At 41.4% G+C, this 122647-nt stretch overlaps 2 protein-coding genes across 2 annotated transcripts; one reads left to right on the top strand and one right to left on the bottom strand.

Moving 5' to 3' along the window:
* The first annotated feature begins 1212 nt into the window (after positions 1–1212).
* nipsnap3a (nipsnap homolog 3A (C. elegans)) lies at positions 1213–10555 on the top strand. The gene is made up of 6 exons (XM_007892022.2): positions 1213–1350; positions 4232–4439; positions 5743–5901; positions 6159–6308; positions 8958–9044; positions 10230–10555. Exons 1-6 carry the CDS (start codon positions 1270–1272, stop codon positions 10304–10306), a joined length of 762 nt encoding a protein of 253 aa, XP_007890213.1. The 5' UTR covers positions 1213–1269; the 3' UTR covers positions 10307–10555.
* Positions 10556–12889: 2334 nt separating this feature from the next.
* On the bottom strand, positions 12890–112828 carry LOC103177714 (phospholipid-transporting ATPase ABCA1). Its single transcript, XM_042332467.1, has 50 exons — positions 112662–112828; positions 97079–97199; positions 93200–93293; positions 91340–91481; positions 90005–90123; positions 78203–78324; positions 76197–76388; positions 73811–73900; positions 67871–68111; positions 66666–66805; positions 66434–66550; positions 62578–62775; positions 62062–62267; positions 61729–61905; positions 60943–61165; positions 60265–60486; positions 59460–59664; positions 57803–57916; positions 56785–56956; positions 54422–54553; positions 53508–53647; positions 50209–50346; positions 45925–46145; positions 45306–45378; positions 44682–44884; positions 43422–43470; positions 42684–42800; positions 39862–40010; positions 38916–39040; positions 37846–37947; positions 36986–37175; positions 36042–36136; positions 35023–35055; positions 34272–34377; positions 32884–32958; positions 31004–31173; positions 29245–29422; positions 25780–25895; positions 24945–25089; positions 23651–23774; positions 22219–22348; positions 21758–21878; positions 21599–21661; positions 21228–21334; positions 19881–20022; positions 18694–18828; positions 17486–17589; positions 16751–16843; positions 15938–16181; positions 12890–13991 (listed from the first exon to the last, which is right to left on the bottom strand). The coding sequence occupies exons 2-50, from the start codon at positions 97145–97147 to the stop codon at positions 13851–13853; spliced, it is 6804 nt and encodes a 2267-aa protein (XP_042188401.1). The 5' UTR covers positions 97148–97199; positions 112662–112828; the 3' UTR covers positions 12890–13850.
* Between the last annotated feature and the right edge of the window lie 9819 nt (positions 112829–122647).

The raw sequence follows: 122647 nt of genomic DNA, 5'->3' as shown, positions 1-122647 counted from the left end.
TCAGTGTGGGGGAGAGCTGCCCGGGGGGGGGTGTGGGGGGTCAGTGTGGGGGAGGAGCTGCTGGGGGGGGGGGGGTGGGGGGTGGGGTCAGTGTGGGGGAGGAGCTGCTCGGGGGGGTGTGGGGGTCAGTGTGGGGGAGGAGCTGCTCAGGGGGGGGTGTGGGGGGTCAGTGTGGGGGAGGAGCTGCTCGGGGGGGGGGTGTGGGGGTGGGGGTCAGTGTGGGGGAGGAGCTGCTCAGGGGGGTGTGTGGGGTCAGTGTGGGGGAGGAGCTGCTCGGGGGGGGTGTGGGGGTCAGTGTGGGGGGAGGAGCTGCTCGGGGGGGGGTGTGTGGGGGTGTGGGGGTCAGTGTGGGGAGGTGTGGGGGAGGAGCTGCCGGGGGGGTGTGTGGGGGGGTAGGGGTCAGTGTGGGGAGGAGCTGTCGGGGGAGGGTGTGGGGGTCAGTGTGGGGAGGAGCTGTCGGGGGAGGGTGTGGGGGTCAGTGTGGGGGGGTGTGTGGGGGGTGTGGGGGAGGAGCTGCTCGGGGTGTGGGGGGGGGGGGTGTGGGGGTCAGTGTGTGGGGGGGGTGGGGGAGGAGCTGCTCGGGGTGTGGGTGGTGTGGGGGGTGTGGGGGTCAGTGTGTGGGGGCTGTGGGGGAGGAGCTGTCGGGGGGGTGTGTGGGGTCAGTGTGGGGAGGAGCTGCTCGGGGGGTGTGGGGTCAGTGTGTGGGGTGTGGGGGAGGAGCTGTCGGGTGTGGGGTCAGTGTGTGGGGGCTGTGGGGGAGGAGCTGCTCGGGGTGTGGGGGTCAGTGTGGGGGTTGGGGGGGAGGAGCTCCCGCGGGTGTGGGGGGTGGGGTCAGTGTGTGTGTGTGTGTGGGGGGTGTGGGGGTCAGTGTGGGGGAGGAGCTGCTCGGGGGGGGGTGTGGGGTGGGTCAGTGTGGGGGGGGTGTGGGAGGAGCTGCCCTGCCTGCCTGCCCTCCCCCTCCCCCGCCCTGCCTCCCCCCCGCCCCCCCCCCCCTGCCTGCCTGCACTGCCTGCCCTCCCTGCACTGCCTGCCTTCCCTGCCTGCCTTCCTGCCCTGCCCTCCCTGCCCTGCCTTCCCTGCCCTGCCTGCCTTCCCTGCCCTGCCTGCCTTCCCTGCCCTGCCCTGCCTTCCCTGCCCTGCCCTGCCTTCCCTGCCCTGCCCTGCCTTCCCTGCCCTGCCTGCCCTCCCTCCCTGCACCACTGCCTTCCTGCCCTCCCTCCCTGCCCTCCTTGCCTGCCCTCCTGCCCTCCCTGCCCTGCACCAGGCGCCATGTCCAAGCTGAAGAGCACCTGGAGCAGAGTGCGGGCACTCGCTGCGCCTCTCCTCGCGCCCCGCGACATCAGCAAACAGGTAACAGCACCATCTCCTCTTTCTCTTCCCCCCCTTTAATAATAATAATAATCCTTGCATTTGATATAGCGCTTTTCACGTCGGGAGGACATCCCAAAGCGCTTCACAGAGTGAATTGACTGTATATTTGTGGGCGAACGCGGCATCCAATTGCGCACAGCAATGTCCCACAAACAGTCGTAGATTGAAAATGACCAATTTATTATTGTTTTGGTTTTGGAGGGATTATTATTAGGCTCTGTGTGGAGTAAGGAAACTTGCCCAAGGTTTCGCCCTCTGCCTGGAATTGAACTCAGGTCTCTCGCTTGCGAAGCGAGTGCTCTAACCGCTGAGCTACAGGACTCCACACTTTCCCCCCTAACCCCACCCCCCCATATCTCAGGTGCAAACACGGCACCAACACCCCCACCCCACCCAGTGCTTCCACTCTCAGAGCCTAACCCTCTTCTGAGCACCACAGACCATTGCAAGAACACTGACTGGACTTTCTCTCTGGCACTGTGCGTCTGGGCTTTAAGTGTTCACCCAAGTAATGAATTCAGTCGTTAATGTTCAAAAGCAATCGACTGGTGTTTCGAACTTAAGTTGTGTTGATCGCCCGCGGTCGTGTCGTGGGGCGTTTGAAACGTACACAGCATTGCTCTTTTAAAATAACAATGTACGACAATCCTTGCATTTAATGTAGACTTCACACCGTGAAGACGTCTGAAGGCTCTTCGTGCGATATATACAGTAAAGTAGTGTGACTGCGTATTTTGTGGGTGAATGTGGTCGGCAATCTATCCACAGCAATATCCCACAAACGCCTATGAAATGAGTGGCCAATTTTTTGGGGGGTGAGTGTTGGTCAGGACAGCAAGAGAAACATCCTTTTCTTTTCAAAGTGCTATCCGAACTTTAATGTCCACCTGACAGGACAGACTGGATCTTGAGTTAATGTCTCCTCTGAAGGATGGCGCCTCAAACATTGCAAAGTAAGGAAACTTGCCCAACATTTCATCTTGCCGGGAATCAAACCCAGGTCCTCTCGCTTGCAAGATGAGTGGTCTAACCACTGAACTATAGGACTCCCAAGTATTACAATACATGTGTTTAGATGATCACAGTCCAAAGTCACAAAGATAATTTGCGATACAAACACTAGTAAAGAAGTGAGCATAGCAATCATCAACCTTCAGAGTGGTGAATTATTTTAGTGATGAATAAGATGTCAGAATTAGCAGTCTGTTAGTTAGTCTGTTACCTCCCCAGCACTGCATTGGAGTGTCAGCCTAGACTATATGGGATCCAAGTCCTGATATGGGCCTTGAACTCACAACCTTCTGCAGGGGTCTCCAACCTGTGAGTCACTGCTGGGTGGCATCTCGCGCATGCTCAATAAAAACAAGCAGAAGGAGCGATATTCACCGAAGGATGAAACTTTCAGCAGAGATCCCATCTGCCCGTTCGTGTGGTTATTAAAGATTCCATCCCAGTATTAGAAAAGGGAAGTTTCTTGGCCAACAATCACCATGTAAAACTGGTCATTCATCTCATGCTGTGGCACAAGTACAATAATGTTGTCAAGCCAGGGCCAATGAGGTTATTGGGGTGTGGGGCAACCCATTGGTGCCAGCATGTTGCGGGGCAGAAACATACCTCCATACCCCCAAGAAATATTTGAGCCATTTTAGAAATACTTCCCTGTCTCCAAAGCTTGAAATGTGCTGGTACATGCCAGTACACTAAGCAAATGTTAGATTTCGGAATTGGGAAGGGGGCCCCTAACCTATTCTTGCATTGGGGCCCCCTGGGACTTTGTTATGCCCCTGACCTCATGTCTGTTTATGCGACATTGCTGTGTGCAAACTAACCATAATAATCCTTTGACTTATGATTACAGTTAGAAATACTGTGCAGTTCCAGCTTCAGTATTCACCTATTCCAAAAACCGGCTCTGGGTATATGGTCCCCACAACAAAGAGAAAGTTTGTTCAGCACCTATGACCCAGTTGCAAAACCACCAGAAAGTGCTCTGACTGACTCACTAATGTGTGGTGCTCAAATAACAGCAAATGTTTCACCTCACATCTGAAAATAGTAAATTCATACTTTGAAATATCGATATGGAGAAAATGATGTGAATGTTTATGTTTGTTGTACTGTAAACTCCTGATAACTCGTCGCTCCAAGGGAACAGTGCGTGATGACGAGTTATAAGGAGTGGCAAGTTAGGTAACTGGAAATACATAAATGTAGTTGGGATATTGACACTTTGATGACTTAAGACTCTGGGAATCCTGTAGCTCAGTAGTAGAGTGCTCGCCTCGCCAGCGAGAGACCTGGGTTCAATTCCTTACTCCACACGCCCGATAATAATCCCTCAAGAAAAAAAACTATAATAAAATAGGTTGCTTCAATCCACAACTGTTTGTGGGACACTGCTGTGTGCAATTAGCTGCCGCCCACAAGTATACAGTCAATTCACTTTACAGTATAATCTGACGCGCATTGATATGCCTAGAAAAGTAGTATATCAAATTATTATTTACCTTTGTTCCCGCTCGCTATATCAAGCGTCCGCTCCCTCGGATCAGCAGGCTCCGGCCTGCTCCACGTCCCCCGCCCAGTCCTCCCCACCATCAGCAGCCTCTTTGCCCTCACCCTTTGGACCTCCATCCCACAGTCCCTTCACTCCCTTTCCTCTTCAATGCACGTCTCAAGAACCTCTTCTTCGACTGCGCCTTTGGCCTCCCTCCTACCCCTATCCTCCCTGCCCTCCTCCTCACCTGATCTCAATCCACTGCTCAGATCCAAATCCCTGACTGTCCAGAGTGTTGGGACATCCTCCCAATGTGAAAGGCGTTATACAAATTTAATTTGTTATTATTTTTGCCTTCAGGTGCGTGCTGAGCGTTCCTTAGGATCCCAACAACAAGAAGGGACTTTTTATGAATTTCGTACTTATTCCATAAAGCCAGCAAAGATGATTGACTTTTTGAAGCTTACAAAGGATAATATTCACCTCCGCACTGCCCATTCAGAGCTAATCGGTTACTGGTCTGCAGATCTTGGGGGTCTCAATGAAGTCTTTCATATTTGGAAATATGGTAAATTGTATTTTATTCTCCAAAAACAATCACTGCTGCATATTGAACTAGTAAAGTGTTTGTTGGTTATACACATATTTCAACTGTTGAAGCCCCATGTCAGTATTTGGAATCACATTGTCTGAGCTGACACTCCCAATGCAGTACTGGGTAGTGGTGGCATTGTCAAAGGTGCTATCTTTTGAATGAGACATTAAACTAAGGTCCTTTCTGCCTATTTAGCTGGACATTAAAGATCCTATGGCTGGCTATTCAACAAGAGAAGTGAGTTTTTCCCGGTGTTTCTGGCCAACAATCCCTCAAATCTACAATTGGTCACTTACTCCATAGCTGTTTGGTACATTGCTGTACGCAAAACTGGCTGTTGTGTTTCACACACAAAATACGGAGTAAAACCACAAGATATCCTGTAAACTACTTGGAGACGTCTTGACAACATGATAAGGTGCTATATCAAATGCAAGAATTATCAATATTATTATTAAGCATCACTTGGTTGCTTCATCAGTGTGACCAAATCAATCTTCTGAGATTCAGTTGGCCTTCAATCTTTAGCCATCCATTGAACCAAATTTCAAAAGGGTGCCTTACAGCTGGAGCATGTTTCCGGTGGCAAAAGAAAACAGGTACCATTTAAAATAAAATCAGCCAAACTAGTGATATAATACATAATGCAATAAGAAACACTCAAAGTAATATATAACCTAGGATAAAAGAAAGTAGAAATACTAGGAAAATAAAAGTAAAAAGAGACAACAGAGCAGAAGTGAGGTTGTTAATCCTGAGATCTCCAAATTGAAACCAGCCTGCTTCAGATCCCCCACTCGACCCGCTCCACCATTGCCAAGCAGACTCTCACCCTATCTGCCCCCACTGTCTTCTTCAACCGTGCTTACGGCCACCTCCCACCCCCCACCCGGCTCGGAGTCAGACTCCACCACTGTTAAGCGCACTGAGATGCTACTCTACGTGGAGGGGCGCTATATAAGTGCAAGTTGTTGTTGTTATCTGGGATACCATTGCAGATTCCCTCTGACTCACTCCCTCACTCACCTCGTTCAAGACCCATCTCAAATCCTACCTTTGACTCGCTTTTGCTCATCTTCCCCGTCAGTTCACACCCCCAGCTTAGGTGCCAAGCCATTGTTGTTAAGTTCTGTGAGACATCGTCCTGTTGTGAAGGTGCTACATAAATTTAAATATGTATATATTGTATTGCATGATCCTATATTCATGTGTAATCTGGTGTTAAGAGTATACAAGGTTATTCTGAATAAACTGTTGCTTCCTGTTTTTTTATCAGACAATTATAGCCAACGTTCAGGGGTCCGGGCAGCGCTGGCTAAAGAAAAGGAATGGCAAGAGAATTACATCTCGAAGATGTTGCCAATGCTTGTCAATCAGTCCAACGAAGTAAATTACATGGTGCCATGGTCGAAGCTAATCAAACCACCAAAAGAAGGCAAGCAAGCGTGTTCCTTTTTCCTCATCTGTTATTTTGTGCTCATGAAGGAAGTCTAATCTTGGGAATGGAAAATGTTCCCATTACAGGCATCTGTCATGAGCACCATTGTAATCTCAAAGCAAGCCATATCATGCATTGGACCACTTGGGTTTAGTCTGGCACAATTAATTCAATAATTGTTTATCTAAAACCCCTCCAAAAAATCCAGCAATGCAGATTTCCTGTAAAATTGTTGATTTTTTTGTTTGAAATAGGTGTGTACGAATTAGTAAGTTACCAGATGAAGCCAGGAGGACCTGCTGTTTGGGGCCAAGCTTTCCAAAGGGCACTGAACAGTCACGCTAATGTTGGGTATTGCTCTCTGATTGGAGTGTTCCACACTGAATTTGGCTTGCTCAACAAAGGTAAATCTGATTCCAAACCTAATATTCGTTTTGATGCAAACCGTGATGTGAAATGTGTAGCTAATGTAACAAAATGTTGTCCTGGAGTTTGCTCGCACGTTTTTGGCTTTGTGACAAAAAAAAGTCTTTGTATTTTATCTATTTATTCATGCCACTTTTTTGCCACTAGTAGTTATAAATGCAAGTTATTGTTGTCTTCACCACAGGCATGGCCAGGGGCACTAGCAAAGCTGCTGTAGAAGTTGCGTCAAGAATGAGGTTCAGGTTGTGAAGAGCAATTGTAGGACAGTCGTCAATAGTTCTATCTATAATTATACAGAGGGGAGTTAACAGCTTGAAAAGGTTACCTCACAGATAGTAAAGGCAATGACACTGGACTCATTTAGGATCCAGCTTTGTCATGGGAAAAAGTTAAGGTGAATGTTCTGGATGGATAAAGTAAAGAATACTTTTATGGGACTAGTTCTGAGTCCACTGAATGCTCCTTTACTCCCATGGGAAGGAGCTCTCTACTGTTGCACAGTGCTCTATCCAAGAACTAACTAAGCTCATTCATGGAAACATGAATAATAATAATAGTTACATTTGTGAAGTGCTATTGACATTGGAAGGACATCCCAAAGCACATCACAGGACATACTGTAAAGTGGAGACACCGCATGTTTTGTGATTGAACATGGCAGCCAATTTGTGCACACCGATGGCCCCAATCAGCCATGAAGTGAGTGACCAATTTTATCTGGGGATTGTTGGCAAGGATACCAAGGTTTTTCATTCACCTCATGGCTGTTTGCAGGACATTTGCTCTGTGCAAATTGGCTGTTCTGTTCACCCACAAACAGAGTCATGAAGCGCTTTGAGATGTCTCGAAGACATGATAAGACGTTATATCAAATGCAAGGATTATTATTATTACCTTTCTTGATACCTTGAAAAGCACATTGATATGTCCTCCCAACATAAAAGATGCTATAGCAGACGTAAGGATTGTTGTTGTTATTATTTGCTGCTGCACCCAAGAGTGAAATTCTACCATTAAGAGGTTATGACCTGGCTCCGACGTGAAAGTTTGTTCTGCTGCTTTACTTGTAAGAATCCACTGTCAGCATTGCTCACCAGGAAAAGGGTGAGAAAATATTGGTCCATGTCTCCAAATTATTTGCATTACTAAATGGGATAAGTATCTTTTTTAAAAAAAACTAAGACTTAATTCTTAATATGGTTTATTGCAGTTTTCAGGATTTTTCACAATTTTAAAACAAAACTCTTTAATGCTCATCATCCAAGTCACTGCTCCCCCCACCCACACTTGTGGAGGCAGAGGGCATGGCTGACGTACTGAATGAGTACTTTGCATCTGTCTTCACAAAAGAAGAGGATGCAGCCAATGTCGCAGTATCAGAGGAGAGAGTAGAGAAGTTGGATAGCATAAGAATAAACCGAGAGGAGGTACGAAACAGGTTGTCGGTGCTCAAGATAGATGAGTCACGTGGTCCGGATGTGGACTTTCACTATAGGTGGGACCTTTCCCAAGGCTGTGATTAATTTAACCATTGATTTTCCATAACTTGCTTCTGGGCGTTGCTTTCCTTGAGTTTAATCTCCTATCTGTCATAGGAGCAACTTTAGCAACCATTCTTCGCTTGTTCTCTTCACAAAGGGTTGAGATTGTGGCCATGTATTGAATTGTAAGTGGGAGTTATATTGTGTTGCACTACAGTGTAAACATGTACGAAGAATCTTCCATCAATCCTATTTTTCTGAGTATGTTCATAATATCAAAAAGGACAATATAACAAAATATTCTAAGTCAACCTTATTTGCAATGAAACTTGGGTATACTGCATAAAAAAAATTGATGATCAACAACTAAGAACGTCTATTACACTAGAACTTCTCTGACCTGCTTACTCCCAACCCACTAGCCATTGCCTTCCCTGGACTGGCTCCGACTTTCTGCTTGTCCCTCGTTCCCTCCGTTCCACCATCTTTATTATGGGTCGTTATGCCACTTTTGGGGTATTGGAGCTTTAAGCCACTATACCCCGAAACTCTGGAACAATCTCCCTCAATCTCTCCACCTTGTCCCTTCTTCCCTATCTTCAGGTTATGCCCGAAGACCTTCCTTTTTGACCGTGCTTACGATCACCCATCACTGGCTCAGCATTGAGCTCTGCCACTGTCAAACACTCTGGTGCACTGCCCTGTGTGAGGAGTGCTATATAAATGCGAGTTGTTGTTGTAGTAAAAATGTAGAGCTTTATGTGTGAATGAGACACTTTTTTGGGATGTATGTGAATTGAAATCTAAATGCCAAGATCTTCCATTTCTAGATGAATGAATGTAACCTGATGAACAGCATGAAGAAGTCAATCTGGGAACTCTCTACCGATCTACACAGAAGTGATTGAGGCACATAGGGGATTGCCTGACTTGGGAAAGGGAGAGGACAGGAAAGACTGGCAGCACAATGTAGGGAGTAACATGTTACAGTTTTACCATGGAAAGAAAAAAAATTAGGTTGACCTATTGAATAGATAGTTGTATCAACGACCAATTAAAAATGTTTTCTTTGTTATTCTTCCGCACGAGTGCCCGCCCCACAACCCAAAACCCTTTTATCTAATTTAAGATTGTGTTGTTTCGCAGTCCATGCTCTCTGGTGGTATGAGAATGCTGATAGCCGTGCTTCTGGAAGGCACATCGCACACAATGATTCCAGGGTAGTAGCAGCAGGTAAGCTTGCTTTTTAATATAATTTTTCTAATAATGTAGAAAAGGGCATCAAAGGAATAAAGCTTTGTTCATCTGTTCATAACTATGAAGACTCTCAACTCAGTCCAGTTTGCATGTGCAGAGATGTAGCCATTTGTAACCCCTTATAACATTTCATAAATTAGAACATGCAAGTAATATGAGAAAAAATGGATAAATATGGTAGAACAAAATAACTTGCAGAATAACCTTTTCCTCCATTTATGAGGTACTCAAAGAAGTTGCAAGTGTGTAATTTTAAATATTTAATACTAATTGTTGCATTTAATGCAGCATTTTACCACACTATTAAAATGTCACAAAGCATTTCACTAAATTTGTATAGCGTAGCGTGTTTATTTGTAAGGGAGTACAGCAGCCACTTTGCACAGCAATGTCCCACAAACAGCCATAAACTGAATGACCAAATTTATTTTGGGGGATTGTTGGCTATGACATAGGGAGAAACTCGTTTCTCTTTTCAAATAGCACCATGGGATCTTAAATATCCAACTGAACAGGTAGAAGGGATATCAGCTGAACTCAAGAGGACGGAGTTTGCCCTGATGCCTGAGCTAACACTTAGCCCAGATAAAATTGGCTATTTGTGGCGTAATGCTGTGTTCAAATTGGCATTCACCTACGAAGTTGCTAGACAACAGTAAATCATGTGAAGAATTTTGAGATGTTTCAATGACATGATAAGCCATTGTATTAAAAGCACAATTATCGTGGAGTCCTACAGCTCAGTGGTTCGAGTACTTGCCTCGCAAATGAGAGACCTGGGTTTGATTCTTGGCAGGGCAAAATGTTGGGCAAGTTTCCTTACTCCACATGCCTCTGTTTACCCAGCAGTAAGTAGGAACCCGGTTGTTAGTGAATTGGCGGATCACTTCTACGGAGATAATAATCCTTAAAAAAAAATAATAATTTGGTCACTCAATCCACGACTGTTTGTGGGACACTGCTGTGTAATTGGCTGCCACATTTCGCCCACAAATATCCAGTCAATTCACTTTACAGTCTATTCTGTGAAGGGCTTTGAGACGTCTAGAAGACGTGAAAAGCTCCATATCAGATGCAAGGATTATTATTCTTATTGCCATATTGTTTTGATGTTATGTTCCGGATATTGAAAGTTAAAATATACTTGTTTTATGTTTACAGTGAGGGACAGTGCTGTCTACCTGGTGAACCACAGTAACAAACTACTAATTCCTACACCTTATTCACCTTTGAAATGATACACATCTCTGAAGGTTAATGACTGCCAAGCTGACTTCCTTAGTGTTTATAACGCAGTGTTTTCTGGGACTTTGGACTATGATCATCTATTCTAAATACACGTGTTACAATATTGCCAGTGACTACTTGTGCTATACTTGATATGACTCTAATAACAGGAACTCATTGTAATAAAGGGGCCACATTTTACGTTTTGTCTACTGCGATTTGACCTGTCAAAGTTTCCATAATAAAATATTTGCAAATGATTTTATTTTCTGTTAATTTATGTGACAGACTGGCTCAGTTGGTAGTTCTGTCACTTTGGCAGAAGGTTGAAGCATCATGAGTTTGAACTTATATAGTCTAGTCTGACACTCCAATGGAGTTCTGGGTCGGGGGTGTGCTGCATTGTTGAAGGTGCTATCCATCAGATGAGCACCTTGGGATGTCCTCCCGACGTGAAAAGCAGTAACTATACAAATGTAATTTGTTGTTGTTGTTGTTGGGCAGTCTTCAAGTGTAAACCTGGATGGTACAATATTCAACCATTGGAAGTTACCACTGGTATCCTCACTGACATCAAAATATCACAGATTTGAGTAAAGTGTGTGAAGACATTTTGGAAAGGTCTGACTAGGTGGTATTCAAGCTCAATGGTGGTTTTCTTTCCAGCCTTTTTCTGCACTTCACAAGCTTTCAGAATTTGAGATTAGCGACTTTACGAATGTGTTACACAGCTTTCAGTATTGAAAAATGGAAGTCAGAATTAGCTGATCAAATGTGGCAGTCTGATTACTAGAAATTAGAGCAACTGTGTGTGTGCCTGTGTCTATCCCAAAACAACCCCTTGCCTTTGGTATAGAGCCTTTCACACCAAGGCGGCATCCCAAAGCCCTTCACAGTAAATACTGCAAAGTGTAGAGACTGAGTGTTTTATAGTCAAATTAAATCTGAACTGTGCGTTTAGTTTCCCACTTCTGGGAAAAAAAATCAGTATTGGGAGTCCGAGAAAATGTTGGATTTACATTTGGAAGGAGGGGCATCCGGCTTCTGCAAAAGAAATGCTGGTTAAGGCAACTGACCTCCAGAATTGGTAAAATATTAGCGAATGATCAGAATGAAGTTGATGTTTATCTTCATTTTGCATTGACCTCAAAAGCATCAAACAACCTTACAGTAGAAGTTTGCAACACACAAGCACATGACCTCCTTTGCTGTGCGGGCTGTTCAGTCAACATCCGATGTACAAACCTTGTGTTTATTTCTGCTTTGACTGCACTTAAATTGAATATGGGATGAGAAAATAGATTTGGGGCCTAGAGTCATACATTACCCCTGATTTGTCCCCTGAAAATGTTTTCCACCACTTTTATTGTTTTTTTTCCAAAAAAGATGAATGGGGACTGTTTACCTATTGCTGGGCTTTGTTGGTCAGAATGATTTTTATTCCCTTTCCTGTGGAAAGCACCTGACTTGTATTCTGTAACTCTCCACACTGGAAATCACTGTGGGAAACAGTGGCTAGAACCCCACGTTAAGAGATTTCGCTGCTGCAATGCCACTTGACTTCGGATTAAAGTGGAAGTACATTAGTGAGGAGTCTGTATTCAGAAGAATTAGTTCACCCTAATTCTTTGACGATTATTTTGAGATACACCACCAACTATCCGAATGCCTTCTCCCAACAAGGTTACCCATTCGTCCGTTAGATCGTGTCTACGACCAGGATTCATAAGCTATTTAAATCACATGGTTCTCACCTCCTCCACCTACCCAACCTCCCTCTAAAACTCTCCGAACCCGTACGTAACCTAGACCCCCAATTATCCTTCCTCCCCCACATCCGGTCCCTCACCAGCACCGTTTTCTTCCACCTCCGACACATTGCCTGTCTCCGCCAATACCTCACTCCAAAAGCCACTGAAACCCTGGTCCATGTCTTTGTCACCTCTCAGTTGGACTAATCAAATGCCCTCATCGCCGGTCTCCCCTCCACTACCATTCATAAAATTCAGGTCATACAAAACTCTGCCGCCCGCATTCTTACCCGCACCAAACTCCGCTCCCCGATTACCCCAGTCCTTGCCAGACTGCACTGGCTTTCTGTCCCAGAGAGGATCGACTTTAAGATCCTCACTCTTGTCTTCAAATCCCTCCACTCCTCTGCACCCCCCTATCTCTCTGACCTCTCTCCTCACAACAGTGCCCGTTGCCTTCTCCACCGGGTCTGGCCTCCTTCTTGTCCCCTGAGTCCTCTGCTCCAGCCACTATGTCCCGAGACTCTGGTACTCCCTTCTTCACTCCCTTCACCTCCTCCCCTTTTCCTATTTTCAGGTCTCGGCTGAAGACTTTTCTTTTCAACCGCGCCTTTGGTCACCTTCCTCCCCATCCCCCTGGCTCGGCCCCAGGATCCATTACTGTGAAGCGCTCTGAGATGCCGTCGGGCGGGAAGGGCGCTATTTAAATCCAAGATGTTGTTTCAATTTACAGCACGTTGTGGTGATATTGTACCCAGGATATTTCACAACTTTCACAGTGAAAACACAGAACGATACATTGAAAGCATTTCCAAATCCACTAGTACCTGATGACTGACATTCTCAATGTTATCACAATTTTATTTTGTAACTTAAATCATGACAAACTTAAAAGAACATACAAATAAAGCCACACAATACGTTCTCAGATAAAAAATGTTTTGGTATTGCAATACTTTTTTATGAAAAATGGCTTTAAAGTTACAACGTCAAACCTCTGTCATAACCAAGCTTTGTATGTTTTTGTTTGCTTTTATATAAGGCTTGCTGATATTACAGTGCAAACAAAATCTAAACAATAAAATGCCAGAGCAATCTGCATAAAGTGCTTGGAATGAAACCATGGGAGAGATTTTACAAAAAAAATTGAAAAATAAAATGCAGATGATTGACCAATAAGAAAACTCTAGTCATTATAGAAATATACAAATTCACTAATAAGGCAAGGGAGGGATAATTTTGTAAACACTTATGTTTTACCTAGGTATACTTGTCATGTGTAAATAAATACTTGTTAAGAATCACAACAAAATATTTTGTTAGAAAATCTGGTTTGTGGAGGTTGGGGAAATTATTGGAAGGATTAAGCCAGGACTTTGGTAAATATTTCAGTTTTTATACTGAAACAAATATTTGTGTGTATACTGTAGGTGTTATTGATCCATTAATACTCAATTACTGTCCATAACTAATCAATAACCAACGGATTGTCAGAGCCATGAAAAGGAAAAAGATGCTTTTTTTTAAAATCAGTAACCGAAAAGTACATAGAAATACAACACTAGTTTCACAAAGTCATACTGTAACACTATCTATATTCAAGTTTTATGCTTAGTATCAGTACTAATGAGCAACAACTAACTGAGGCATTGCCTTGTTACAATAGTGGAATTGTGCATTGAATTGCATTGAATGGCATCAGCAGAGTGACCAGTTCTTTCTTGTTTCTTTAATGTCCTCCTTCTCCTTGAAAGGTTCACACTGTGTGAGAAGATGAGCTTGTTTCCAGTCCCGACTGCTCAATTCACACACAGCTCTCTTTCACATTGTCATCTTGCAAAAAGGTATTGAGGAGTGCAACATTTAACACAGTTTCATTCCTGTGCATAGAAACGTCCTTTGAGAGATCATCATCACTTTGGTCCTTGGCAAAGTTTACAAATACCTGCAAACGAATGAGTAAATAATTAACCTTAGAGAAAAGAGCACTATTATTTAGTATTTTTAAACGCCCAACTTTATTGCCAGGTTATTGTAGGTTGTGCAGCTTCTCATAATTGAGTACTGGACAGACCAATATACCACCATTGCCTGGATTCACCAACTATGTGACAACTTGCATTTATACCGAGCCCTTCACACAAGATAACATCTCAGAATGGTTCAAAGGGATAGTTTTAGATGTTGAGCAAGGAATGAAGATGAAGAGTAGCTGAACTTTTGCCAAATTGAAGAGGTAGTTTTTTTTAGGTGAGATTGAACGTGATTCCCTGGTCCTAATTACCTGAAGGTGCTAATTTATAACAGATCTGTCATTGACTAGTGTTAGCATCTTAATATCAATGCAAGAGAAAGGCAGATATAATAAAGAGAATTCTTCCTAAACTGTGACTCTTCAACCTTACAGTGAAATGCATCTTATGCAATGCAATTACATAGGTCCATTACTTGGTGACAAATGTTTTGCCAACTCAAGAATTGGGAGATAGGGAAAGAGGGACAACCCAGAACACATTTATTGTTGCACAGGTACAGCAACAACAACTTGCATTTATATAGCGATCTCCATGTGGGGTAGCGTTTCGGAGAGTTTAACAGTGGCAGCATTCTGTCGCCGAGCCAGGGAGAGAAGGAAAGTGACCTTAGGTATGGTCAAAAAGGAAGGGCTTCATGTGTGATCTAAGCCAGCTGAGCAAAGGAGATGGGTAGAGGAATGGGGTGTAAGCAGGTCAGAGAGATATGGAGGTGCCAGGGCATAAAGTGATTTGTACATCAATGTGAGGATCTTGAAATTGATCCATTGCGCAACAGGAATAATAATAATCCTTGCATTTGATATAGCGCTTTTCACATCTTCTAGACGTCTTAAAGCGCTTCACACAATATAATGTAAAGTGAATTAATTGTGTATATTTGCAGGCGAAATGCAGCAGCCAATTGCGCATAGCAGTGTCCCACAAACTGTCGTGGATTGAAAATGGCCAATTTATTGTTTTTTTTCTTGAGGGATTATTGTCAGGCATGTGGAGTAAGGAAACTTGCCCAAGGTTTCATCCTGCCGGGAATCGAAACCAGGTTTCTCGCTTGCAAAGCGAGTGCTCTAACCACTGAGCTACAGGACTTCAGTCCTGGACTCCACAGGACTCTACAGGAAACCAGTGGAGCCTGACAAGGACTGGGGTGATGGGGTGCAGAGTTTAACATGTGTGAGGTTACGGGTGCCGGAGTTTTGCATTAATTAAATTTTATGAATAGAGGAGCTAGGGAAACTAGCAAAGAGGGCATTGGAAAAATTGAGGCGGGAAGTCGACTGCGTGGATAGCCCATCATACATTGGTCTGGACAGGCTTGCCAGAAGCTCACCCATTTTGATGAACTGGGAATTGGGAAGCTGGATCCATTTACATCTTCAAGACTGAGGTGGATAGTTATTTGTTAGGTCAGGGTATTAAAGGCCACGTCAAGGGCAGGAAGTTGGACTTGAGGTACAGATAAGCCATCATCTTATACAATGGCGGAAAAGACTTGAGGGGCTGAATGACTTACTCTTATTTCTATGAATGTGCAAGGGATAAGGGAAATCAAAGAAACAAACAATTGCATTGGACATAAAACAACAAATTACATCTGTATTGCATCCTGGGATGTCAGGAGGATGTCCCAAGGTGCTGGACAGTTAAGAGATTTGGACACAAGCTGGGGTAGGGATTAGCAGGGGTGGACGGTAGGGGTAAGAGGGTGACCAAAGGCACTGTCGAAGAGGAGAATCTTGAGGGAGGCAAGGGAGGGAGTGAGGCAAAGGGACTGTGGGGATGGAGTTCGATAACCAGTTTTCAACAACAGTCAAGGCTTAGCATAGATTCAATAAACCACCAAAAAGTGAAGCCGTACTTGGTCGAGTGTGGTTTGTGAAACAGAGTAGTCCTCGATTTGAAACTTCTCCCTGTGACTGGAGAGAATGTTGAAGATCCTCGACAATGAGGATTGATAGGAAGGCAGCTGGTACTGGAGCATACTACGATGTCTCTCCTTCAGTACGCTGCCAGGAAACTTGCGTTTGAAGAATTCCAGCATGGGATTCAGGTCTGGACTTGGACCACCCACCCGCACAATTATCGTATATCCATCTCCAAACCTGCCGAGGGAAGAAGCATTGTAAAAGTCAGAAATTGTCTGGGTTAATTATAATAATGAATAATAATACAATATTCCTTACATTTGATGCAAAGCCTTTCATATTGGGGGATCATCTCAAAGTGCTTCACTGTAAAATGTAGTGGCTGTGTGTTTTGCAGGTGAATGCATCATCAGCTTTGATTGTGTGTGAAATATGCAGATCTACAAACACAATGATGAATCCCACCTTCATTTTGGAATTGAGAGGAGGGGGCAGGAAAATGAAACATGTGACATTATCCCATTGACCGGAAATGCTGTTGAAAAAAGTCAACAGTGGTCATTCTCCTCGAAGATGAAACATTGAGCGCCATTAACTTTTCATTTTCCTGTCATGTTAGAAATCATTGCATATTCAATCCCAATTCTCTTAATATTCATCATCGCACTGAACCATGATTTATTTTTCCAGATTTGAAATATTCTGTTAACATTTCTGTTGACAAATGTATTGACAAATGGTTCGGGAAAGTTGTCATTGTCACTGATTAATAGATTCTGGATTGCTGTCGTGCTCGCATGACCAACCTGTTCTTCAGATGCTGAGCGCTGCCCAGGCATCGGAACCTGCCATTCACCATTATTGCCATCCGAGTGCACAGAGCCTCACATTCCTCCATGCTATATGGAAACAAACATCGAAAAGTCATAAGCCTTACTTACTCAGTATTTTGTAGTAAGCAATCATGCAGGATTCTGTGTGTCACTAGACCAATTTGCACCATGTTTATCTTGTTTAAGTCTTTGAGACTTAAATTCCACTATCAATGGATTCAAATGCCACCTTTGCAGCCCTTTTAAAAATAAACTATACACCGACGAGGGAACATGAATATGAAAATCAAAATAACTTTTGTAACCATATGCTACTGTAATCGGTAGAAATAGAGTTGAAATTTCCTTTTTATGTGATTCAACATGGAGCATTAATCCTCCCCAAGCTCTTGTGAGATGACAGCTATCCGTCAGGTGTGTAAACTTCTGTATCTTAAAACCAACAGTCATACAGAAGCTTTAGGTAAAACAATCTCCGCAGAACATCCACCAGTTTTGCTCATGTATGTCTAGCAACCGTGGACAGCAAAGCAGCCAAATTCCATGTTTTTCTCATTCATGTAAGAATTCCTTTTATACACAACAATAAAAATTACTCATTACATAATGTACCCATGTACTCTGTGCGTTAACAGTTATTTACAACAGAGGCATGTTGGACACCAAGTGAACATTTCAAACATTAAAATCAAGTCTTTCATCCCATACCTGTGTGATGTCAGTACCACCGATCGGCCTTCTTTAATGATACTAAGGATAGAGTTCCATAGAAATCTCCGAGCCTTTGGGTCCATTCCTGTTGTCGGTTCATCCTGTTTATACATTGAACAGTTACAGCCTTGTTAGTCTGGCTCAGTAAGTAGTACTCTTGCCTCTGAGTCAGAAAATTTTGGTTCAAGCCACATGTCAGGATTTTAAACTCGCAGTCTATGCTGACACGAGTGCAGTGTTGCGGGTGTGCTGCTTTTTGGAGATGCTGTATTTCGAATGAGATGTTAAACTGAGACCCCGTTTCTCTGATCAAGTGGTCATTAAAGATGCCTTGGCACCATTCGAAAAGTGAAAGGTGTTTCTCCCAGTGTTCTGGCCAACAATCCCCCAAATAAAGCTGGTCACTCGCTTTATGTCTGTTTGTCGGAAATTTGGCTGAGACGTTTGTCTCCAAACACAAAGGCACTACACTTTACAATAAAATCTTCTAAAGCCCATTGTGATGACCTCCGGACATGAAAAGTGCTATTTACCAAATGTATGTATTATTGTTATAACAGTGAGGTAATTATACATGTGCATCAGTCAATGAAGGCAATTGTTTGAGGCAGAAGGAGCACTACCCTTGTGCGTTGAGTGAGAGCCATTCATATGTGAACCGAAAGGTCAGTAGACTGTGCTGCAGACGGTCAACTGTGGGGAGCAATGAACAAATTCCAGGCATGCTCTCACCCAAAGGCCACTTGGGAGTAATATTCTAAAAGTTTGGGATAGTGAATGAGGAGGAAGGATGTAATTGAGGCAGCTGAAGGGTTTTTCTCATGCAAACCTTCTTTGTAATCTTACGGGCCCACCCCCACATGAGAGGTTTCATGAACAGATAAGATTACATAGATTTACATACACTTTACATCACAGGAACAGGCCATTCAGCCCTATATCTGCTACAAACCAAAATCTGTTTAACTTGGCAACTGTTTTTCAGAATGTGTTGACAGCTCTTTGACAACAACATAATGAATAATCCCATCTTTGCAATGGCACGGAATAAGGCATTTAAACAGCGACTTTAATCAATAGCAGGTCTGTAGTAATTAATGGGTACAATTTTTGACATTCCTTGGTGTTTCTATGCTATTTCACACAAATAATGTTTTAAATGTCACCCTTATATGTGTTCAGCAGTCACTGTATATGATACTGACCAGAAATATCACAGGAGGCCCTCCTATTAGTGCCAAAGCAGTGGAGAGTTTACGTCTGTTCCCTCCGCTGTAATTGCCAGCCTTCTTATCTGCATATCGGACAATTCCCAGCTTTCGGATTCCCCATTCAGCAATCTGATAGAATAAAAAAATATTGTTAGACAAATTCACAGAAAACCATTCAAACCATTTCATCATTTACTGACTTGATTGTTCGGTTTGACCACAACTAAGAAAATCAAATCTACCCCCAACTGGACCTCAACTGAGAAGATGGCTTCCTCCTCCAGTTCAATGTCTGTACATGTACTGTGGGTCCATCAGCAAAGACCAGCCTGGGTTCCCCCTCTCCTGATTTCTAACCAGTTGGTCTCTGGACTTTCTCCGGACTCATATTAATTCAGGGTCCACCTATATGATCTGAGGAAATGGGATTTGTGCAACTATAACAGGCCAAGGTTCGTCAATGTGTGCTGCTGATAGATTAGTTGGCATCAGAAACAAATGTGCATGTGAGCAAGAGAACATTTAGATTTGCTCTCTGTTACAATCTCTGTTACAATGGAATCAGATAGGTCTCTCTCTAGCCTGGGTTCCCCCTCTCCTACTTACTATCCAGTGCCCCCATTAGAAATTGCAAGTGTGTGGATGTGGTTTGATGTGTGTGAATGTAGTTTGTTGTGTGTTGATGTAGATTATTTTATGTAGATACTGTTTGATATTATTTGATGTGCTGATGTACCTTGTTGTATGTAGATCTAGTTTGATGTAGCTTATTGTTGTAGATGTAGTTTGATATAGTCTGATATTATTTGACACGTGTTGATATAGCTTGTTGTATGAAGATGCAGTTTGAGACAGGACAAGGCTCAGCTCTTATAAATTATCCCGGTCAAGTAACACGCTGACACTCAGTTTCTAGACTTATACATAAAGTAATGGGCTTTGGGCAAGTGCCATACAGTGCCTGGTGGTAGTGTAACTGTACGCCTCCCTATGTGAGTCACTACCTTCAGAAGGGAAGAAAAATAGAGGGGAATTAAATTGCCCTTGTTCAAAATAATAAAACTCTCAAAGGATATGGTTTCTCTAAGAGATGGCTTAGCATGACACACAAAGTGAATGTGCCAGGTGGGTCGCTGTAAAACTCAAAAGTAATTTGTGATGTTGATTCCTGTGGGTTTTACCTTGCAAACTTCTCTTTCAGGAACTCCGCGTAACAGTGCATAGAACTCCAGGTGCTCACGCCCAGTCAGCAATTCATTGACAGCATCAAACTGAGGGCAGTAACCCATGTCCTGATGAACTTCTTGTATGTTGGATAAAATGCTACAGCAGAAAAAAAACAAAGTATTAAGACCATGAGTAAGCACGGCACCAGTAAGACCATTCAGGCCATAAAGTTTACTTTACTGAGCAAACATTTTATAACCCCAAAGTGCTTGTGTGCATTCACCATATAAAGGCAGGGCTGCGAGATCACCTCGTACCAGTAGCTGAAAAAGATGACAAAGCTCATTGTCTTGAGCTATGAGTAAAAGGCAATTAAACGAGATTGAAAGCTTTGCTCTTTAAAAGAGCCAGCACAGACATGTTGGGCCGAACGTAGCTTCTTCCGTGCTGTAAATCTCTATGGTTTTGTGTCCACACAGGAAGCAAAACTATTGTGAAGTACCATAGGGTGATGGAGACCATATAATAGTTAATCTTCAATGATGGTGGATATTGATATAATTTTGTAGAGCTGCAGAAACAGAAATCTAAATGCATTTTGTTTTAAATGGCTATATATTGGAGGTGGGTTAGAATACAGATTTATTTTATTGTCATATTTATTTGTACTTCTATTATTGAAACAGGTTTGAAGTAACCAATCCAAGTTGCATAAGCCAAAGGTTTGAGCGATACAAAAGGTTCTCTCCCCTGATCACCTGGCATCTCGGTAATTTTTGATTTTTGATGGATTTTCACATGCTATGACCATTGGTCTTTCACTTCATGGCTGTTTGTGGCGCATTGCTGTGGCACAAATTCATTACTGCGGCCAAATTCACTGCTGCGAATATAAAGTGACTGCACTTTACAGTAAAAATCATGTAAAGCTTTTTAAGACGTTGTCTTAATGCAAAAGGCGCTATGTCATATGCAATAATTATTATTATAACCTTGATTTCCTGGTACCAATCAGAATGTACTTAAATGTGATAATGTGCAATAAATGTAAAGTCTTCTGGCTGATAGTTTAGTTCATTCTTTACACACCTCACGTGGATCAGACAAGTTTACATGTCCCAGATAAATAATAAGAAAAATCCTTGCATTTGGTATAGCACCTTTCACATCAGCAGTATAATTGCAAAATGTTTCACAGTATTTAATATAAAGTGCAGTGACTGGGTTTGTGGACAAATTAAGTTAGCAATCACCTAATTCTACAGCTACGTTCTATACATTCAGATTATTTGTTTGCAGAAACGTAAGAAAAAAATAGTGTTAACTGCTAAGATACTTCCAAGCAGCCTTTGCGCTCCTACCTGTGGTTGTTGAGGAAGGCTTCTCCCCCCGTGACCTCACAGTCACCCGTCAACATCTTGAATGTTGTAGTTTTCCCAGCACCGTTCACACCCAGTAGCCCAAAACACTGTGAGAGAAAAAAAGAGTTGTGATCAGAAAGCTGACTAAAGCAAAAACATCAGATCTACACACTGCCACTAGCCTATTGGGTTAGTTAATGACATCAGTACAGGAAGAACTACAGTTCATCCTATAACTCAATCATGTTTAACATGCTAATGGTACTATTGGTCTTCAAAAAATATGTGGTTGGCTGTACCAAACTTCCACAGGACACCACACTCTAAGTGAACAAGGCATTGAAACAGAGTAGAGTTGCACTTCTCTTTACCTCTCCAGGGGGTATCCCAACACAGACTCTGTCTACTGCAGGCTTCCGCTTCATCCTGTAAACCTGGAACAGAAGATCACCGTGGTAAGCAATGGCAAACATGGCCACAGAGAGCTATCTCAATGGGAGGAGGGCTTGGCAGGACAGCATGTAGGTTACCTTGGTCAGACCTTTCAGCTCTAGAATGTCGTTCTGGCCGCCTCCACTTATTATTCTCTGCCTTTCTCTGGCCACATCTTCATCTTCATCAGTCAGCTGTGGCAGCTTTACATTCGAGGGTCTGGATAAAGCCACAAAGTCATTACTCTTCCAGCCTTAATTAAACACCAAATATTAATAAATGGGGCATGCCTTTAATTAATACTTGATTTTTTGCCTTCTTCTCCAAACACACTTTAAGGTCTATCAGCTTGGTTGAGATATATCTGAATGCGAAAATTAATTTACGTTTTCACCCATTAATTTGGAAGGAATCAAAGATGACAAGTGTCTACAACAACAAGATTTCATTTATAGAGCGCCTTTCACGTCGGGAGCACGTTCCAAGGCGCTGGACAGTTGGCTCTATTGTACCTCCGACCTACCAACAAGCAGTAGTTTGTGGTTTGGGCTGCACTCACCTGGGTTTTATGAAGAATTTGTACTGGATCAATACGGTGATGAAGAAGAAAACAACTCCTTCCACAGCCATAGCAAACAGGTTCCTTCCAACCAGGTCCCAGGAAAGAGGTGAAACAAAACGATTCTCACCTGCATGAGAACAATAAGATCACCAGGAGAGTTCCACCTAAACTGAGCCTTCTCATTCCTGCTCCAAATTAATTATTTTCTCTTTTAAATGACTATGTTTCTACAAGATTATATTTTTCACCCAGTAATATGCCATTACTAATTTTAACATGACCAGGGTTGGAGTACTCCCAGGTGCCTCAAGGTAACGCTGCCAGGCTTATAATTGTCCTTAGCAGCACCACCTATAGTCACTGATTGGTATTGTACTTTCTTCTTATTAACTGAGTTTAAGAAAGAAAGAAAGAAAGAAAGAAAGGAAGGAAAGACTAGGTAAAAGAACGAACGAAAGAAGAAACAAATGAACAAAATAATTCTGAGCAGCATGTTTCATGTCATGGTGGCATCTGGAGAGCTATGACCCCCTTTCATTCTAAATAGTTATTTTAATTTAGTCATCAGTGCTGGGAAATGGAATACTTTTCCTCTTTAGGATTCCTGTGTTGGTATCAATGTGGAGCCAGCTGCACAAAGAAACTCCCCTTCCCTCAGCAATGTGCTTTAACTACAGCCTCGGGAAAGAATCTGCTCCAGTGTGAAATTTATTACAGTGGAGAATGTTTTTTTTTGAAATTAGGGTAAAGAACAGTGGTGAGAAGCATAGTGGGAATCTCAACCTTAACTTAACCCAAATTGAACTTTGAGTGCTGGAAACCAAAACTGGTGTAAAATATTCTCCAGAAAGATTCCAAATCAATCCAGAAAACAATCTCACATGAACATCACAATGTCAGCCTGACCCAGTTGGTAGTACTGTTGCCCCGAGTCAGACAGTTGTGGGTTCAAGCCCCACAATCCAGACTGACACTCCAGTGCAGTGCTGGGAGTGTACTACATCGGATGATATGTTAAACTGAGGCCCATCGCTTGTACAGGTGGATATTAAATCCATGTCTCCAGTGATCACAGCACTATTCAAAAAGAGAAGAGAATTTCTCCCAGTGTCCAGGCCTACAATCTCCAAATAAAATTGGTCATGCACTTCGAGACTATTTGTGGGACATTGTTCTGTGCAAATAGGCTGCCGCATTCGCCTACACTTCACAGTAAAATCCTGTGAAGTACTTTGAGATACTGTGATGACGTGATAAGACACTGTATCAAATACAATGATTTATCACATTATTATTATAACATGATTTCTATTTTTAAGGAAATAAAATGTGAGTTGTGACACTTTAAGGCAGGGTAACTAACAGCAGGGACTTCAAAATAGGTTTTCAGAATCTACTGTCCTCAAAATGCAGATCATCAATCACCCACCAAATCTTTCCAGGGCATCTGCCATGGCCTGATTCTTCACCATATCGATCAGTCCTCGGCCCAGGCAGAAGTGGGGGAAGATCAGAAACACTGACTTCAGAATTTCATTGATGCTGTTTAGCTTCTGTACAAGAGAGAACCCATTTTAGCAATCAATTAAACAACCAATGATTATTTAGAGTTAGCTGGAAATATTAAACCAGGACGAGGGGAAGAAAGAGGTGAAACAGAATTGTTTTAGTTTTAATTCAGTGCTCCATAAAAGCAAACAAAATTATATTTATCTGATGGCCCAAACCATGACCTGTCAGTTATTTACACAGCTATTACACTGCATTCGCTACTGCTCTAAGGATGTCGATGTATTGCTCTCAGCCATGAAAATACATTGACATCTGTAGTGCAGAAATAAGTGATCAAATCAAATTTGATAATAAAATGGGAAAGCTTTGCACATTTAAGGGATTAAGAGAATGTGGGTCACCTGAAATGTTCATGGCCAATAGAGACAGAATCAAAGTGTTGCACCTGATCGTGTCTAATATAGTGACTTTGCATTTTGTGGAATGAAATTTGCAGCTCAGTACATTGACTTGCACTGAAAAGATGACTTCTTACGAATGCATTGTGGTTGAGACACATCTATTTGGTAATGTTTCCAATGCAATCATAAGAAGACCTACTTGAGTCAGACACCAATACAATCCAATTATCATCAGGAATGGCTATTTGCAACATAAGGGTCTTTATCTGCAAATCGTGTTGTTATATAATCACAACTACAGAGGAGTGCTGATTTACTTGTTATTTGGGGACCAGCCAGAATAGACTTCAATGGTCATTTCCTGTTCTGTATATCTATGTTCCTTTACAGTCATACTATCCTTTTCAGTGCTAATCAAACCCCAGAGTATGATAATGTGTACTGCAGTGCAAATGCCACCCACAGACTACACAATCACTGCACTTTGCTCCCAATGTGAAAGATGCTATTTCAATAAATGCAACAATTATTATTAATAATAACTACCTCTTTCTAGTACCTGTGATAATGCCAGCATATCAAACATATGATTTACACCTCACACCTCCCAAAATAAAACATTAGATCAGTAATATGTATTTATCAAACTAGTAGAACCATCAAGGTGTGCATTGTTGTTAATCGATAACTTCTCTGATTTCAGTCTGCTATCAAACTAAGCAAACATCAGCTCCGGCATTGTTCTGGCCGTGCCCCATTTTGTAAGGGTTTTGAAGTACAGTAAACAAACATATCTTGCTGGTTCCTTACATTATTGCTGAACAGCTCCAGTACAAAGGTGGCAATGCTGCCGTTTATACCGATGAACAGATTCACACTGGTCAATATCACATAGGCTGTGCTGGGGATTCGGAAAACAAATGATGCCGGATACATCAATGGAGTGATGGACCACCTGCAAGTACATGTAGAGCCCACAGTTACAATACACAGCCACACCATTACATAGCATTCTATGTAATGAGCAAGAAACAACAGATCTGAAATAGCAGATCAAATTCAAGATCCTTGTTTTCACCTTGAATTCCCTCCTTGGTCTCACCCCATGATCTTCCTCCTCCAACCCTACTGACCCAAACACTCAGCAAACACTGGGGGATAGGATGGGGGTATGAATGCCTGTTTCATGTCTCCTGCCCTATTCCTATCTGTCCAGACAGCAGCACTTTGAGATATCCTTCCGAATGTGATAGGTGCTATATAAATGTAAATTGTTTATGTAAATGTATATTATTGTATTGTAACAAATAAAATTGAGAATTGTTTGGATCCTTTAAGAAAGGGAATAGTGATGATGATGATGATGATGATTTTGTTGCTAAAGCCACTAACCAAAGTGAAACTGAGCCATACAGGCATGGAAGGTCGAGGTTTCCAGTCTTGTGCGGAGTAAAAATAATTCATCACAACATGTATATTGCAAACGAACAGACTTATTATTATTAGGTATAAGAACTGTTCTTCTCAATTCAGAAAACATTGTGAATTTGTCTGTGTGGGGTAAAACATGCACTGTTTGCTTCCAGTGCTTATAACAGGGTTTCTCATTCTTGGTAAAGTCATCTAGTGCTAGCCACCAACTTACCCATAGAGGAAGAGAAGCAGAGCAAGCACGGGCAAATTGGAAGAAGACACATAGGATTTTTGTTGGAAACAGACGAAAATAATGATGACAAGTGTAGCCGGAACCACATAGTTGCACTGTAAAAAAAAACACAATTTGTAATTGAAACACTGAGGTAAACAAAGTACTGTTCATCAGGAAGGATTCTTTGCAGCTCTCTGTCATACAAAACGTTAACCATTGGCTTAAGTTCATTTTTAAAGATACGTTATTAACAACTGTACAATTCAGTCCCGTTCTGTTCTGCTAAAGTCTTCGGGACCTTGTGCTCTGCAAATACTATACTGTACTAATGTAGAGACACTGAGAAGACCCAAAGAGAGTTGGAAATGAAGACCTGTCAATCTATTGCAAATCCTCTCTAAGTCACCTACTGAAGATGGTGACACATTCGTGGATTTGATACCACTCCCATTCAATCCAAGACTGTTTGTGGGACACTGCTGTGTGCAATTGGCTGCTGTGTTTCATCTACAAAATACAGTCAATCCACTTTACAATATACTGTGTGACGCGCTTTGAGATGTCTCAATGAGGGTTGTTTGCACACTCGCTGTATCAAATGCAAGGATTATTATTATTGGCTTCCGTATGGGGTCTAACCAAAGTTGCCATTCTTCATATCCTAGCCCAAACACTAAATGTTGGCAGACTGCCTGATCTTGTCTTTGTCTTTCCAACCCACGTGCACTTTCCAACAACAATATCTGCCCCAATAACCCAAGTTAGGATTAATTACCTAATGTAGAGCAGGATTGAGGATGACACCTTCCTGGTTAGTTTCATGCTGGGAAGTTTTACCAACATCTTTACAAATTGAGAAGGGAATAAAGGTGGCAGCTGTGGAAAGTATGCACCAGAGGTCGTGCTGACTCCTACCACTAGAGCGCAGCAGCATACTATGTAAACACAGTGGCTGTAATTGGCTACAGCATGAATACAGTATCAAACCGAGATCAATGACAGTAAATGGAAATAATAATAATAATAATCCTTGCATATGATATAGCGCTTTTCACGTCAGGAGGACGTCCCAAAGCGCTTCACAGAACACACTGTAAAGTGAATTGACTGTATATTTGTGGGCGAACGCGGCAGCCAATTGCGCACAGCAATGTCCCACAAACAGTAGTAGATTAAAAATGACCAATTTATTATTGTTTTGTTTTTTGGAGGGATTATTATTAGGTGTGTGGAGTAAGGAAACTTGCCCAAGGTTTCGCCCTGTGCCTGGAATTGAACTCAGGTCTCTCGCTTGCAAAGCAAGTGCTCTAACCACTGAGCTACAGGACTCCACAACAGTAAATAAGCTGTTCAAGGAGCTTTAGGTGACATCATGGTCCTCAGAGAATTAAGAGAATAAATTTTGCATGGTTTTGCCCCAACCTACCTCTGTGACCTTCTGAAAACCGACAAATCTGGTCGCTCCCCCTACTCAGTGGGCACCAACCTGCTTCTTTGCCACATTTTCTTCACGTCCCCTGCCCCACCCACCTCACCATCAGCAGTCTGACTTTCAACATATCTGCTCCCACTCTCTGGAACTCCATCCCTTTGACTCGCCGCTTCATTTGGCCCCTTCAAGGTCCACCTCAACACTTTCTTCTTTGACCACACTTTTAGCCATCATTCCCCTCTCCCCTTGTTCGTGTCAGCCCTCATCTCCAGCTTGGGTGCAAACCTTACACAGTCCTGTACGTTGTGACAGCTTACAGATATGAAAGGGGTTATATAAATGTAAACTGGTATTGTATTATTATATAATGCAAAAACAAAGTACTGCTTCAGCTATAGAGTGAGCATGTTAAACCACACTTGGAAAATATTGTATTCACTTTTGTGCACCAAACCTTAAGAACTTTTACTAGTTTTGGAGGATGTCAAGTGAAGGTGCTCTCAATTAATACCTAGGGTAAATAGGTTTAGCTATGGGAGAGGCTGAGTAGACTTGATCTGTCTTCCTTTGAAACGAGGGGGTTAAGGGATTATCTAATTTAGATGTTTAAATAATGAAGGGAATTGACAAGCTAGATCAGGGAAGGCCAAATTGCGGTCCTCGGGCCATATTACACGTGCGTAAAATAGTCACACCGGCCACAAGTTGCCATGAGCTAGATAATGGATGACTCTTCCCTCTGGTAGAGGGATTCAAAACAAGAGATATTCTTAAAATTAGAACAGCGATGGTTGAAAGTGAGCTCAAAAAACTGGTTTTTCACAAGAGAGTTGTAAAAATGTGGAAGGCTGCCCCATATGGTCATAAAGTCAGAACCGATTGGAATGTTTAAAACAAGATATTAAACAGATACTTGTTAAGTGGGGAATATAGAGAGAAAAGGCGGGAAATTGTATTAAAAGATCTATCATGATCCAATAAATTGGTGCTACAGGCTAAGTGGCGCTCCTCCTAATCATTTATGAGTCGTGGGATGAGATTGCTGCTTTGAGACTGGAACAGGTTGTTAGGAAGATTGGTTGAGGCCAAGACATTGGACTTATTTAAAAAAAGTTGGTTGTTGTGATGGACGGACGGTGGGCTGGGTGTGTGGAAGCATAAGATCAGATTGGCGGACTGGCCTTCTTTATCTGAACTAATCTTGTGATCTCACTGCCTGCGATCTATTCCTTTTACAATAACTGCTCTCAGTCTGGTGTTGATGGCCATGGTCAGCAAAGTAGGACTGTGACACAATCACTGCAAATTCATCCAGTGATAATCTACAGTTAAGCAAGCAGGACACAGTCCACATTACTTGTACTTTAATATAGTTCATTAGGTCGACCACTGAAGAGTATTAATAATTAACGAGGGAAAAGAACTATGGTTAATCCTGATTCAAAAAATGAATCTCTTGTTTGATCTGTTAAAATGAGAATTATATATTTTAAGTTTTCTTCCAATACCTCATTTTGGCAAATACTATCTTCACTAAAGATACAGAAGTACCTGATGCGTGACTCTTAATACCGCCTTTCATTTAGAGAGTAAAACAATAATAATTTTACAAACTACAGTAAATCCTGTGAAACATTTTGAGATGTCCTTCTGATGTGAAAGGCACGATATCAAATGCAAGATTTATGGTGCCTGGTGACTGAAGATTCAGACTCCAATGGAGGAACAGAGGTAAGTGGGCACGAGCAGTAAACTGAATTCAGTAGAGCAGAGTACAGACTGGACATAGAGCTGGAGAAGATCACACAGATAGAGTGAAACATGTAATAGGTAATTCTCTCAGGCCAATAAAATGTCTGTTGACAACTGCAGCAGATATACAAACACGTGCTTACTTCGAGGCTCTCTACTGATGATCTAAAACAGGCTGTAAGCTCCTGCTCGGAGGAGTATAATAATAATAGAATAATTATTAGTAGAATAATAATAGAAACATTGCAGAGGTGGGTGAAAAGTCACAACAAACTTACCATATCCCATACATAGTTTGCCAACCAGTAGACACCTGGCTTCACCCCACTGATGAACTGCATGTGTTTGGCCTTGGTGACCCGCTCCTGAATCAGGAAAACCACAACGCTTGCTGGCACAAAGGACATGGCAAAGATCACACAGATGGAGACCAGAACGTCCACTGAAGTTGTCATCCTACAACACAAACAATCCATCTCATTGCAATGTTGAGTATGTACAATAGTTACATTAATCAAGATTTAATGTTCCCTTCGCTCTCCCCAGTTCTCTTCTGTACTTTGATACAAGTACATCATCCATAGAGAATTCATCCACTAAAGGAGACCAAACAATACTGCTGTATGAGAAGTGAAGGGACCATATCGTTGGGGGTATGAGCCAGACAGTTTTCAACGCAATACTGACAATCTGAGGGCTTTTCTTTGGTTTAACAAGCCTCATCAGATAACATTTCAGGCCATACTGGGATTACTGAAGAGATACAAGTCCTGATACAATGCTTGGCACTTCTCTTCCCTCGATGTGTGCAAACAGATGAAGAACTCCACTATGTTGTCTCCACCTTACTAATCGTGCTCATTATGATCAACATATCAAATGTTTATCAGAAAATAAAAAGCACTCAGAAAATCCCAGCAGTAAACACTCTATCTGCTGCAGTGCAAATTCCTGCGTTTTCATAAACACTGGGGTAAATGTTACGGTATTTGAGTTGCAACAGCATTCCCCATGGTCTTAATTTCTTAATTAAGAAAACTCACTGAGAATTTAGCCCAGGAGAATATCCTCAGAGCCATTTGCAATTTATGCATTTTATTTTCCTCAAAATTCTGTAGTTACATTTCTGATGCTTATGAGAAACCACCTATAAAGCACTGTACCAGTAAGGGCAATCTGAACCATCAAGCAGTCAGTACAAACCCATAATACAATACAGAAGTACATTTGTAAAGCGTCTATCATGTCAGGAGGACAGCCCAAGGTGCTGGACAGTCAGGGGTTAGGGCCCAAGCAGGCGGGGGGAGTGTTGGGATCAAGAAGGGTGGAGGGCAGAGAGGATAGGAGTGTGGCCGAAGACATGGTCAAAGAGGAGGGGCTTGAGGCATGCCTTGAAGGAGGCAAGGGAGTGAGCAAGGCGAAGGGAATGTGGGATGGAGTTCCAGAGGGTGGGGGCAGAGGGGCTGAAGGCCTGACCGGCGATGGTGGGGCGGGCTGGGCACATGGAACAGGCTGTGCTGAGGGAGTGGACAGGTTGATAAGGGTTTAGCAAGTTGGAGAGGTAGGACGGGGCAAGGCCGTGGAGAGCCTCAAAGGTGAAGACGAGGATTTTGAACTCAATCTTCTGAGGGATGGAATGACAAAATGCAACATTTCACTCCAAACAAAAGATGTTATGCATTATTTGTAAAGAAATTCATGGGGTGAAATTTGCTTTGTATAATAATGCAGTTGAAATGATGAATAGCAATTGAATGTGTTATGAAACTCCACAAATTACTACTTGGTAACTTCTATGATTATGCCCAATGTTGCTAAAAGGTTTCAAAAAATAGATGAGCTCAACACAGGCAATTCAGGAGTGGGGGAGAATAAGCCAGGTGATAATTATTTAACAAGAAGAAATGAAAATGGTTCCATAATGCATTCGCTGTGGTATCACACTGAATCATTAGAAAACAACAAAATTCACTCCCATTTTCTTAATCTGGGCAAAACAATATTTAGTGATTGACGGCAATGGGAGCAGATACTTACAGTGCTACCTCGGAGATTTGCTCTTTGGTCAAATTGAGTGGATGATTGTAGGCTGTGATCCCATACACACTGGGGTCTTTTCCCTCTGGTAGACTTGCACGCAGAATAGCATTGTTCATGACATTCAGAAAGGCTCCTATGGCATGCCAGCCTTTGTTGTTAAACCAAACCTGGATGGCAGAACCATTTAGACAGTGTAAATAAATATCACACTTCAATAGTCATGAAGGACAATTAATAATGTAAGAAATTTTAACTGAAGTATCAGTACAATTCTGCTTTAGATATTATTCTCCCCCCATGTGCCAATGGATTCCTTTCCTCATCTTCCTGTTTATTTAGAAATGTCCAAGGGAGGAACATTAACAAATCTGACTAAGAAATGTGTAATTATTGAATGTCTAAAACATTTTGTGTGCTCAAGAATTTTTTTCTGGTTTATTACATTATTTAATGCATTCTTCAGTATTCTGGATTTTTTAGAAATGCAATTACTCTGGTAAAAAATTCTACAAATTATATATTAATGCATAATGGCAAAAAAAAATACAGGGTGACAAAAATTCCTAATAGGGTAGCAAATATACCTACCCTATTGTCTAAATAAAAATCATAATTTCTTTAAGACTGATTAGAAATTGTAATGGAATCATGATTTTGGTCACCCTGTACATGTTGGCAAAAAAGTCAATCAGTCGAAGTGAGGAAATTATACAGACAATAATAATAATAATTAGTATAACAATCAATCAACTTTAACAACTAATAATATGCAGTCAGGAGCATTTAGAAATCAGTTACATGTGATGAGAAGAATAATTTTCAGGAAAATAGGAGCATAATAACAGGAGAAAATGGGTTACATCTTAGTTTTCATTTACACTATAGTTTGTATGGCATTTCTCTCATTCTCCAGATTTTAATGCTGCAAACGTATTCAGGTTGTAAACAGGAATTTTTAATAAAAAAAGTAATTGAAATTATATTTTTGAGGAGCCTAATAGGCTGGCATTATGATTAAAATCATGAGTGACCTTTATTACTTCATTCAGTGTCACAGTGCACAGAAATGGCTGGCACTGGTAACAGGAGTCTTCACGGGAGTAAATAATAATCCTTGCATTTGATAAGTGCCAAAAGCAGGGTTTTTTGGTCAGCAGCCGGGTGTCTGACACGTGCGGAAACCCATCACCATGCTTAAGAGTACCCAAACTAAGCTGAGATTTCCATGTATCCCACCTGCATATGGAAATCTCAGAGATAGATTGTTGGAATGGAATGGGCACTCAATTCCATTCCTGCTTTACCGAACAACAAAATTACATTTATAGAGCGCTTTTCACATCCGGAGGATGTTCCAAAGCACTGAACAGTCAGGTTTCGGGGCCCGAGCATGGGGGAGAGGTGGTGTAGGGGTGAGGGAAGGCAGAGAGGTGGAAGGGAGACAAAAGGCACGATCAAAGAGAAGGGGCTTGAGACCGGCCTTGAAGGATGCAAGGGAGGAAGCGAGGCGAAGGGATCGTAGGATGGAGTTCCAGAGTGTGGGGGCACAGAGGCTGAAAGCCCGGCCACTAATGGTAGGGCGGGAGACATGGAGCAGACTGGAGCCTGATGAACGGAGGGAGCGGGCAGGTTGGTAGGGAGTCAGCAGGTCAGAGAGGTAGGAGGGGGCAAGGCCATTCTGTATTAGGCATAGGTTGGCAAAAAAACAAAGTTTGGGGACCCCAGAGTGTGAGTTGGGGTACTGCTGGAGTCTAACCAATAGTGTACAGGTAAAAAAAAAGCAAGGAAATGGCTGGTCGTGAGAGTGATGCTAATATCAAAATACTTGACTGCATGAAACACATGACAATTCATAAATACTAAAGACCATGTCTTACCTTCACATTATCCTTTGTGTGTAGTCCTATCATAAACTTTGAGATACTTTTCAGGAATCGTTCTCCAGATGCACCCTGTATGTTGAATGTTGAACAAGTTAAACATTTAAAACCATTTTACCCAGCAGCTGATCTGGGTCTGCTCCCCAGTGATTTCAAATAGATTGTTTTATTTAAGCAATTGATTGCCCCCTTTGCCACTGTGTGCTTTCTATGGTCTACAGTACTTCATAGAGCAGAACAATGCTCTCTCTCAACACAGAGCATACAGGGTGCTTTCCTGTATGTCCCAGGAAGTAGCACACATGAGTCTGGATAATATACAAGAGGAGAAGCTTATCAGTTTAAACAGATCCGAGCTCAGAGCGTGCTATCCTGTACACAGGAGATAAGGCGTTCTCATTCCCAAATCCATTCACCAACTTGGTGATCTTCTACTGAATTCCTCTATATAGCAGCTGGTTTAGTGAGGAAGCATATGTGAATTGTATTCAAAACTAGCAAGTGAACCAAATCATACCAAGAATCAAACGAGGGGAATCAAAAGAATCTGATTGCAGTTAGTTTGGACTTGGTGCTACTGAACCACACTTGGCCTCAGGACGGTGTAGTGGAATATGGCCGTCAATTCATGAACTGACACAAAGAAGCATTTCTTTACACAGATGGAATTTACAATTGGAAAAGGCTATCGGGAGGGGTGTTTGAGCTAAGATGCTGCGCTCATTCAGGAAACCATTGGATACTGGTATGTGAGGATGGTCGGGTGGGTATTTTGGATTTTTTGATCAAGTGAATCAAAGGGTTATCTTCCTGTGATCTTCTGATTTTGCCAAAGTGCAAAGCCACGCTGCAGTCTCAAATGTGACACTTTCAATCAGGATATCTCAATTTGAGACACACATGGGGATTCCTTCTGGTGACTGGAACTGTGACTTAATGCGTTTCTGGCGATTTCTCCATGGGACCTGGCTAACATAATTTTGACATCCCTCAACCCCTTCGCCTCACCCCCTCCTTCCCCATCTTCAGGTCACGCCTGAAGACCCTCCTTTTCGACCATGAATACGATCACTTCCCCTGCCCCTTGCTCCGCTATTGTTAAACGCTCTGAAACGCCGCCCGGCGTGGAGGGTGCTACATAAGTGCAAGTTGTTGTTGTTGACATATTTCTGTCTTTTTTGAGTGGGATCCTTATTTGGAAGGTGGAGGCAGTATTCGTGCATATATGTTTGAAGTCAGAGCCCAGGTGAAGCTCAGGTCTGTAACCGCTTGCTCTCACTTGTTCACACATCTCTTATTGATGATACAAGTCTAGACTTTCCACACTATTGACTGAGATAATTCGAGAACCTGATAGAGCATGAGTGTTTCAATCCAACACTGACCTGCGTCATGCCGAGCATCTTATTCAGTTTCAGTATGGCGTCACCAATTTCTTCCCCACTTGATTGAATTTGAGAATTGCGCCCACCCAGTGAAAAGCCTCCATACCTGTGGAACACAGAACACATCAGCTGCAGCTCCTTGTAGCCTAAGCACTCTCAGGGCACACACCAGCATGATACGAATCCATCGGTGGCCGAGCTTCCATCCATTCTGCCCCCTACCCCCACTCTCCACAACTTCATCCTGGAGACCTTTTGCCTCGCCCCCTCCCTCCCCACCTCAAAACCCCACTTTTAAGTCTTTTTTCTTCAATCAAGCTTTTTGGCCACCTTTCTCAAAACCCCTCCCCGACCTTCCTCAGCTGTCCCCACCCCCAGTTTGAGCTCCCAGTTGGCTCTCAGAAGCTCCTGAGCTGAAAGGCAGTATATAAATGTAAGATTGTTGTTGTTGTCATTACCCAAACAAATCCCATAACCTTGACAGCTGAGCTTGTTTGTTTTGTGTTTATAGAGTATTTGTGCCTTAGCCCATACCTGAGCCAGTGATGACCCTCAACTAATTGTGTATCTACTGACTGGGTGGTTATGACAGTATCACATGCAAAATTTTCTCCTCTGCAAAGTACATGTCGTGTGATGCTCATTCCCTCCCTGGCCTAGGTAAAGTCTGTTCCCTATTCCCCACGAGATGCCTACTTAAATGTTTCAAACAGCACAGATATAGGTACAAGCCTAAGTAGTGTTAACCTACCTGAACTCATTCACCCAGAGTTTGTTCTTCAAGCTGTAAAAGGAAACAGAATTGAATGAATTACAAAGACAAACAGGTTCGAAGCACATCACAGAGACAAGTTAGGGATCTTCAGTCTTGTGAGAAGATGACTCAGGGGGACCTCATGGAGGTGTATGACATTTTAGATGGTATTGAAACGTAAACCCAGAACAATACTTTTGGATGCCACCAAAACAGTAGAAGGAGAAGAAACGGGTTTAGATTTGCAAAGAGCAACACCCGGAAGTTTGTCTTTACTCAGAAGGTAATTAATGACTCAGGCTCCATGACCCTATCACCCTATCCTCACCCAACTCTACTGGCTTCCCATCACACAGAGGATAAAGTTCAAGATCCTGGTACTCATCTTCAAAGCCCTCCATGATCTTGCTCGCCCCTACCTTTGCAACCTCTGTGACCTCCTACCCTCCTGCCTGCTCCCTCCACACAGCGGGCTCCGGCCTGCTTCACGTCCCCTGCCCTGCTCGCCCCACTATTGGCAGGCCGGCCTTCTGCCACTCTGCCTCCATCCTTTGGAACTCCTTCCCACAGTTCCTCCGCCCCACTCCCTCCCGCCTCCTTCAAGACCCATCTCAAGACCCTCCTCTTCGACCATGCTTTTGATCTCCCCACTTCCCCCCTCTGCCCTCCACCCTCCCCGATCCCGACCCCCAACTCGGGTATGAAACTCTGTCTGTCCAGCTCCTTGGGACGTCTTCCCGATGTGAAAGGCGCTAAAAAATGTAAATTTGTTGTTGTTGGAACAAGTTGCAAGGAAGGGTGTTGAGACCAGCACACTGGATTCATTTAAAAAAACACCTTGATGCTGGGATGGGGGGATGGTAGGATGGGTATTCTGAAGGGATGCGATAAAATAGGCCAATGGACCTTCATCATCCAAGCTACCCTTTTGATTTTGTGGGCTTCCACCCATAAACTCTCTCTTCACTGCACGACACACCGGTGACAGGCTGACTTTAAACAGATGTTCAGCATACCCTTTTCCGATAATTTGCGCGTAGGTTTTCACAAGGTAATCTGATATGTTCCTGTTCGAAAGGTTCTGGAGGATTTCAGTGGAATTTCTTTTCATCTGGAAGGAAAGACAATAATCATCACTTTGAAAGAATTCAACAATGATCTCTGAATGTCATTTCCTTTCTTAAAACATTTTAATTCTTCTGTCATCCTTCAAGTTGAATCTATTTTCCCACCGTCTATCTGATCCCTCCACACCACACAGCTCACTCTTACATAGAGGTTGAGCGGCTTGCGTGATAGCCAGTATGTTGTCAATGTTACTGCTTATTCAGCCCGGGAATTCACAAGAGCATGAAGTAACCCACTTTCCCATCCTCCTCTGTTCTTAAGCTCCCACAGTTTAATGGAACAAGATTGTTTGCTGCGTGTGGGAATTACACCTACTGCTTCAAAGCTTTGCCAACTTCCGACCCCTGTGTTTTCCTATGCGCAAATTAGCTACTGCATTTGCCTACAGATAGTCACTACTTCACAATAAAATCCCATGAAGCGCTTTGGGACATCTCGACAATGTATTAAAGCATTATATCAAATGCAATGATGATTATTATCATATTATTATATATTGCAACAAGTAACTCATAAACAAATTCTACCTAATAAAACCCTTTTTGTCTCAGTGGTTATCAAGCTATTTTAAGTAACAAAGCACAGCTGTCAAAGCTCTACAAGAACTAACTTTTTACTCATTATGTTTGGCCATTGCTGTGTACATTTGCATAGAATGTATAGCATGGAAACAGACCATTAGGCCCAACCAGTCAGTGCTGGTGTTTATACTGCGCATGAGTCTCCATCTACTTCTCACTCGCTTGTTTTCTTCCCTTCCACTCATGTCTATATTTTGCTTCGTTTTGAATGCATCTATTTGCAATGGAAGCAAAGCATCTCCTTCTCTGACCTGAGGAGGTGGCAGGCCGCCAGCAGCTGGAGGGCAATCTGGGAGCATCTTCTTCACATTGTCGTTGCTGCACTGACAGGGCGGCGATGGGTTCTCCATTGACCAGTTTCCGTAGAGAAAGATGTCCATGACAAAATCTGGTACATCGGGTGTCTCCCACTCTTCAGCTCCAAATTCGCAGGGAGTGTCCCTAACACGGGAGGGCACAACACAGAAAAGCTCACGTTTCAGTCTTCAGTTTTTCAACACAGATAAAACTGGGATTTGTTTGTACTAACTCTCTGCATTACTCAAAGAATGGATTAAGGTACACTACATAAGTGCTGAACATGACATTTAATCCCAAGGCAAAAGGTTTCCATTTTTAAACAAAAAATCATGAGACATTTTTATATTTGAGTAGATTAATAGTACAGCGTAGAGATCAGATGATGGAAGATATACAGAAGATCACATATAATTACCTTACAAGAAGAGTTCTGAATAAGTGCAAGAGACTCCCAGGGGAATGCAGATTGCAGGAGCAAATTTTAAAGGAAATTTGATAATATCTTTGGCAACAAATTCAACTCAGGGTACAGAAGTGTAGTGTATGGTGTCTATTTTACTTTAGAACTAGCAAGATACACTGCGATAGGATTTTCTGGCTCTATACAATCAGAGAATCAATAGCACTCAAATAGGTTTTTGGGGCAGACCACAAAGACCTTTACAGAGGAGAAACTGCTAGAAATTGCACTGAAAACAAACTACTTAGCTAAATCCATTAAACTTATTCAGCTCTTTCCCGATTCCCATCCACAGGACTTCCAATATATTCACCTTAGGAGCATAATGTAAGATATCTGCAATTTACTTACGGTATAGGGTTTCCTTTCATGCAGCGAGTCCCAAATCCTGGATTATTGTTAACAAGAGAATTAAGTACTTCTTCTGTGTTTGCGTCTCCAGGGGCGTCATTACTGCAAAAGATTTTAAACAAGAAGCTCAGTGGTTTTTCACTGAATTTCAGTTATCTTAAGCCCTGAAAATAGTACCAGCAAATATAATGTATTACAGTTACAGCATTAATTGTGAACTTCAAAACACAATCCAGGAAAGTCTGAAAAAAGTCTGCTTCCAATGCAGTTTTGTTCAGCACCATTTGTTGAAGTTTGTCAAATTGTGAATCCCAATTGTCTGTCTCTAACATTGGAATCCGGAACTTACAATTAACGGCAATATATCACAAATTAGGCCTTAATGTGCATTTTAGGCATTTTAAAGTAATTTTTTATTGACAATGCACATCATTTTTCCAACACTGGTACAGTAAAGTCCCAAAAAAAGGACTGAAACATACTCAGATACTCAGATTAGGTAGTATTGAAAATGCCCCTAAATTTACAACACAGAATCAAATGTATGAAACGCTTTACAATGATGCCATTCTGTTTGGTGTCAATTTGAAGGGTCTGATCACTGATTGCCTAGCAAGGGGGTAAAACCCTTTCCTCAAACTACACTTTGAGTATCACAGCATTTCAAAATGAGCAGACAAGTCACGGTGAGTAGTTAAAATCCCCTGCTACCAAAGTAATGTTGACAAGCACAATTTTTAACTAGTCAGGCAACAGTATCAAATCGACAAATTAAAAAACATAAAAATTTAAACTAAATAACCCCCTCATACAAACTTCATATTTATAAGAACAGCTTGAAAGCCCATTGAACCACTGTCCAAGCAAAATAAACCCTTGTCTTTATAAAGAAGATTTTGTTTCCCCTCTCAATTCTGTTTGACAAGAGACTCGGAGCCCAGCTTGCACACAGCTCTGAATTATTTTCTAAGTTAGGGTCAGAGGCCTCATTAGAGTCATTCGATCTTCAGCCAATATCTGTCCAGTATGTGCATGGAGCTGATTTCTGCCGTATGTAATTAAAGACCCACCTAATGAATGTGTACTGCTCATCATACATCCATGGCTGTAGCTCCAAGTTGGGGTATTTACCAAAGGGAGGCACGATCAGGCTGAACACCAGGGCTATGCACACAAACACGGCAGGCAAGACAATCTGCAAAACAAAGAAGCCCATAGATATCCTTTAGACAGGTTGTGCGACACGGGAATGCAAACATTAATTCTTGTCCAATATTATAAGGAGACTCTTTGCTACAGATTGATAAAGTTATTGTCTGGTTTTCTAAAGTGTCTTTTCCCCTTATGCTTTTCGCTGCTGATGATTTCACAGTAAGATGCACACACATCATCACTCTTTCATGTAAAGGATGGCCTGCCAAGGCACATCTACTAACACTGTCATGACTGACGTAGCGTGGCGTAAAACAGATTGCCAGATTAAGGGTACTTAATTAATTTCTACATCAAAACCCATCAGGACTGAACTAAATATTAAGCACTGACGTCAGTTCCCGATAATGTCCTTTTTATAAACGACTAACTCTACTAAGTTTTATTTCAGTGCTTTGATTTTGCAATGTGGAACATAGGAACATAGGAATTAGGAGCAGGAGTAGGCCATTCAGCCCCTCAAGCCTGTCCCACCATTCAATAAGATCATGGCTGATCTTTTAAATTAACTCCAACTGCCCGCCTTATCCCCATATCCCTTAATCCCTCTATCCTTTAGAAAATGTGTTTTTGTTCATCCTTACAAATTAAACCTGTGGATGGAAAATGCACAGCTCAGGTTATGTATAACTTGCCCAGCAGTTTTCCCTGCTGGTGAGTAGAAGAAATCAGACATTACATGAATATAGCCAATTCAAATCTCAGCTGATAATCCCTTCATCTGTAGTAACATCACCGTGACAGGTCAGTGTTATCGCTCTTGCCTCTGAGTCAGAAGGTTGTGGGTTCAAGCCCTTCACTCACCTGAGCAAAGATTCCTTTCCTGCTCCGTTTGGCATAAATCAGTCTCTTCCAGAACAATGCCACAAACTGCTGTCGAATGAGCTTCCAACCCTGGACTTGGTAAGAACCTTTCCCATCCATCCCACTCAGGAGGTCAGTTTCACGAGATTCTGTGGACAACGGTCACAATAAGTCCTTCTGGTCACCGTTGATGACACAATTATCCCTTATGTAACGCTTTTCTTATTTAAGCCTTTTGAAGGATTATTTGTCTTTTCTTAAAAGCAACCCACTCTATGGGATGTTCTGGGGTGGGGTGGGTGTTCAGCCAGGTGTCTGACACATGGAAACCCATCACCATGCTTAAGAATATCCATACCAGACTGAGACTTCCATGTTCAGGAGAATTATAGAAATTTACAGCATAGAAGGCAGCAATTCGGACCATCATTTTTGTGCTGGCTCTATTAAAAGCAATCCTTTCTATCCCAACTATGGAAATTTACAGTAGAAACATACCCATGGAAATGTTTGTATCTGGATGCTCTACACCCCGTGGAGTAGTTCAATAATATGTTGAAAACCCATGGCTATGGTTATAGAATGGACTCACCAATAACTGTGTGTGTCACCATATTCTCAGGGCGTTGAGGTGGGATTACAAAAGTGCAATGTACGTTTGAAAAAATATATAATTAACTTGCCTTAGCTCTTCCTAACATTGTCAGGGCTCTCCCAGTGGAATCACAACTGCCAAGGAGCTGTGCAACATGTTACAAAATGTTATACTTTTAAAAAATCATAGGTTAAAGAAGTTTGAAAAATTCTACAGCTGAAAAATGCCCAGCAGGATTCTCAATGATTCATTCACATAGGAAGGCCTCACGTTAGACGGCATTCATGGAAAATTGCTTCCTTCAACCATATTTGTTTGTTTCACAGGTCACCAGATGAAGGTCAGTGCCACAGCAGATGTTCAGACTGTAGCAGAAGTCCACTGACCTTATTTATTTATTTTGTGTAGTTATTCTGCACAATGTGAACAAATTCAGGGGTTCAGAGCTGGATTGCTTTGAGGTTCCCATGGGTACCTCCAAATGTTTGAGGCCCAGAAAAAAATATTTCATGTTTGTTTATTTTTCTTCAGCCTGTGTGCCACATCCTGAGCACATATCAAGCACCGAGGGAAAGTCCCAGTGAAGTTGAGATGGCATCAATATAGTGGTAAGACTTATTTTCCCTCAAGATGAGACGATTAAGAGGAGACCTGATAGATGTGTTAAAAATTATGAAGGGATTCCATAAGGTGAACATAAATAGACAGTTTCCACTTGTTGTTTCCACTAATATATCTACAAGAGAATTGAGAAGCAACTTTCTTACACAGAGGAGCATGGTGAGCGTGAGGAACTCACTAGTAGAAGCCATAGTTGAAACAGAAATCCTCAGGACATATAACAGGAAATTCAATGCACACATGAGCGAGAAGGGTATTGAGAGCAATGCGGGGAAATTAGAACAGGCGGTGGGTGGGAATTTGGGCCAAATGGCCTTTTTTAATGCTACAGTGCTTTTGAGATGCTACCCATGCTCTCCATTTTGAGATGAAGGGTGCTATATAAATACAAGTTATTATTATATAGATTCTATGTATTCATGCACCTTTAAAGGTGCTCCATCTCCTCACACTTTGCCACCTTGACCCTATTTCATCTGGGATATGTTGAATCAAATTCGGGAAAGTGCTTCTGTTCCTGCTTGACTCCATTGTTAAGTCACTAACATTCTCATTTCAGAAATCAAAATTACGTGTCATGAAAACTATTAAACAAATTTTACAGCAGAAGGTGGAGGATTTTGCACAGCTCTGATTGCTTAGCTCCTTAGGTATTCAGTGTGAAATTGTAAATAAGCACAATTTTGTTGAAGATAAAATTAAGAGACTAATGCTTAGGTTGTTTCTGTAATTGGGAGCCACTGCCTTTGTTTTTGGCAAGGGGACACAAGTGGAAACCCATCACATGCTTAAGGGTATCCAAACCAGACTGAGAGTTCCATTGAGAATTCCACATATATGCCTACACATGAAAATTTCCCTGTGTCTAGAATGGAGTTCGCCCTCTCTCCCACAGTGGCGTAGTTAGGAATGGAAATTTGTGTGGGCACCAACTAATGATGGATAGGTAATGAACGTGCCTCACAACTTTGTAAGAGGCAGCGTGGAGAGCGATAGGAACAATGCAATTGAAACAAAATACGTTTGAATACCAAACTGGTCGATTAAATCCCTTTACAAAAATCATTACATTCACTTACTAGCTTTTAAAGTGGTCTAAATCTGCCCTGTATTTCATGATGCTTTTGAATGCTGTTTGTGAAAATTGCAGTTGAAAACTGCTACCAGTAAATGGACTTGAATAAACCTTAACTGCCTTGGTTCTGGTGTATTGGAGTCTGTGTTTTGTGTTCATATCTCCCACTCCAGCTCTCTTCATATTGCTAAGAGATCGTCTGAAAGTGACGGATGGGCCTGGTTGCTAATTGGGTGAGGATTGGCACAACCAGTGGCTATGCACTGTTTATCAAATCCTGAAGATCATTAGGCACAAATTGGCAGGAACCAATACTGAGGGGCTCAGAGTGTGTAATGGGGCCTGCTGGACCTTAACCAGGTAAAACCACCCTACCATAGGTGTTTGGGAATTGACTCAATTTGAATTTGACAGATAAGACAAAAACATAAAGGCTTTAGGGCTGTGCAGTACAAATTGCAATGCCCGGCCAATGTAGGCAGGACCATACATAACGCTAAAGTCACATAGGACTCTCCAAATTTTGTTTACCTGGATCTCCATCAGACTCATTCATGTCAGTGACATCATCATCTGTAAATGGCTTAAGGCAGCTCTGCCTTTCCCCAAATCTCGATCTCCTGTTGTGGCAAGCTAGTAAAGTTCCATCTGAATTAAAACAAGAACTACCGATTACTTCAGGGCTTGATTCAATGAATCAGAATACATAGAGAACATTCCTTTTAAGAAGTAGAAATGCAACGGCGATATTGAGTGGTTCCCTTGGGTGCTTTGTGTGGTGGTAGCTTTCCTGCAGAATGAGAATGTAATAGAATGAGAATTGGCCTGTGAAATCTCAATCAAACCCAAAGATTTTTCATCTATTATATTTTAAGGAAGATCCCCTAAAATTCACAAACACCAGCAGACCAATGTTCAGAACTATCAAAAGATACAAAGTATGACTCTATCTTAGTCAGTTCTTTATCAGATTAGATTTTCAAGGGGACAATTGTGATGAAGAGGGGAAGGGGGAGGTAGAGAAAGAGTATGATTAAAAAAAACATTTTAAATCACCTGCATAGCATTGTTTTACTAAACATAAAAAAGCAGCTTTATAGAGCAAGGTGTAATTTGGGGAATGCAGGAGTTTCCAATGAATAATGGTACTGAATGCACTATCTCGGGCGATTCTGAGTTTAACTAGAACTTTAGCGAGTAGATATTGGGATCATGAGACAGAAAAGATTCACATGCAGCAGTCAAGGTAAAAAGCACCGAACAGATTACCTGAGGTTTCAGCATCCACTCCGTTATCTTCAGCAACCTTGAGGAATATCTGTGGGTAAAATCAAAAGGAATAAAGACCTGGGATTGAGCTGACGTTACCTCAAGCATTTGAAGTGATGATCCTGCCAGGAATTCTTGATGGTGGTGGAGTCTGACCCCAAGTCAGGGAGAGAGGGAAGAGGGAGGTGACCGCAAGCACAATCAAAAAGGAAGATCTTCAGGCGTGATTTGAAAGTGGGGAAGGAGCGGGTAAGGTGGAGGGATTGAGGGAGGGAGGGAGTTCCAGAGATTCAGGAATAGTGGCTGAAAGCACGGCCATCGATGGTTGAGCGGAGCGGACAAGAGTGCAGTTACATACTTGTAATACGTACTTGTAACTGCACAGCTACTGACTGTCTTTATAAAACAAAACTGATATACGCTGGTCTCCCTCCCTCCACAGATAATATTCCCAAATCATTATTGCAGGATTAAGCATAATATGGTTAGTTCAAAGCTGCCAATCCACGGATCCAGAGAATCCAGATTTAAAAAAATTGAATCCCTAAAAGCCAGCAAAGCCCCAAAAAACCTGCGTTTTCCTTTCTCTCTTTTGTCTGACTTTTCTTAGCAATCGTCAAATTAGGATTGTAATTACAACAACAACACGATTACAGTTGTATAGTGCCTTTCACGTCGGGAGGACAATTAGCATCCACTTTGTGACTATCGTATTCGAGGCAATACAGTATCGCAACTTAGACCCAGTAGGAATCTTTTTCAACAGAGGTCATTGTCAGAGCATAAACCACTTTTGTGAATACAAATCGTAGCCTATGGGTCTTTTATTAAATGTCGCACAGGTCGTTGTTTTGTAATTTGATGCAATGTCTTGTTGCTTTCCTGAAATTATTTCAACGCCTTGGGACATTCTCCTTACGTGAAAAGCGCTATACAAATGGAATTTGTTGTTGTTGTTGTATTTGGTTTATACTGTGTTAAAATGAATTAACGTAAATCGATTCAGAACAGAGGTCTAATGGTACACCATATTCCTCAGTGGATTAGTCTGTTCTGTGACGTATGTTCAGAAATGTTTGTACTTTGAATGCACTTTCCATTTACAACATATGGTAGAATTGAAATTTCTCACCGACTTCCAAATCCGCTTTAACTACACCCACTAAACATGGTGAAATATTACTAAGTATTGCGCTCACACAGGTCTTTGTGGATTATTGATGTCAAACAAATGATAGAAGGTGAATTTGAAGCGCTTACTTCTTCCAGCGTTGTGTCAGAGATGCCATAACTGGAAATCCCGAGATCGGAGAGCCTGTCATCTATTTCATGGAAAAGTTCCACAAAAGCTCCGTCTTTAGCAGCCTCATAAGGTAAAACATATGTCAGCTCATGGCCAAAATCTTCCACTAAGCGAGTCTTCGGGACGTGCTTCAGGATGAGGTTAGAAATGGCTGAAACATCTGGAAATTGTAGGATAAGAGAAGAGGGGAGAGGGTTAGTCGGCTTCATGGCGGAATAGTAACATATTGTGGATAACATCCATGTATATTCGGGGTATCAAAATTTTAATCCATCAAAGGACTGGCTTCAAAAGGTCACATCCTTGCTTTAGATTCACAAGTCAAATAGGTTTTGGCAAGTTCAGTAACCAGACCATATATGCCTGATCACTATCTATAATAGCTGTAAAGGGCACATAATCAGGTTGATTTGAGGCTGTCTCTACGCTGATAAATAAATTTACAGAAATAAGCAGTGCGAGCTTTTAATGGGAAGATCGCTCACACGGTGCCACCAAGACGTTCTTCCAAATAAGCCATTTTTTCTGTACAAGTCCAGTTCGCCGGGTTGTTGATTTTTTTTTTGTCCCATTTTGCTCACCAATTGTCATAGTGTCACTCTCCTGGTCGCTCCCAAGCCCAGCATCAGAACTGCTCTGGGAAACACTGTCCTCCTACAAAGAATGTCAACAGAAAGGGCACATCTGAGTATTATGTTAAAGGTTAACTCAAAGCAAGAAGCAAATCTCCTGGCATGCAAGTCTTAACCATCAGCTCAAAAATCAAAACCCAGCTAAGTATCAGATGTCAGCCTGGCTCAGTTGATAGCACTCTGGCCTCTGAATCAGAAGGTTGTGAGTTCAAGACAGAGATCAGGACTTTGAACTCACATCGTCTAAACTGATAATGCAATGCAGTGCTAGGAGTGTGTTGCATTGTCAGAGGTGCTGTCCTTCAGATGAGTTGTTAAACCAAGGTCCTGTTGCCAGTTCAGATGGACGTTAAAGATCCCATGGCACTATTCGAAAAGAGAAGGAAGTTTCTCCCAGAGTCGTGGCCAACGATCCCCTGAATAAAAAATTGGTCATTCACTCTATGGCTGTTTGTGAGACACTACTCTGCGAAAATTGTCTGTTGCATTTGCCTGCAAATTGTCAGTACACTTAGTAAAATTCTGTAAGCGCATTAAGATATCTCAACATTATTAAGGATTATTATACCTTTTTCAGGCAGGACACAGTACTGCTGCTGTTTCTGCAGGAACTAAGGGATGGTTCCACATCCTTTTTGACCAGGGTCAGATAGTAGCCTGTTCCCAGCTGGTTCTTTAGAAACAAGGATGATCCGCAACAGCAGAGCTTGCCATTGGATATAATGGCAATTCGGTCTCCCAGGATATCTGCTTCGTCCATATGATGAGTAGAAAGGATGATAGTCCGACCTGGAAAAAAATTAATTATTCCAAACTTTTGAGAGATTTCCTCCAATACTGCATAACTATTCTTTATATCCTTGAAGTCAGCTTGAAGTCCTAAAGTGGTCAATGAATCCTCCATTGCCATTTGTGATTACAGAAACCAACCTCTCTCTGAGCTCATTAACCAGGCACTGCCCACTTAGTAAGTCACTGAATGTTGCTCGGAAAGGATATTTTCATCACGCAAAAATTATCCTTGCTAAACAGAAATCTAAGAAGGTGGTGGCCAGCACCTTTCTGCCAGGTTTGGGCACTGCAGTTATTCAGACATCACTGGAGGGAATCTATATTTCAAGCCACATTTTAATGATGTTTCTTCAATAAGGAATGCAATGTGTTTAGGAATATCCATCATACTTGTGTATTGATCACACAATTTCCTAGAAATAAACCAAGGGTAATCATTCAGAATTTGCCCACAAAGTACATAATCAGTACATTTTACAGTATATTCTGTGAAGCGCTTTGAGATGTCTTGTAAATGTGATAGGAAAAAGACTTTAACCACGCCTTCGCTCACCCTCCCTGCACTTCAACGGCACACATCACACTGGTGTCAGTGTGCATCATGGCAGACACTGTCTGCAAATAACTCTGAAGTCTGAATAAAAGTGCCCTTGAATGAATGCTGATGTCATCACAGTAAGAACATCTTGATCTGTTGAAAGTTTCAGTAGCAAACAATATCTTGAAATTCACATGACAAGGAAATCTACCAGACAATTTTTAACAAAGGGGAAAAATTGCTGGATTTCTTAACAACATTGTACTATAGGAACTACAACAATGTAGAAGGCTGTTTGACCCATTGTTTCAGGTTGGCAAATCCTCTTCCAAAAAATCATTCTAATCCCAATTCCCTCCTTCCAAAACGTCACCCCCCACCCCTCCAATTAGACACAAACTCCTCCCATAGCGGAGGTCCCGTGAGTTGTTGGGAATTCTAATTAATACTGTCATTGTGGAATCATGTTAAGAAATAATGCGAATCAGACCCAAATGGGATTTTGATTCTTGCAGCAAACAGTCATTCAGACAGAGCGAAATAGGATATTCAGAGCTGTAGAGTCAAAATTGTTGTCTTATACCTCGATATTCCAGTAGAGAGAGAAGCAGCGAGAGCTTGGCTTTGTTCTTGAATTTTTGAAATATGGACAAAGAGTATTTGGCTCACTGTGCCTAGGAGGCTCTCTGCAAGAGCTATCTATTACACCCATTCCTCTGCTTTTCACCCACACCCACCTAACAGTTTCCCTTTTCAAATGTTTGTCCAAATGCCTTTGAAACGTGATGGTGGAAGCTCCATATCAGCTATTGTTCTGAAATATTTTAAAATCTTCTGCAATATATATTTTTTTAAAAATGCCAAAACATTTCTGGGGGTTCAGAATACAGAATATAAGTTGCAACATAGCAACTTCAATCCATGAAGTTGGCCCTGAGAATATTCTGTCCTTTCACTAGTAACCATTGCCAGGCAGTCTATTGAGCCTTTATGTTTATTGCTAAGTACATGAGTCAACAGTCTATTGCATTCACCGCCAATGACCACAAATTTTCTTTCTTCTAAGGAAAATGGGACATGTATTTCAATCTGATGTAGTCATAAGAAACAGTGGAATGAGAAAAAGCCATTCAGTCAAAGCCCATTTCCTTCATGTCCCGAATTCCACTATGGCCTCTATCCTCTATTTAAAAATGTGAATAAGAACAATACTTTAGGATGCACCAAGACAGAACATGAGGACACGTAAACTGTTAAATTAGAAGATGTTTACGCTGGTTTGCCATTTGAGCACTCCACCTATCCATGGAGCTAAACATGTCCATCTAATCTGGAGAGGATTGCTCCCATTCTCTTGTTTAACATTCCACAGTGGAAGAAAGCCTTGGCTTCTTCTTTGACTCCCATCAATGTCTTCTCATCCATGGCTCCCATTTCCTTAACCTCCCCAACCTATCCCTACATATTATATATTATGTATATTACACTTCTTGCTTCTGATTCTATGCTTGGAGTCCATGCTTGTGTCTTCACATACTTCGTATTTTTTTTATTAAGTTTCTACCAGTTTCTAATTCTCCACATAGCCCAGGGGGGGTTTCAAGACTGTTTCAAGAGGTTTCTTTAAATAACCTACTGATATGTACAGCATCAAGCAACTTTCCACTGGGCTCAAACAAGTTTCTAGCAGACGTTTTGGTGAGAGACCAGTAATGTTCAGAGAATCCAAGTGGGAGAAACAGGATTCATTGTTACTTCGACTTTGCCAATGTGCATTAAGGGCTCACTAGAGTCATAATTCTTGCTTGATATCTATCTCTCACCCAAGCATGGCATTAACTTTGCTGATAGTTGAATCAACTGTCATTAACAGTATAAACTGTTTACTTAAACTGAACCGTGTCAGTCTTACAAGTACATGATGCTTAAAGTTTAGATAATTCGGCAACATTATCAAAATCAAACACAGCAACAGAATGTGATCAGATAGATCAGTGTGCGGGGAGGACTCAGGTATGGCATGCTGCCCCAATTTGATACTCCATCTTGACAGGACACCACCTGAACCCACTTTTCTTGCATGAGATATATATAAACAGAAATGGCTTGATCCCATTGGGGATCTGACATGCCTTCTTCACTAGATCTGGAGAATTATAAGCGCTCATAATAATAACATGATGAATGTACATTAAACCATTTCCTCTTCTGCAAATTGGTAGTTCACCATGTCAACAGTGTGAGGCACCAATAAACAAGATGCTGAGGAAAATAAAGGCAAACAGGATGCTGAGCTAAATTACCAATTCAGTCGAAGTCAGAGTCCCAGAAGTCATATTCAAGCTAAATAGATCTCTGGTCAGGTCTCACCTAGAATCCTGCATATTGTTCCAGTCACTTTGATGTTAAGGGCTGCCCAGACCCAAAAGGCAGTGCTGAGGATATCAATGAGGACCCCAGTGTTAAGAGGAATGAGCTATGAGCAACAATTAGTCACACAAGGGCTCTTCAGTCTTAAAAAACAATGTCTCAGAGGGAACTGAATAGAGGCGTATGACATTCTAAATGGGATTGAAAAAGTAAACCCAGATCAATGCTTTAGGACGTGTGAGGGCAATAGTACAAGAAGCCACAGGTTTAGAATTGCAACAATTAATTTCAAGACGGACACAAAGAAGTATTTCTTTACCCAGATTGTAATTAATGACTCAAACAGGTTATTGCCAAGAAGGTGTGGTTGAGGCCAGAACACTATGCATAATTTAAAAAAACAGCTTGATGCTTTGATGGGAAGTCAGTTGGGTGAATATTATGGAAGGATGACAATGCATAGGCCAACAGCTTTCTCCATCCAAACCAATCTTGGGAGGGCCAAGTGGTAGAATGAATACCTCGAAATTTCACCAAGTCTTAGCCTGTAGGACCATTGTGTCTAAAAATATTAAGATGGCGCTGAATGTAGAAATTTCTAAAGTGTTCCTAATTTAAACACGACAGAAAAAAAATTGCAAATTAAGATTAAATTCAAGAATTTTCCAAAATTCTGCATTGTCTAAAAATGTTAAGGCCTTAGGATACAACAGGCTAAGATGGGGAATTTTCAGTCCAAAGTTTCTTGATTCCAGTACCATCCTGTCCTCTCCCTCCAATCGGCAGACTCTGGTCTGCTCCATGACTCCCACACTGCCCACCCCACCATCGGCGGTCAGGCCCTCATCCTTTCTGCCCTCACCTTTTGGAACTCCATCCCACACTCTCTTCACCTTGCCGCTTCCCTTACCTCCTTCAAGGACATCTCAAGACCTTCCTCTTCGACCGTACCTTCGGTCACCCTCCTACCCCCACCTCCCTGCCCTCAATGCTTCCTGATCCCAACCCCAGCTCAGTCCACATCTTTGACTGTCCAGTGCCTCGGGATGTCCTCCCAACGTAAAAGGCTATACAAATGCAATTTGTTGCTGTTGATTCAAACTCAGCAGCTGGAACTCAACAGTATTTAATACCTCTGTGATCTGATCTTACCTTCTCGATACTTCAGAAGCAGATCCCATATTCCTCGGCGGGAGTAAGGGTCGACCCCGGCAGTAGGTTCGTCTAAGATGATAACTTTTGACCCACCAACGAAGGCGAGAGCCACTGAGAGCTTGCGTTGCATTCCACCTTTTAAAACACATCATAAAATCCACATCAGACTTAAATAAAAAACAAAGCACACGAGTTAGGCAATTAACACAATCACTACAACCTCCCATCCCGCAGCAAAGAATTACAATGGATTTGTCTGATATGCAGCGACTCAGAACAGGAGGTGATGATAATGAATGAGTCGCCTCCTAATTGGGATTGGGAGTCTGTCACTTTGACTCATGTGAACATGATCTATTTCTGGTCACTGGAGATTCCACAAGTGGCTTGATGCCCTTCAGATCACTGGCAGATGCTGTTATTTGGAACTCTTGTTATGAATTACCAAGTATTAGACTCCAATGTGTTGCAGTGGTGGATAGCACTGTGCATTGCACATTGTGTTTTCACCTTTGGGTCGTGGGTTAGAATTAAGTTCAAGATTGAAAGTCTCCCCTCTCTCCTGGCTATAAGTTCATAAGAACAACAACAAAGACAATTTGCGTTCATATAATACCCTTCACGTAGGGTAGCGTATTGCAGCATTGAACAAAGGTATAATAATTCCTTAAGAAGAAAAAAACAACAAATTGGTCACTTTAATCCACAACTGTTTTTGGGACACTGCTGTGTGCAATTAGCTGCTGCGTTTTGCCCACAAAAATACAGTCAATTCACTTTACAGTATATTCTGTGAAGCTTTTTAAGAGGTCTAGAAGATGTGAAAAGCACAATATCAAATGCAAGGATTATTACTATTATATATAGCTTGTAGTGCTTTTCATAAAAAAATTATAATAAATATAGGGTAATGTTTGGAAGTGCTTTACATCAACAAGGTTTGTGCAGTCTCAACCACGTCCCATAGTGGACAAGGGACAAATACGATTCATCAACACTAAGTCCAAGCTCCTTCAGAGAAGCCACAAGAACAGCTGGTGTGAGTAATGTCTCGCTGGTGCAGCAGAAAGTTCTCTTTTCAGACTAATGTACAGGAACAGAGCAGGATACAGAAATTATTTTGCACCTGAACATGTGCTACCTGGTACTGGGCTCCTGAAACAGGAGAAAGCATTTCATTCTATTGAGTTCATTGAGTGCTGACATTTTTCTACTCAGCAAGCAAGCAAAAGGTACACCATTTTTTGTGTGTGCGGAAAAAAGAAAGGGCGCTGTAATTTCTAAAGCTGACAGATATCGTTACGCTCTTACACAGAGCTGCCAAAAAAAAAGCTTTTGCACTTATAGAATAACAAAGAGGAAGTGTTGTTCTGCTCAGTCTAACCACTGAACTTTAATAACCTTCTTGTAGGCAGCTGAAGCAGTGCACGCATCAGGAACTAATAGTAGTGTTGTACCATGGCTAGCAGTTCATTTCCAATGAATCGCACACGCAATAAAATTGCCAACTGCAGTTGAATCCACACGCAAATCCCTTTTTGAGCAAGAGAGCACTTAAAGCGACATGGGGAGCAGCTCATGCTGAGTAAGCCTGGTACCGGGTATTAGACTTGGACCTCAAGAACGTCAAGTTGGCTGACACGCCACAAGCTGTCCTGTAAAGTCCTCCCATCACGCTCAAGGCAGAATTCTGTCAAATAGGTGATCAGGAAACTTTGAGGTTTGGAGCGACAGATGCTGGAAGGCGTTACCTGGAGTCTGAGTTCATGAACATGGGTTCGAAAATCCAGCACTTAGAATCCACCTTGATTGGCTTCAGAGAGGTAAATAGTTGCTACTTAAACTCCACAACTCCAACTGGTGGAACCATCGCTGAATAGGAAGAGATGTATGCACGAGCTGTGGGCAGGAGAATGGGCAGGAAGGTGTCAACCCTCTCACACATTTCATGCTGAGCTGTGTTCACCATGTTCACCAACAGGAAGCTCACAGGGAGTTCTTGCCATCCACCTAGTGAGAGCTCAAAACCAGATGTCAAATGATCAGCTAGTGACAATCCTCCTTGGTGGGGGGAGGAGGCGAGATAAATAGGATCTACTTGGAGCTGAACTGGTTCCAAGGTAACATGGTTGGCGACAGAATGTCAAGAATTGAGCCAGCCCTCTGTGGTGGTCATGATAACTTATCCTGAGCCAGAAGGGTTGGCAATTCTCCAGCACATCTCTGCTGACAGCACATTAGCAGAACTTAGGACAGACCAGGAGGCAGGGACTCTTCCCACTCAGTTCCTGTCCACCCTGCAAGCCAAAGACCTAACAAGTAGGGTGTACCAAGCTTGACAAGCAGTAGGAAAGCTTGCCAAGCAACGATATCAATGGCAAGTTATGTGGTTTTAGCTGGTCAGACTCCAAGGGTACCCCATCGCACGCATTGGGGTCCCCAAGTCTTGACTCTTGTCAACCTGCACCTAATACTTTCCGGATTTAGGTAAGTAGGATGTGAAAAAGTGCACATTTCATTCCAATAAATATCTTAGCAATTTCCATGTCTAGGTAGGATGCATAGATATTTTTAAGCATGGTGATTGTTTTTCGAATGTGTGAGACACCAGATTGACCCCCTCCAAAAAAGAGACATAGTGAGGATGGGAGATCAAGTTTCACCACTGATCTCTCGAGCATCCAAAGATGAAACACTTAGCAAAATCCATAAACTCGTTAATCCAATTTTAAGACAACTGTCTTAACATTTCCGATTGAGCAGAATCTCATGGCAAATTCTTAAATCCAGCAACTGATTTTCTGTAATACTTAAAAAGCATTGTGGATAAATGGCTTCAACATTCAGACTAAATTTGATAATTCTGCACAATCCGAAATTCTTTAAAGCAGTGATTAAAAGGCAAAAAACACCTTTCTTTCTATTGAGAAGGCAGGAGTGTAATAACACAGAACAATTATTAAACACTGGTATTAACAGAGGACTGAAACTACCTGCCTGCTTTTCCCCTTGACTTGCGCAATGTGGGCCTCTTAAACAAGGAAAGAAACAAAAAAGGGAAAGATGCTTTCTAGTGAAAGGCAACTTAACGTCAGTGTAGGAAGATAGTGGCGATGCTCTCACACATTTCATGTTGAACTGTGTTGGCAACCGGAAGCTTGGAGTAGCAAACAATCCTTTAACTGTCCAGCGCCTTAGGAATATATAAATGTAATATTGTTGTTGTTGTTAATGAAATCAATCAGACTCCACCATTCCGAATCTCCTCGGCCTCTCAGTAAAGAAGCACAACTCACCTGAAAGTTTACGGGTTGTCTCTTTGCGTTTGTTTGGCAGCCCCACATCCACAACCATCTGTTCCACTTCGGCCTTGACCTCTTTCTCTGACAGTCCCTTTAACCTTGCGTAGAACCACACATGCTCCTCCACAGTAAGCCTTAGAAAGTCAGTGAAAGCATTTGAATAAAATTACTAAAATTAAATTGCAAGTTGGCCACAATGCTCAATTTAATCTACTGTTTCTTATCCCCCACCCCGTCCCCTCCAATTCTTCCAGAAAGAATTGTTAAAATATACAAAACTAGTATTTAAATAGCTCCTTATATGTTGAAAAATGTCTCAAGGTTCTTTAAAGATAGGAAATGGGAAACTGGACAGGATTGACGATGAGAGAAAGCGATAGAGGATAGAGGTGACTAAAGAGGTAGGTTATTAGATGGGATTTGAAAGCACAAGAGAAAGGATGAAAGTCGCAGAGATTTAGGAAGAGAGGTCTAGAGAGAGAGGACAAAGTGGCTGAAAGCTCGTCCACCAATGGTGGAGTACAGGAGACAAGAAACATGGCTGAATTGACAGAGAGAAATGCGAGTGTGAGGCTTGATTTTGAAATAAATGTAGACTGCTGGATGCTGATTCTACTTAAATGTTGTTCTTGTGATAACAAATGAAGTCAACTTTGCTTCTGAGAAACAGAAAAACTGCATAGCAGGTGCATTGACGACAAGGTAAGAGGGAAGTTGAAGAGGGACGATGACTGAAGCCGTTAGCTCTTGCTTATTTACTTAATGAGAAGCACCACCACAGGACTATCTTGGAAAGTCTACAATTGGCCAACAAACATGCTGCAAAACAAGCAACAGGACAATAAAATGAAAAAAAAGATCGAGGACATTTTATGGGACTGTTGCCCATCAGCTGTAAATTCACTTACAGATCAAAGAGGACATTGTGCTGTGGGCACATGCCCAGGTTTCGGCGAATGGAGTTGAGTTCTGAACGGATATCTTTACCCAGAATGTAGGCAGTGCCAGCGGTGGGTGGGAATAACCCTGTCAGGATTGACCTGCATGAAAAATCGGCAGAATATGGGAAGTTAGGTGTTAAATGTCAGTGCTTAGGCAAAAAGATTTGAAAAACAATTAATTGTAATCAAACACTTGTGTGTGTTCCTATGAAGAGACCTCTAATATATATATATGACAGTGATTTCCATCTCCTCAAATACACACACAGTGATTTTCACCTCCCTGAATGTACACACAGACATCACAGAGATTTCCAATCCGTTGGGACACACGGAGATATCCAATTTACTTAGACAAACAGATTTCCAACCCCCATACTTATTCACAGATTTCCATCTTCCTGAATGGTATATGCAGAGATGATACAAAGATTTCCAAGCTATTTGTACATACAGTGATTTACACTTCGTGTCTTACACACAGTGATTTCTATCTCCTCCGTCCACACTGATTGACCTTCATACACGCCAGAGCTTGAAGTTAAAGGTACATTTTTGGCTCCAGACAGTTAAGAAAATATTGGCCCTTAAATTAATAATATTCAGTAGAATAATTTTCAACTTTTGCTTCTCAAAAATGTTACTTAGAGGAGGTTCCAAGGGACAACCATTAAAGAGAAGGCACTTATTCCAGAACATCTGGATCAGATTTCAATGAAACCTGTCAACCAAGATTTACAAAGATTTACAAAGAATGGACAGCATGTAATCAGGGCAAAACAATAACAGAAGTCGCTGGGAACACTCAGCAGGTCAGGCAGCATCTATGGAGAATTGAAATTGAGTCAACATTTTGGGTCCACGACCCTTTGTTAAAACTGGGGCATGTTGGGAGGGAGAGGCTTTTAAGGGCTAACAGAGAATGAAGAAAGGGAGGGTTGCAAAAAAGGAGGGGAACAGAGGTGTTAATATGCAGAACAAAATGGGGGAGGGGGAAAGAACTTGCAACAAAACAGGCAGATCAGAGAAAAGGTGTGTCTGGGACCAAGATGATGCGGTAATGGTCACAAAAGAGGGGGAGGGGAAAGGTGAGCTGTTATAGACTGAAATTGTTGAAATCAATATTGACACCAGAGAGCTATAAGGTCCCTGGCAGATAAATGAGGTGCTGCTCCTCGAGCTTGTTTAGTGGTTGGGTCACAAGACTTATCTTTCCCCTCCCCTCTCAGCATTCCAAAGGGACCTTTCCCTCTGTGACTCCCTGGTTCATTCTTCCATCACCGCCAACAGTTGTTCTCATCCCCCCGGCACCTTCCCATGCCAGCGCAGGAGATGCAATACCTGTCCTTTCACCTCCTCCCATACCACTGTCCAGGTTCTCAAACACAGATTACAAGTGAGACCAATGTAATTTACTGCATTCACTGCTCACAATGTGGTCTCCTCTACATTGGGGAGATGAAACACAGATTGGGTGACTGATTTGTCGAACACCTCCATTCTGTCCGCAAGCACAACCCTGAGCTTCTGGTTTCTTGCCATTTCAACTCTCCCTCCCACTCGCACTCTGATCTCTCCATCCACGGTCTCCTACGCTGTTCCAATGAACCACAGCACAAGCTCAAGGGACAGCCTTTCATTTATCTGCCAGGGACCTTACAGCCCTCTGGCCTCAATATTGATTTCAACAATTTCAGACCATAACAGCTCACCTCCCCCCTCCCCCTCTTCTGTGACGATTACCACATCATCTGGGTTCTAGACACACCTTTTCTCTCCCTGATCTGCCTGTTTTGTTGCAAGTTCTTTTTCCATCTCAGTTTTGTTCTTCAGTATTAACACCTCTATTCCCCTGCTTTGTTGCAACCCCCCCACCTCTTTGGTTTGCATCATCAACACCTCTTTAACCCATCATCCCCTGTCCTCTCCCCATTTTATCCTTGGTCTTCCTTGCCCTGCCTCCCCCCTCTCTGTTAGCCTTAAAAGCTTCTCCCTCCCAACATGTCCCAGTTTTAACGAAGTGTCTGGGACCCAAATCGTTGACTGACTTTCCTTTCTCCATGGATGTTCCCTGACCTGCTGAGTGTTCTCAGCGACTTCTGTTTTTGTTTTCAGATTTCCAGCATCTGCAGTATTTTGTGTTTTATATAATCAGGCCACTTTCCCTAAGCAGTCTGTGCCGATGTTTACACTCCACATGACTCTCCACCCCCTCTTTATTCCTTCCTACACCCTTCTAATTGCCTCTATATCATGTGAATGTGTAGCTACCTCTTTAATATATCTATACTGCCTGATTCAACTACCAGTGCAGGCAGCTGTTTGCTTACATAGTGGTTGTTTTGCCAGCACCGTTGTGTCCCAGGAAAGATGTAATCTGTCCTTCGTAGAAGCCAAGGGTCAGCCCGTCCACTGCTAACTTTTTGCCATCACGATAAACTTTGACCAGGTTTTGAATGGATACACCAAGCTTAAGGTGAGTGGGCTCCTCTTCCATATAGACTGGAAACACAGCAATGGAAAATATCATACAGTAACCATTCCAGGAATAATTCCCTTGACGTACCGTAACCCCCAAACCACATTTTTCATCATGAACAACCTCTGAGCAACAGATACCACCATCCGTATAAAAAAATGTCACTAACGGTTCTGACTGTGACTTCTCATCAGTTTTCAAAGTTCCAAACAACATCATTTAGTTTCAATGTGGAGTTTAGAAGCTGGAATTCATTGTGCTGGGTTATAGCTAGGATTGCGGGACTCACTAAAAAGCATCACAATTTTTGCTTTCTGACCTTGTGTTAAACTTTTCCCTGTCTTTTCTCAGCTGGGAAATGGCCCAAAAGCAAAATGCCACCTGGGATTGCAACTTTCAAATGTCACGTTCACAACCCTTACATGGAGGGAACACATAGGAAAGGATAAAAAGATAAAAACAAGGATTTGTTCCTTTAGGAAGTGTTCACTGTAGCTGCTACTGGAAAAAAAACAATAAAAAACCACTCAAAGGATGAAGAGTACTGAATTAAACAATATTGTAATTGTATCCACACTCAAAGTCATTTATTGCATGTATTATATTTTAGGATAAACTCTCAAGAAAATGAGAGTTGACTTTTTGAAAAAGATGTTGCCATGCAAAATGTGTCTCAATCTCATGGCAACACTCAGAACCAACCAACTTGTGCCAACGTTTTCTTGATTACCATGTTGTTCGCTGTAGTTGCTGATTCTGAAATGCTACAAATGATGCATGAAAGTGTTCACTAACCTAACATAATCTAACAGAACTGCAGGACCCGGACTCAACTAACTTTCATTTCTAAGATGCTCTTCATCACTTACTCTGCGACGTCCCATTTTGCTTGCATTGCAGCTGTTTCATATTTTTAACTGTCTCTCCACACCAGTAGGATTTTGTGACAGGAAAATACCATGGTCTAGGAATGCCAAATTGACCTGGACATTGATAAAAAAAATAAAGACTAGTCAGTTACAATAATGCTGGCGTAACAAACACAATTTATAATAATACCATAACCCTTGCATTTGATAAGGTGCCTTATCACGTCATCCGAACAACTCAAAGCGCTGCAGAGCATTTTTACTTTGAGGTGTATTTTGTGATGGATTTGAAGTATTACTGAAACAATGCAACTTACTTTGTTGAAGTGATATGTCTGACAGCAATCATTTAAATGACAACAATTATTTAAAGGATAGCAATTAACATGGCTTTTTCCAAGACAAAGGGTCCCTTTCAGTGATTTCTCTAGACTAGGAAATTCAAATCAGCCTATTTCTGTTTATAAAGATTCTCACAGAGTATGACCACCACAGAATTAACTTTCACAATTATAAACCACGCAGAGTGTATTTATAGGCAGCATTATAACCCCGTTAGAAGAAGATTTCATTGTTGCAGGCTCTTGGGATATGACGATAAATTGTGGTTCGGTCTACATATTTAAGTGGATGTTTAAGATCCAGCGGCACTATTCAAAAAGAGAAAGCAATTTCTCCCGATGTCCTGATCAACATGCCCCAGATAAATGCTCAATCACTTCAGGGCTGTTTGTGTAACATTGATGTATGGAAATTGGCTGCTGCATTCACCTACAAATACAGACATTTCACTTTACAAAAAAAATTCTGTGATGTTTCAAAGAGATAAGAATCTGTAGCAAATGCAAGCATTATTTATTAATGCTGTACAACACCAACATTAGGCTTGCTGACAAAAAAATATTAATAATAATCCTTGCATTTGATATTACGTCTTATCACGTCTTCGAGACGTATCAAAGCGCTTCACAGGATATCATAACAACAATTTACATTTATATAGCGTTCCTCATGCAGGGTAGCATCCCACAGCACTTATACTGTGAAGTAAATTGACTGTAGATTTTGTGGGTGAAACACGACAGCGAATTGCACATAGCAGTGTCACACAAACCATCATGGATTGAATGAACAAATTAGTATTTTTATTCATTTTTGAAGTATTTATTACCACTGGAGAAGCAATCCAACAATCGACTAACAATCAAGTTCCTGTTTACTGCTGGGTAAATAGAGGCACATGGAGTAAGGAAACTTGTGTAACTTGTGTCCCTGCCCCGGAATCAAACCGAGGACCTCTCACTTGTGAAGAAAGCCAATATGTTACAGGGCTATACTCCATTGGCTGTTATGATATTGCTGTGCACAAATTGACAAGTCTTGTGCAACAGTTTTGTTAAACTGACTGAAACAGAAACATGTTTCTCTAATCAATAGATAAGGAAGCAAAAAAAACTCAACATCATTTAACTTGACTTTTAACCCCTGAAGATTTTTGTTTTCGACTGATGTTTTGATCACCTAGTCTCCCCTTTTCTCAGCTCCCCTACCCCAAGCTTGCCTCTGTGAAGTGATTTGAGATGCCCTCCTGATGTGAAAGGTGTTTTATAAATGTGAATTGTTGCATCACTGCTAATATATGCAATTGTTTCTGTACCTGGGAAGACTGCTTCAATGTACCAGGTTAGAATTCCATAGAGGACGGCATCGAAAACCATGAGGACGATGGAGGTGGTGATGTTGTACTCGTCGCCTTTCGCTGGGCTAGAGAACAAGTTGTGCCACTGGACTCCAACCCCTTGTTCCTCGTACAGTGAAAAGTAGTCAAAGCCAAAGCCGAAGGCAACTGGAGACAGCAGGCTCTGTGAAAGCAACAAGACGGTAAACCTTAGAGGTAACAAAATCGAAAGCCAAGACCCTCCATAATACGATAATCCTTGCATTTGGTATAGCACTTTTCACATCAAGAGGACGTCGCAAAGCGCTTCACAGGATATATTGCAGAATGACTGTGTGTTTTGTAGGTGAACGTGCCAGCCAATTTCTGCACAGCAATATCAGCCAATAAGGTGAATGAACAATTTTATCTGGGGGACTGTTGGCCAGGACATAGTGCCATGGGATCTTTAACATCCATCTGAAAAGGCAGACAGGACCATAGTTTAACATCTCATCGAAAGGCCGGCACGTCGAACAATGCATCAATGGAGCATCAGTTTAGACTATATGAGTTCCAAGTCATAACATGGGGTTTTGAACCTACAACTTTCTGTCTCTGAAGCGAGAGTGCTACCAACTGAGCCAGCCCGAATCACCTAAACCATTAGGGAGGGGATTATTGGAAGTCTCATCTGCAATCATCTGTGATATGACATTGTCACCGAGTGCCAAAAGTGGAAACATTTTTCCAACACTGACACTTTTCATCTCATTAAGTACATTCTGGCTGCTAACATACTTACAGCAAAGATTTTGACTGGATAGGTGATGTACTCCTGCCAGGCCATACACAACACGTAAGGAAGATAGAGAGTGAAGTAGATAATTCCTCCACAGGCCGCTGCCAAGTTGGCTTTTGAGAACAAAGTGCTGATCAGAAAGCACTGCAAGATGGTCACCATGCCAAACGTGGCCAAGAAAGTGAAGATGGCCAGAGGGTTACTGTAGGGCAAGATATTTCCTTCCTGTGATGATAAAGAAGGGGGAAGAACTTTTTGTTACATCAAAATAAAGCTCAGAGAGCAAAATCCAACACGACATTCAAAGTTATTCTGAGGACATTGCAAAAACTAGGTTCATGAACAATTATTTTTCATACTCACTCAAATTGCAGTAGAGTCCAAATAAACAAAATTTGTGCATTACAGCCAAAACTATTCTATAGACTGAAAATTATTTTACAGGACAGTTTGTCATCTGGACTGAAAGTGACATTGATGTGAGTGACAAAGGGAATGAATTCAACGTTTGCAAGATGAAAGGAGTTACGTGCAACTGTTGTCTGTTTCGTCCGTACATTTACCAACCTTGGCAATGGGAACTAACAATAGGAAATTTAGTGAATTGCTATGAAAGCTCATGGCTGCTCACAATAAAATTCCTCAACTTTTTAAGCGGACAAACAGATAGAAGATATTTACCTTTAGAATTATCACCAGCAAGGCAGCACTGATCAAGAGAGGGATTAAGCTGCTAATAAACCAGCCAAGCCACAGGGTGCCACTGTTCAGTCCCATGATTCGCATGGTCTCCTTCAGCCGTGCTTCCTTCTCATATACTACCCCTTTGATTATCACGGCAACAGAGTATATCCAGGCTAAAGTTGTAAACAGAGGCAGAGACTGGCTCAGGACGCGAAGAAATCTGTGGGCACAAGGCAGAAATTTTTTTTTTGAAATCAAGTCCACCAAACCTCAAGTGAGTGAGTATATTTTGGCTCAGCTGGTACCACTCTTCCTTCCGGGCCAGAAGCTTATGGGTTGAAGCTGCCCACATACAGCCAGGAGGTGAATGACCAATTGATTTGGAGGACTGTTGGCCAGGACACCAGGAGAAACTCCTTTCTCTTATCAAACAGTGCTATGGAATCTTGTAACATCCATCTGATAGGGCCTTTAATTCAATATCTCGTTTGAAAGATGCCACTTGACCTCTACGCATGATTCTACACACAGTCAAGTCCCAAACTTAACCATCTTGTGGGAGTGAAGAATAAAGGTCTCTCACTTCTCGAATGAGAATAGCAAATGATTCAGTCAGTGAGTGGGCTTAGGCCTCACTCATATGTGTGCTAAGACCAGTCGAAGAGCAACATCAGGGGAGGAAAAAGAACAACTCTTTGTCTGGAACACAGTAGCCGGTTTAAGGACATCTTTTGTTTAAAAAAAATTGCCCGTTCAAAGCCCAGAGGTTTTCTTGTTACTTACAAATCATCTACGTAGCAAGGGTATGGCATCTGCTGAACATACACTCCTGTATTCTTCCTGCTGCCCGTCACAGTGCGAATAATTGCATGTTCTACAATATCTTGCAAATAGGCAAAACCTCCCCATATATAGCGCAGGTCTTCAAATGGATCGGCCCGAGGACCAGGGTCCCAGTACCTTGAAGAAAAGGACATACTGTAACCATGCTCACTTTGAAGACACCAGCAACAAGCCTCAAATTTTAAAAAGTGCACACGCTTGTCAATAAGTTTCTTCTAGAGATAAAACATTGCAGCTTTTAATGACGGCCACTTGCAATGATCTGAACATTACCCATCCATTATCTTGTTTGTTCTCTCCACGTTGTCTATATCCATCCGAATCTTGTACTTGACATGCTCTGATGGCTCTGTCCCATTGGAATCAACATCCATGAAGACAATTCCAGCCCAGAATTTCCTTTCGTCCAGCAGCTCCATGGATTTATTAATGAGCTTTTCTTCGGTGGACACAGCCTCCAACTTATCCCAATTTATGCACTTCAACGAGAAAACAAAACGCTCACTCAATATTGCTTTAGGTTCAAAATGAGTCTTATCAATGTCAAACAAATAGCCCGCCTTTGTTATCACAATCTTGTATTTTGTAGGCACTACACTGTACCTACAAAAGATAATCATTACACTCAACAGTAATTATTGTTCTGTGAATCTTTTGAAAAGGTTATGACGTTATAGCCACTGTAACAATGCACAATTAAATCTGACGAATTGAGCTTGTTGGAAGAAAGACCACTATTCTGGGAACACAGTTCTAGGAACACAGTTCTGGACCACAGCTCTGACTGACCTCCATAGCACGTGATAATGATTGAATCGCTTGATCTGTCTCGTTGTAAGCTTCCCTCCAGGTGTAGGCCGAACCATTTGAATATTGAGCATCCTCTGGATATTTAACAAGGAAGTTATAAATATCAGATGCCGTCCAGGAAGTTCCAGCTAGTCTATAGCTCAAATATGTTGATGTGGTTGGCTTTGTTAACAAACTCTGTAAATGAAAGGAGTTTACATGACTGCGTGATGGCACCATATTTCACACTCTATGCTACCATTCTGGAGTCAACAACGAGCCTGAAAACCCATTAAAATTTGGGGAAGTAAGATGCAGAACGGCCTCTTCCCCTTTTTTTACCCTTACGTCTCCCCCTGAAAGTATTGGTGTATATCACCACATGATTGCTAACACGGTCACCTTTCAATCAACTATTTATAATGGGATCTTCGACATCTCACTCATGTGGCACTGTTAATACAAGAGATTTGACTGCAAATGTTGGCAGATTATTTGACATTTGATCACTGCTGAGCCCTATGCTGTTCTCATCTGACAGCCACACAACTGCACATTCTAGCAAGGGTCACTAGATGGTGATCAGGAGCAGGTACCATGGCTAGTATTACCCCTGCCTATCGCAGGCTAGTTGCTCAGGTTAATTGCAATGACCCATAGCTGGCGTTGTGAACAGCTAACGTAGCACAAACTGGAGTTCAAACCTGGCACGGTTAAACATATGTGTTTACTGTCCAAATCACAATAAAAGGATAAGAAGCACACCAAACAAATTCAAGGTCATCGTTCATGTTCAGGGTTAAAATATACTGTCGAATACTCTTCATCAGAGCCTTAGGACACAGATTTTTTTTTCCCGGCTCTTTGTTTTGGCTTCTGTTTGTCTTTCCTACAAAGTGGTAATAGGAGAATACTGCAACAAAACTTTAACTTTTAAACAAAAGTCACAATTTGCTTCCTGTGATCAAACTCACTGGGTTGCTGAGAAGATATCATTTCAGATCTGACAACAAGTTTGATTTACAAATTAAATATAAATGTAAAAACACGCTATCAAAGTTGCTATACTTAGTGGCATGGGAAATTTCTTGTCTGTGATACTCAAAGCAAAATACAATACAGAAAGGAGTGTGGGCCATTACACTTTACTGCTCACAATCCTTTTGAAAATAATTTATTTTCATCGTCGCATTACTATGTCTGCCATCAACTCTGTGCATCACTGACACCATCCTCCAGTACAAAGTACAGAACGGAAAACCACAAGCCACTTCTGTCAGTTAAAGTTTTACAAATAGGTCATTTTAAACCATGTACCCAAGCTTCACAAACCTTAGATCAACAAGAAAACTCACAGCTGCTGCTTTCTCTTTGTTTGAGTACTGAAAGTCACTTTCAGGTTGTAAAGTACATGTACATATAGCTCTCATTGCATGATTGCAACAAAAGTCTCTTCTGATTACAGTGCACGTTGCAGACTTTTCACTGTACCTTTGGGATAGAAGCTTGCTATTTTTAATGCTCAGTAGAATATAGACTTGAAAATTAGGAGGCTATTTCACTAGTAAGATCCCTGGCACTTTGCTCTTTGCAATACCTTCCCTCGGCCTTTTCATACCCACACTCATGCACACACACCTGTACTGCGCACACACAAATACGTGCACACACACACACACGCACACAGCTTCCCATCTCTTCTAAATGATGCAGTGAGTAGAGTTCAGCTAATTCCTACTGTATGTATAAGAGGATGTAGCACATGCCACACAACAGCTCTAAGAAATGGGATAAGCATTTCGTTGTGAAACATTATCAGCACAAGTTTAGGAGCAAGTGCACCCCCTTACCCCCAACAAGTTGAAATTGTTTAAATTTAGTGTGAAATCCTTTTAAGCTGATAAAAGTGATTAGTAAGATATTGTTACCTGTAATAATCAACTGCAGAGAATCAAGTTACGAGTAAGTCAGCTATTGGTTATACAATGATAAGGTTATTGCCAAGTGGGACATTGACATCAACAGCTGACCTCTGACCCTCCTATTTCCTGTGTTCTGGTGTACTCAGACTGCATTACTCAGCCATTATTTTGCAACTCTGGTTTGTTGCAAATAATTTTTTGAACATTGAGATATGATATCCCAAATGGGAGCATTTCCCATGTGCAACAATATACAGCCGTGCACGGATATTATGATGAATGAATGACAACTTATTGTGATCACATATGCGAGTTGATTGGCTTGTCAAACAGTCAGCTCATAAAATGGATCTGGCATGAACCTCAGTGTTTGCAAATTGCAACAACCCAGGTCAGTAAATCAACGTACATCGACTGTACCATTACAATCAATGAGAATCTAAGGCTTTTCTATCTTGATAGAATGGAATCAGAAGGGACTTCATAGAAGTGTATTAAAGTTTATCCAGATCAATAATGAGTGCATCAGGCCAGTAGAAGACTTAAGCATTCTGAGACACTGAATGGTACTATATAAATACAAGTTGTTGCTGTAAAGAAAGAGGATATTTGGAGATGTAAAGGGCAATTTTAGGACACATACTAAAAAGTGTTTCTTCAATCAAAAGGCAATTAACGACTGCAACAAGTTGTCAGTAAGGGTGGTTGAGGCCAGGATTCTGGACTTATTTAAAAAGCAACTTGATGGATTCTGGACTTATTTAAAAAGCAACTTGATGCTGTGATGGGAGTCAGTAGGGTGGGTGTTCTGGAAGGATGAGATCAGATGGCCAAAAAGCCTTCTTCATCGAACCAATATTGTGAAGTGTTTACTGTCAATTAACATGGTACTGGCAAGAACGGGAACTATTGAGTAAAAATTGTGTTATTCCTTATTTAATGCCAGCATAATAATAATAATAATCCTTGTATTTGATATAGCGCTTTTCACGTCTTCTAGACGTCCCAAAGAGCTTCACAGAATATACTGTAAAGTGAATTGACTGTATATTTGTGGGCGAACGCGGCAGCCAATTGCGCACAGCAATGTCCCACAAACAGTTGTAGATTGAAAATGACCAATTTATTATTGTTTTGTTTTTTTGGAGGGATTATTATTAGGCGTGTGGAGTAAGGAAACTTGCCCAAGGTTTCGTCCTGTCTGGAATTGAACTCGGGTAGCAAAGCGAGTGCTCTAACCACTGAGCTACTCCACATTGCCATAAATCACCATATTGCCTTTTCAGCATCTAGCGCCTGGCTGTTTTTTTAAATCAGCCACAGATTAATTTTTATTTTGTAAATTTTAGGTGTCTCATCGAACTACAAGTTGTCTGTCTTTTTCATTATGTATTTCTGATATAAATATCTGACATAATCCTGAGCTAAAATTGTCAGCAAAATGCAGTGTTGGGCTGAAAAATGTGACTGTGTTGTGCTGATTAACACTAGTAATTAATATGTGGCTAATAGATAACAAAACACATTAACTAGTCCACAGATGTCACTCCAGTCCTACTCCATCACACTGGCTGGCCCCAAAATCGACTCTCTGACAGTAGATTTTGACTTGTCAATTGGTGAGATACCAACTTTACTTGTTTTTTATGCAGCATTAAATCAGTATCTTACTTAGCAATACTCCAATGCACTGTACAAGTTGGCAGGTCGATGGGTGGCAAAGTGCAGATGCAGACCTAACAGTGTGAGCTCACACCAGCAGAACAGTCAATGTTATTAGTTATCAACGGGCAGAATTTTCAGCCATCTGTTGCACAGGTGGCTCTTTATTGTTGGACAGGTATTATTCCTTTAGTAAAATGAATGCAGAATTGTCAATGAAACAGATTTTATAATCTTCAAATCTTTATCTCAATTCCCATATAAGTGCTTACCCGGATTAGGTCCATCTCCTGGCTTCTTTCCATAAATTTCCAGACCTTTGGCCCAATATCGTCCCACATCACTCCGACCTCTTGGAAGACACTCAGTTCCTGAAAGGTCTTGTTAACCTGAAATAAATGAAGCAAGTCTTTATGTCTGGGAAGAAATTGAGGAAATAAAGTACAGTTGAAAAAAAGTTCCCATTTTCCTGGTTATGTTGATGCATGTAAATGTAAAGCTTACCTCTTTTATGATCCGCCGAGTTACAGGAGTATCAGGAGTGTATAGAACTTTTCCAACCAGCAAAGGTTTCATTGCCCTCCAAATCATTCTTGAAATGGGATTTGATTCTAAATTTTTCATCAAGTCATTGCAGTATGGTGCTAAAATGAATTGAAAAAAATACTTTCCAAGTTAAACCATTCTTCTTGAACGTTACTGTTGGATTCTTAATAAACATAACAGATCTCATTACTTTGAGCTACAAAAAACAAAACAACAACTTGCATTGCATATGGCATCCTACACACAAGATAGCATTCCAGAGCGCTACAACAATGCTGGAAACAGCAGTCGTTTTGCAGACAGGAAAGCCCTACAAACAGCCCTGAGAATTGCTGGCCAGGTTATTGGGAGAAAATCCCTACTCTTTTCAAAGTGTATCATAAAATATACAGTAACCATCTGAACAGGCAGACAAATGTCTTATGCATAGCAGGGTAACTCCAGTGCTGTACTGCAATATCACTTCAAGCTTTCTGACTCAGAGAGCATGAGTGCTACTGAGAACTACTGAGCTCAATTGAAGCCCAACAATGCCTAACAGGCTCGACTATGCAAACGCCCTACTTGTCGGCCTTCCCAACTCCTCTCTCCACAGGCTGCAGATAATTCAGAACTCTGCAGCCCGTGTCCTCTCCCGCAACAAACTCCATGACCCCATCTCCCCCACTTTCACCCAACTCCAATGGCTCCCTATCCTTCAAAGGATCCAGTTCAAGATCCTGGTCCTAACATACAAAGCCCTCCATGGCCTCGCCCCACCCTATCTCTGTGACCCCCTAACGCCCTACCAACCCACCCGTTCGCTCCGCTCAGCCGGCTCCGGCCTGCTCTACGTCCCCCAACCCACCCACCCCACCACTGATGGGAGAGCCTTCAGCCACTTTGCCCCCAATCTCTGGAATTCCATCCCCCAGTCACTCTGCCTCGCCCCCTCCTTAGCCCCCTTCAAGTCCCGCCTCAAGACCTTCCTCTTCGACCATGCCATCGGCCACTCCCCTTCCCCTCCCCTCCCTTCCCCCCACTGCAATTATGTGGAGTCTAAAAGTTAATACAATTCTGTGCTATTCTTCATAACTTCCCCATCCCCCACCTCCCAATTATACGACAAACAACGGTTTCACATTGCCTCGATAATCAAATAAATATCCTGCGTAAGCACTCACTTGTAGCATTGTCATACTGTGGAGTAGGCTCCTCATCCGTGTTGTTCTCACCCAAAAGGTATTTGTAGTTATTGTCTTCGTACCAGTTCAGAGACTTAATTTTCAACCCCCCACCTTCGGGGTGTCCGCACACAATCCTGGATACGGCCTGATACAGCTCCTGCGGTGACCCTGTCATGTTCTTGTGTGACAACAGCAACACCTCTCTTCTCATGTCACTCCAGCTCTTCACTGATGTCAGCTGAACAAGAGGCATATTTAAACAAAGTGTTTCTATTTCTGTACAACTTTGCAATCTTAACACACGGATCGTAGAGATCTGCTTCCAGTTTCAAAATACTGTAATATTTGCACTCAATGCATTTACTGTGTTTCAAATGGAGGTGCAGACTTTATTGGTGCAATATCCTATATCCATTCAAGTAATCTTTTGAAGTGCTAGAACTACTGTTAAATGGACAAATACTACAGCTCATCTGTGGAGGCAAGCTCCAACACCAGTAACAAGATAAAAGACCAAATTTAGTTTCTTTTTGGATAAGGTAAGCATATTAACAATGAACTCCCTCTCTCCTTTTTGAAGCAGAGTTACCGGATTAATTTAATATCGCCAAAGTTATGATGGTTCCCGAATCTCAACTAAATTATGAGTTCAATTCCTGGTGTGGGGTGGAAATCACAATCCTTCTGATCCATGACCAACTGAGCCAAGCTGACGCCAACTTCCTCCATTGAACTATAACTATGAATTTCAGATCACTGGAAAACTGACATTATAGGAAAGAGCTGCATCTTCACTATATCTGACCACAATTTCACTGGGGAAAGTTATGCTACAATGACTGTATTGTAGATCGAGACAAGGAAAGTCTACAGAGCATGTTTAAAGTGTTCAAAATCGCAGATACTGTAAGGAGCAAAGGACCTGGCATTAGTTTATAGACTGAAGAGGGAAATGTCAAAATGCAATGCTTCAAAAGGTCTTTTCAATTTTTCCTCAACTTTTTCCCTCTCTGCTTTCTTTTCTGCAGACAAATACTGACATCATTTAGTGAGGGAGAGTCCAGTTGGCAGACATCTCTGTGCAGTGGAAACAATCTATTGAACCAGAGTTTTAATTCTTAGCTTCTGATTCCTGGGTTATGTTGAAGTTACATCTAATACCTCACACCTATAATTGTAGGTTTAAGGTTTAGAAATCTGATCATTGAAGCAGTCATCAAGCTGTATTATTAAGCATTGATTTTACTTAAGTTATTTGACGCAATATTGTTGGAGCTCAACTGTTGAAAAATTCAAAGGAAGCCCAAGGAAGTTCAAAAAAGAGACAAAAAAGCAAATTGAATCTCAAAGAAAACTAAAACCAAGCTCAAAAAATATTTACCATGGGTGTTTCCAATATTGTATTGTTAAGCAAACTATGGAGCTCGGTTACAATGCAGTAGTCAGAGATCCATGAAGTTCCAAGCAGAGATATTACAGGGTCTGATCACCAGTCATCATTTCCACAATCACTGGGCCTGCACAGCAATCCAAAATGACCCTCTCAGGTCATCAGTTCGCCATCAGTGCACAGAAAGTGACATAGGCCGTGACCCGAAAGTCTGTCACCTTAGCTTCTACCACACCAGTAGCTGTATTAGCTTTCCTCGAAGATGCAGTGAAGTGGTGATGAAACAGAACCACACAATTTGGATATTTTGGGTACGTTAATATCAGGCTTCAAATCCCCCACACAATAGGCAAACTCGCAGAGAAACTCTGTTCTAACAAAGCTCATTACAGAGGATTCCACTGTATACCAACAGCTCGTCCTGTACTGGTACAGTAACAAACAATTGGAGTTTCGTTATTATAATGGAAGATGGAGCCATGTGTAAGCTTGGTCAGAATTGTTTGCGACTGAACACCACCTGGACCAGTGAATTGTTCAGATCACTGGTCAATTTCACCAAAGTGCGAAAATAGACAGTAAAGCGATCCATCATTCTCCCCTGCTGCTAGTCCTCTCCGCGCTTTTTTTTTTGCCCGTTAGTCACTTTTGGAGATCGTAGACCCCAATCACACTGCTCAGGCAGACCAACTGGGGAATTCTCATCCCTTTTGCAAGTGGCAGACTCGCTAAACTTGATCACCACTCAAATGCCAATATAGCGAAATGTAGTCGCTTTCTGGTCACGAGTCAGCTGCTGTTTGTGAGTGAAAAGATATCCTCAAGACGAGGTAACTACAGTTCATGTTTTGATAGTTTATAAATGAGGGCTGATGTAAGCATATATCTCGCTAAAGAATTTGCATGCTGGGAGGAGTCCAGACGCAAGTTCCTCTGTGCAGTATGTACAGTACTGGAATGACTTCCCCACATCAGCAAGCTTTGTATCATACGGTTTCAATTATTTCTGCCACCAGACAAAAGCAAACCTAAACGCTGTAACAGGAAAGAGCTGTAATCTGAAACCGCAGCCTGCTCACGTGCAAGGATAACTCCACAAGTCAAAATATATTTCCAATGCAAAGAACTTTTTACATTTATAGCAATGTTTGCATTTTTACTGAACACTGGCTCTGGCAAGCAACTTTCTCCAAGCACTTCTTGTGCTTTTTTTATTATGCAAAGGAAAAGGCTATTAGAAATAACCATGAAATATGAAACCATATGTAAGCTGGGAAGGCTCTTCAGTCTCTGACAAAACACTGGGGTTACTATAGTTCATTCAACGAGAAGCTCTTGTGTGTCCAATGTGTGTATGCGCATTCAAGAATCAGTGCCCAAATATGGGTAGCTTTCAGAATAATAGCCACTATTCACGTTACAGATTTCACGCTAAATAGCAGCTGCATATATGACCGAATGTACTGCCATGTCAGATCTTGTGAACAGGTTGTCAATACAGCTTATGAAATATACAAAAAAGGAGAAAATACTGCTGTGGTAAACATGTACTTGCAAAGAACAACAGACATGTTCCAGCTATTTAGATTAATTGGCACTTTTTATCAGAGTTTGCATACTGTTCCCTTATTATGTGTTACAGCAAAGTTCTGACAACACTTTTTTTAAAACAACAACTTGCATTTATATAATAATAATAATAATCCTTGCATTTAGCGCCGTTCACGCGTCCCGGAGCGCTTCACAGTGGTGGAGTCTGACAAAACTGCATGAACACTTGATTTCTAAGAAAGCATGGAAATTTCAGATGATTTTCCCCAACTCTCACTACCTACACCTGGCTCTTTCTTAGTGCCCTCGCTCTACTCCCCACCCTCCAAGCCTCCGCTCCAACTAGCCCCAGGCGCAAATAAATTATTAAATAAATTGTACAGCTTGTGCCTATCTGTATACAGCTTCCAATATTATTGTTCTCAAGAAGATACTTAACTAGTTCATTTTGAATGGTACTCGGAGACACTAACCCCACGGAAAGGTGCTATATAAACACAAGTTGTTGTTGAATAATTTAATCCACAAAACTATTTTTGCTGTGAGTCTGTACCATACATCTGCATCTACGTCTGTATGGTAAAAAATATTTTTATCTCCAGTCCCAATTAAGCTTCTTAATTTTAAACCTTTGTCCGTCTGGTTGTGCTCTCAACGTCTAACTCAATTAATAATAATAATAATCCTTGCATTTGATAAAATGCCTTATTACGCCTTTGAGACGTCTGAAAGCAATTCACAGTATAAACTGTAAAGTGAATTGGCTATAATTTGTGGGCAAAACACGATAGCCAATTGTGCACAGTAGTGTCCCACAAACAGTCGTGGATTGAGTAACCAAATTATTATTATTTTTGTTTGGAACTGAGTTTGAGAACCCTTAATGAGTCGCTAACAAGAACAATCACAAAATAAAATTACATTTGTAAAGCATCTTTCACATTGGAGGATCTCCCAAGGCGCTGAACAGTCAGGGATCAGGACCCGAGCGTGGGGGGCAGGGTTGGGATGAGGGAGGGGAGAGGGGGTAAGAGGGCGGCTGAAGGCAGCATCAAATAGGAGGGTCTTGAGTCATGCCTTGAAGAAGCAAGACAAACGGATTGTGGGAATGGAGTTCCAAAGAGTGGGGGCAGAGAGGCTGAAAGCCAATGGTAGGGCGGGTCGGGCGGGAGACCTGGAGCAGGCCGGAGCCTGCTGAGCGGAGGGAGCGGATAGGTTGATAGGGGGTTAGCATGTCAGAGATGTAGGAGGGGGCAAGGCAGTGGAGGGCCTTGAATGTGAGGAAGAGGATTTTGAACTGTATCCTCTGAGGGATGGGGAGCCAGTGGAGTCGAGCGAGGGTGGCGGTGATGGGGTCACGGAGCCTGGTGCGAGAGAGGACACGAGCTGCAGAGTTGTGGATGATCTGCAGCTTGTGGATGGAGGAGTTGGGAAGGAGGGAGTTTCCATAGTCGAGCCTTGAGGTGACGAATGCGTGTATGAGGGTTTAATGGGTTGTGCTCATAACCACAAACATGCTGGTGCAGGGAACAAAAACAACACCTGTGCAATTTGAAGTTCTGAAGTTGATTCTGTGACATATTTTCGGGGCAAGTGATGATAACTTTACTCTGTGTTAGTCCAGGTTACTCCATGTACTTCCAGAAAAGGACGGACATGTTCCATTGCTCAACACTAATATTTTTCACCTTAATGATCACAAACATTTGGCCAGAAAAATCTAACAAAGTTGATCAATTAGATTGAGTTGGTCAATTAGACATAACACAGTTGGCGCTATAGATGTATAACTTATAAAGAGACTTATAAACAAAATAGAAGCCCACGGTATTAAAGGGACTGTGGCAACATGGATCCAGAACTGGCTACGAGACAGAAAGCAGAGAGTGGTAGTAAACAGTTGCTTTTCTGACTAGAGGGAGGTGTGTAGTGGTGTCCCTCTGGGGTTGGTATAGGGACCACTGCTCTTTATGATCTATATTAATGATCTGGACCTGGATATAGGGAGCACAATTTCCAAATTTGCAGATTTGGAAAAGTCAGGAAAAGTAGTTAATGGTGAGGAGGATAGCACCAGACTCCAAGAGGATTTACACAGATTGGTAAAATGGGCAGAAACGTGGCAGATGAGGTTTAATGTGGAGAAATGTGAAGTGTTGCATTTTGGTGGGAAGAATGAGGAGATGCAGTACAAGCTGACTGTACAATCTTAAAGGGGCCAAATGAACAGAGAGACCTGGGGGTCCAAATAAGCAAATTTCTGAAGGTGGCAGGACAGGTAGATAAAGCTGTTAAAAAAGCATTCGGGAAACTAGGTTTTATAAATAGGGGCATAGAATTCAAAAGTCAGGAGGTTATGTTGAATATTTATAAAATGGTGGTTAGGCCTCAGTTGGAGTACTGCTTTCAGTTCTGGGCACCGCACTTTAGGAAAGATGTTAGGACATTGGAGAGGGTGCAAAGGAAGTTTACCAGGATGGTACCAGGAATGAAGGACCTTAGTTATGAGGAGAGATTAGCAAAACTAGGATTATTCTCCCTAGAACAGAGAAGATTAAGAGGGGATTTAATAGAGGTTTTCAAGATCATGAGAGGATTTGATAGGTTGAACCGGGAAAAACTGTTTCCACTGGCATGTGGGTCAGTAACCCGAGGACACAGATTTAAGATAGTTGTTAAATGAAACAGGGGAGGTTAGGAAAAAATATTTCACCCAGCGAGTTGTTCGGATCTGGAATGCATTACCTGAAAGGGTAGTGGAAGCCGATTCAATAACAACTTTTAAGAGAGAAGTAGATGGGTATTTAGGGAGGACAGGATTGCAGGGCTATGGAGAGAAAGCGGGCCAGTGGGATTGAGTTGGATTCTGCACAGAGAATGCATTGCCCCCAGATGTAATAGGTAGTCAGGTGATTGGCACCACAAACATGCCCTTTAATTCCATATTTATATGCTAAACAATTCACAGACACTTGTAAAGTTATCATGTAATATACCTCTTCAGCAAGCTTTATGAGATTCTGGAATACATTCCTCGTGGCCTCAGTTACCTCCAATGCTGACTGAGGATTTGTCTTCATTGCAGTCTATAAGGAGAGAAGGGGGAACAGATTAATTCTTCTACTGTTTATTGCTGTGAGTAAATTGATGGCCCATAATAAATCTTGTGAAGTGCCTTAAAAGGGGCAATATTTACAACACTGAATAGATGGGAGTTCTTGGTGTAGTGAATCATGTCACCATACACGATTGTCATCAGTGGTCACTAACAATGCTGCTTCCATACCAGTCATGAGAAGCTATTTTAGTGGAAAGACGATGTAACATTTAGTTCTGACTGGCGAAAATAATCATGACCCAAAGACTTCAAATCAACAACAACAGCTTTGTGTCACTGAAGTCACTTAAAATAAAACACATTGCAACACTTGGAGACATTATTCTTCAATGACAAAATCAGCCGCATTTTAATTCCACTGTGATAAGGACAATTTGTGGCCATGGTTGCTGAAATGGATTTCTCTTGTTCTGTACAATAGATTCAGATCTGTGGAAATTCACCCACGTTGGGCTAAACACTTATTCAAATTCGGATGTTTTTGTTTAGCATCATCTTTTGACCCTTTTTTATGAGAGGAATTTCTTTTGTTGGTTATTAGTTGTAGAGTGTGCATTACTGAGGTTAAACCTTTATCTCCAGCTCAAATTGCAATTTTAGACATTTTTGACATAACTTTTCAAAAGTGCTGCCAAACTATGTTTAATGTTGGAACTTATCTCTTATAATAATAATCCTTGCATTTGATATAATGCCTTATCACATTGCTGAGATGTCTCAAAGTACTTCACAGAATATACTATAAACACTGTGTATTCTGTGGGCAAAACGTGGCAACTATTTGCACACAGCAGTGTCCCACAAACAGTTGTGGATTGAGTGACCAAAGTTGACAGCCCGAGGGAAAAAAATGTACGTCACCTCAGCTGCTAAATGTAAAGACTATGCCCTGATTCCTTCAGGATAGAAGATTGACTAAAATGTTTCTGAAGTTTTCTCCCATACAGATTTCCTCTCGATGCAGTGATGGGCAGACAATGTTTGAAGCTGTGTATCTGTCTACAGGAATGATATATCTGGTTTGCTTCTCCTTGGGAGCTCAGTGGAGAGGTCACCCCATCACCACAACTCCACCTCTCTCCAGAGAAGGGACACACATTAGACAAAATGGCATGGGCTAGAACTCAACAGCTGGAAACACCGGTCAGAAACAGAAGCTGGCAGGACAACAACAACAATGGGGAATCTAAATTCGGTACTTATATTCATGTCCGAAAATATTGAATGCTGTCAGTAACCAATTTGACCTTGGGAACTCAACGGGATCTACTTTTGTGAATATGGGAATGGAGAGACTCAGACCCTTCAGGATTTGATAATTACAAATGCTTGATCTCACTTTCATATCACAGAATGTGAAATCAAATGATTATTATGTTGGGGACAGGGGAATTGATCAGTGAACAATTTAGGGTCTATGGAGTGTAAGCCACCAAAATGTTGTTAAAGACTGCATAGTCGACAGTGTGCTTTGGAGAAAAAATAAAATGGAAAATACTGGAAATTCACAGCAAGTCGATTTATAGATTAACAGTTCAGGACCTTTCATAAGAATTGGCAGATTCAGATTCATCTGGTTCCTAATGCATGCATCCTAATGTATGGATGGATCTGTACCTATGGTCATTTCTTCTCTATGTAAATGCACTAATGCACTAGATTTGTATATCATGAAGTCTGATTTATACACATGTAATGTAATGGTTTAATGTTTAATTAATGGTTTTGATGGTCGACCATTTCCAGATATACAATATAAAATTAACCCTTTTTTTAGTAAGAACTAATTCATATATTGCCAAAACCATACAAAAAACATACTAATGTTTCAGCTAAATATATTGAGAGCTTACTCTCAGTTTTTCTATGGATGCCACAAGCAAAATAATCATTGCATCCCATCCCAACATGGCACAACAATTAACAAACAGCACAAGTCAATAAAAAAGTCCAGGTCATCAAATAACTTAATTATGTCGATGTTTAGTGTGCACAGTAATGATGTAAATTAAATAAAAACAGAAGTCGCTGGGAATACTCAGCAGGTCAGGCAGCATCTATGGAGAAAGGAAAGTGCGTCAACATTTCGAGTCCACGACCCTTTGTCAGAACTGGGGCATTTTGGGAGGGAGAAGCTTTAAAGAGCTAACAGGGAGGGGGGAGCAGGGCAAGGAAGACAAAGGAGAAAATGGATTTTTGTTTCAGATTTCCAGAACCTGCAGTATTTTGCATTTTGTTTTATGTAAATTAAATACACTACTTACTTCTGCTATCTTTAGAAAATCCAGGTTCAAATAAAATGCTTGCTCAACTTTTTTCAGCTCGTTCTCAGACAACGTGCAGATAAGGTTCTGAATGTAGTCAGCCACCGAGTGGTTTCCAATGATAACAAAATCCTCCAGCTTTGTGCCATTGCAAAGGTCCTTCAGCTGTAACCCTCGCCCAGCGGTGATAACCTGCAATGAGCGACAGACAGCAACATGTAAAATCTCTGCAGCTACAAAGAGCTACGTGCAAGTCATTGAATATTTTGAATGATTGCCTTCGCAGTGGCATGACTTTCGATGTAAGCAGCAAAGTCCAATAAAAGACTGTGAGTAAATAATCTTGATCCAACACAATCATTACATAAACTGTATCATGGAATTCATCAATTTCAAGTTTGTAATTTCATCAAGCGATCTTCTAATATATCATAGAATCATTGAATCATACAGCACAGAAGGAAGCCGTTCAGCCTATCGTGTCTGTGCTGGCTCTTTTAAAAGAGCTATCCAAATCAATCCCACTACCCCACTCTCTCCCCATCGACCTGCAAACTTGTCTGCCCCAAATAATTGTCTACTTCTCTCTTAAAAGTTGTTATTGAATCGGCTTCCATCACACTTTTAGGCAATGCATTCCAGATCCAAATAATTCGCTGTGTGAAAACATTTCTCCTCACTTCCCCTCTATTTATTTTAACAACTATTTTAAACCAGTGTCCTCAGGTTAACGACCCACCCACCCTATCGAATCCCCTCATAAGTTTGAAAACTTTTATTAAGTCTCCTCTTAACCTTCTCTGCTCCAAGGAGAATAATCGAAGCTTCTCTAGCCTCTCCTGATAACTGAAGTCCCTCATTCCTGGTACCATCCTGGTAAATCTCCTTTGCACCCTCTCTAATGTCTTGACATCCTTCCTAAAGTGTGGTGCCCAGAACAGTACTCTAGCTGAAGCCTAACCAGTGTTTTATAAAGTTTCATCATAACTTCCTGACTTTTGTATTCTATGCCCCTATTTGTAAAGCCTAGTATCCAGTATGCTTTTTTAAAAAGTTTTATTTACCTATCGTGCCTTCAAAGATCTACTTATATGAACCCCCAGGTCTCTCTGTTCCTTCACCCCCTTTAAGATTCTACCATCAGCTTATATTGCCTCTCCTTATTCTTCCTCACAAAATGCATCATTTCACATTTATCCACATTAAACTTCATCTGCCACGTGTCTGCCCATTTTACCAGACTATCTATGTCCTCTTGCAGTCTGCTACTATCCTCCTCATCGATTACTGTTTACAGTATCACAGATTGTAAAAGTGAGACTCGAGCAGTTTGAAACTTCCAACAGATCTGAACTGTGAAATAAGATTACAGACTTAAAGTCACTGTATGAAAAAGTCCAGTTAATTCCTGATACATTCAATCCCAATTTGAACAATTAGTCCAATGTACTAACCACTAACTATTCCCTACCATTATGTGGAATTTCAAAGCACCTAACCACTTTCCATTCTCTCCCGCTGTTTAGAATCCCACACAGACTGGAGAAATCTAATCAGATTGTGCAAAGCTAAAACTAATTGCAAAAGCAAAGATCAACAGTTGAAATGACAGTCTTGCAGCGATGATGAAAAAAACGTTGTCTCTGACTAAATTAAAAACAAAGATGGCAGCCATCATTTTGAAAATCTGAGGGAGAAACCATTATCCCAAAACAGGGAGTGTTCAGGTTCAGGATGGGTTTCAAGAACATGTTTTATCAGCAATTTATGTGTCATCCCTTATTAGCTCTGGCAATCATTAAGGAATGGAATGAGTTTAGGAATATTCCTTTGAGTACTAAATTAATCAAGCTATGTGGCAGTGGGGATAGGAGAAAGTGATCAAATGTAATGTTACTACAGGATCTATCATCGTCATTCATATCCATGCAGCTACATAGTGTGAATTTGCATCAAGGGAATCATGTAAATCATATTATTTATTGTTAATCAATAACCTTTCTTACCTCTTCAAAATTCACACCAGCATCCATGATCTCACTCACTTTGTAGTGGTCAAGTGCCATGTTATCATAGAGAAACTCCGAAAGGGTCTCATTGTCAATGAGAAAATCTTGGAGTCTGAAATCTGTAACCAAAATAAGTCAATGTTGGCAAATAAGCTCCAACAGCCTTACTATTGCTGGTCAGATGGCATGAGCTGTACAGATAGATGGCAAAAGAGATATTGAATCAGACAGTAGGCACGACCAACACCATCAGGGAAAACATATTAATTCCACAAAAGAAGCAAACAATTGAGTCAGAACTTTCAATCCTTGCTATTGATGCAGCATCTTTTGCATCAGCATTACTTCTCAAAGCACTTCAAAGGATTCATTCTAAAGTGCAGTGACTTTGTTTTGTAGGTGAAGGCAGAAGCCGATTTACACACCACAACATGCCACAAACAGTCACAAAGTTATTGACTAATGCACTTTACAGAAAACACTGTGAAGCGCTTTGAGAAGTTTTGACATGATGTGGCACTATTTCAAATCCAAGGATTATTATTTACTACCTGCTGTATGTAATTTATCCCTTAAGGAATTAATTTTCTGAAAGAAATGAAAGCAAACCATCCCAGTATTGGGTCAAAGCCACCAACACACCAGAAGCTGTCTGGCAGGTCTGAAAGAGAGAAGTGGAAGCATGCCCTGGAGAAGCTGGTCCATATTCCAAACCATTTCTCTCTAGAATATCACCATGATCAGCAGTACCGCTCTGGCTTTGGTACTTGGGAGATCCCAAAGATCTCTGTGCTCCTGATAGGGGGGGAATGGCAAATTTGAGTAACGTGCTGTAGAGCAACACTCAGGTGCTGCCTCAGAGCAATCTCAAAAAGATGCTTCAGACCAAACCATTGTCCCAAAGTCCCAAAGAAAGGACCTGGGTTCGATTCCCAGGCCGGGCGAAAACTTAGGTAAGTTTCCTTACTCCACATGCCTCTGTTTATCTAGGAGTAAGTAGGAACCCAGTTGTTAGTTGATTGGTGGATCGCTTTTCCGGGGTAACAATCTCTTGAAAAAAATAATAATAATTTGTCCACGCAATCCACAACTGTTTGTGGGACATTGGCTGCTACACTTCACCCACAAATTATACAGTCAATTCATTTTACAATATATTCTGTGTGTTGAGATGTCGCGAAGACGTGATAAGACGCTATATCAAATGCAAGAATTATTATTATATTATAAAAACAAAGATAGGAATTTTAAAACTATCCCAAAACAAATTATTTGCAAGTCAATGTGAGATTCCTAACATGGCACTCTAGCACTGAAGAATGAAAGCGAAAAAGATAGAGAGAGAGAAAGGCAGCAAGCAAGAAAGAAAGAGTTATTGGCAGCAGTGGGACAAAATTGTACTAGCACGTTATGACATGTAAAATCAACCCACAGTAACCTTTCATATGTTTAAAAAAAATGTAGTTCAGTCAAGTTACTTTGTAGCAATTCTAATGCCAAGGATCATGAGTTTCAATAAGTAAGACTGCACCTTTATAAATGACCCAGACTTCCTTAACTAAATCAGCAACAAGTCAAAGGAATAAGTCTGCCTTGAAGGAGTTTTTCAAATGTTTCAACCCTGCTACCTTTCTGTAAATGATAGCAGAACGCACCTAAGTTGGAATACAAAAGGAACTGCGCAAATAATACTAGCAATAAATAGTGAAAACATTGTATAAAGATGAATGATAAGATCACTTTATGGCAGTGTCACACAGACCAAATTAACACCTTTTGCTCGTCAATAAGAGGTGGGGAGTCCAATACAGAACAGAATAGCAATTGTGGGGGGAATTTGGCACAAATAAGACAGATTTGTTGATAAACAACACAACTCTCCCAACATCCAGCGTTCTTTCTAATAAATCAGAAGGATTTAAGAGGCACAAATGAAAACAAATGATACTGTCCTCGTAGAAATTGGCTTGTTGTTTTAAAAACAACTTGATTTTGTATTTATGCCATTTAAATGCATTTGGCCAAGCTCTATAAACTCTGTGTGTAGGAGGAAACAGATCTATGCAGCATACCCCGGAGCAAGGCTCCTTCAGCCAGTCAGCACTTCCTTTGTGTTGTTCAGCCCAATTTTTGGCACAACTCCAGTTTGTCAGCCAGCTGATTTTAACAGCAGCGTCGCTCATTCCTCAGTACTTGAGTGCACTGAAGGCAGTAGGGAGGTTACTATCGGTCATTGCTCTCCGTCCTACATTACTGCGATTGAGTTACACGCCAGCTTTGGTCTCTGCTCAGCAGAGCCTGTCTTCAGATCCTTGTCATTTGAATTGCTATAAAGCAACTTGACTGAACTAAATTTTTTTTAAATTAACTGCATGTCCCAACTTGGGGATTGGAGAGGCGGAAATTGCAGGTGAGGGCCTGGGGGAGGGATTGCCAGTGAAATCCAAGAAGTCACTCCCCACATTCCGCCAGTTAGCAACCTGGACAACTTTTCCAGAACATATTGGGATTATATCATTTTACATTAAGTAAAATCTTGTCCCCTGGGGTTGTGGGAGGAGGGAGGAAGGGAGGGGATGGTTGCCAGGTCACGAACCTATGACGAAAAGAAGTCAAATCCCCCAGCGCTGAATGTCCTTAGCCCCTTAATTTCTAAGCAGGTAGATCTCCTGTGACTTGTGCAACGAAGAGCTCCACCTCCAGAATGAAAAAGGTCAGGACAGGAACAAAGGGAGATACATATTTACCTGGAAAGTACAGCCTTGCTCTGCTGATCGGAACAGAAGGCTCAAAGGCATTAATGATAAATGTGGAGTCCTGTAGCGCATTGATTAGAGCATTCGCCTCCCATGCAAGAGAACCCAAGTTCGATTCCCGGGCAGTGAGATACCTTAGGCAAATTTCCTTACTCCACTAACCTGTTTACCTAGCAGTAAACTGGATCCCATTTGTTAATTGTTTGTCAGTTCGCTTTCCAAGGGTAATAATCCCTTCAAAAAAAGTTTGGTCACTCAATCCGCGACGTGTTTGTAGGACACTTCTGTACAGAATTAGCTGCCGTGTTTCGCCCACAAAATATCCAGTCAATTCACTTTACAGTATGTTCGGCGGGGTGCTTTGAGATGTCTCAATGACTTGATAAGGCGCTATATCAAATGCAAGGATTATTATTATTATAATAATTCTTTGCCGGTTTTCAAAAGGCTTCCTAATAGGAGAGTTTGGGTATTAGCATTGAAAGGTAACCAATATGAGGTCTAAATTGCGGTATTAAAGAATTCTGTTACAATTTCAGAATTTCCCTCATCCACTGTAAACTTCTCTCAATAGGTATATCACATTGGAGCACAATTCCCATAAATTGACATTATGTAGTTCTGGTTAGCTTGGATTCCTTACTGTTACTGTAAATTAGTCCCCACAATACTGAATATTTAGAGACTCTCCTGCATTTGGAGATATGAACCCAGCCTTTGAATGGCTAACTTCAGAATACAATTCTTCGAAGCTCACAAAAAAACATACCGGTGACAGGATGAAACAATCCACATGGTAAAACCAGTGGAGGTTTAACTGCTCCAGTGTCTGAGCACATGGGCAGGTCAGAGCAAACCCCAGCCTGGGTCCCTGTGATCTCAGCTTTAAAACAGCTGACAAGTGAGTAGACTGACCACACTATCTCGTGCTCAAACACCAGACATAATGACTGTCAAGACAGTCTAAAAAAAAAATTGAAGGTTGTTTTTTCCTACTCAGAAATCCAGCAAAACTCCAAATCTCAAACCATGTGGGGTAGAGGGGACTGGGATGGTGGAAGGGATGGGAAGAGATAACATAAACTGCAGGAAACAGCTGTTAAACTTGTGTGACTAGTTACTTAAAAATTCCCCCAAGGAAAAATATAAAAAGGGTGGTAGGCAAGACGCAAAGGAGAGGGAAGAAACAAACAACACTTACAGAGAACTGGTGCAGGCATGATAGGCTTCATGACATTCTTCTGTGTTGAAACATTCTTTGACTCAAACTGTCTATCCTAATCTGTTCTCCTCACCTGTGCTGCAGGGGATTTGACTTTTTTTTCCTTCTAGTTCCTACAAGATACCCCCATGTACAGATTACTCAAGTGGAAACATTAATTATGAGTGTGAGTTCTTTTACAAGGAAATTATTTGAAGCTGGTGAATTTCAATCCATAATAACAATCCGAACATGTGGTACCAAGCCTTCGGGAGAACATCTAAATGGGCTTCACTAGGTTCTCTGTAAAGCATAGTAACTTTTTATTCATAGATAAACGAGGCAGCTCATTTGTGCACAGCAATATCCCACAAACAGCCACAAAGTGTGTAACCAATTTTATTTATTTTGTTAGCCAGGACATCAGGAAAAGCTCCCTCCATGGCCTCGCCCCACCCTACCTCTGCAACCTCCTAACCCCCTACCAACCCGCCCGTTCCCTCCGCTCAGCTGGCTCTGGCCTGCTCCGCATCCCCCGTCCCATCTGCCCCACCATTAGTGGGAGAGCCTTCAGTCACTTTGCCCCCAACCTTTGGAATTCCATCCCCCAGTCACTCCGCCTCGCCCCCTCCTTAGCCTCCTTCAAATCCCGACTCAAGACCCTCCTCTTCGACCATGCCATCGGTCACCCCCCTTCCCCTCCCTTACCACGCCAACCCCAGCTCGGGTCTGGAATGCTGTTCGCTGTCCAGCGCCTTGGGACGTCCTCCCGACGTGAAAGGCGCTATACAAATGTTATCTTGTTGTTGTTGTTGTCAAAGAGTCTTTCACGACCACCTGAAGAAACAGGACCTCAATTTGCTTTCTGATTTGAACAATGAGTCCACCACACTGTAGCACACCCCCAGGACTGCTTTGGAGCTTCAGCCTAGACTAAATGAGTTCAAAGTCTCAACATAGGTCTTGAATCCACAACCTTCTGACTTGGAGAGAAGAGTGCTACCAACTGAGGCTGGCTGATACCTGCCATCTCAAACAGGAGACTTACAATGAGACAACATATTTTCTGTGTTGATATTGATGGAGGCTGACTTCATAGGAAGAATTAAAAATTTACATTTATTTCATGTCTGGAGGGTGTCCCAAGGTGTTAAAGGAAAAAGCCAATTAATCCAATGATTATGTTCCACTGGTTTATTAATACACAACAAATCTTTTAATCCCATCTTGCACCTTTTCTCCATGGGCCTTTATACCCTTACTTCCCAACTTCAGCTTTAGAGGCTTCTGAGGTTCTGGTTCTGCCACATTCAGCCCACGTACACTGTACGACAAGTTGCACAGATTTCCCAGCAACAGTCAGACAACTGCACATCTGCCAAATCGTGTTGAAGCACATGACGCTGAAAATCCCTTTTGTGACTTGTTCGCTGAGAAATGGGCCATTGATGCGCAGTCAAGTGCCGATTTCACCCACACAGTATGAATGGAGTGACTCTACAGCGCCAGTAAGTCTGTACTGCAGTCTACATTAAGGCACATTTGTCATGTCTTGGTTGGGAACACACTCATCTTGTGTCAGAAGGTTGTGATTTCAAGTTCCACATTGGAACTCAAGATCTAGGGTGGGCTCACACTGCAGTGCAATGTTGAGGGAGTGCTGGATTGTCGGTTCTTGACAGAAATGTAAAACCAAGATCATATCTGCCTATTCAGGTGGACGTTAATATTTCTTGGTACTGTTCAAAAAGAGAAAGGAGTTTCTCCCATGTCCTCGCTAACAAAATCCCCCAGTTAAACTTGTCATTCAGCTCCTGATGATTGGCATAAGTCCTTAAAATGGGATTCCGTTAAACGATAAGTTATTAGACTCCAGTGTCTTATTATTGATCTCCTTTGTGTGAAAACTTATGCTTTATTATTTTAAATAAGAATGGCATCACTTCTCCAAACACTTTTTGTTTCCCCTTTTAACACCCAGAAGGTCTCAAAATTATGTCATATTCCAGAACTTGTCTCAGTTCCAGAAGGAAACAGGAACACAGTGCTCTAAAACTTCAGTTCAAGTGCTGTAATGAGTTACCAGTAGAATGTCATGCACATTAAATGGCATTTGAGAGCAGCCTGCTAGACACAATACTCTGTATGGTAAGCAGTAGTTATTGTTGAACACAGGTGTCGATGCTTCTGGCTCTAACCAGACTGAAACATTTAAAGTTTTTGCTGTATTTATCTTAGTCTGATTAGAATTAGCAGCATGGGCACATTTGATCAACAAAATCACAGTGATATTCCTTCACCTGTTCTGAACTCAATAACATCTTAGTGATTGCAACATTAAAATATAACAATACAAATTTACAGCTGTTCATTTTGGGACTACGTCTCAAGGTGCTTAACAATATTGGCTTGGCCCCTGAGCGAGGAGTGGTAGTCAAGGGGAATGGGAGCCAAGGCGGGAGGGGAAGGGAAAGATGACCGAAACCAGTCAAAGAGGTAGGTCTTGAGTCTTTGAATGAGGTGAGGGAGGGACTCCAGGATGGAGTTCCAGAGAATGGGGGTCAGATAGGTTGAAAGCCTGTGCGCTTGAAGGTGGGGTGGGTAAGGCAGGGGACATGAAGCTGTCCGTGACTGCTGAAAACTGGAGCAGCCGGGTTATTATGACTTGAGGTCGCAGAGGTAGGGCGGAGGTCGTGCAGGGATTTAAAGGTGAGAAAAAGGATCCTGAACGTAATCCGCTGGTGACGGAGAGCCAATGGAGCCAGACAAGGTTGGGGGTTACAGGCTTGTTAAGCCTGGTAAGTGAAAGGTCATTGGCTGCAAAGTTTGTATAAAATGCAGCTTGCGTAGGGAAGACCTAACTGGTCTTCAATCATCAGAGTGTTGGCATAGTTGAGACTGGATGTGATGAATGTATGAATGAAACAGGTTGTGGCAGAGATAGGCAATATTTCATAGCCTGATCTCCAAGGTAACATGTTTGGCAACAGAATGTCAGAATTTAGTTAATCCTCTGTGGTGGTCTCAGAACTCTGGCCGCTGAACCAAACAGGTCTACAGTATTCCAGGATGATGACAGGACAGCCAGTCTGGCCCATCGGTAGGACATTGAGGGAAGGACTGGGAGTGTGAATTTTTCCACTCAGCTCCTGTTAACTTTGCTAGCCAAAACACTTATGGGTAAGGTAGCCCAAGTAGCTGCACAAGCAGTAGGAGGCTTGCCAAACAGTGCTTTCAGTGGCAAGCTATGTAGCTTTGGTTGGTTAAAGCCCACCATTACCCTAACATACAGTCTGGGATCTCCAAACTTTGGCTTTTGCTAACCTGTACCTATTCTCCGTAATTAGGTAACCAACGTACATCTCTCCAGGAAAAAAAACAGTACACATTGCATGCCAGACACAGGGAAATTCCATGTGTAGTTGGCATTCATGTGTGGAACACTGTCTGTTTTGGATTTTCTTAAACACGGTGATTAGTACAGCGGATGCAGAACTGAGTCTAATTGGGTGAGGAATACAGTGCTAAATCTGATGATGCCAGGAGGAGAGGCAGATGGCATATTGAGTCTGGTCTGGTCAGGCTGGGAGTCTATTATAAAGCCTCCAATTATCTCCTATTCACATGGTATGATAGAGGATCATGGTACCTAATGACCAGAGTAACACGCATTAACAGTGAATCAGTAAATAAATCATATCAGTTATATGGTTGATGGGAAACGAAGAGTCAAACTATTTTAGGGAAGAAGGCAAATAGAAATATTGAGTACTCAATTGAATGCTTATAGAAGAGAACTAAACACGATTCTGTGGCAGCCGGGATCTGCGGCTTTACCTTTCAAGTATTTTTCATTTTTACTGTTAGACTTTAATCCCCCACAGCTTGGGAGTGCTATTTCGCACTGATGGATGTGGTGTTCTATTTAACTTTGACATTGTGCTGACTTCATTTGCAAACACGTTTGAAAAGTAACTACTTTCTACTTTAGGAAAGTGCTGCAACCATGTAGAATGTCATGCTCTCATTGGCAAGCTAAGTGGATTTAGCTGGTTAGTCTCCAGCAATACCCCAACCCACACTCAGGGGTCCCCAAGCCTTGACTATTGCCAGCCAGCGCCTAATACTTTCCAGAGTTAGGTAAGTAGGATGTATCCCTCCAGAGAGAGCGTCTGCATTCTATTCCAACCATCTATCTCTGGAATTTCCATGTGTAGATGGGATGCGTGGAATTTGCAGTTTGGTTTGAATACTCTTAAGCATGTGTCAGATATCTGGTTGACCAAAAAAAAGGTAATTGATGTTCTGTGAGTCAACAGTTTACTGTAATTGAATAATGAGGGATTATATTGGGAAAAATCTCATTAATCAAGCACAACATTACAGTGTACTAAACTGATTAGTACACAAGACATCACATCCTATTGATCTTTGGTTCTTAACTAGGGAGCATCTAGGTCAGCTCTGCTATTTATGGCATGAAACCAGATTGCATATTGGAATATTTACAGTCCAGAAACCAAAAATAAGATAAGAGATTGAACGACACAGCATTTTTCTACTGTCCTGCGCCTCAGATCAACGTTACTACTCGCTGTACTTCATATCTATTCTGAACGAGGAACACCAAATAGATCCTGTACATTACTTACTCATGAGCATTATGTAAATATGGGTCTTTTACATCGCATGGCATTGAATATTGCTCAAAAAAAGCTGTAGGGAGGCAGGCACTGTTTTAGACACACACCTCCCTCCCTGCCCGATGGACCACGTAATCTAAAGTGCAAAGGGGTTTAAGGACAGGGTCCATAGACTTTGACGAACATGCCTCTAATAGCTGCTTTTGGACAGAGAGAATGCCAGACTTGGTTTTAATTGAAGGCGCTCAGGGACACTACCCGCCAGAAGACCGCTATATAAATGCAAGTTGTTGTTGTTGACCATTTTCATGAAAAGACAATGGTCAAATCCTGCTATGTTTCTTCAAACATATAATGCGAAGGAAGGTGTATTCCCCACCCCGCCCCACACACACACACTCATATTAATGTACATGTCGACACCAAAACTAGGCTTAGCCGGTCAGATCATTTTGAGTGAATTGTGGAAAATTCAGTCTCAACTTTCAAAGTTTTATTTTTGTTTCTACAGTTTGTCTTAAAAAATTGCAGAAGTCCAATTTGAAAATGATTACTGGATTTAAGAATTTTCTACACAACAGCACTATCCTAATGGAATCTAATCACATCGTAATTTATTGTGGTATCACAAGAACAAAGCCATTTCATGCCTGAAGCGTTCTTCACAATAAAGGCTTCTATTATATTAGATTGCTGTGCAGTGGGTCATTTTCAGACATCATAAAAGTGGAGACAATGGACATTTAAAATGTACTGTTAAGTTTATTGATATTACCTTTGTAACACAACACTCTTAGATGTCTGCTTCTGAACAAAAGGTTGAATCCCAGCACTGCAGTGCTCTAAAGATTATAAATCAACGTCAAGACCACGTCTGGTCACAGATAGAGCTGCATTGAGATACAATTCCAAGTGTAATAAAGTGATTTGACATCAAGTGTTCCATTGATTTGTATGTGAACTTACTATGTGGGTATGTAGACCATGTACTAGTTGTGGGTGAGCGTTCCCCATTCCCCCTCCACCCCCAACACACAGACTCCATTCTCAAAAGTGATGTCCATGAAGCTTGAAGCTAGACGTGAAGTCTATCATTGGACTCCCAGCTCACAGATCATGACGTTGAGTAGATACATACTCTGTTTTGTTTAGTAAAAAACTGGTATCCCACTCACTTACAGTGAAAAGCCACAATCCGAAAGTTCACTGGCACAATCCAAACTGGATACGGACACAAGCAGATGCTGATTGTTGATACCATATTCCCCCTTCATATGCCATCATTATTATTACTACTTTAAGTTTAACCACATCACTTTTGATGATTGGGTTTGTGAAATGCCAGCAGAGTTTACTGATAAAAAGGGCTGTTATGGGCTGAATCAGGTGACCCTTAAAGACATTAAATGTACAGATAAGAACGTCAACCTCCATGTTGCACATGTGAGCTTCCTTATTAGGAACTAACCAGCACATTTACTGAATGGAGCAAAGCTAGAATTCCAGAGACATTTAACATCCTTCTTGCACACAGTGCTTCTCCAAATCTGAAGAACTTTTGCACATCCTATAGTTTATACCTTTAGGGATATAATGCAAAGTGCCTGCGAATGTTGCTTGTACTTAAATGAACCATGCCAAGTATTACTGAAGTGAAACAACAACAACAAAATTACATTTATGGAGCGCCTTTCACGTCAGGAGGACGTCTCAAAGACTGAAAGGAAAGGAAAAGTGTGTTTATTATTTGATGAGAAAGTAGAGAGTTATTGTAGAGATTTCAAGGGCCTCCTTATGATCCAGGTAATCTTAAACAAAGGAATTATCTGTGGTAAATTTTCAATTCAGTTTTAGGGGGAGAAAACAGCAGATATTACGTTCTTCTCAGGGAACAAGAAATTAAAAAATACCAGTCTGTGTGTTCCTGTAGGAGGAGGAGCTGGAATGAGTTAAGAGCTTGTAAAGGATTGTAATTTGCATGCTAGATGTGTTCTACATGCCAGGCTCCATAATTCAGAACAGATTGATTTGAAGATCCCCACTCTTGGTTTCAAATCACTTGATACTCTGGTACCTCCCTACCTCTCCAATCTTCTCACACCCCACTCCACTACCTGCCACCTTTACTCAGATGGATTGAGTCTCCAGCACATCTCTCGTCCACTCCGCTCCACCATTAATAATAGTAATAATAATAATCCTTACATTGGATATAGCGCTTCTCACGTCTTCTAGACGCCCCAAAGAGTTTCACTGAATATACTGTAAAGTGAATTGACTGTATATTTGTGGGCGAACGCGGCAGCCAATTGCGCACAGCAATGTCCCACAAACAGTCATGGATTGAAAATGACCAATTTATTATTGTTTTGTTTTTTTGGAGGGATTATTATTAGGTGTGTGGAGTAAGGAAACTTGCCCAAGGTTTCGCCCTCTGCCTGGAATTGAACTCAGATCTCTCACTTGCAAAGTGAGTGCTCTAACCACTGAGCTACAGGACTCCATTGACTGCCATGCTCTCAGTTACTATGCCCCTGAATCTCTGAAACTCTCCATTGCTTCAATTCTTTCCCCTTGCCCGCTCTCTGCCCGTCTTCAAATCACACTTGAAGACTTTCCCCTTCGACCGTGCCTTTGGTCAACTTGCCTCTCTTTCTAACTCAGCATCAAAGCACACCGTTGTTAAGCTCTGAGATGCTACCCGAGTGAAGGGTGCTATATAAATGCAAGATGTTGTTGTGTTATTAGCAGCTCAACTGAAAACGCCACTTAGCCAATACCTGAAGTCAAGAAAAAGGTCCACTGTGTTGTCCCCAATTCCTCCACCACCAACAATCAATTTGTACAATTTAATGTCCACAAACAGTCATGAAGTGGAAGACCAATTATTTTTCTCTCGCTGGGAATTATCGATCAGGACACCAGGAGTAATTCCATTCAGTTTTTCGAATAGTTATCATGTTAGTTTCCATTATAATCCTTCATCATTCAAGTATCATTTAACAGCCATCTGAACATTCAGATGAGACCTTAGTTTAAAGTCTCATCCAAAGGACGGCAGACGATAGATCAGTTTAGACTACAGGAGTTCCAAGTCCCAAAGTAGGGCTTAAACGCACAACCTTCTGATTCAGGGATGAGAGTACTACCCACTGAGCCAGGCTGACACTAGTACTAAGGAAGCGTGCAGAGCAAATACCTGAGCTAGAGTTGCTGAATCTTTTCAGTACTTCAAACAGTTTCTGGAAGGCTCCCACACTCCCATCTTTCTGGCTGTACAGAAGCATCTTCTTGACATCATAAAAGACTCGGGAGAGGCTGTAAAGGATAAGTAAAGAGCAAGAAACCTTAAGTATAAAGCAGGCATTTTGCAATAGAAGGCCTTGTGTAAGTTAACTTCAAGTACACAATACAACAGAACCCTGGTGGTGGCGGGGGTGGGGGGAGGGCAGTGTTATAATGGAGCACATTTTATAATTGCTAGCCACAGACATGAGGAAAGCCACCATGTTTCAAAACACCAGCTGGCCTTTAGGTCATCGGGTTTCCACCAACATAGGGCCGTAAAAACATGACTGGATCCAACAGTGCTTTAAAATATTGCCTGCCACAAAGGAAAACAAAATGACAGACTTCTGGGTCATCTAGTCACTGCAGAAGTATCAATCGAGCAAGTGGGCGGAATCCTGTAGCTCAGTGGTTAGAGCACTCGCTTTGCAAGTGAGAGACCTGAGTTCAATTCCAGGCACAGGGCGAAACCTTGGGCAAGTTTCCTTACTCCACACGCCTGATAATAATCCCTCCAAAACAAAACAATAATGAATTGGTCATTTTCAATCCACGACTGTTTGTGGGACACTGCTGCGGGCAATTGGCTGCCGTGTTTCGCCCACAAATATACGGTCAATTCACTTTACAGTCTATTCTGTGAAGCACTTTGAGACGTCTAGAAGACGTGAAAAGCGCTATATCAAATGCAAGGATTATTATTCTTATTATTATCTTGGATATTTGGGGATAAGTAAATGTTGGCACATCACAAACATTTTATAAGGGAGTTCTAGTGTAGTAGCAATATAACAATGGGCTGTTCCCGATTTCTATCATGATTAACATGTTACAATGACAGCCTTCCACTCACATTGATTTGTCAAAGTATGATAAAGGCAATTCAGCAATGTACCCAGTTTGAATGAACGTGATTTATCACTGTGCTCATGATAACTGATCTCAGTATCTATAAAATTATGAAATAAGAGGCTTCCAGGTTTGCTGTTGTAAAGATACAAGGATATTTGGAATGAGGCCAGGTATCCAATTCATCTATATCTATATCAGACGGGCAGTGATATAAGTCAACCAGAACTTTGTGCAGACTGGAGTGGTTCCTTTGGATGTGCATTTAGCTCAGGAAAACAAATATGGGTTAAACTTTTAAACATTAAACAAAAAAGCTCCCAGCATCCTTGACACATTTAAATCTAAAAGTCTCTACATTTAGCATTGATCAGCAGAATGACAGCCTTCCACTCACATTGATTTGTCAAAGTTCCCAACCACTCCAGGGGATTCACCAGGTGTCGGATAGCGGAAACACGGGTTGTTTGCATTACAGATAATGCCCTGTATCCATGGCAGAGTCCCAGCAGAAGGCATCGCCTTGTTTGGAAAATGGCCTAGAGAGAGAAACATGTGTGGGGTGGGGGGGGAAAAACAAAAATTAAATGTCAGTGAGTCAGTCACATTCACAATGAATTTATTTTATGAATCCAGGGCCTCCAGTAATATATCCTGCTCTCCCCTCCAAAATTAGTTCAAACGTCACTGGATTCCATTTATTTGTTAATCACACAATGACTCCCAGGACAGACGTGAGAATCAAGTCTGAAATTCTCCTGGCCTGTGTGGCTGTTTCACACCAGAGTACAGCTTCACCAACATCTATCAGGAGATTAACAGGAATCAACCACAGAAATCCATGATTCAGTAAGAGGCCATTCACTCACTATATTAGGATCAGTTTGTTCTTCCAATGACTCAACGTAGGATCAACTTCCGTTATATTAACAGGACTGCCTATTAACCTGTAACCGAGTTTCAAAAGTGAAACAAAATGCCTTCACATAATCCACTAGAATGGGAACTGTCATTGCATTTACATTCTAGGCTTCTCACTGCTGGAGAAGCAATTATACTTTATTGCAGTGATCCTTACGCAAACATGAAAATGGACTATGGCCCTCAACGTAGCTTTTTGCCATAAATGAATGCAGATAACTTGATCATAAACGTGGCTAGATACCAAAATGTTTCTTCACGTTTCATGAACAATAAGATAAAGTTCTAAGATCCTTCTCACAGCAACAGCAAAGACCCAGAATACAGAGTACAAATTTCTTATCAATGTTCACCAATTGTATCTGCTCCACAAATTGTATGTGAGATGCAATACAAAGTAGCACTGAATAATTTTTAGTAGTAAAATTAGGTTGAAGCAACTGAGTTTACGAAGGGGAAAGAAAGATAAGTGGGCGGATGAGGAACTATTGATTTACTGTTCCACAAAGCAGATAAGTTATTATGTACTGGGAAGGGGTGAAAGAAACACTGAGTACAAGCCAATCGCTTACTTTCCCAAAGGGAGAAATCAGAAGTCTGGGCCGTTCTATCACCCACCTATCACCCACCTAAACAAGATGGCTATTGAGTAGCATAAGTAGAGTGACACAAGAAAACTATTGTCTCAGAACAATTAGCTGAGGCATTAAAAAAATTGAGTGGTGGGGAAATGTATTAAAATACTTTTACTGACAGAATAATAAAAATCTGCCTTTTACCCGGTTTCTCAAATATCAATGATATCCCCTCTCTGCTTGAACTTTAATAATAAGGCTCATTGGGGCTTTCTACTCCTTTGGCTCATTCATTTATTCCTTTACAAGTATAAGCCTATCTATATCAGACAGCGAAGAGAAGCAAAATGCCAGTTAGCATCTAACAAGTATTACATTACAATTGGGAAACTTGTACCTTCCTCCGCAATGTTATACAGGAAAAGTTTTGGTTCCAGATTCATACAACAGCATGTACTGTATGACTGCGGCTGCCAATAGCTCACAGTGTTTCACAAAACCAGCAGAACACAGATAAATATCACTGCAGGATTCTCAAAATCCCCAAGTTCATTATGACCAAATTCAACCCTCAGGTAAATAGCTCCTGTGCAATGCTGTTATTGAAGTGTTTAACCTCTCCATTGAATTCTTCTGGTGAATGACAGAACATCTAATATAAAAAGCGAGGTTTTTAAACTGGGTTGTTTTTCAGATATCAAATCCACCCAGTTATCAATATTAACAGATAATGAGACTGTTAAAACAGAGAAAACACTTACATTCATGTTGCTCATAAGGAGGGTAGGATCGTCGTACTGAAATCAGGATGAAGAATAGGAAGAGAGGCCACGCAAGTTCTATCAACAGTTGAAACTGAAAAGTATAAAAGAATAAATAGTTTCATTCTTCCAGTGACAATTTATTGTGATCATAATAATAAGGTTGTCCACTTTCAGGTAGAAATGCTCAAATGCACAAGTTGGTAATTACATTTATTTTCCCCCAAAGAATATGAGGAAACTTCACAAAGGTCAAGAATTGCATTTCAAATTCCATCAGTTTTCTCACTTCAACTTTGCTTAGGATTCATCCTTCCTTCCATGGAGGCTGCAATGTATTTTAGGGAATGGTTCCAAAGTAGGTGGTGATCTTCTGGCACCTGAGTTATAATTTTTAGCATGTAAGCCTTGGTTGCACACGTCAGCAAACCATTGAGCTGCAAGGGAATCCTCCAAGTCCAGTTATATCCTTAAGCACTGCCACACATGAACACTTTCCAGTAAGGGTTACCGGATACTCATCAGGGACAGGTAGAAGTTAATTTCTTCAGGTTTATAATCTTGGAACTTGTATCTTTCTGTTGTTCAGCTAACTCAGTATACATTGTGAATTTTTTATATGGCAGCAAGATTTTTTGCTGGAGTCCCATTTCCCCACATCACTATCCATCTCCCTCTTTAAATCCCTGAACTGATCTATAGCCTTTTCAGGCAATACATTGCATGTTCTCACTACTCTGTGGCTAAAGAAATAGTTTCACTTTTCAGTGTCTTAGCTTCAACTTTAGATTAAAAGATCAGCCATGATTGAATGGTAGGGGCAGGCTCGAAGGGCCGAATGGCCTTCTCCTGCTCCTACATGTTATGTTAAGATTTGGTTCTCTTGTTCTGGATTGATCTCGATTTCCATCATTTTCTACCTACCTTGTTAACTCCCTTTATTATCTTGAACTCCCCAATTACAAAGTTGAAGCGAGAAAATGGATCAAACACGTTACCCTCAGCTTTTGATAGAATACTGAGCAACATCACAATTAAACACTTTTATCCAAGGCAAGCATTACAGGCGGGTGTGGTGTAAAAACAATCCTTCATAAAAAAGATTGAAGTGGTAAGGTACAAGTATGAAAAACTTGCCGGCTAATGTCTTGATATTGCCCTTTGCAATTCTAAACCTATATTCTCTTGTTTTAGTGCATCTTAAAGTATTGTTCTGGGTTTACTTTAATGATGGTTCTCCCAGGACACTGGGTGAATAATAACAATAATCTCTGAATTTGATATAGCGTCTTATCATGTCGTCGAGACGTCTCAAAGCGCTTCACAGAATATACTGTAAAGTGAATATTTTGTGGTCAAATTTTAAAAACTGTTTAAAATTTATTTTTTAAAAATGAATCTCCTTTTTCTTTTCAAATTAGTGTTATAACTTCTGAAAAGTGAGAAGTAATAATAATAATAATAATAATAATAATAATCCTTGCATTATATATTGCGTTTTTCACGTCAGGAGGACGTCCCAAAACGCTTCACAGAACACACTGTAAAGTGAATTGACTGTATATTTGTGGGCGAACGCGGCAGCCAATTGTGCACAGCAATGTCCCACAAACAGTCGTAGATTGAAAATGACCAATTTATTATTGTTTTGGGTTTTGGAGGGATTATTATTAGGCTCTGTGTGGAGTAAGGAAACTTGCACAAGGTTTCGCCCTCTGCCTGGAATTGAACTCAGGTCTCTCGGTTGCAAAGCGAGTGCTCTAACCACTGAGCTACAGGACTCCACAAGTGTCTTCTGTTTTAACATCTGATCAAAAGAACAGTAACCCCAGCATTTTTACAATAGTGTATGAGCACACCAACTTTGAATGTGAGCTCAAGCCCCAATGTTGTGGTGGAAACCACAATCTTATGACTCAAAGTCAAGAGTGCTGCCAACTGAGCACGAGGCATTGCTGGCCAACCTCTAAAGTTTTGGTTTAATATCTTTAAGTTAAAAAAAATTGCAGATTTAGAGAGTTTGGAAAGTGCTTTTCCGATAAGTAGCAGAGTAAATGGTGCCCGGCATCAGAAAAGGCCATCTCAGGATATGAAATGCATTTCCTATAGGAACACAACATAATGCAAGTCCACAAAATGATAAATCAGAGGTCGGATCTCATGGAAGCTAAGTTCTCACTGTTCAGTGTGCCAACTTCTCTGGAAAAGCCACACTTTCTCCCGAAGCCTTTTTCCAGTTAAGGTTCCGTTTATAATAATAATAATAGCATTTGAGACAACACCTCATCACATCGTTGACAGGATGTGTGACTGTATTTTGTGGTTGAAGTGGCAGCCAATTTGCACACAGCAACTAGAATTGTATCTTGCTTGGGTCACATCTATAACAAACAGTTTGCGCATTTAACATATCCAAAATGTTTAAAATAATTAATTTAGATACCAATGGCTTTTTGCTGGAGATCCTCAGCACAAAAAGGCAAAGGATTAGATTGCAATACCTTGAAAAATCTTTGGATATTCGGAAATAGAGAAATTAGCTTTCTATGGGCAACAGCTATGTAGCACCTTATCACATCATCAAAATGTCTCAAAACTCTTCACAGGATTTTACTGTGACGTGTAGTGATAACAGAAATGTGGGCAAACATGGCAGTGAAATTCTACACAACAATGTCTGAATTGAATGACTGGTTTTAATGCTGGGGTGGGGGGAGGATGAACTTCCTTCTCCCAATGAATAGAAAATTTAGGAGGGGAAAATAAAATAAAAGAACTCTGAAATTAACATTAATGTTTACACAACTAGTGAGGGTGGAATATAAGGTCAAATTCCAGAACCAGAAGACTAAATGGGAATAACAGTTTAGGAATATAGGTCATTTCCTGTACATCAGCAGTTTCAATGGACAAACATCCAGCGATAAACGTTGCTGGAAGGGAAGCACAGGAAGGGTGTGAGAAGATTGCTTTATTTCACAAGGAAAGATATTTTGGTACCAACCCTTTCACGACTTAAAACTTTTTTTTACTATTAAAATGAATAGGATTTTCTTCATTATAAAAGTTCAGATTCCTCTTGCCACTAAATCTGGCAGCTTTGATCAAGTGTTTGAGAAAATCCCATGCATTACCAAGGAAATATCCCATTCTAAGTTTATATTGTCAAAGTCACACTAACTTAAGATTCAAGAGGAACTTCTCAACTAGACAACTGCGCACAAAAAACAATGTTGGTAAGCAGCCAAAGATGAGCCCTTCAGGGAAGAATTAACAGATCTCTACATACCAACAGAATACTGTATTTACAAGTCAGACTTTCTTGGAATAAATACAAATCTAACTTTCTGGACTGAGTATGTTGTAGGTTAACAATGTCCTTTTAATATCCAGGACTTCATACTTTTTTAAAAAAAACTTTGTTTACCTGCATACGTACATACCCTCAGATTCGGCTATGATTCTCTTTCCTCCCCCGGCCTCCTCCCTCCCGCCACCCAGCCCCACACCCTCCACCTCATTAAATAGCCGCTAGACAGACTATACTGGGGCCATCTTCTTCTAAATCTTAAAATTTAACATCATGTGTAATTTTAGAAAGCAGTCATATACAAGAGAAGGGTTATGGTGAGGGAAGGCACATGTGAAGGAGAAATTCTGGCACAGACCAGTTGGGCCAAATGGCATTATAGATTCTATGTTGTCTTAAATCCAGTCTTAATTTGGAAGTACATTATGTAAATTGATTGTAGCTGTATTGTAAAGAGAAAATTTGGCTTAATTTTCCGCTCAATTATCTTAAGCCTTAAGAACACAAATAATTTTGTGCTCCTGGATTCCCAATTCTGAAAGCTTTATACAAAAGAAGAAAGCACTCACTGTTTGTCTCCTTCTGTAGGTGAAATTCTTCCACAGCAGAAGCCCCAGCTGTGTCCAGAAACTCGGCATGTTATCGGAACACTCCACCAAGTGCAGCAGAGAGACCGTCGCTTGTCATCAACTGGAAATACAGGAGAATATTCTGTAATACTCCAATGTTATTGACAGTCTCGCCAGTCTCAGTCCATCTCTAGTGTCTCAGAGGAAACCACAGTCTCCGGATTCCAATTGTTTAGTGGTGATAATGGAATCAGAGCAAGTTAATGTAAATCAACAGCAACATACAGAATGCATGGGTAGAAGGAACAATCTATCATCCCTTTAAATCATTTTTGCTCTCAATACCATGAAAGCAAGCAATGCTCTTTAATGTCTGCTGGAAACATTAGATCATCAATTGGGTTAGTTAATTAGAAAGGTCATCATAGCTGCTAGGTTGAAATGCCAGATTTTCCACCTATATCACATTGTAGATGGATTAATTTTGATGGATGCTTAGTCAATCGCAAAGAGTATTAGGCGCAGATGGCAAAGAACCAGAGTGTGCTTTGGGGTAACTGGTGGAGCTAAAAATGCAGTTTTCTATTGAAAGCACTGACTGGTTGTCCAACTTGGACCGGTCTATCCATGTCGACTCAGGCTTAATAGGAGCTGAGTGGGAAAATAACCCTGCTCCCACCTTGAGATGGGAGAGGGGGAGAAGAGAAATATCTCAAGTCTGGGAATTACATCAAAAGTTCTTTTGGCAATGTAGAACCAGATGTCATGCATTATAATCATCCTTGTGTTTATCTTATCAAGTCAGTCAGTACAGACAAATGGATTTGCATTGCCAACAACCTTCACAATTAATTAGTCATTCAACTCATAGCTATTTGTAGGCTCTTGATGGTGCAAAATGGCTCCAGAGTATGCCCACAAGAAAAAGTTGCTAATAGTTGCTATTAATTATATGTGAAGTGTTTTGAGACGTTTTGATGTGATGAAGCAATATAAAATGAAAGTTTTTTGTTTACTTCATACAAACAAAGTTAGAAATTATTGAGCAACGTGTGTTGGCGTTTATCTGCAAGGATTTAAATATTCTGAACATCAAGTTCTTTCCTTATACAGATACACTACACCGTATTACCGCCACCAACTCCAGATACATCGACCCCAACTTTTTCAACCTAAAATTGAGTCTTCTTTAAATAAAGATGAGGTAGAACCACATCCTATTGAGCTTCAATATCATGTAAATTTGCTTATAATATAACTAGGCACATTGACTCCAATGTTTATTTATTAAAATATCCAAAAAGTTTGAGCAGAAAGTTGGCTTGCTTCAAAACAGCAATCAGGTTTTTTCACATATTCACACGCGCGAAAAAATGGCCGACTTCCAAGTCACCACACTACCACTGGTGTCACATACTGGGTGATGCACATGCACATTACAAGAAGAGCAGTGACCTGTAATTCGGCCACTTTTTAGCTTTCAAAAGGCTGGCTGGCTTATTCGCAGCAAGCCAACTTTTTGTGCACATGCGCAGTGAATGTGGAAGTGTTCAGCAGTTTCACTACACCACTGGTTCATATTTTATAGACACCCCCACCTTACTATGTTATAAACCCCCCTCCCCGCTCCACTTCTGACACGATTAACTCAGGATCCCACAAATCAGCCAGCCTATATATACTCTCAGTTATGACATGATTCTCGGTTAGCCATTCTCCAGTCGCTAAGAGTCAATCCAATTATAACATTGCATTTTGTTTACACCCCTAGACCACCCCCCTTCCTCCAATCGTTGCATTTATATATTTTGCACTTGAACAAGTCTGCTTATCAGAAATCCTTGAACACCAGTTGGACTTTGCTGGAATAGCCTGGATTTAAACGAAGGGCTGCAACAAAAGCATTGCAACACCCAGGTTAGCAGATTTGTGTTCTGACAAGCCACGTCCACAAGCACAGAGTCCACTCAAAATGCAATGAAAGTACTTTCACCCAATTTCATCCATCAGAAGACATGAAATGGCCCATCTGAAATTGAAAAGTAATTCATTTTTTATAGTTAAAAAACACCCAGACACCTAATATAGACACAAAATACCCAGGGTCCAGTAAGTAACCATGAACGATTTTAATTATGGGACATTACAAAAGGAGAAAGAGACATTTTACACAAAACAGAATCTTACGATATAAATTTCATTTTTGTTTGAGAAAAAAATATTTTTTCTTGTAATTGAGTGAAAATCAACTTCAAGGCCCAATTGATGATAGGTTCCAGACACTGCCCTTATGTCCCCATGTGCACTGCAGGACAGTAGCAAATAACTCTTACTGATTTATTGAAATTAGTTTTTACTTTAATCTTCTGCATCAAATACATAAAATCCTGTCACGTAGGTGCATGGTGGCATACACATGTGGAATAGCCTGAATACTCAAGCATGGAGATGGGTTTCTGTGCATTAGGTTCATACTACTCACAGTAGGGTGAGTCACATACATCTCTGCTCACCAAAGTTTTTTATATTGTGGGTGAAGAGCAGTTGTCATGTCCTCCTGATGTGAAAGGCACTATACAAATGTAATTTGTTATTGCTGTTGTCCTTTAATCTTTCAAATTAAGGTTTCTTCACTCAAGTTCCAGCTTTACTACAATTCTTGTATCACTGTGAAGCAAACATGATTTTAAAAAAATCCAAATATATACCAGTAAGCAATCCCAAATATATACCAGTAAGCAATTGTGCCAATATTCAGTTGAGACAACAAAGAATACACCTTGAGATTAGCATGTCTACATATCAAGTAAACTTTTGATGCAATAGGAAATACAGTTGCGTCTTCTTATAACACGCTTCCTTGTAATGCGGGTTCACTCTCAGGATGAGCACCCTTTCGGGGACTGAGGTGTTTTAAAGGTCCGATTTCCTGGTCAACAGGTTGCCACGAGAGTCACCTTCTGCATGCTGCACATGTGAGGAAGTGACATCAGTGGTAACCTGGAAGTCGGGCAGATTTTGGAGTAGAAGCTAGCTGCTTTTTGCACAAATGTCTAATGATGCCAATCATGCGATCGGTGATGTCATGACGCAGATAAGTGCTGATTGTGTCCAGTTTTAAGGAGAGTTGTCATTTTATGGACCCGAACATTATAAATGATTCTGCTGCAGAACTCAAACTAAACAAACAAAACAAATCACACAGTGAGTGCTGACAGACTTTTCAACAATGTCGGTAATCAAAGTCGGTCCCAATCCACATCGTAATGATCACTGAATAATGGAAGCCCTAATTGGATGATTTTCTACTCCTTATCTCAGGCTCAAAGGCGATTTTAATATCCCAATGAGATGAGGTATGTCAGCACAAGCCAAAAATCAAATTTGCACCCTACTATCTGTAGCACATTGCAGAAGGTTGTCAAGTCAAGGTCACATTAGGCTTTTCGAGTTCAGGGGCTTGTCAGGCACTCCAATGCAGTGCTCAGGTGTACGCTGCATTGTCAGAGGTGGCGATCGTCCCTGCGAGACATTATGAGACATTGAACTACAGACTTTCAACCTGTACAGGTGGACGCTAAAACTCCCATGACACTATTTGAAAAAAAGAAAGGAGTTTCTTCGAGTGTCCTGGCCAACAATCCCATCATTCACATCATGGTTGTTTGTGGGACATTGTTAATAATAATCCTTGAAAATGATATAGCGCCTTATCACATAGTCTCAAAGTGCTTCACAGAATATATTGTGAAATGAATTGACTGTATATTGTCATGTGGAAATTGGCTGCCACGTTCACCTACAAATAAACAGTGACCACAGTTTTCAGAAAAAACTGCAAAGCAGGCATTTCAATGTGATAAGGTGCTAAATCAAATATAAATATTTTAATCTTGATTTTATGAGTTAAGTGTTACAATGGCTGTAACACCTGGATAGAGATTTCATCCACTTGGCTACCGGAAAGCCTCCAATGGGCTTTATGGACTGAAACTGAAAAGGTGAAGCACGGACAGGAAATAAAAAGGGCAATCTATAGCTCCATATTGAGCTTCAGTACACAAGTTGAAACTTGCAAAGCTCCAGTTGAACAAGATTCAAGAAATGGGAAGTCCCACAGACTGGGTGGCAACAAAGAACAGATGTAATGTCATCAAAGGATCCAACAAGCCCAAAGGCAGAGATCTTAGATACACATAATTAGCAAAACATATTCTGTTTTCAATATTCTGCTCTCTCTTGTTCCTCCCCAGCTTCAAAAACACCTTCCTACAGTCCCAGTGTGTCGATATCACAAGCTCACCTCTCAATCTCAGACTTAAATTCAAGCTGCTACTGCATCAATTTATATAATAATAATAGTTCCATTTCATATGGTGCCTTATCACATTGTTGAGACATCTCAAAATACTTCACAAAGAATATTGTGAAGTGAATTGACTGTATATTTAGTGGGTGAAACTCGGCACCCAATTACATACATGACTTATGGATTGAATGACCCAACATTTTTTTTAAGGGATTATTACCGGAAAACAATCCGCTAATCAACTAACAACCAGGTTCCTACTTACTGCTAGGTAAACAGAGGTGTGTGGAGGAAGGAAACCCTGCCCAGGAATCAAACCCGGGTTCTCTCCATGCGAGGCTAGTGCTCTAACCAATATACTGCAGGACCCACGATGCTACAAAATTCCAAGTTATCAACCTATCAAAAGGTGTCTTGCTGCTTCATTGAAATTTATCAAGTTTTAAGGCCTGTAAATACTTGAATTTTTTCTTCCATCTGTTCCTCCATAATTTTTAGAAAGCCAGATTTATCACATTTATCAAACAAAACCAAAATAAAACTCTGTTACAATCTAAGAAATTGAAGTTACTGATATTTCTGTCAGCATATTAAGAATTACCCAACAATATTTCTTTCAATGGTCGGTTGCATTCAGTTAATACACGGACACAACCAAACACTGTTCCCAAGTCATTCCTCCGCGGCCCCACCCCACCTTAAAGGTTTCCAAAGAGTACAACAGGAACTCCCACAAGTTAATAACTTTGACATTCTCTCTGCTCTTAGTTGTGTGTGGGCATGTTAAGAAAACCCATCCCACAAGTGCCTGCCCAACTTACATTGAATAGTACTGCCAAGGGCTGGAATTACATTGAAGTAAATTGCATTGAATGTATGGTTAGTGCCGCAAATCTAAAAGCAATTTCTGCCTTTAAGCTGACAGTGTTAATTGTCAGTTCAAATGTTTGCCAAGATCTGGCAGGTGCTTCCTTGTGGAAAGCAGGAAATGAAATAGTGATCATTGTCCATCAGTACTGTTAATTTGTGTAATATTTCAGACCATGTAATACAAGGCACTCAGTAACATGGTTACTGTTATTTCAATACAGAGGAAAACAGCAGTACTTGTGCTAGACAGCCTGAGCATGTAAGTCATAATGCTGTCTTTGGAACAAAATAACTTCTGATTTCCCACCCTCCCTCTGGCTATATTCAGCATCTTAGGATCTCATTGTTTCGACTCCACTGTACAATACTGTCAATGTGGGGAATAACTGGGTCAATAATCCTTGTATTTGATATAGCACCTTATCATGTCAATGAGATATCTCAAAGCACTTCACAGGATATAATGTAAAGTGGTGTGACTATGTGTATTTTGGGGGAAAATGTGCACAACAATGTCCCACAAACATCTGTGGAGTAATTGTCCTATTTCATGGGAGGGGAGGGGATTATGTGGCCAGGACATCAGGAAAAACTCCCTTCTCTTTTCGAATAGGGCCACGGAATCTTTAACATCCACCTGGATAGGCAGATGGGACCTCATGTTAACACGTCATTCAAAGAATAGCATCACCGACTATGCAACACTACATTGGAGAGTCAGTATGGGTACCAAGTCCTGATGTAGTTGTGAAAGTGATACCAACTAAGCCAGGCTAACACTCATTTTCAATATGCGTCTACTTTTGACCTAAAGTTCTGCTGCAATTTCTATTGCCTGGATATCTTTCATTCATATATGTACATATATAGCCTGTTGCATATGTAGTTATGTATACATGAGGGAAAAGGGAATAAACAATTAAAAGAGGAAGTGGGGATGGGGAGATTGAATTAGAATGAGTGGAGGGTCATGTGAAGAATAAACAAAAGTCAGCATGGACTAGTTGGGCCAAATGGTCTATTTTAGTGCTGTAGATTCTATGTTATTCTATGTAATAGTTGCTTCGATCTGCTGACTTTATAACAAAACTGAGCCCCCTCCCATATTTTAGGTGCTTTTATAATATTAACAATCCTTGCATTTGATATTGTGCCTTATCACGTCGTCGAGATGTCTCAAAGCGCTTACAGGATATTCTGTAAAGTGGAGTGACTGTCTATTTTGTGGGCGAAAAGTGGCAGCCAATTGCACACAGCAGTGTCCCACAAACAGTCATGGATTGAGTGACCAATTTTTTTTTGGCGGGATTATTATCCCCAGAAAGAGGTCCGCCGATCGACTAACAAGAATAACAACTGGGTTCCTTCTTACTGCTATGTGAACAAAGGTGAGTGGAGTAAGGAAATTTGCCTAAGATTTTGCCTTGCCCAGAAATCAAACCCACGTCTCTCGCTTGCGAGGCGTATGCTCTAGATGACTCTACAGAGGAGAAGATGCCATATGTTTGTCTAGAGACACACAGTCACTACACTTGGCAGCCATTGACAGCAAAGTATTCTCAGCCAACACAGTGCTATAGGCTGAATTGAAGGCAAGCGTAAGTATTGTTTCTGGAGACGAGACATTTCCTGATCTTGAAATGTGTCGACAAACAGTCGGTCAAATAAACTTTAGCACCAATTAATAATAATAATCCTTGCATTTGATATAGCACTTTTCACGTCTTCTAGACGTCTCAAAGCGCTTCACAGAATAGATTGTAAAGTGAATTGACTGTATATTTGTGGACAAAATTACTCAGTGCAGGGGCCCCATTCTCCCCCTGCCTCCCTTCCCGGTGAAACGTTGGGCCGACCACACCCCACCACCAGATCTCCACCCCCGCCCTCTCAAAAAAAGTTTTTGATGCTTTCATGAAGTATTTAGAAAATGAAAACAAAATGAATTTAGTCAGAAAACAAAAAAAAATCTGGAGTTTCACAGAAAATTCATCTCGACTCAAGGGGTAAAATTTGCTAATAGACCCAACGACAAATAAGGAATTTGCACGGACAATTTCCAATATCAACACGTGTTCAAAAGGCAAACATGGACAAATCCCATGGAAAATTAATTGAAAGATTGCTAGCACCATTTGGAGCCTCAAATGGAAATTTCAAGGTATCCCTTCAGAATGTGAACAGAAACTAAAAGTGGCGCACTTATCCTGCCATTTAGTTTTACAATTATGTGTTAACATAAATTAGGATTTTTATTAACGAGAACAATGATTATTACAATTATGATATTACACGTCCAATATCCAACTCCTCCCCAAGATCTGCTCTGTTGTCCAGCAAAAGTCAGGACTAAAACAAGTCAATTGGCATGCAAACTGGTCCCAAAGGGTCTGTTTATGTGAATCTTCTCTTCTGTAAACTACTGTGATTTTACTATCGTAATCCTGGCAAGAATATAGCCCTCATCTCCACTTGTACATCCACAAGTGGATGTACACAAGATTCTGACACAAGATCTCTTCAGTGCTTGCACTTAGCACTTAGACTAGACTCTCATGTAATGCTCACTCAAGTTTCTTATTCCATCAAAATTGGTAGTCAATAATAAACTAATGCACATAGGATGACAGAATGCTAAATTTATCACCAGTGTTAGTTTTCATAGGTCACATTTTTCCACCACTCATCTCAGCTCACAAGGAATTGCTCAATATTGGAATAATTTCTCTCTATTGGCAAGTGTTCAGACAGTATCAGCTTCGCACTGTAACTTAAAAGTTTTCCCACCAAACTTAACTTTTTTTTTACTGTAGCAAACACAAATTGATGAAGAAATTCTGGTTGCTGAACCAGCAAAGAACACGAACAGTCACAATCAACAAGTTACTGTCCTGCAATACAAACCTCAGGGTCAATACACGTACTTGCTGACCCTCATTCACAGATTAGTATTGAAGTCAGTTCCAAGAACAGGAAACTCACACAATGTGCAGTAGCATGTACATTCCCATTCGGTTTTCTGACTGGACAGCTGTACTGATGTCAGAATCCAAGCTGTTCAATGTACACCACAGAATCCTTTCTCAGTCTTGTAGGTGAAACCTAAATTCACAGTCACCAAAAACTCAGAGGCCCTTGCTGGATCAACTTGTTCCCAGCCATCTCGACTCTTCATATTGATGATCCAAGGTAATGCAATGCTTGAATCCCCGAGCACAATTTCTCAAACGCCTTGTTCCTGATCCAATTCCCCATATAAGATATAAAATCAGCCAAACAAAAACACATTGTGCAACCAATTTTATATTATACGCCAGAACTGCAACACCAGTAATACGGAAACGTTCACTTGAAATACCCCCAGGACAAGAAGGTTTGAGACAAACAGTACTATTGAACTCATCTGAGGTTTTGGCTCCCTTAAAACTTGCTTTCCACTCTTTACAGAGATTAAATCATGCATTAATTCATCACCTGCTTACGACTTCAAACAACTTCACTTGTTCGGTACTAACTCCAACTACTGGGAATTTATAACCAAAAGAACAATGCTATTTTAATATGTCAGATTGCAGAAACTATCTTAAGACCCTGATATATAAAAAAAGAACAATCCACTTTATCAACCTAGCACACATTTTTGCAAGTTACCCAGATTTTAGTTTATTGGAGGTTAGCTTGTTAAAATGTTTTGGTTTCAGGTGACTGTCCAACTTTGGTACAACTTATTAAGAAAGGTGACACTAAAATTGTAAATTCAACTTTCAACATAAAATATTAGTTATTGAAGTTTTCACTGTCATAAGGTTTTAATTCTGCCTTCTATTTGGAAACATTTTAAAAAGCACAATGAAAGTTAGTTTAGGTTAACTACTGTAATGGCATTTTACTTGAAGTAAGAGGACAAAAGATACAGCCGGGCCCAAATGGTAGCATTCTCATCTCTGAATCAGAAGGTTGTGAGATTAAGCCCTGTCAGAAGATTTTATTCCTAAACTAACACTCCAATGCAGTGCTGCTGTGTTGGAGGTGCCGACCTTCAGATAATACATTAAATAAAGGTCCTGCCTGCCTCTTCAAGTGGACATTAAAGATCCCATGACATGATCTGAAAAAGTTTGTCCAGTGTTCTACCTGACAATCCCCCAGATAAAATTGGTCATTCATTGTATGCCTATTTGTGGGGCATTGCTGTGCATAACGTGGCTGCCATGTTTATTTACAAACACATAGTTACTTCACTTTAGAATTTTCCTCTCATAGAATTAATGGCAAATGACTTTGTTGCACTGAAAATGACTGTTAGTAATAATTTGCAAAAAAAGGTTAAGGTAAAGTTTGAAAAATGCCTGTCTGAAAGACAATAGCCGGCAGAGGTTTTAGAGGAATCTTTGCTATCCATAAATTGTCAGTTTGGAGAAACTATTCATTTGGAGGAAATCATGTTTTGCGGTATAACATTTACTGATGATGTCCCCAAATCATGGATGCAGACGAACCACTTAAGGAGGTTAAATAATATAACGGAAGATCTGGACCAAAAGTCATATTGGCAAAAGGATATGCAGATAAATGTATCTACAAGAACAAAAGGGTGTCAATTAGCTTAGATGAAGATGGACTTTACTGCCCATTTTATCTCCTGTGAGAACAATGATTTACTGAAGGTTCCATACAATAGAGCTTATCACGAATTAGATTATGCTGTAGAGCAAAACAATTTGACTACAAGTCAAAATAAATTATTCTAATTTTATACAGAACACCATCCTGTAATTGTGTACAGAACATTACTGTAGAAAGTTCACAGAAGAACAGGGAGGGAGGATTCTGAATTCGAAGTTATGAGGAAAGATTCCCATTCATTGGAAAAAAAGATTGAGGGGAGAAATGATCCAAGTATTTAAAATAATAAGAGGCATGGGTGATATAGATAGCTGCCTTAAGACCAGATGATAAGATTAGATATGGAGGTCATAGTTTCAAAATTTAAAGAGTTCCATTTGTATTAAAGATTACTAAATGTAATTATCTATACAGACTAATGGATACATAGAACAGACTCAAATGAAAGTAGTCGATGTTGAGTCAAATCATTTATTTCAATAGTTAGATAATCACTGAACAACAACATTGGATGATATGGGTATAGTTACCGACTAAAGTGAACAAATGCTTTATGAGACAAAAAGGGAGTAATTTCATTTGCATTGAAGCTACAATTTACAGTGATCCCAAGACTTGATGTCTCTGTATGGAAGTTAGGGAAATGAGAGCTAGTGTAGACTTGATGGTCCAAATGGCTTCTTTCTGTTCTGTAAAATGCAACGATAATATTCTATAACTGGGAGAAAAGAATATTCTGCACCTTTACTCAATTATTTTGGATTTCAGAGATTGTCTGTGCTGGATGTTCGGATAGGAGATACAGGAGATACAGAATGTTTTCAATGGCTTGTGAAAGGAACAGGTTTGAGCAAGCAGCCATTACTCGTCCAACACTATCGTACCTTTTACAGTAATCATGGCTAATAGACAATTTGGGATCTATTCAGAGTCAAAAAGCAGTTATGTCCAATTATTAAAACATGCTGGAATAACATCAAGCACAATACGAGCAGCACAACACAGAAATTAAAGCAAATTCATTCCAACAGGCAGAAGCTTTACAAAGCAAATTAATTTGGCAAACACCGCGTTTTTGTTTCTTTGGCAGAGCAACCAGGAAGCCAAGCGGCACTTTAATCATAACCACACACAAAATGATGAAGTAATGCGCTTTGATACAAGCGTGACAAAATATTGTAAAAGACTTCAATGAAGACTGCCACATTCTCATTTCAACTATCACTTAAACATTGAGCTTTTTTTCTTGGAACTAATTAATAAGTGATTTATTATTAATAATTTCAGTGTAGAAGTGCAGATGTGAGAAACGCCATACAAGTACTGCAGATACCCTAAATCCCAAAGTAGAATTCCATAATACCACACTTGCTTTCCAGTTTTTCCTGCTGTACATAACTCCTGATGTTCTAACACCAAAATTGAATATTTCAAGGCAAACATTATGACAGTCTTTTTAATATCCATTTATAATTATCAGCTCATTTAACATGTAAAACCATCAAATGATTTCCCCAGAAAATAAATCTTCCACATGTCAAACCCTATTGCTGTAAAACACAAGTTTAAAAAAAACTTTTTTTTTAGCATGAGTGATGAAATAGTTCTGTAATACAAAGATCTGTCAACATAGGAGATTTTGCCGCCCCCCCTCCTGGCGCAACCCAGAACTCAACAGAAATCCTGAGCCAAGCATAAATGTTCTTGGCAAACTAGTTCTTTGTTATCAATTTCCAACTGTGTAAACCAACTCTCTCAGATAAAACTGTTCAATCTATAATGTGCATATACTGTTAACCCATCTCAGAACTTCAATTTGAAATTAAGGTGAAGTGAAAAAATAAAGCATAAATCAATCAGTCATCAGATGTTGATGATAAATCGAGATGCAATCTTCCTTTTCAGATGGACATTAAAGGAATCTACGACATAATTCAAAAAGCTCCTGGCCAACAATCCTAAAGTTAAATTGATCCTTAACCTCTGGCTCCTTTGTGCGACATAGCTGCGTACAAATTAGCTGCTGAGTTCACTTACAGTCGTTACACTTTTCAGAAACTTCTTTGAAGTGTTTTGAGATGTTGCGACGTGATCTCAAAACACATCAGAGACACTGCCCCGAGTGAAGGGCGCTATATAAATGTATAATTGTTGCTGTGATAAGGCTCAATATCAAATGCAAGGATTATTATTAAATTTATTACATAGATTTGTGCGAATTTGTCTTCCACAGGAACTTCCCTCCGCAAGCCAAACAGGAAGATCCAGAACAAAGAACTGGTTACCAAACGTTTCAGCCCTCTTGATGTCAACAACAACAACGACAAGATTACATTTGTACAGTCAATGGGTATACATGTATACAAATTTTCTCATACACAAAGAAATAAAATATTTATGAACAAGATTTTGAAGAGAACGCAAACAAACCGAAAACTTAATCTGTAATTACTGAAACTTTCTTTTCAATCAAATGATTTTTGAAAAAACTGTACGGTTTTGATTTCAATTCAAATAATATTCTTTTGTAATATTCACAAATGCAATAAACTTAATAAGAATCAATGTCATTCAGTACTTGTCCAACTATTATCATGGGACCCGACTAGGCTGTACTGTTGAAGGGATGCAACTCCAAGTGTGTTCTCATTTTCGTAGAATCATAGAATATTACAGCACAGAAGGAGGCCATTCAGCCGATCGTACCTGTGCCGGCTCTTTGGAAGCACAACCCAATCAGTCCCACACCCCCGCTCTTTCCCCACACACCTGGAAAATTTTCCTTTTCAAGTACCCATCCAATTCCCTTTTGAAAGTTGTTATTTAATCGATTTCCCGTGAATTACTGCGGACTTGCACAGCATGTCACCTCGAAGCCTGTTCAACCCCTAAAGACTCCATTTATTTTCTGCCTAACCATTCTTTCCCCAAGACCTATTTATTTTAAAACAACCTTAAAAGGGTTGAAGAGTTGGGTGGATCCACTCGAATTGACCTAACTTTTCCTTAATATGAACAGGTTTTCAGTTTTGCAACTGCCATCCGATTATACAAATGTAATCTTGTTGTTGTTGTTATTGTTGCTGATTATACAAAAGTTAAAGAAAGGCAATAGGTGTTCAATAGTATGATTTTAACAAGATTTCTCAATAATGTTGTCAGTACAGTGTCTGAATCCTTTCCCCTTCTGGGCCTTTCTATCACCTGAATCTCTCTCTCTCTAACTCTAACACCTTCACTGGATAATTAATAATAATCTTTTTTTGATAAAGCACCTGATCACATTGTTGATATGTCTCAAAGGGCTTTGCTATAAAGTGTAGTGTGTATTTGTAAGGAAACGTGGCTGCCATTTTGCCTACAGCAATATCCCACAAAGGGTAATGCAATGAATGAACATTTTTTGTGTGGGAGGAGTGTTGGCCAGGACACATGGCGAAACTTCCTTTAATTTTCGAAAGGTGCCATGGGATCTTTAAGGTTCATCTGACCAGGTAGACAGGACCTTGTATTTGAGTCTCATTGATGGGACAGTAGCTTTGACAATGCAGCACTTCCCCACAGCACTTCACTGGACTGTCAGCCTGGACTCTTAACTCTTAACTGAGATTACTACCAACTGATCGAGGTTGGCACCTGATCTCATAGACAGATGAAGCAAAAGCAAATGATTCACAAGTTTTGATCAGTGATCATGAACAACAAAGACACTCCAATTTGATTTTAACACTGCTAAATGCTTCTGTGTGCATTTTCTAAAGTGCCTTTGCCTTATATTTTCTATAAACCCACAGTGCAACATGCGAAGGAATAAGGTGGCGAAGGAAATGGTGATTTCCGCATAGCACTGGAAACACTGGAGTGAGAATAAGGTTTCAATTGATATCTGAACACACAAACTCAAAGTAACTCTCCCAACTCTGTTATGTCTGTCTAGGTCTCAAACATAAAGAGATGAATGGTGGTGGGGGGGGGGGGTAATTATATCTCTACAAGATATACCAAAGTCAAAATTCACAGCCTATTTTCTCTGAGAGTCTCATCTTTTCCTCATCTATCAGCTTCCTTCTCTGAACTTTTGTCAGAAAAAGTGCCCACAGATAGACCATGTGCAAATAAATGGTTGTGTTATTTGGCAGCAAATATCCCCCCCCCCCACCCCACCCCCCCATCACCCCAAACCCACTTTCACTTCACTTTCCTGTACTTGTTATTTGAGTGAACCTTTTTGAGAACCAGGGATTTCCTTCACAAACACTGACCTGACTTGGTAACCTGGTCCCTGGGTTAAAAGAGGGGCAAAATGGTGATCCAAACAAAATAACATAAAAGTCAACCCAAAAAGAAAAATCACTGTCAAATCAGTCTGAGGGGGGGATAAGGGGACAACCTGGACATGGGACAGAACAAAAAACACCCAACACAAAGAAAAAGCCTCCTGGTTATTGCCTCAAATTATATAAAACAATAGGGACACAAAAGATATTGTGTGTGTGTGTAAAAAAAAAAGGCACATTGTCTGGGTTTGGTTTCAAAGGAAAATGATTATTTTTTTGTTCTTTTTTGGGGGGAGATCTGGTTTTAAAGGAAAATACACAAAATCGTCCAAATAATATATTAACGAGAGAGAGAGAGAGAGAGAGAGAAACACACACACAACTGAGGATCAGAAATGGACAATAAAAGAGAGAGGAGAAGGGGAAGGGGGGAAAAAAGATCTGGTTTTGTTTGACAATCTGACTTGACTGACAAGTGTTAAGTCGAGAAGCAACACTTTTGGAAAAAAAAACTGGTTAACCCTTCTGCCCAGAGTTTAGGAACTTTAAACCCCAATTGTTTTTGAGTTAGGGGGTACTGCACAAACAGCCCCACACGACAGAAAAGCTCCAACACACACACACACACACACACACTCACACTCACACACACACACCCTCACACACACACACCCTCACACACACAGACACACACACACACACACACTCACACTCCCCCTCACACACATACACACACACCCTCACACACACAGACACACACACACACACCCTCACACACACACACAGACACACACACACACACACTCACACTCACTCACACTCACACTCACTCACACACACCCTCACACACACACACAGACACACACACACACACACCCTCACACACACACACACTCACACACCCCCCCTCACACACACCCCCTCACACACCCCCTCACACACCCCCCCTCACACACCCCCTCACACACCCCCTCACACACACACCCACACACACCCACACACACACCCCCACACACACACCCCCACACACACACCCTCACACACACACCCTCACACACACACCCACACACACCCTCACACACACCCCCTCACACACACCCTCACACACCCCCTCACACACCCCCTCACACACACACACACACACACCCTCACACACACACACCCCCTCACACACACCCCCTCACACACACCCTCACACACCCCCTCACACACCCCCTCACACACACACACCCCCTCACACACACACACCCCCTCACACACACCCCTCACACACACACCCTCACACACACCCCCTCACACACACCCCCACACACACCCCCTCACACACACCCCCACACACACCCCCTCACACACACCCCCTCACACACACCCCCTCACACACCCCCTCACACACACCCTCACACACACACACACACCCCCACACACACCCTCACACACCCACACACACCCACACACAGACAAAAAAAAAGACGTGACAACTCCTTCTGTGGGAAGCCCTTACCTTCCTCTCTGTTGATGCAGTCGATGCCTTTTGGAGTGAGTGAGTGAGTGAGTGAGAGTGAGTGTGTGAGTGGGTGAGTGAGTGCAGACGGTCCCTGTCAGATGCTCAGGGCACTGTCAGACAGACACAGTGTGAGAACCCCTCCAACCTGCAGCAGCTTTTATACGGCAGCTGTGTGTGTGTGTGAGTGTGAGTGAGAGGTTACTCGCGGTCACACTCTCCTCTCCCCGTTGCTCGTGTATCCGCGCACTGCACCTCACATACAGCCCATCAGCAATGCCAATTAAAAGGGCAACGTCTCCAGCACAGACAGACAGACAGAGAGACAGAGAGCACTACCCCCCCCCCCCCACACACACACTCCACCCCCACAGTCCAAGTGGGGGGTGAGAGGGAAAAAGAAAGCGAAGATTGATAACTTGAGGCAGAGAGACTTCTGATCACAAATAAATGCAAATCCCCTTCTGTACCTCACTTCCAATTTTCTCCACTCCTGAAGGCATTGCCTCCCACAGCCGTCCAGTTCACTGCACATCACCAGCTCCCCAGGACCGCCACTGGAGCAAGACACTCACCAGCTTCCACTTGCAAGTGATTGTTGGTAAGATGCTCCACAAGGGTGGGTGAGGAGAGCGAACCCAGCAGAGGTGTGTTCCCCCCACCACCAGGTCGCCCGGTCTCAAGACCTTTCTCTTTGACCGAGCCTTCAGCTCCCCTCTTGACTCTCTTCCCCCTCCTCGCTCCCTCCCTCCCCTCCCCTCACCCTGACCATTCTCCCCCCAATGCTCGGGTCCTGACCCAACTGTACAGCGCCTTGGGACGTCCTCCCGACGTGAAAGGCGCTTTATAAATGGAATTTTGTTCTTGTTGTTGTTGTACCAATGTTTATTGTGAAGTGCTTTGAAATAAAGCAGATGAATACCTGGTCACGCACTCGTACACAAAAACAAACTACATCACCACAATAATAATAATAATAATAATAATAATCCTTGCATTTGATATAGCGTTTTTCACGTCGGGAGGACGTCCCAAAGCGCTTCACAGAACACACTGTAAAGTGAATTGACTGTATATTTGTGGGCGAACGCGGCAGTCAATTGTGCACAGCAATGTCCCACAAACAGTCGTGGATTGAAAATGACCAATTTATTAATGTTTTTGTTTTGGAGGGATTATTATTAGGCTCTGTGTGGAGTAAGGAAACTTGCCCAAGGTTTCGCCCTGACCTGCCTAGAATTGAACTCAGGTCTCTCACTTGCAAAGCGAGTGCTCTAACCACTGAGCTACAGGACTCCACAATTTGCATTTCCATAGCACCCTTCAAGCAGGTAGTGTATCAGAAAAGGAGCAGAGGTGACAAGCACACGGTCGAAGAGGAAAGTCTTCAGGTGTCGTTTGAAGATGAGCAGAGATGGAGGGATTGAGACAAGGTGGTCCAGAGATTAGATTAGTCATTGAAAGCACGTACGCCAATTGTGGAGCAGAAAGGACGAGAGACGTGCAGAAGACTATAGTCAGTCGAGCAAACGTGGTGTGCAGTGGAGTGACGTGTGAACAGAGAGGTAGGGAGGTACCAAGGCATGAACAGAGTGAGAATCTTAAAATGAATTCAATGTCAACATATGGGTCAAAGTAAAACTGCAGATGATAAGCATTTGGCATCTTTCCTCTTTTGCATTTTGAGTGTTCCTAAAATGTTGCCATTTGAAAGTTAACGCCCCAGTCAGAAAATACAGACAATATAATAATAAATAATAATCCTCACATTTGACATAGCTGCTTACCACGTCTTTAAGATGTCTCAAAGGGCTTCACAGGATATACACCAACAACAACAACAAAATTACATTTGTATAGCACCTTTCATGTCGGGAGGACGTCCCAAGATGCTGGACAGACAAAGTTACGGACCCGAGCTGGGGGTCGGGGTCGGGGAGGTTGGAGGGCAGGGGGCGAAGCAGAGAGATCGAAAGCACAGTCGAAGAGGAAGGTCTTGAGATGGGTCTTGAAGGAAGCAAGGGAGGGGGCGAGGCGAAGGGACTGCGGGATGGAGTTCCCGAGGGTGGGGGCAGAGTGGGGGAAGGCCCGCTCGCCAAAAGTGGAGCGAGCGAGGCGGAGCCTGCTGAGTGGAGGGAGTGAGTAGGATGGTAGGGGTTTAGGAGATCGCAGAGGAAGGGAGGAGGAAGTCCATGGAGGCTTTCGAAGGTGAGGACCAGGATCTTGAACTGTATCCTCTGTGCGATGGGAAGCCAGTGGCGAGGATGGGGTGATAGCCTAGTGCGGGCTGCAGAGATCTGGATGATCTGCAGCCTCTGGAGGGAGGAGTTGGGGAGGCCGACAAGCAATGAGTTTGCATAGTCGAGACTGGATGTAATGAAAGCGTGCATAAGGGTTTCGGCGACCTGCAGTGTGAACAATGGCAGAGCCGGGCGATGTTGCAGAGGTTGGGGAAGGCAGAACGGGTCATGGCACAGACATGGGGTAGAAAGGATAGTTGAGGGTCAAACAAGACCCCAAGGTTCCAGACTGGCTTAGCAAGGTGGGGTGTGTAACCATGGATGGTTATGCTTTCAGCACCTCGGGTGAGGAGGCGCTGACGGGAGCCAATCAGGAGAGCCTTGGTCTTGTTGACATTCAACTGAAGAAAGTTAGTTCTCATCCAGGACTTGATGTCCGACAGACATTCTGTCAGGACAGCAGTGGTCCTCGAGTCAAGGGTGGAGGCAGAGAGGTAGAGTTGGGTGTCATCCGCATACATGTGCAAGTTGACCCCTTGTTTGCGGATGATGTCACCCAGAGGGAGCATATAGATATTGAAGAGGAGGGAACCAAGGACAGAGCCCCGAGGAATGCCACACAAGACTGTGCAAGGGCTAGAGGAGAAACCGTTTGTGGAGATGAAGTGGAGACGATGTGAGAGGTTCGATCTGAACCAGTTCTGACATTGCAGCACACTCCCAGCACTTCACTGGAGTGTCAGCTTAGACAATGTGATTTCAAGTCCCAACTTGTGGCTTGAACCCACAACCTTCTGACTCAGAGGTGAGAATGCTGCCAACTAAGCCAGGCTGACACAATAATTATAATTAATTTTACACCTTAACAACCCTTCTGACTGGAGAAATTATTTCTAACTTCTCCCCTAATTTTTCTGCAAACAGATGTATGCCACAAGCAGCTGAGAGCTTGGGTGTATGTTTGGCTCTGGAACTCTATCCCCCAGTGCCTTCGCCGCCTCCTCCTTTTCCTCCTTCAAGGCTGGTCTCAAGACCTTTCTCTTTGACCGTGCCTTCAGCTCCCCTCTTGACTCTCTACCCCCTCCTCGCTCCCTCCCTTCCCTCCCCTCACCCTGACCATTTCCCCCCTGCTCGGGTCCTGACCCAACTGTACAGCGCCTTGGGACGTCCTCCCGACGTGAAAGGCGCTCAATAAATGGAATCTTGTTGTTGTTGTTGTTGTTGTTGTATGTACACTAATGGGAATTAGAGACAAGTATAGCAACTTTGGTAAAGTGTGTTTATTATGGGATTTTCCCACCTTGACCGTTATCAGAGTTGCTACATTCTGAGTTAAGTGAAATATCAGACAATGCATGAATCAATCTGGAATTAAACACTGCCCATTGGATGCAGTGGTTTGAGAAACAATAGTTGCATAATTACAGCTGGAAAACAGATCCTTGCTCAGCAGGTCAGCAGATATAAGCATTCCCCCAAAGGCTAATAATAAGTAAGACAGCTTTTGAAATAAATTCAGTGTTGCATCGAAATGTTTCCAAACACAATGGGATCCAGCATGAGATTACAACAAAATTTTCCATTATATTTGGAGGACAGAATGTTCACTAGTTTTACCAAACAGTGCATGTCTGATTCCTATACAGCAGATTAGTAGGAAGCAGCCCCTTCCTCTCTTCAGAGAGACTCATCATGTTTATCTAATTCCTCAAAAATATTAGGTGTAGGTAGGCAAGAGCTAAGTTTTGCCAGTTTTTCCTGTGAAGAGGTATGAGACATACTGACTTAAAAACTGCTACATCAAATGCAAAGATTATTATTATTATTAAAGGTATCAAGGATCCTCTCCCACAAAAAAACATGGCAACAATTAAATCCACCTTCACCTCAAATTTTAGGTTATTTAAGTTATCAACTTTAGAAACAGCATGAATTTAGTTACTACAACACAACGTTTTGTGGAGCTTAATGATCCTTACATCTGAGATAGCACATTCGCATCAGGAGGGTGTCTCAAAGCACTTCACAAGATTTACTACATAGGACAAGGAATGTGTATTTTATGGCAAACACAGCAGCTTATTTGCACACAGTAATATCCCACAATAGCCATGAAGTGAATGAACAATTTTATCTGGGGTATTGTTGGTCTTCTTCCCTCTCTTTTTGAATAGGGCCATTAGATCTCTAACAACCACCTGAGCAAGAAGATGGGACTTCAGTTTAGTGTCTTATCTTAAGCATGGCAGTTCTGACAATAACAATAATAATCCTTGCATTTGATGTAGCGCCTTATCACATCTTCGAGACGTCTCAAAGCGTTTCACAGAATATACTGTACAGTGAATTGAGTGTATATTTTGTGGGTGATCGCTGCAGCACACCCTTAGCATAGAGTATGCTAAGGATAATCATAGCCTTTACCCTGAGCATACTCTATGTATAGAGTATAGAGTGTACCTTCTGTATCTAAGGTACAGAATCACACTTTGCTGGTTACAGCAATTTGCACTTGTAAAGTTCATTTCACATGGGATGAACAACTTGAAAAATTCAACGGGAATCACTAGGCTATGGGGAGGTTTGATTGAGGATGTTGACTAAAGACATGGTGAAAGGAAGTCAGTTGCAGTGTGCCTGAGAACATTTTAAATCCCAAGGGCTACAACATGACTAATACAAGGAAACATTGTTTGTTTAGTTTATGAAATTTGTTTGCCTGCCTTACCTCCTCTCTTCTATGCCTAAAAACCTTGTTTTTTGACCATGTTTATGGTTACCTCCCCACCAAACCCAGCTCGGAGTCAGGCTCCACCACTGTTAGGCATTCTGAGATGCTAGCCTGCATGGCGGGTGCTATATAAGTGCAAGTTGTTGTTGTTATAAAACTAAGATTTAACACCATCATCATTCTACAGTTACTGTAAGCACCAACACAGGGCTAACTATAACCAATTTTGAATCTTGTGAAATATCTGGCATCTCTTTCCGCTATTCATGTGAGGCTGGTTGAAAGGGCTAACTTTGTTAAGATGTACTTAGTATTGATGATAAACTATTGCTGTGTTTTCATGTTGCCTTTCTTTCATATGCCAAGTTGCTATGAAGTAATGATTTGACAAGCGTGGCAAAAGCATATTTAAAGATGTGAAAGTGCTGCATGCACATTTGCCTACAAATACACTGTCACACACTTCACAGTAATATCTTGTGGTGCTTTGAAACATTTTGACAATAAAGCACTGTACCAAATGCAGGCTTATTATTACCACTGATCAATTTGCAAAAATGGATTTTCAGCTTGTCTCTGTTATCTATCTAGCTGAAGACTTGGACAGAGCAATGTAAACAGTTTAACTGGCTCTGAGACATTGAAGCTAGGCTGACTTCCTTTCTCTCCTCTCTTTAAGTCTCCTGATCCCATATGGGCAGGCAAATGAGCTGCACTGTTTTGTCTTTCAATGTTATTCTTGAAGTGACTGCTAGGAGTTATAATAATAATAATAATAATAATAAGAAGAAGAAGAAGAAGAAGAATCCCTGCATTTGCATCCTGCCTTTTAAGTCGGGAGTACGTCCCAAAGTGCTTCACAGGATTTATTGTGAAGTGGTGTGGGTAAAGTTGTAAGATTCTGGCAAGTATCCCTCAATTTCCCTCTGCAACCTACCACCACTGGAATTTGAGGTAATCCCGGAGTATATTCTGTGCGAACAAATGATTGGTAGAAACATCAATAAAGCTTGAACGTCTTCACTAGATTCAATCCAAGTGCAGGTCTAAACCAAGTGTTCTCAAGACAACCTTCACTTACACTTGTGTTTGCAGAGATCTCTTTACTTATTGGGCTTAAATAGCAGCATTTCAAAATCATGGAAAATGTTGCACTTCCAAAATTGAAAGAGCTCTGTTAGAATTATAGTAGAATTTAAAATATATATTCCTATTAATCGACAGGCAAGAGGAATATTGACACTTGCAGAGACTTAGCTGGTGAACCATTGCCAAACGTGAAAAGGGCACAACATATCAAGTGACTGCCAGGCTGGTAGAACGCAAATGAGATGGACCTTGTTGTTCTTTTACCGAGTAAATTTCTATGTTCTTATGTTCTTATGAAGCATACCGATCTGGAAGGTCCCATTTTAAATTCCTGATCTATTATCTTTTGGCTGGCTGTGAGTTTGACACACATGCAAATCTATCATCATGCTTAAAAGTATCAAAACCAGATGGAGAGTTCCACATATGCGTACCACTTACACATGGACATTTCTCTGTCTGGAATGGAATGTACAATCTCTTCCTGCTCTGGGGAGAGATTGTACCCCCAGAGCTGTGGGAGATTGTATCCTGTTTACCTAATTCCAGAGAGTATTAGGTGTAGTTTGGGAAGAACCAAGGCTTGGGGAACCACTGAGTTTGTGTTGGGGGTACTGCTTAAGTTTGACCAGTTAAAACCAAAGAGCTTGACACAGAAAGCACTCTCATGGCAAGCTTCCTGTTGATTGCACAGATAGGACCACCCAGCCCATTTTGCAGTGCTAAGACCTGAGTGGGACAAATGCCTATTCCCAGTCTCAGGAATATCTACTCCTCCAAGTCCTGCCAATGGTCTAGGCTGACTGGTCTGCTATCAGCAGTGCCCTGGAGCACTGCAGATGCACTTAGTTCAGGAACTGGACCACCGAGACTGCTACAGAGAGGCGATCTATACTGTGGTAGCTAATCCTGGTTACGGTGTCTGTGTGAGATGCTTCTAGTTTCTATATCAATACAATATAGTAATAAGAATGTCAGGATATAACATTGCTACTCTGTAACTACTCATCTTTATCAACCTGCACAGGATAACATAAATGGTTAAGTGATTCACAGAATGAGTAATTGAGACTATTTAGAGATGGGGGAGCAAGGAGGCAGACTCACTTCAAAACCATTGTGGCAAAAGGATGAAACACAAAATCATCCCCCAAACTTAAGAAAATCCAAATACTAGAGGACTGTGTTTATCCTGATCTTGACTTTGTAGCAATCTTAAATTCGGTCTTAATTTGGAAACAGTTTTCCTGCAGTTCATAAAGGAACTAGCTTCCAAATTGAAATTAACATTAAGAAATATTGGTCTTTCAGGCTAATACTGGGTGGAATTTTTGGTTGTTGAACGCTAATGTTCAAAAAAAATTACTTAGGACCCTTGAACAGCAGCAAGTGAACCAGCTGCAGAAGAGTAGATATACAGAAACTAAATGTGACAAAAGCAGACCACAGCTTCTCTGGCACATGACAGACCAATGTTATTTTCAATGTAAAGTTCCTGATTTTGAGAACACTAATGTTTTACTATGAATTATATAAGTCAAAAGCCACTCCTAATTTCAAAGAGTATTAGGCACAGGTCAGCTCATGCTTGGGAATCCCAGAGTGTGTATTGTGGTACTGTTGGAGTTTAAACACCTAAAACTGAATAGTTCACCTCTGAGAGCACTCATTTTTTTTAATTTGGGGGACAGTTGGCCTTGACACCAGGAAAAACTTCCTTCTGTTTTTTGAATAGTGCCATGGGATCTTTAACATCCACCTGAACACTCAAGCAAAACCTTGGTTAAACGTATCACACGAAGGCACCTCTGACAATGCAGCACAACCCCATCACTGCACTGCACATCACTGAAGTTTCCAACGTGGAGCTTGAAGCCACAACCTTGTGACTCAGAAGCTCGAGCGCAACCGGCTGAGTCAAGCTGAAATTGTACAATGATACAATGTTGCATGATACACATGTTGTGCTTACTCATTCATTTTCAACAAGAAAACTGCCTGAATGGTATTAACCGTAACTTCCAAGGGAGAGCGAGAGAATAAGAAAAAAAGACATATCAACAGGTTTCCCACAATTTGGGAAAATCAATACCCAAATCACAGGCACACCGCCCCCACTCATGTTGTGTATTAAATTGACTGCCGCATTTTGCCCACAAAATACACAGCCAATCCACTTTACGGTATATTCTATGAAGCACTTTGAGATGTCTCAACAGTGTGATAAGATGCTATATCAAATGCAAGGATTATTATTATTATTCAGCTGTTTGCCATTTGCTCCACTGAGACTGATGCTTTGCTGCTGTTTATCTCTGTGTTTAAATCATTTTTGAAAATCTCTGACCAAAATTAAAAGTTGTGGAAGAGAAATTTGAAAAATTAGAGAAAAGAAATATCTTCTAATAATAATAATGTTCCTTGAATTTGATACCGTGCAATATCACGTCTTTGAGAAGTCTCAAAGCTCTGCACAGAATATATTGTAAAGTGAATTGATTGTATATTTTGACTATTCTTATTATTGATTCTTTCAAACACAGATTAGATAGTTTTCTTTTAGGAAATAACATTATGGGATATAGTACATGTTTAGTTTGGGACATATGTGCATGCGACCGCCGGGAAGGTGGAAGGCAAACTAGATGCACCTTGATCCTTTTTTCATCTGGCATTTCTTATGTTCTTATATTGTGGGCGAAACAAAGAGTCAGAATTAACACTTGAGTCTCAATATCACGTCGATCCTAAAATAGGTAATGGACCACGTGTATCAGGGCAGCATAATAGTGCAATTCTACCATTCGGATAGTGTGCTGATCCATCGCAAACATTCTCAACAGGTTTGTTACTCATGTCATGTGTTGCGAGAGATGGGCTGCTGTTATGGAGAAAAGAGCGGCTACTGCAGACATAACCATAAAAACTACAACTATATAAACACAAACTGAATCACAAAAATTGGTTTAAAAACACGTGAAACTGTGCAGACTGAGGTGTCCCCTTTATGTCCTATCAAAATAATCAGCAGGGAGATGGCCACATTGCTCTTTTACTATTGTTAGTGTTACTGTTTTACTGTTAGTGGCTGAGGAGCAGGAAACCTGGGTGATGTAGTCTTTTTTGTCTGATCCTTGAAGGGAACCTCCAGCAACATGAGTTACAACTACAACTCTCAGGGAAAAATAGGGCACCACCAACAACAACAACAACAAGATTCCATTTATAGAGCGCCTTTCACGTCAGGAGGACGTCCCAAGGCGCTGCACAGTTGGGTCATGACCCGAGCAGGGGGGAAATGGTCAGGGTGAGGGGAGGGAAGGGAGGGAGAGAGGAGGGGGGAAATGGTCAGGGTGAGGGGAGGGAAGGGAGGGAGCGAGGAGGAGGAAGAGAGTCGAGAGGGGAGCTGAAGGCTCGGTCAAAGAGAAGCAGCAGCAATAAAACCAAAAGCATCTCAGAAAGATTTTTAAAATATGTGCTCCTTATTCTCTGCTGGCTTGCTTTCTCCAAAGAAAAAGCAATGTATTATTCTTTATTTCAGGGCAGGGAAACTGTTTCTGCTTTTGTTCTTTTGCACAGCCAATAATAAATAATGCACACGTAACTAACTAGTGTATGTGAAAAAGATTTCTATGATACAGAGTAAATGATTAATATGATTTCATATAGCGCCTTATCAAGCTGTCCAGGTGTCTCAAACCTGTGCAGAACCTAGATGTGTGGTTTGATCAACGGCTATCCATCTATTCCCTGACCAGGATCGCTTTCTTTCAAAATGCAAAATACTGCAGATGCTGGAAATCTGAAACTAAAGCAGAAGTCTTTAGTTTGTGGAGTCCTGTAGCTCAGTGGTTAGAGCACTCGCTTTGCAAGCGAGAGACCTGAGTTCAATTCCAGGCAGGGCGAAACCTTGGGCAAGTTTCCTT

Source organism: Callorhinchus milii, unplaced genomic scaffold (genome assembly GCF_018977255.1).
Source record: "Callorhinchus milii isolate IMCB2004 unplaced genomic scaffold, IMCB_Cmil_1.0 Scaffold1, whole genome shotgun sequence".
In the NCBI taxonomy this organism is placed as follows: Eukaryota; Metazoa; Chordata; class Chondrichthyes; order Chimaeriformes; family Callorhinchidae; genus Callorhinchus; species Callorhinchus milii.
Note: the sequence above shows the minus strand (reverse complement) of the source record. Positions and strands in the feature narration are given on the sequence as shown.

Bases quoted from the DNA above. Each gene is read 5' to 3' on its own strand.
- nipsnap3a (XM_007892022.2), top strand. From the start codon at position 1,270: ATGTCCAAGCTGAAGAGCACCTGGAGCAGAGTGCGGGCACTCGCTGCG. The intron at 1,351-4,231 runs GTAACAGCACCA...TTTTGCCTTCAG, and splicing joins CCCGCGACATCAGCAAACAG to GTGCGTGCTGAGCGTTCCTT. The intron at 6,309-8,957 runs GTAAATCTGATT...GTTGTTTCGCAG, and splicing joins ATTTGGCTTGCTCAACAAAG to TCCATGCTCTCTGGTGGTAT.
- LOC103177714 (XM_042332467.1), bottom strand. From the start codon at position 97,147: ATGCCGAGTTTCTGGACACAGCTGGGGCTTCTGCTGTGGAAGAATTTC. The intron at 76,389-78,202 runs GTAAGAAAGGTT...CGCTCATTGCAG, and splicing joins CTGGTGTGAATTTTGAAGAG to GTTATCACCGCTGGGCGAGG. The intron at 56,957-57,802 runs GTAAGTGATGAA...CTGTGTTTCCAG, and splicing joins GCAAAATGGGACGTCGCAGA to TCTATATGGAAGAGGAGCCC.